The sequence below is a fragment of the Asterias rubens genome, chromosome 16, assembly GCF_902459465.1.
Source record: "Asterias rubens chromosome 16, eAstRub1.3, whole genome shotgun sequence".
NCBI lineage: Eukaryota > Metazoa > Echinodermata > Asteroidea > Forcipulatida > Asteriidae > Asterias > Asterias rubens.
Genome location: NC_047077.1, coordinates 765,315 through 886,064, shown reverse-complemented (window position 1 = coordinate 886,064; position 120,750 = coordinate 765,315). Strand labels below are relative to the sequence as shown.

The 120,750-nt window shown below is 39.5% G+C and overlaps 6 protein-coding genes across 7 annotated transcripts; 3 read left to right on the top strand and 3 right to left on the bottom strand.

Annotated features, from left to right (window-relative positions):
• The first annotated feature begins 17,431 nt into the window (after positions 1 to 17,431).
• LOC117300843 (sodium/potassium-transporting ATPase subunit beta-1-interacting protein 3-like) lies at positions 17,432 to 35,404 on the top strand. 2 transcript variants are annotated; one of them, XM_033784689.1, is made up of 7 exons: positions 17,432 to 17,588; positions 27,083 to 27,220; positions 28,595 to 28,678; positions 29,582 to 29,785; positions 30,737 to 30,797; positions 31,255 to 31,348; positions 33,370 to 35,404. In XM_033784689.1, the coding sequence occupies exons 1-7, from the start codon at positions 17,535 to 17,537 to the stop codon at positions 33,386 to 33,388; spliced, it is 654 nt and encodes a 217-aa protein (XP_033640580.1). In that variant the 5' UTR covers positions 17,432 to 17,534; the 3' UTR covers positions 33,389 to 35,404. The 2 variants fall into 2 exon arrangements, with proteins under 2 accessions (XP_033640580.1, XP_033640582.1); XM_033784691.1 differs by lacking the exon at positions 31,255 to 31,348.
• A 3,538-nt stretch (positions 35,405 to 38,942) lies between these two features.
• Positions 38,943 to 44,377, bottom strand: LOC117301157 (clavesin-1-like). Its single transcript, XM_033785054.1, has 5 exons — positions 43,896 to 44,377; positions 42,549 to 43,161; positions 41,378 to 41,488; positions 40,554 to 40,756; positions 38,943 to 40,315 (listed from the first exon to the last, which is right to left on the bottom strand). The coding sequence occupies exons 2-5, from the start codon at positions 43,134 to 43,136 to the stop codon at positions 40,216 to 40,218; spliced, it is 1,002 nt and encodes a 333-aa protein (XP_033640945.1). The 5' UTR covers positions 43,137 to 43,161; positions 43,896 to 44,377; the 3' UTR covers positions 38,943 to 40,215.
• A 196-nt stretch (positions 44,378 to 44,573) lies between these two features.
• Positions 44,574 to 59,829, top strand: LOC117301171 (lysine-specific histone demethylase 1B-like). The gene is made up of 19 exons (XM_033785073.1): positions 44,574 to 44,701; positions 45,528 to 45,757; positions 46,192 to 46,281; positions 47,323 to 47,554; positions 48,376 to 48,562; positions 49,488 to 49,526; positions 50,125 to 50,309; positions 50,471 to 50,647; positions 51,455 to 51,667; positions 53,260 to 53,431; positions 53,978 to 54,105; positions 54,577 to 54,783; positions 56,290 to 56,406; positions 57,042 to 57,167; positions 57,646 to 57,771; positions 58,147 to 58,299; positions 58,830 to 58,918; positions 59,089 to 59,117; positions 59,189 to 59,829. Exons 2-17 carry the CDS (start codon positions 45,549 to 45,551, stop codon positions 58,911 to 58,913), a joined length of 2,445 nt encoding a protein of 814 aa, XP_033640964.1. The 5' UTR covers positions 44,574 to 44,701; positions 45,528 to 45,548; the 3' UTR covers positions 58,914 to 58,918; positions 59,089 to 59,117; positions 59,189 to 59,829.
• A 4,754-nt stretch (positions 59,830 to 64,583) lies between these two features.
• On the bottom strand, positions 64,584 to 68,064 carry LOC117300840. The gene is made up of 3 exons (XM_033784687.1): positions 67,696 to 68,064; positions 66,823 to 66,905; positions 64,584 to 66,212 (listed from the first exon to the last, which is right to left on the bottom strand). The coding sequence occupies exons 1-3, from the start codon at positions 67,736 to 67,738 to the stop codon at positions 65,997 to 65,999; spliced, it is 342 nt and encodes a 113-aa protein (XP_033640578.1). The 5' UTR covers positions 67,739 to 68,064; the 3' UTR covers positions 64,584 to 65,996.
• A 401-nt stretch (positions 68,065 to 68,465) lies between these two features.
• Positions 68,466 to 94,193, top strand: LOC117300839. The gene is made up of 14 exons (XM_033784686.1): positions 68,466 to 68,662; positions 69,089 to 69,197; positions 78,482 to 78,567; positions 83,665 to 83,826; positions 84,095 to 84,521; positions 86,470 to 86,555; positions 87,459 to 87,569; positions 88,193 to 88,268; positions 88,895 to 88,995; positions 89,436 to 89,600; positions 90,147 to 90,366; positions 91,149 to 91,313; positions 92,294 to 92,403; positions 93,491 to 94,193. Exons 2-14 carry the CDS (start codon positions 69,155 to 69,157, stop codon positions 93,644 to 93,646), a joined length of 1,908 nt encoding a protein of 635 aa, XP_033640577.1. The 5' UTR covers positions 68,466 to 68,662; positions 69,089 to 69,154; the 3' UTR covers positions 93,647 to 94,193.
• An 18,054-nt stretch (positions 94,194 to 112,247) lies between these two features.
• On the bottom strand, positions 112,248 to 113,526 carry LOC117301016 (probable G-protein coupled receptor No9). The gene has a single exon (XM_033784896.1). It carries the CDS (start codon positions 113,524 to 113,526, stop codon positions 112,480 to 112,482), a length of 1,047 nt encoding a protein of 348 aa, XP_033640787.1. The 3' UTR covers positions 112,248 to 112,479.
• Positions 113,527 to 120,750: the final 7,224 nt, after the last annotated feature.

Genomic DNA, 120,750 nt, shown 5'->3' with positions numbered 1-120,750 from the left:
CATGCTTGATGGCGGATATTCATAACTCCCAGACCGAGGATTTCCCACCAAAACCTGTCCGCCTTTGGACATACTGCTCCAGAATTACCACTTTGTTATTTGTTTGACGGCGGTGCCTACTCAGGCCCTGCTCTGGGTGCCCTGGTGCCTCAGTCCCTGGGCGCTACTCTAGGTGCCCTGGTGCCTCAGTCCCTGGGCGCTACTGTGGGTGCCCTGGTGCCTCAGTCCCTGGGCGCTGCTCTGGGTGCTGCCGCATGGGCCCTGACCCCCATGTGCCCCGGTGGCCGAAACCCAGCTCTCCGGTGCCCGGACCCCGACCCTTCTGCTCCAACCTGTTTGTCGGGTACGGAGCTCCGCCGGGCCCTGTGGGGTTCCCAATGGTTTTCCCGCACAAATAATTACCGTAAATGTCGGTTGCCCGAATGCAAAAACTATACACTCGTGCCTCATCAGGCCCTGGGCGCTACCCTGGGTGCTGCTGTGCCTCGGACCCCCATGACCCCTCGGTGTGCACCCTGCTCTCAGGAGCCCGGACTCCGGACCATTCTGCACTGCTCCAACTAGTTCGTCGGTAGCGGAGCTGCACCGGGCCCCATGATCGTTTCTAGGTTTTCCTACATAAATCTTGTTACCGTATTGTCGGTTATTGCCTAATTAAAGGCAGTGGACACTAATGGTAATTGTCAAAGACTAGCCTTCACAGTTGGTTTATCTCAACATATGCATAAAATAACAAACCTGTGAAAATTTGAGCTCAATCGGTCATCGAACTTCCGAGATAATAATGAAAGAAAAAACATCCTTGTCACACGAAGTTGTGTGCGTTTAGATGGTTGATTTCGAGACCTCAAGTTCTAAACTTGAGGTCTCGAAATCAAGTTCGTGGAAAATTACTTTTTTTCTCGAAAAGTATGGCACTTCAGAGGGTGCCGTTTCTCACAATGTTTTATACCATCAACCCCTCCCCATTACTCGTCACCAAGAAAGGTTTTATGCTAATAATTATTTTGAGTAATTACCAATAGTGTGTACTGCCTTTAATACACAACTAAAATTTGACGAGCATTTCTCCAGACCCCGGCCGAGCCGTTTCTCTCACAGTGGTAATATACTACGAACCTCTCCCCAATACTCGTTTACCAAAGTAAGGTTTTGGGCTAATTTTGAGATAAAATATTACTAACAGTGTCCACTGCCTCTAAAAACATTTTCATCAACATATTATATTGTCAAATTAATAATTCAGCAAACAGGACTCAGGAAATTTACAGAGATATTATTTGTTGTTATTCTTTATTTGTAAATAAATGTTTATCAGCAAATGCTGGATTGCCAAGTTGGGCCAGCTCCACAAAGGTGGTGGTGATTGCAAGACAGAGCTTTACAAGAAAGTAGAACTAAATAAGTAGAAGTCTATAGTGAACCCCGATAGACCCTCCTGGGGCCAGACAGAGCTCCAGTCTTGACGAAACGGTTGGAGCAGAAGGGTTGGCATTTAAAGTCCGGGCAGTGGAGAGCGGGGTGTCGGCCGAGGGGAGCATGGGGTTCAGGGCCCAGCTGCACCCATAACAAAGCTCAAGGCTCAACTCTTGAGATTTTTTTAATTGTTGGCAAAAATCCTTATTTTGTTTTGTTGGGAGGGGGGGGTATTATTATTATTTATTTTTTTTGAATCGACTTTTTGGAGGGCAAACTTTCATTAAAAAAGTTCAAGGCTCAACTCTTGTGATTATTTTAATTGAGGGCAGAATTCTTCTAACACTAACAGTGCAAAGCACCAATAAATGCATTACCAAAATATATGAATTCGACATAACCTGGTTGAATTTGTGGCACTTATTTTTAAATTTAATTGACTTCATTTTTTTTTTTTGGGGGGGGGGGCAATAAGGAAACCTATTAGTTTTTTTCACTTGACTTTCAAGGTTAATTTTTAATTTTACAATAGAATTTAAGATTTTTAGATCCTCATGGGGCCCGGCATCAGAGCTCCTTTACTGACGAACTGGTTGGAGCATAAGGGTTGGTGAGTCCGGGCTTTGTCGGCCGAGGGGCCATGGGGTTCATGGCCAATATGCGGACAAAATAATAAGTAAGTTCTCCGAGGTTCTGAAATTCGGGTGGAGTTCAGAGGCAAAAAGTCCTCAAGAGATACGGTAGGCTTTTCACGGCGCCCGCTAAACTCCGAGAATGGGTCGAGTTCGGAGCATGCCGGCTGGTGGGTGCTGGCACCCGCGAGGATGTTGGTGACTGAACCGAGAGACTCTTTTTTGGCCCATAGTCCGGCGGATGGGGAGGGGTAAGTGGGTGTCCCCAATCCATTAGATGCTGGTTTAATTTTTGTAATCACCTCTCCCGACGTTTGCGGCCTGTACGGCCGTCCTAAATAGTCTCAAACCCGGCATGAAAAATAAAAATTGGGAACTCTACAGTTTTAAAGTTAGGGTAAAATTCTTCTTACAATGTAAGGCTTATTAAAAAAAATATATATATAAATTATTTGTAAATTTGGAAACGACGGGTACGGGTTTTTTAAGGGGGGGGCTGGAATTTTGGTTTCTTTTAATTATTTGTCTTTGGGCAAACTTGTATAAAATTTAAAACTCAACAGTTTTATATTTAGGCTGAAATTCTCCTTACAATGCAAGGTTTATTGAAAAATATAATTTATTATAATTTATTTATAAATTGGAAACGACGGGTCATTTTCTTTTTGGGGGGGGTGGCTAGGATTTTGTTTCCTATTTTTTTGTCTTTAGTCAACTTTTTGGGGGGCAAACTTTTAAAAAAGTTCAAGACTCAAGTTTGGGGAGTGCGCATTGTCAAAATGTGTACTTTTTGTGTGCTTTATTCCTTAGTTTGGGGCAAAAATCCTCAAACAAGGCATTTATAAATTGGAAACGACGTTCCCTTTTTTTTTGGAGGGGGGATTTTTTTTTTTTTTTTTTTCCATTTTTTGGAGGGCAAACTTTCATTTTAAAAAAGTCAAGGCTCAACTCATGTGATTATTTTAGTTTAGGGCAAAATTCTTCTTCAGTGCAAAGCGCATATAAAAGCATTTCTGAATTTGACATATTCTGGTGGAATTGGTGGTACTCATTTTGATTTTTGATTTTTGATTTTTTTCTGGGGGGAACAAGGGGACACATTTGTTTTTTGTTAACTTGACTTTCAAGGTAATCATTTTAGAATATAGAATTTAAAATGTTATGATAAACCCGGTGGACCCTCATGGGGCCCGGCTTTAGAGCACCTTTACTGATGAACTGGTTGGAGCAGAAGGGTTGGTAGTCCGGGCATTGGAGAGCAGGGTGTCGGCCGAGGGGCCATGGGGGTTCATGACCCAGCAGCGCCCATGGTCTGTGGCGCGAGTATCGTGCCCGATGGACCGGGTATAAGAGTATGTTCGACAAATATAAAGTTTAGGCTAACTACGTACATTCACGTTCACAGGAATTATGTGGACAAAAATCCACATTTAAAAGTAGGAAACAACGTTGTTGTTTTTTTAACGACTTTACTGAGGTCAAACTTTCATTAAAAAAGTTCATTGCTCAAAGCTTGTGATTATTTCAATTTAGGGCAAAATTCTTCTAACAGTGCAAAGCGCTTATAAAGGCATTTCTAAACATGAATTCGACATAACCTGTGGTACTCATTTTAAATTTAATTTAATTTATTTCATTTTTTTTGAGGGGGGGCAATAAGGAATCCTTTTAGTTTTTTAACTTGACTTTCAAGGTTATCATTTTACAATATAGAATTTAAAAAAAATTCCGATAACCCCGTGAGACCCTCGTGGGGCCCGGCATCAGAGCTCCTTTACCGATGGACTGGTTGGAGCAGAGGGGTTGGTAGTCCGGGCATTGGAGAGCAGGGTGTTGGCCGAGGGTCCATGGGGGTTCATTGCCAATCCACACGGACAAATAAGGAAGTTCTCCGAGGTTCTGAAATTCGGGTGGAGTTCACAGGCAAAAAGTCCTAAAGAGATACGGTAGGCTTTTCGCGGCGCCCGCTAAACTCCGAGAACGGGTCGAGTTCTGAGCAAGCCGGCTGGTGGGTGCTGGCACCCACGAGGGTGTTGGTGACTGAACCGAGATACTCTTTTTTGGCCCATAGTCCGGCGGATGGGGAGGGGTAAGTGGGCGCCCCCACTACATTTAGACGCTGGTATATTTTTTTGTTATCACCTGTCCGTTATCACGTTTGCACCCTGTACGGCCGTCCTTAAACGTCTCCCAGCCCGGCATGACAAATAAAATTGGAAACTCTATAGTTGTAAATTTAGGGTTAGATTCTTCTTACAATCCAGGCCTTATTTAAATAAAAAATTCATAAATTATTTATAAATTGGAAACGACGGGTCGTTTTTGTTTTTTGGGGGGTGGGGACTGGGATTTGGGTTTCCTATTTTGTCGTTAAGAAATTTGAAACTCAACATTTTTTTATAATAAGGGTGAAATTTGTCTTACAATGCATAGCTTAATTAAAAATTATTTATAAGTTATTTATAAATTGGAAACGACGGGTATTTTTTGTTCTTTGGGGGGGGAGCTGGGATTTTGTTTCCTATTAACTTTGTTTTTAGTCAACGTTTTGGAGGAAAAACTTTCATAAAAGTTCAAAGCTCAAGTCTTGTGATTTTTTAAATTTGGGGCAAAAATCCTCAAACACGGCATTTATAAATTGAAAACGACAGGTCACTTTTTTGTTGGAGGGGTTGGGGGTCTGTTTTTTTGTTTTTTTTTCTTTTTTTCAATCGACTTTTTGGAAGGCAAACTTTCATAAAAAAAAGTTCAAGGCGCGGATTATTTTATTTAGGGCAAAATTGTTCTACTAGTGCAAAGCGCTGAATTCGACATAACCTGGTGGAATGTGTGGCACTGGTTTGTTTAATTTTAATGTTTCTTTTTTTTTTTGGGGGGGGGAATAAAGAAACCTATTATTTTATTTTCACTTGACTTTCTAGGTTATCATTTTACAATATAGAATTAAAAATTTTGGGACAACCCCGTTAGACCCTCGTGGGGCACGGTAGGCTTTTCACGGCGCCCGATAAACTCCGAGAACGGGTCGAGTTCTGAGCAAGCCGGCTGGTGGGTGCTGGCACCCACGAGGGTGTTGGTGACTGAACCGAGAGACTATTTTTTGACCCATAGTCCAGTGGATGGGGAGGGGTAAGTGGGCGCCCCCAATCCATAAGATGCTGGTATACTTTTTTTAATCACCTGTCGCCAACAAGCCTTTAAAAAAATATATATAATAATATATAAATTTGTTTTCTTTTTTTCTTTTTTTTTTTGGGGGGGGGCTGGGATTTTCGTTTCCTATTTTTTGTCTTTGGGCAAACTTTTACAAACATTTGAAACTCAACAGTTTTATACTTATTCAAAAGGGCTTATTTAAAAATTATTTATAAATTATTTCTAAATTGGAAACGACGGGAATTTTTATTTTTTATGGGGGGGTTGGGATTTTGTTTCCTATTAATTTTGTCCTTTATAGTCAACTTTTTGGAGGACAATTTTTTATAAAAGATAAAAGCTCAACTTTTGTGATTTATTTTAAATTTTTAAACACGGCATTTAAACTGGAAACGACGAGTCACTATTTTATTTTATTTTTTTGGGGGGGGCGTCTGTTGTTTTTATTTATCAATCGACTTTTTGGAGGGCAAACTTTTATTTAAACAAAGTTCAAGGCTCAACTCTTGCGATTATTTTAATTAAGGGCAAAATTCTTACAGTGCAAAGCGCTAAAGGCATTATGATTTCGACATTTTTCGACAAGGTAATCATTTTACAATAATAGAGTTCAAAATTGTCATGATAACCCCGTTAGACCCTCATTGGGACCGGCATCAAAGCTCCTTTACCGATGAACTGGTTGGAGCAGAGGGGTTGGTAGTCCGGGCATTGGAGAGCAGGGTGTTGGCCGAGGGTCCATGGGGGTTCATTGCCAATCCACACGGACAAATAAGGAAGTTCTCCGAGGTTCTGAAATTCGGGTGGAGTTCAGAGGCAAAAAGTCCTCAAGAGATACGGCAGGCTTTTTGCGGCGCCCGCTAAACTCTGAGAACGGGTCGAGTTCTGAGCAAGCCGGCTGGTGGGTGCTGGCACCCACGAGGATGTTGGTGACCGAACCGAGATACTCTTTTTTGGCCCATAGTCCGGCGGATGGGGAGGGGTAAGTGGGCGCCCCCACTGCATTTAGACGCATTAAATTGGAAACTTTTTTTTGGGGGGGGGGAGCTGGGATTTTGTTTCCTATTAATTTTGTCTTTAGTCAACGTTTTGGAGGAAAAATTTTCATAAAAGTTCAAAGCTCAAGTCTTGTGATTTTTAAAATTTGGGGCAAAAATCCTTAAACACGGCATTTATAAATTGAAAACGACAGGTCACTTTTTTGTTGGAGGGGTTGGGGTCTGTTTTTTTTTGTTCTTTCTTTTTTTCAATCGACTTTTTGGAAGGCAAACTTTCATAAAAAAAGTTCAAGGCGCGATTATTTTATTTAGGGCAAAATTCTTCTACTCGTGCAAAGCGCTGAATTCGACATAACCTGGTGGAATGTGTGGCACTGATTTGTTTAATTTTAATGTTTTTTTTGTTTTTTTGGTTTTTTTTGGGGGGGGGAATGGGATTTGGGTTTCCTATTTTGTCGTTAAGAAATTTGAAACTCAACATTTTTATATTAAGGGTGAAATTTTTCTTACAATGCAAAGCTTAATTAAAAATTATTTATAATTTATTTATAAATTGGAAACGACGGTGATTTTTTTTTTTTGGGGGGGGGGGAGCTGGGATTTTGTTTCCTATTAATTTTGTCTTTAGTCAACGTTTTGGAGGAAAAACTTTTATAAAAGTTCAAAGCTCAAGTCTTGTGATTTTTAAAATTTGGGGCAAAAATCCTCAAACACGGCATTTATAAATTGAAAACGACAGGTCACTTTTTTTTGTTGGAGGGGTTGGGGTCTGTTTTTTTTTCTTTCCTTTTTTTCAATCGACTTTTTGGAAGGCAAACTTTCATAAAAAAAGTTCAAGGCGCGATTATTTTATTTAGGGCAAAATTCTTCTACTAGTGCAAAGCGCTGCATTCGACATAACCTGGTGGAATGTGTGGCACTGATTTGTTTAATTTTAATGTTTTTTTTGTTGTTGTTTTTTTTGGGGGGGAATAAAGAAACCTATTATTTTATTTTCACTTGACTTTCTAGGTTATCATTTTACAATATAGAATTAAACATTTTGGGACAACCCCGTTAGACCCTCGTGGGGCACGGTATAGGCTTTTCACGGCGCCCGATAAACTCCGAGAACGGGTCGAGTTCTGAGCAAGCCGGCTGGTGGGTGCTGGCACCCACGAGGATGTTGGTGACTGAACCGAGAGACTCTTTTTTGGCCAATAGTGGGCACCCCACTGCATTTAGACGCATTAAATTGGAAACTTTTTTTTGGGGGGGGGGGAGCTGGGATTTTGTTTCCTATTAATTTTGTCTTTAGTCAACGTTTTGGAGGAAAAATTTTCATAAAAGTTCAAAGCTCAAGTCTTGTGATTTTTAAAATTTGGGGCAAAAATCCTCAAACACGGCATTTATAAATTGAAAACGACAGGTCACTTTTTTGTTGGAGGGGTTGGGGTCTGTTTATTTTTCTTTCTTTTTTTTAATCGACTTTTTGGAAGGCAAACTTTCATAAAAAAAGTTCAAGGCGCGATTATTTTATTTAGGGCAAAATTCTTCTACTCGTGCAAAGCGCTGAATTCGACATAACCTGGTGGAATGTGTGGCACTGATTTGTTTAATTTTAATGTGTTTTTTTTTTTTGGGGGGGGGGATAAAGAAACCTTTTTATTTTATTTTCACTTGACTTTCTAGGTTATCATTTTACAATATAGGATTAAAAAGTTTGGGACAACCCCGTTAGACCCTCGTGGGGCACGGTATAGGCTTTTCACGGCGCCCGATAAACTCCGAGAACGGGTCGAGTTCTGAGCAAGCCGGCTGGTGGGTGCTGGCACCCACGAGGATGTTGGTGACTGAACCGAGAGACTCTTTTTTGGCCAATAGTGGGCACCCCACTGCATTTAGACGCATTAAATTTGAAACTTTTTTTTTTTGGGGGGGGGAGCTGGGATTTTGTTTCCTATTAATTTTGTCTTTAGTCAACGTTTTGGAGGACAAATTTTCATAAAAGTTCACCGCTCAAGTCTTGTGATTTTTAAAATTTGGGGCAAAAATCCTCAAACACGGCATTTATAAATTGAAAACGACAGGTCACTTTTTTGTTGGAGGGGTTGGGGTCTGTTTATTTTTCTTTCTTTTTTTCAATCGACTTTTTGGAAGGCAAACTTTCATAAAAAAAGGTCAAGGCGCGATTATTTTATTTAGGGCAAAATTCTTCTACTCGTGCAAAGCGCTGAATTCGACATAACCTGGTGGAATGTGTGGCACTAATTTGTTTAATTTTAATGTGTTTTTTTTTGGGGGGGGTAAAGAAACCTTTTTATTTTATTTTCACTTGACTTTCTAGGTTATCATTTTACAATATAGGATTAAAAAGTTTGGGACAACCCCGTTAGACCCTCGTGGGGCACGGTATAGGCTTTTCACGGCGCCCGATAAACTCCGAGAACGGGTCGAGTTCTGAGCAAGCCGGCTGGTGGGTGCTGGCACCCACGAGGGTGTTGGTGACTGAACCGAGAGACTATTTTTTGACCCATAGTCCGGCGGATGGGGAGGGGTAAGTGGGCGCCCCCAATCCATATGATGCTGGAATATTTTTTTGTAATCACCTGTCACCAATAAGCTTTTAAAAAATATATATATATATAAATTTGTTTTCTTTGTTTTCTTTTTCTTTTTTTTTGAGGGGGGGGGGCTGGGATTTTCGTTTCCTATTTTTGTCTTTGGGCTAACTTTTACAAACATTTGAAACTCAGCAGTTGTATACTTATTCAAAAAGGCTTATTTAAAAATTATTTCTAAATTATTTCTAAATTAGGAACGACGGGAATTTTTATTTTTTTATGGGGGGGTTGGGATTTTGTTTCCTATTAATTTTGTCCTTTATAGTCAACTTTTTGGAGGACAATTTTTTTGTAAAAGATAAAAGCTCAACTTTTGTGATTTATTTTGAATTTTCAAACACGGCATTTAAACTGGAAACGACGAGTCACTATTTTTTTTTTTGGGGGGCGTCTGTTGTTTTTATTTATCAATCGACTTTTTGGAGGGCAAACTTTTATTTAAAAAAAGTTCAAGGCTCAACTCTTGCGATTATTTTAATTAAGGGCAAAATTCTTACAGTGCAAAGCGCTAAAGGCATTATGATTTCGAAATTTTTCGACAAGGTAATCATTTTACAATAATAGAGTTCAAAATTGTCATGATAACCCCGTTAGACCCTCATTGGGACCGGCATCAAAGCTCCTTTACCGATGAACTGGTTGGAGCAGAGGGGTTGGTAGTCCGGGCATTGGAGAGCAGGGTGTTGGCCGAGGGTCCATGGGGGTTCATTGCCAATCCACACGGACAAATAAGGAAGTTCTCCGAGGTTCTGAAATTCGGGTGGAGTTCAGAGGCAAAAAGTCCTCAAGAGATACGGCAGGCTTTTTGCGGCGCCCGCTAAACTCTGAGAACGGGTCGAGTTCTGAGCAAGCCGGCTGGTGGGTGCTGGCACCCACGAGGATGTTGGTGACCGAACCGAGATACTCTTTTTTGGCCCATAGTCCGGCGGATGGGGAGGGGTAAGTGGGCGCCCCCACTGCATTTAGACGCTGGTATATTTTTTTGTTATCACCTGTCCCCGACGTTTGCGCCCTGTACGGCCGTCCAAAAACGTCTCCCACCCCGGCATGACAAATAAAATTGAAAACTCTATAGTTGTAAATTAATTAGGGTTAGATTCTTCTTACAATCCAGGCCTTATTTAAATAAAAAATATATAAATTATTTATAAATTGGAAACGACGGGTCGTTTTTTTTTTGGGGGGGGGGGAATGGGATTTGGGTTTCCTATTTTGTCGTTAAGAAATTTGAAACTCAACATTTTTATAATAAGGGTGAAATTTTTCTTACAATGCATAGCTTAATTAAAAATTATTTATAATTTATTTATAAATTGGAAACGACGGTGATTTTTTTTTTTTGGGGGGGAGCTGGGATTTTGTTTCCTATTAATTTTGTCTTTAGTCAACGTTTTGGAGGAAAAACTTTCATAAAAGTTCAAAGCTCAAGTCTTGTGACTTTTAAAATTTGGGGCAAAAATCCTCAAACACGGCATTTATAAATTGAAAACGACAGGTCACTTTTTGTTGGAGGGGTTGGGGTCTGTTTTTTTTTCTTTCTTTTTTTCAATCGACTTTTTGGAAGGCAAACTTTCATAAAAAAAAGTTCAAGGCGCGATTATTTTATTTAGGGCAAAATTCTTCTACAAGTGCAAAGCGCTGAATTTGACATAACCTGGTGGAATGTGTGGCACTGATTTGTTTAATTTTAATGTTTTTTTGGTTTTTTTTGGGGGGGGGGAATAAAGAAACCTATTATTTTATTTTCACTTGACTTTCTAGGTTATCATTTTACAATATAGAATTAAACATTTTGGGACAACCCCGTTAGACCCTCGTGGGGCACGGTATAGGCTTTTCACGGCGCCCGATAAACTCCGAGAACGGGTCGAGTTCTGAGCAAGCCGGCTGGTGGGTGCTGGCACCCACGAGGATGTTGGTGACTGAACCGAGAGACTCTTTTTTGGCCCATAGTCCGGCGGATTGGGAGGGGTAAGTGGGCGCCCCCACTGCATTTAGGCGCATTAAATTGTAAACTTTTTTTTTTTGGGGGGGGGAGCTGGGATTTTGTTTCCTATTAATTTTGTCTTTAGTCGACGTTTTGGAGGAAAAACTTTCATAAAAGTTCAAAGCTCAAGTCTTGTGATTTTTAAAATTTGGGGCAAAAATCCTCAAACACGGCATTTATAAATTGAAAACGACAGGTCACTTTTTTGTTGGAGGGGTTGGGGTCTGTTTTTTTTTTTTTTCTTTCTTTTTTTCAATCGACTTTTTGGAAGGCAAACTTTCACAAAAAAAGTTCAAGGCTCAATTATTTTATTTAGGGCAAAATTCTTCTACTCGTGCAAAGCGCTGAATTCGACATAACCTGGTGGAATGTGTGGCACTGATTTGTTTAATTTTAATGTTTTTTTGTTTTTTTGTTTTTTTTGGGGGGGGGATAAAGAAACCTATTATTTTATTTTCACTTGACTTTCTAGGTTATCATTTTACAATATAGAATTAAACATTTTGGGACAACCCCGTTAGACCCTCGTGGGGCACGGTATAGGCTTTTCACGGCGCCCGATAAACTCCGAGAACGGGTCGAGTTCTGAGCAAGCCGGCTGGTGGGTGCTGGCACCCACGAGGGTGTTGGTGACTGAACCGAGAGACCCTTTTTTGACCCATAGTCCGGCGGATGGGGAGGGGTAAGTGGGCGCCCCCACTGCATTTAGACGCTGGTATATTTTTTGTTATCACCTGTCCCCGACGTTTGCGGCCTGTACGGCCGTCCTAAAACGTCTCAAACCCGGCATGAAGAATAACAATTTAAACAAAGAAATATATAATTTATATATAAATTGGAAACGACGGGTCATTTTTCTTTTTTTAGGGGGGGGGGGGATATAGGATTTTGGATTTTGTTTTTGCCTTTTGGCAAACTTTTATGAAATTTTGAAACTCTTCAGTTTTATAGTTAGGGTGAAATTCTTCTTACAATGCAAGTAGGCTTATTTAACAGTTATTTCTAGTTTATTTATAGCTTGGAATTCGTTTCCTGTTTTTTTTTTGTCAATTTTCTGGAGGGTAAACTTTCATAAAAGTTCAAGGCTTGAACTCTTGTGATTAGTTAAATTTTGTTAAATTTAACAGAAAAAAACCAAAAAACATTTTTTTTTTTTTTTTGCGGGGGGGGGCGTATTCTTTTTACTTTTTTTGGAGGCTCGTTTTTCGGAGGGCAAACTTTTATACAATTTCGACACTCAACAGTTTTATATTTAGGGTGAAATTCTTTTTTACAATGCAAGGCTTATTTAAAATTATTCATGACTTATTGGTAAATTTGAAACAACGGGTATTTATTATCTTTATTTTTTTTCTTGGGGGGGGGGCTGGGATTTTGTTTCCTACTTTTTTTTATTCAACCTTTTGGAGGGCAAACTTTCATTAAAGTTCAAATCTCAACTATTGTGATTTTTTTTTTTTTGGGGGGGGCAAAAATCCTCAAACAAGGCATTTTTTTGGATTGGGGGAGGGGTGAATTTTGTTTTTGTTTTTGGAATCGACTTTTTGGAGGGCAAACTTTCATTAAAAAAAGTTCTTGTGATTATTTAAATTTAGGGCAAAATTATTCCAACAGTGCCAAGTACTTATAAAAGCAGTACTATGAATTCGACATAACCTGGTCGAATTTGTGGCACTCGTTTTTAAATTTTATTTAATTAATTTCTTTTTTTTTTGAGGGGGGGGGGCGGCAATAAGGAAACCCACTTTTTGTTTAACCTGACTTTTAATGTAATCATTATGATAACCCCGGTAGACCCGCGTGGAGTCCGGCATCAGAGCTCCGTTACCGACAATTACTGCATCGGAGAGCAGGGTGTCAGCCGAGGGGCCATGGGGGTTCATGGCCTGTGGCGCGAGCGGCCTGCCTGCCCGATTTGCCGTTAATGGAGTAATGTTCGTCAAATTTAAATAAAATGTACTCAGGCAAACTGCATACAATCAAGTTCAGAAGATTTATGTGAAGACAAAAAAAATATATTAATAAATTTGAAACGTCGGGTAATTTTGTCGTTTCTTTTTTTAGGGGGGGGTTCTTGTTTTCTTTTTCTGCAGTCGACTTTTTGGAGGGCAAACTTTCATAAAAGTTCATGGCTCAACTCTGAAATGCTGCTAACAATACGAAATATTATTTTTTTGTTCGGGGGGGGGGGGGGGGGGTGGGATCGTTCCCGACGAACTGATTGGAGCAGAAGGGTAGGAAGTCCGTACTCCGGAGAGCAGTGTCGGCCGAGGGGAAATGGGGGTTCATGGCCTAGCAGCAGAGCAGCGCCCATGGCCTTAGGCACTTGGGTCCTGCCCGATTGATCGGCCGGGGGTCTGGAGTAATGTTCGTCAAATTTTAGTTGTGTATTCAGGCAATAACCGACATCCAAGGTAACAAGGTTTTTGCGTGAAAACCTGACACCCTCATGGGGCCCGGTGGAGCTCCGCCACCGACGAACTAGTTGAAGCAGAATGGTCCGGAGTCCGGGCTCCGGAGAGCAGGGTGTCGGCCGGGGGACCATGGGGGTCCAAGGCACAGCAGCACCAGGGAAGCGCCCAGGGCCTGATGAGGCACGAGGGTCCTGCCCGACGGACCGGCCGGGAACGGTATGGAGTTATGTTCGTCAACGTGATTTTAGTTTGTGTATTCGGGCAACCGAATTTCACGGTAATAAGATTTGTGTGGGAAAACCTGGAAACCCTCATGGGGCCCAGCGGAGCTCCATTCCCGACGACCTGGTTGGATCAGAATGGTCGGGAGCCGAGCACCGGAGAGCTGGGTGCCGGGCACATGGGGGGTCCAGGGCCCATGGCCTGGGGTGAAAGGGCACCCAGAGCAGCGCCCATGACACCTGGGCACCCAGAGCAGCACCCAGGGCCTGAGGCACCAGGCACCCATGAGGATAAAAAATAATCACCAGGCACCGCCGTCCAACAAATAACAAAATGCTAATGCTGGAGCAGTATGCTCAAAGACTTCAGGTTTATTTTGTCTTTAAACTCGTTGGTTGGGAACTCCTTGGTCTGGGGTGTTATAAACGTCCACCAATAAGGAATGATTTCTATTTTGGAATGAATTTGTACCAACGTTACCGCCCAGGCCAGAGGTGTTATAATTTGCTCGTTGTAACCAATATTATTGTCTTTCTTTTCTAACCTGTCTTTAGATTCTTTAGGGGGCCACTTTGCGCTTCGTGGCTCCCGGGGTTGGATGTAGTTCATCAATGTTTTCATTTCTGCATGTTATGTTGTGTTTTGATCTGTGTCAAAGTTTGGCAACGTGGTATTTTGGGTACGTAGTTGAAGTCATGATGGGAAAGCACTTTGCAGAAATCATGCGTGTAATAAACGTTTTAAAATAATTATTGACTTTATGCAAATCTTTAGTGGAACGTCCCTTACTTCATGCCCTGCATTGGTCGGCTTCGCTGGGTCGTTGATAAAAATGCATAGAACTGGGCGGAGAGTTTCGAAGAGTTATTGGACGTCGTGGATTGTACTCCGGATTTGACAACGAAAGGTTCTCGACCAGCTCTCGGCAGGCCACTGGTATAATTTCCGTCATAATTTTTAAGGTTATGGTTAAATAAACTACATGAACTTTGTAATTTAATTTTCCTGCGCCTTGAACACCCAGCAGGGTGGATACGTGTGCATTACAAGTCTTATTATTGTTATTTATTATAAAAATAGACAGGAATGATCGTGAACAAACAAAGGAGGTGGGGGGGGGGGGTACTTCACTAAATAGTACCCTTCTGGTGTGTCGACCGACTCACAGCACATCCTCCCCTGCCTCGGTCCCTAGCACCTCGGGCCCTGTCTCTTTAGGGGAGGAAACGAGGCTGACCCCAAGCAATACTGGTGACAGGCCCAGCAAAAACGCCACGTACCTTTATTAGAGACAGACGGGACTCGAACTCACCCATAACGCAAAATGGTTTGTCGTGAGTTGTGAGACAGTCCCGGCACGCCAACCCACTTCGCCAACGTGTCGGTACTGAAATTTTGGGATTTGCAATTATATTATGAGACTGGGATCCACATTACGTAATAGGCATTGCATCATCAACAGAGTTTGAACTTGGACTAACCCTTGAAAGTCCTAAGGGCACAATTTCATAGAGCTGCTTAGCACAAAAATTTGCTTAGCGTAGAATTTCATCCTTGATAAAAACAGGACTACCAACCAAAACATTTTCCATTTGTTGATATTGCTTGTATTACATGTATTCAGCTGTTGTTTGCTTATCCTGAAAATCACGTGGAAATTTAGTTGGTAATCCTGTTTTTATGAAGGCAAAAATTTCATGCTAAGCAAATTTTTGTGCTTAGCAGCTCTATGAAATTGGGCCCATGTCTTGTGTGCTAAATAGAAAATACCAAAAATCAGAAACAAAAATTGACACGTAAATGGCAGAAGGTCTAAACTTATAGCTCATCGGGCAAGCAGTGAAATCCTAAAATTAAACGAGTTTGATAGACAAAGTAAACCTTAATCTGAATCCCACGGGTGAGCCTTAAAGACATGGACACCTTTGGTAATTGTCAAAGACCAGTCTTCTCACTTGGTGTATCTCAAAGTATGCATAAAATAACGAACCTGTTTAAATGTGGCCACATTTGCATGGGCGTCAATCGGGGGGGGGGCACTGGGGACATGCCCCCCCCCCCCCTTTTGGACGGTGGGGGACACAATACCAATGTCCCCCCCAAGTTTTTGACCGGCTCAACTATGCACTGTGCCCCCCCCCCCCCCCCCCCCATGGGCATCAATCCTGGGGGAAATGGATGACACCACTAGAGGGGCGGGGGACACTACCTGTAAATCAAAATGTCCCTCCTCAAAATTGGCCTAGAGTTGCATCACGTTGCACCTCGCATGCTCACTCTGTGACAGATTTCCCCCTAAAATTCGTGTCATAGATCAGCACCTGAAAATGCTGTTAACCCAAAGGTTCTACTGCTGCCCACATTTTACAGGCTTTTTGTTCTGTTTCACTCATTATGCTTGTTATTTGCCTATTGACTGAACCACAGAGCATCTAAAATGCAAAAAGTGTCCCCGACCCTTGAGCGGGCCCGGAACCCACGCCACAAAGTTTCCGGCCCTAAAATGTCTTGTCTGAATCCATCCTCGGCGATGCTGGTGATAAAACGCCGTCTGAGCATATGCAGAAAATGCATACGAAGCTGTACTTGAGTTGTTACCATTACCGATAGCAACAAATGGTGCATCAAACTTGAAAAATGTCTTAAATCCCAACATCTGAGAGGGGGAGGCACATCACACCTCAAACTCATCACACCTCAGACTCCCAAGATTGCACCAGAGACCATCTGCGGCCTAAAGTTTTCCACGGACCCACGCCGTATAATCACTTACGATGCCCCCCCCCCCCCCCCCTATATTTCAAGACAGATTGACGCCCATTGATTTCGGGGCCTCAAAATCAAATTCGATGTCTCGAAATCAAATTCAAATATTTTAGTGGAAAATTACTTTTTTCTCTAAAACTACAATAGGGAGCCGTTTCTTATAATATGATCAACAGCTCTCCATTGCTCATCACCAAGTAAGTTTTTATGCTAACAATTGTTTTGCGTTACTACCAACAGTGTCCGGTGCCTTTAAAGTGTAATTAATTTTTGCCCGCCAACCAACTGGCCTTAGAAGTAATTCTTGTAAACGTAGATGTCGTTTATTTGCCTAAATTCAACTACGTTCGGCACTTATTGAAGAGTTTAAAAAAATAATAATAATATAAAAAATACTGGGGTGGAAATCAGCGTCCAGCCCCGGGAGCCAAAAAGAACCCTCGGCCCACAGTGCTCTTGGGGCCGGCATGGCGCTGCCTTACCCCGTGGACCACGGTGGGCCGGACACCCCCAATGCCCCTCGGCTGATACCCTGTCCCCAGTGCCTTGGAACTCCTCCGGGCCCAACGATGGTTCTCCAGTGTTTATTATAAGTTTATAAGTTAGAGTGTGAACTAATTTAGGCTTCGTGACTTTTATTTTGACTCTCTTGACCCTACACATCGATGGTGCGAGTGGGCACTTTGAGTTTGAACGTCGACTCCGGGCGCGTGCAGTAATGCAGTGATGACATGAGCCCCAGGTCTAGTGTGCTAATTAGGCTACTGATGAAATCGGACAAAAAGTACGTCAAATTACATCAAAATAAATATCTGGATGGAAACATGCAGATAAGATACATCCAGCCCTGGGAGCCACGAGGCATTAGTAGCCAAGGCTGATTTTTGACTAGTTACCCTTTTCGGCACTGTTTCGCCATGGGAGTTTATTTTTTAGTGGTGTAAAGGAAATAGCGCCACCATTTGGTAGAGTTGACCTAAAGTAACGCTGCACTTAAATTTAAAGAATATTAATTCGCCAAAGTTATAAATTTTGATGAAAGAAAACCACCAACAAATAGAAATGACATAAGAATGAATGATTTACTTGAATACACCAAGAGTTTGGATTTTGTTGGGTTAATGTCACATTTGAATAAACTCTTGACCTATTTTTGTTTGGCGGAGTTACATTATTCTTTGAATTCGCTGCTGTGCGTCATCATGATTGTATGTAAACAAAATACATTATGATGAAATGTGATTAAAATGCTCGAAGGACGGAAAGATCATTGATTCATTTTTTAGTATAAACACAGACAGTGTGGAAGTGCTGATCAGAAAACACATGGTTTCGTCAACATGGGGTGCTGCACAGCAAGATGTACGCTGATGACAATATGTGCTCTACAAATGGTAAGTTTGATCACGGTTTGGTCTTTGATTGTGGCTGATATTATAAACCAAGAAATGTGCACACTGTATGGGCCATGGCATTACCACTGTCTACACAGATGTAGTTTACACACACGACGTAGATCTTGGCACATCATGCATGGATGGTGGTTGGTATGGTCAACCACCCATGAGAAGAACTGATGGACTCCCATCAGTTAGTTAAAGCATGATTAGTGTACGTTTAAAACTGTGTACTCTGTCCGTGTTCAGGGAGGAGGAGACTGCTAAATGCTGGGCCCTCCCTTACCGTAAAGGCCGAGTTATAGTCGGTCGCGCGATGGTCAAGCGATGGAAATCTTGACGTGCGATCATAAAAAGACACGGTTTGGATAATTTTCCGTATGGCGCCACCACCTTTTCACTCATTTTTACAAAAAGGGATATCTCATGGAGTAAAATTAGATACTATATTATTTCATATCGAATGAAAAAGTGGTGGCGCCATACGGAAACTTTTCCCACGGTTTTTAGGCCTCAGTCTTAGGATTGCACGCAAGATTTCCATCGCGCGACCGACTATAAACAGAGTACAGACCTTGAGCGTTGGCACAGAATCACCGCTTACTTACTACGCCTACGGAAGCAGGGTCCAGGGAATTCTGTACTTATGGCAAGCGTGTTTCACAGGTTAGCGGCGAATTTTGGCTTATGCGCCTGTAGAGTGACAAGTTTTATTCTTTAAGAAAGGGGAATAAAAGAGTTTTGAATAGGTCTTAAGTTAAAAACCAGTTTAAAACGAGCATGGTTGTGGCTACTTCTAGAAACTATGTATTAGGCTCCCCGTGAGCGTTATACTACTACTAGGGTCTAATATTTTGGGACTCATTAACGCTTTAAGTTTTTAAAATTTGATAGAAACGCGTTGATTTTGAATGTTTTACGACCGTTTAATAGCCACCAATAACTGAAGTTTCCATTATACTACATAACCAAAACCTTCCCCACACACTCAATATTCATGATGCTTGTATTGCCTCTTTGATGAGTGAAATTGAAAAACATCTTTAAAAAAATGCAATTTTCTGCTCCGTACTCACTGTTGTTTTTCTGCCGCATCGCCAATTTTTTGACTTCTCAATAACGTCAAATACGCTCTCTAACCAACCGGTCAACTGTAGTTGACAGCAAGACATAAAGTACCGTACCCTTCCTCCTCCTATTCTGTCTCGGTTTTGTTCTGGGAATCTCAAAATATTCTTTTTAATAGAGGATTTGTTACGTACTTCTGTACAAAAAGAAAAGAGTGTGTTAAAGTACATTGTAAGGCAGGGCAGGGCAGGGTATTATTACCCAAATTGTTTTTAAAATTATAATTTATCACAAGGTCCTCAGAATGGTTTGGTTTGAGTTTGAAAAGCCCTACTGTAGTACTGTGCAATCAGCCATCGATTTCACAAAGCTCTTGCTAACTTAGGATTAATCTTATGACGTAGGACGAGTCCCAATCCTGCACTGTAGCATGCAGACCTTATGATTAATTCTAAGTTAGGACGAGTTACTCAGGACTACTCTTTGTGAAATCGACGGCTGGGGCATTTGAATTGTTTCAAACGGAGGAATTTGAAGTTCAAACCAAAAAGATTTTAAAAATTAACAATTTATGCTACATAAAAGAGCCCAGAGTGCTTGGGAAGATCTCTTAATAACTAGACAATGTTAATATAATGGGGTCACTGATTGGAACCATGTCCCCTTGCAGTCTTTTTAACCTTGCTGTATACACAGTGTGTACTCCAGAACCGTACCATTTTCCAGCGAGTTGACCAACCGTTTGAAACCATTCAACTGCATTGAACTGTGGATTTGTATGGCCTAAACTGTATTATGTTTAAAACCACATCATATGGCAGGGTGGCATAGTTTTATTAGACCAGCCAGATCTACGCAAAAGGCCCCAATTATGTTTCCAGACCATAATTTAGTAATTTATTTAGGAATGCTGGTGGTGTGTATTATTTTGACATATATATATATTTAAAGGAAAGCCTCCTAAAAAGTGATATTTTTGGTTGAGAAAGGAATAATTTGAATCGCATTTTAAAAATTCTATTTAAATTTCTATCAATCAGTCTTTTATGTTTTTGGAGGGCCTTGAATGCCTACTGAAGGGTGGAATCTACAGAGGGCTAAGGCCAAAGGGTGACTAACAGGGCCTCCAAATTTACACATGATCGCATGTCCGAGGCCAGTGACATTAGCGTCAGACCATTAAACTCATAAACAAAAAAGTCCAGCAAACTGAGTTTGTCAATTCAGAGAAAAGAAAGGATTGTAAACAACAATTTTGTTTAACTGTGATTAATATTGAATCGTAAAGAAGAAGAACAAAAATCTCCCGATCTGCAGAAACTGAAAAGGAAGGATTCTTAAAAACTATTTTTGTATTGATGGCCTTGTAAATTGTTGAACAGTAAAGAAGAGTTTGTTTTGAATTATTTTTTATTATGGCCTTTGTGAATGATGTAATGAATAGTAAAGACAGTAAGGAAGTTACATGTAATAGGCCCCCTATCCACAGCTTCAAAGAAAGAAAAACCAAGTCCAAGTCTTAATTTCAGTTTTACTGGGAATAACACCATAACTATGCAATCGTGTCACTGCTCTTCACTCATAATCAACGCAAAGGTCCGAGACAGTTTTAGGTTACAGCCACAATAACACATCCCAGTCATGGACAGTGTGTTTGGCTTCTAACTGTTAATTATGAAGAATCTTATACACAGGATGTAAAGCACTTCAGAATCGTCAAGAAATCAAATCACTCATGAAAATCAAGATATTGAAGATAAACTGCCTGAGGCTTATAAAAATGAACGGATAATGTGGGGAAACGTCCCATGAGAGTGAGCTAGTGTTATTGCATCGTGTTATGGAGAGCTACTGGTACCCACACGAATACGTACAGACATCTATGATCCAGAGTACGAGAAATTCAGCCTTGTAATGAGACAGAACACATCTAAGGTTACCATAGCAACAGTTCATGACGTCAAGTCTGAACTAGTTGCACATTACATTTTGTAAAACCAAATTGCACAATTAGTGTACATTAAACTGTAGCCTAGCAGGGAGCTCATGAATACATTGTACAGCAACGTCAAAGAACCTGTCTCTCTCAGCTTATCACATAGTCACCAAAACATGGAAGGAGAATTGTTATCCTACATGTGAGGGAATAAAGCTTAGCTATTTTCGGATGTAGTTGCCAGGGACATCGGGGTGCTTCCAACTGATCTTCCTAACTTAATAAGGGAATAGACAAGAACGGGCAAATCTCAACATGATTCTGACCTCAGTCAACTAGAGAGAGAAAAAGAGAGACTGTGTATGAAGTTGACACTAGACTACTGGCCCATGGCTAGTACTTATAGCATCGGGCCAGTTAACTCGTGACCAGACAAGCCAAAAACCATAGCAACAGTTCATGATGTCAATTCTGGACTAGTTGTACACATGTACATGTACATTATATATTTTGTCAAACCAATTGCACAAGTGTATGATTAAACTGTAGACTAGCAGGGCGCTCATACCGGGCAATGGCACCTAGGCATTTTCTCCTTGGTAAAGGGCACCTTAACATGACTTGGTTTAAAATGGACTATTTTACAGAGTATTTACCCATTTCATATAAAATATATGAATTGAAAACAGTTTATCAAAAAAAAAAACTGTAGCTACGTGACGTCTTCTCTCATTTTGATTATTCTATTCTTGTAAATATAACTCTGGTCCAGTAAAAATTAATTAATGGGGGGGATGCAGATGAGCTATGATGCTGTAAAATGTCAGACTTGTGAGACAAGACAAAGCAACCTTTCATCTGAATGGTGTATTTAAAATAAAATCTGAACAAAATTTTGTGTGAAATGCTTCCCCTTTTTGCCAGTTCTAACAAAAGTTGCACGCTTGTGAAGACAACAGATGGCCGTTCACATATAAAAAGAGATTGATACATTGGGGGGGGGGAGATTTCTTTGTTTGGTTTTGTCACTAAAGTAGTACACTGCCAGGCTAGTATGCTTCGTTTCTGAAATGGCAAGGGCACCAAGGCATTTTCTCCTTGGTAAAGGCTCACCTTAAATGAGGAAAGTGTACATTTCTACTTTTATAGAGCTTTTCAAGTGACCAAAGAAAGGGCATGGAGGCAATCGCCTTCATTGCTTCTAGGAAACACACTTCACCGTGTAACATATTTGTGGGTGTGTCCTACCAGTGTAATCAGTCTCATCTAAACAAAGAACCTACAGTAGACTGTGAGTGTGAGTGAGATCATTAAATTGATGAGCTCATTATAGACTGCTATAAACCATCTGTCCTGCTTGTCATTTGGGTCTTTCCACACAAAGGAACAATCACAGAAGTGTGTGTAGTGGACTTTACTGTACAGATGATCCTATCTTTGTTTATTTATCTCTTGATAACCAACAGTCTGTTAAAGGAACACGTTGCCTTGGATTGGACGAGTTGGTCTATAAAAAGCGTTTGAAACCCTTTTTTATAAAATGCATATAATGGTTGGAAAGATGATTTAAAAGTAGAATACAATGATCCACACAAGTTTGCCTCGAAATTGCGTGGTTTTCCTTTTACTGTGCGAACTAACACGGTCGGCCATTTATGGGAGTCAAAAATTTGACCGTGTTAGTCGACGAGCTAAAAGGAAAACCGTGCAATTTCGAGGCATGTTTGTGTGGATCATTGTATTCTACTTAAATTACAACATCTTTCTACCCATTGCATTTTAAAAAAAACGGTTACAAACGAAACCGGTTACAAACGCTTTTCAAAGACCAACTCGACCGATCCCAGGCAACGTGTTTCTTTAAAACACCAGGGCCCAATTTCATAGCACTGCTTAGCGGCCGATTTTGTGCTTACTTTGAAATTTCTATTTCATAGGGCTGCTAACCATAAGCACACGAAAAGGCACGCTAACCTTTCGGTGCTTACTGCACGAAAATAAACATGACGTCACAATGCAAATCCGCGATAAACACAGATATGGCTGCCCAATTTTTCTGCTAACCTGTGAAATACGCTAAGGCATTAAAAGCAAATTTGTCTGCTACAATAAGCACGCAAATTTGCTTACTGTTAAGCAGCGCTATCATAGAGCTGCTAAGCACACAATTTGCTAAGCATGAAATAATTATACAATGTACCATGGGGGTCTAATCCTACCTCCATGATTATACCAAAATTAGTTCCCGTAAGCCTTTCAGAAAGCAAACAAAAGCTGAATACCAGTAACAAGCAATATGCAAAAAATAAGGAAGTTTGGTTGGTAATCCTGTTTTAATCAAGAAAGAAATTTTATGCTGAGCAAATTGTTGTGCTTAGCAGCTCTATGAAATTGGGCCCAGGGACCAGTCACAACTCTTATCCAACCACATGTAGTCGGGCGGGTTACATGTTTGATACTCATTTTCATCTAGGGCATTAGCAGGCTCGAACTTTTGGGAATAATGAACCAATTATGCTTTTACTGTACACCAGACATTGTGTTACAAGACCAGATTCAAAATGAGGAAGACAAAAAATTACTAGAAGAGTTTTTACTTGCATTTTATAACTAACTTGAACTTGGCACTAGGAATCTCATTTTGTCTGAATTATATTTCAAGTATGATTACTTTTTTTAACTTGACCACTCATAGATTTGAAAGGTAATTTATTCCACCCAAAGTCCACATTTAAACAAATTTGTTTTTATCAAGAACCTGTTTCTCAGTAATGTTATTCAATTGAAGAACACTAAGACTGTTGGAGTTGTCCTTTACTGGTCCTTCATTTAAATCACTGGCCTCAGGCATCTTGGCCCTTTTCTCCAGTGTAAAATGTTAGCCCGATACAGCTACAAAAAATTCAAGGCAACTACGTTAATTTCAAAATTACACAGTCCGAAAATTGGACTAGTGAAAATGCTGGCGGACCAGCGAAATGATGATAGAAGATCTTTTGGCACAGTGTGCAAATTAAGTCACACAACAAGCTGTACGTTATATAATGACTGAATTCAGACATGCGCATAAATTTAAATAATATTACATAATTTAGTTCAATCATTTCTGGCATAGGTCTAACACGGTTCTTATAATTTATGAAAGCTCAATTTTTACAAATGTTCGTAAGGAGCACAGCCAGTGTAATAAACAATCCTGTCTGATGTCTCAATTATATGCTCTCAAGGACTTCAACACCTTTTGGTATCAATTCTTGGAACTAACAACTTGACCATGGAGGAAGGAAATATTATGACCAACCAACAAAACATGTCTGCACATTCCTACATACTGGACCTATCATACACATTAATTAATGAGAATACAGTGATACTGTATGATAAACAGTATTTTTTTAAACAGTCAAGTTCATTGACTTGTGAAAAATGGTAACTGGTGGTAACTGGTGGACAATATTATTTGATTTGAACATTACATGGAGGAATAGTTTTATTCCTCCATGATTTGAGACAGCTTCATAGAGCGCAGGCCTGTATGCTTTTTGAAAGGGCAAGGGCACCAAGGCATTTTCTCTTTGGTGAATTGCACCCTTCATGTATGAGGAAATTGTGAAATTCTACTACAGCATTTCAAGTGTACTAAGGCAAGGTTCAGGGGGCATGGAGGCAATCGCCTCCGTTGCCTCCGTGAAGTATCAGGCCGAGAGCGGTAATCCCAAGCAATGGGAGGAGAGACCACTTGCGCAAGTCTTAGTTTCCCCTTCCAGTCGCTTGGGATTGGGGTTCTAGCAATCTGTCCAACCATGGAGGTAGAATCCAAGCCATTAAGGCCTTGACAAAAGGCTATATTTATACAGTAGCCCTATAGATGGAAATCCCTTAACACCTTTGTAGTAAATGTAAGCGTGGAGGAAATGAGTGTCTTTAAATGTAATGCACAGTGTAACCTTAACAATGTTCATTATGCAAAATGTCTGGCACTATCTGGAAAATCAATGTTTCTTTTTACAAAGTGCTTAGCACAGCACTGAGTCATAACAACATAACAATGCTATGATTCAGCAGCCTGTAAACTTCTTGTCTGATTCTACACTGTAGTGGAAGTCCAATGGCAGTAAACAATAGAGCCCTTTGTGGTTGTTCTTTACCCTTGGGATGTTTTTACAGTTGGTTCAATATGAACAAAGCCCTGTTTATTTAACGCTATTTATTAGCATTGAGTTACAATGCTTACTAGCGTGTAGTACTATTGCAAATGTGTACAACTTTCCCATAGAAAATATTCAAATAGCTTTTCCTGGTAACGTATACTGCACTTTGGAACTCCCTACTGGTCTTTTTTGTTTCCACTATCTTGCCCGGTTTTAAAAGAGGAATGTGTACAAATAGCTCATCCCTTCTCTAAAAAACTGTTTTGTGTTTTGCTCACCCTTTAGGCCTACTGTTAAAGGCAGTGGACACTATTGGTACATACACATAAAATAACAAACCTTTGAAAATTTAAATTCAATCAGTCATCGAAGTTGCGAGAAAATAATGAAAGAAAAAACACCATTGTCACACGAAGTTGTGTGTGTTCAGATGCTTGATTTCGAGACCTCAAATTCTAAAGCTGAGGTCTCGAAATCAAATTCGTGGAAAAGTACTTCTATCTCAAAAACTACTCCACTTCAGAGGGAGCCATTTCTCACAATGATTTATACTATATCAACCCCTCCCCATTACTCGTTACCAAGTAAGGTTTTGTGCTCATAAATATTTTGAGTAATTACCAATAGTGTCCATACACTGCCTTTAAAGGCCTTCTGTTGGGCTGTTTTATATTTCTGCATACAGTTTAGGTTACTGAACTGTTCAGTAGTACGATTACAGTATGGTTGCGTAAATTTCCTGGGTATAAGGCCCTCATTGTAAGGCCAAGTACCCTCAAATTACCAAAATAAGATTGTGCTAAAAATAATTTAGGTGTTAGGCCTACCCAAAACCAAATATATTTTACAATAAATCTTATGAAGAGTAAAAAAGAAAACATTAGACTGGAGTTTTTTTACTAACTACCATTTTAAGGAATCCAGGGTCAACGATTTTACTAGCTATACAAAATGAAAAGCCCATGAGATATTATTCTGGATTCAGAAATAGCATACAATTGTTTACATTTTAAATATTTTATAACAAATAATTTTATAATTTGATGATTGAGTCGACAGTTCGGTGAATAACATCGGCGGAGAATCTGTAGGAATCCAAGCGATTTATGAAATGTAGCGCCCCTTGATTCTTTATAAACAAACAAATGCTGAGATGAAGCCATTGGTGTCGTTATTAAACATTCCATGCTGTCTCTCTAGTGCTGCGCTGTGTACAGCATGGGGTCGTGTGGTTTTATTCCCTCAGCAGCTTGGATACCTGGTGATGCTGATTTAAAGTAATCAAGTTGGACACAATCTTTCTGTCTGTCTGTTTGGTATTTTTGGATGCTGTTTGATGAATAATTGTACGCAAATGTTCTCAAGTACACGTACATTGTACATACTGTATTGCGTGTGTTTGTGTGTGTGTATGTACATTCATGTTTATTGTAGTAGACAGCTGTTATATCTAGGGGGAAAATCAAGACATCGAGCTTGACCAGAATTTGGTTTAAAAAATGACGTGAATGAGCATGTAGCATACTGGTGGCTGAACGGTTTAGTGCATCAGACCCAAGTTTTGGTTGCAATCCCGGTCATGACACTAACCAGTGACCAGTGTCCTTGAGCAAGAAAATATAGTCCCTCATTGCTTCTCTTAACCCAGGGGTAAATGATGTACGTATGATTACTTTTAAAACAGATCCTCCCCCCCCCCCCCCTTACCACCCCAAAAAATAAATAAATAACATGACAATTTCTCTGACAAGACGGCAAGACATACACATGTAATGTTAGGACATTTGTAATTAAATAGAAACTGATTAGAGTAGGGTCATGGCAGAGCGATAAAGCACCTTCAACTCGGTCCTTTATTGCACGGAAATGACCATGCAATTTGTAAATGGCCGGTTAAGACCTTGTCCCCACTCTTTTAAATTCCCTTCTTTCAACCATGAATGAAGGAAATAAACAAGGTTTGTTTAATTTAAGATACACAGTGTAGATTGTACAGATTTTAGGGAGGTTTAGCTGCACGTTCTGCATGAACTTGAATGGAACGTCAGAAAATGTTGTCATTAAAATCTTACGTTTTTAGCATACGTGAAGTTACTATTAATTTTCATATTAGGTACATACACATACATGCGCACAGACGTCATATGTGAGCATGCAATAAGCCCGAAGTGGTGACGTCACCCATGAAAAACAGAATGTTTTGACGTTCACGTTCACGTATTTGCTTGCCTAACGTGCAGCTGAATTAAACCTTGCTTTCTTTTCTCTTGACTCTTGACTCTTGTCTCGTCATGATTTGTCACCAGTCCATTTTTTCTCTCTCAATGTTATTACAGATAGCCTCTATAGAGCGGTTTGTGTTTGACCTGGTAGGCTTCATGTGGACACCAGTCCTTGTAGGAGTCATTGACATCATCATCATCTTATTCTGCATGTTTGGAATTCATCAGTACAGACCCAAATTCATTTATGTGGTAAGTGCAGGTACTTCTGTAATTTGTTAACGTGTCAAGTTTATTGAAGGACACAGTATGAGCAGTTCAAACAGGAACGTAGTGTTTGAAGCTTTTCATGGTGTGAAAAATAAAAAGTAACTAAAATAGTAAACTCGCGGGTACAACCATGTGTTATATCTTTTTTTGTGGGAGTGTTATAAATGGTAAGTGTTACCTCCCACATGTTTGTTATTTCATGTATTTTTCATAATGTTGGAATTCTGGTCTTTGAAGGTAAGTAAAATTGCACACCAAAAAGAAACGATAAAGTAGGCTAGACTTAAAGAGGGAAAGTCAATTTTCTTATAGCGATAAAGGTTCAGTCTGGTAATTTTTGTTTTGGTTAAAGCTCATACAGGCACAAGCACCGAGCTGACAGCATGTACAATAATAATGTACGCATACATGTAGGTTGGGTTCGTGTGTCAGGATGCAACGTTATATTGTAGCGACATAGGTTAAAGTATGAGGCTGGTGTAATCGTTTAGCATTGAAAGTGTGGACACAAATACCACATGGACATAGCTGTAATTATAGAGGGTTTGCCCTGGCGTTGTCTGCTATAGACACCATTGAACCATTGTAAATGTACCATCTGTCTATAATCAATCATAATCTACTTACAGCTCGGAGTAAATGACTTCTGATCATTCCCACTATGAGATTCTCATCTAGCCAGACTTGGGAATTTATATCTATCTGGTAATGAGATCAATAAAGTGTGGGCATTAAATCCATACATTGAGCAGGAGGAATGCAAAATTAAACAAACAGTAACTCCAGACATTGCCCGACTCGATCAGGGCATTCTAATCAAAAGGTTGTGTTGAAACCAATGGTTCTCTTCAGAACCACCCCAACTCATTCAGAGATTATCATTACATGGCGTTACCGCAAACCTTTCTACTATTTTCACCATTTTCTACTACTTGTAACCATTTGTTATAAAATGCATATGATTGGACAGATGTTTTAAAAGTAGAATTTAAGCCTCGAAGTTGCTTGGTTTTCCTTTTATTTTGCGAACTAACACGGTCAGCCATTTATGGGAGACAAAAATTTGACACCCATACGTAAATGGCCCACCGTGTTAGTCGACGAGGTAAAAGAAAAAACGTGCAATTTCGAGGCATGTTTGTGTGGATCATTGATACAATGTTTATGTGGATCATTGATGCATTCTTTCTAACCATTATGCATTTTATAACAAACGGTTACAAACGCTTTTTAAAGACCAACTTGCATAAGACCTTTCTGCTTTGCAAAAATTACCAAAAATACCAGTCACAAATGGTACATGATCTTTTAAAAGCTTTTTCATTTAACAGTTTGATTTGTTTGATTTCTTTGCAGTATGGCATATGGCATATCATTTGGTTAGGATGGAACATCTTCATCATATGCCTGTATCTTAATGTAGGAGCTCTTAGTGTACAGGTAGGTATAGGGTAGTGGCTAAAGTGGATAAGAGCACCAGACTCAAACTCTGCTGGTCAGCAGAGTGTAGGTTCGAGTCCTGGTCTTGACACTTAAGTCCTTTTAAACCAAGACATGTTTCACTATTGCCTCGTCCTTTGGATGGGACGTAAAGACATACCATATCACTTTGTTCTTCTGATGCTGCAGGCCTGTATACTTGCTTTTTGGAAGGGCAAGGGCACCAATGCATTTTACCCTTGGTAAAGGGCACCCTTATGAGGGAATTGTAAATTTCTACTGGAGCATTTCAAGGGCAACAAGGCAATGACTAGGAGGCATCGAGGCAATCGCATTCGTTGCCTTCGTGAAATATCACGCCTGGGATGGGATGTAAAGCCGTTGGTCCCGTGTGTTGTGTATTACACGTAAAGGAACCCAGATGATTGTTGTATATAGAGAGAAGAGATTTGCCCTGGTGTTCCTGGTTTGTTTGGCTGCATATTGCACCACAGTTCGAGAACTACCCGTTACACAGAATCATGGTTTACAATTTGTTGTGGTGTAATATGCAGCCAATCAAACCAGGAACACCGGGGCAAACCCCTTCTCCATACACTAACTGCACTAGATTCTTTACATTATACAATGCACAGGACCACTGGCTTTACGTCCCATCGGAATACCAGCAATAATGGTAAAGTGTAAGGACACGAGTGGGACTCAAACCCTACTCGTATCTACTGATCAGAAACACGTGTCCGATGTTCTTTCCCTCTCGGCACCGACTTACATCACTATTGTTAGGATCCATGTTTGCAAACATTATCTGACTGATCCAAAAACATCTATACGATCAGCTAAACTTTAAAAATCCAGTTCTAACCCAACATTGACCCCCATATTTTAAAATTGCCCCCTTAGCAAAGTAGCAGCATCCTCAGCATGGGCACTACAAGTAAAAGTTGGTGGTTGTCGCACGGTTTTGGGTGCGTAGTCAACAGTACAACAACAAAGACGTTCCAACCCGAGAGTATAACCCGCACAAAACAACTGTCCGTCACTGGGTGTGTGCTGGATGGGATATACACAGAAGTGATACACGCTGGCGTGCAAATATTGTTTTCAGTAAGTTTCAAGTTGAATGGCTAACCAAAGTTGTGTACCCTTGTATGAAGTCATAAATGTTGGAGGTAATGTTAATTTGATAATACAAACTTAAAGGCACTGGACACTATTGGTAATTGTCAAAGACCAGTCTTCTCACTTGGTGTATCTCAACATATGCATAAAAGAACAAACCTGTGAAAATTTGTTGCGAGATAATAATGAAGAAGAAACACCCTCTGTCACATGAAGTTGTGTGCATTTAGATGGTTGATTTCGAGACCTCAAATTCTAAATCTGAGGGCTTGAAATTAAATTTGTGGAAAATTTCTCGAAAACTATGTCACTTCAGAGGGGCCGTTCTCACAATGTTTATACTATCAACCTCTCCCCATTACTCGTCAGCAAGTAAGGTTTTATGCTGATAATTATTTTGAGTAAATACCAATAGTGTCCACTGCTTTTAAAGTTTCTGCTACCCATTGATAAACCTGGTACATGATACAGTCTTGGTTATCAGGGCCCAATTTCATAGAGCTGCTTAATACCAAAAAGAAGCTTAGCACAACAGAATTTATGCTTACCAAAATAAGGATACCAGCCAAAACATCATGTCACATGTACCATCTGTGACTGGTATCCCTGCTTATTTTTCCTCATCAGAACAGTGGTGCGTTTTCAAGGTCGTAACCAATACCGTTTCGGTTAAACTTGCCATAGGTTAACCACTGGCCATTGACCGAAACAGTAATTGGTTTCGTCCCTGTAAACCTACTCCAGTTTTAAGCAATATTTTCTGCTTTTTAAAACCAACCCTACCCAAAAAGAGATATTCACATTGTCTCTTAGTTGTGATCAGTTCTCGACCAATAAACTTCACAATCTTTGACAGGGGTATATACACTAGTACATCTGTTATCTGGCTGTGTTCGTTACTAAAGAGCCAATCTGTTTTTTGTTTTGTCTCCACAGATATTTGGAATTATTGGTGCTATTCTTGTCAATTTGAAATTTGCAGAAGAGGAAGATAGTTGTAAGTATTCTTTAACATGGCTTTGGCTTATACTATGAACTCAATAGAATAAGTGCAAGTACATAAACACATTTATTCTATTGACAGAGCACAAAAAAAACACTGGAGTGGCAAGTCACGGCCTTCTTGTTCACCGGACTAGACAGCGTGTGGGTTTGAATCCCGGTCATCGCACTTGTGCATTTTTTCAAGGCTTCTTAACCTTAAAGTTGGGAAGGTGTGGTGTTCTGCTCTACCATCCGGGCTCCTATTGGATGATACCCATACCTACATCTTTACAAGATGGGGATGGAGGAGGGGGTAACCCTGTTTCAGCCCAGCAGTAGGTGGCAACATGCGCCTTAATACTTTGTGTGAATCGCCTAACAGCTTGTTGTTCGCTATACTGGAATACTTTTACATGCATTTGAGCTTATTTCTGTTTTGTTTCATTTTGTTTTGTTTCATTCATTTACAGTTGATTTTATTGGTGGATTTGACTCCAACTATTCAAGTTATAATTCACATGCCCAACAGAAGGAACCCAACGTACCCCTGCAACCTATTTATATGTAAGTGTTTTAACTGCTTAAATTCTTAAAGGGTTTGGATCCTTTTGTACTATATTATAAAACACATTGTCCACAGATTTATTCATACTAAACCTACACGGTTTGGAGATAATGATAGTAGAAAGCTTCCCTTAAAATAGTACTTGCTGAGGTGCTGTAGTTTTTGAGACATGAGTAAAAACAATGTCATACAGACAACTTTTGCCTCAGGAGACAACAATTATTTTAGCATGTATTTTGACTCATTTCTCAAAAACTGCAGCATCTCAGCAAGTAAAATTTTAAGGTAAGCTTTCTAATATCATCAGCTTCAAACGATGTAAGTTTAAAATGTTAATCTGTGGACATTGTGTTTTGTGTTAGAAAAAGTACCCAAATCCTTTAAACAGCTGCTTGAGCGAAAAATGGGAATACGTTTTGTACTTGTTTATACAACGTGTTGTTTATCATTTGAATTAAAGGAACACGTTGCCTTGGATCGGTCGAGTTGGTCTTTGAAAAGCATTTATAACCGTTTGTTATAAAATGCATATGGTTAGAAAGATGTTTTGAAAGTAGAATACAATGATCCACACATAATTTGCCTCGTAATTGCGTGGTTTTCCTTCTACTTTGCGAACTAACGCGGTCGGCCATTTATGGGAGTCAAAAATTTGACTCCCATAAATGGCCGACCCTGTTTGTCGACGAGGTAAAGGAAAACCACGCAATTTCGAGTGATACATTGTACTTGTGTCGATCATTATATTCTACTTTTAAAATATCTTTCTAATCATATGCATTTTATAACAAACGGTTACAAACGCTTTTCAAAGACCAACTCGCCCGATCCAAGGCAACGTGTTCCTTTAAATAGTGATATTTTTACACGAATCGTTTGTATTTATCGATTAAAATATTTGGCCCTGCAGCTGTTGACTTAAGACTTTGGAGACCACAAAGATTTGTAGCCAATTTGCCCCCTGTAAAGTTACTCTACTGTTAATAATCATTGTTGCGTTTTGGGGTTCGGTGTCTCAAGTGACTGTTTATGAATTCAAAGAAGGAAACAACTGATCTATGTAACTTTTTGTCTTGCCTTCTCCTTTTCCCAACAGATGTTTCCTTTTATAGCGTGTCTCATTACTAACAAATTACTTTTCCTCCCTCTTTCTAACTTTGATCTTGCCCTTTGTATTTCCAACTTCTTGTGGTCAAACCAGCCCCTCCGTCTCCCAATACCTTGTGTCTCCATATGCATTGTTTACCCCTGCTTTTTCTATGCACTTTCTGCCCCCCCCCCCCTCCCTCTCTATTCATGTATTCCACTTGACTGTTACACTAATACACTTGTCTTGTTGTCATTTAACCTTTGAGAAATACTCTGCTCGGGTCCAAACTTCAGGCTATTTAAAGGCAGTGGACACTATTGGTAATTACTCAAAATAATTATTAGCACAAAACCTTCCTCTGTAACGAGTAATGGGGAGAGGTTGATGGTATAAAACATCGTGAGAAACGGCTCCCTCTGAAGTGCCATAGTTTTCGAGAAAGAAGTAATTTTCCACGAATTTGATTTCGAGACCTCAGATTTAGAACTTGAGGTCTCAAAACCAACCATCTAAAATGCACACAACTTTGTGTGACAAGGTTGTTTTTTCATTCATTATTATCTTGCAACTTCGATGACCGATTGAGCTCAAATTTTCACAGGTTGGTTATTTTATGCATATGTTGAGATACACCAACTGTGAAGGCTAGTCTTTGACAATTACCAATAGTGTCCACTGCCTTTAACATTTGTTTCCACTTCCTAGACTAAACGTAAAGAGTAATAGAGGCCTACTAGTATTTAAATTTTTTAATTTGTAATGTATTTTTATATAACATTTGTGTGCATGACAATTTTAAGCATTCTTATTCATCAAGCTAACCCTGTTCTGATTTTCAAGGGACTTTTAAAGGGTACGAGATTTGTTATTTTTTTGAATCAAATTATTACAATACAAAATAATCATCATCTTCTTTATATTGTTCAACAGTCACAGAGGTATCCACTGATTACATCACCATGGCAACAGCGATTGGTAATCCAGGCAACCGATCGACCTAACGGGTGAAATTCAAATGTACGCTGGCTCCGTCGCTCAAGGAAGCAGCTTCATTTTCTGGTTTGTGGACAAGTTTCAGTTGGAATAAATGCTCAAAATAAATCAGCCTCTTTTGGATAAACGCTTCTTAATTTAGATCGACCAGATTTGCAAATGAACCACGCTTGTCATCTAACGCCACAGAACAAAACAGCACCAAGAGTGAAAGCTGTTGAGTTATTGACCCCTTGCACACAAGTCACACGCAGCGACTGTGCCACGCTCACTATTTTTGTGGTCAATAGGTTTACTTGTAAACATCGCGTCGCCTAAAATACGCACTTCACTGAATAGCGCACAGTGACATTGCCCACCAATTGGTAAACTGGATCAATATTACAATTGTGTGCACGACTTTTGACCTGCTGCTTAGCATACATGTACAATGTACAATCATGTACACGCTATCACAGTACTAAATAATGGCGGTACAAAGCAAGCACAGCAAATTAGTATTCTTTAAAATGGTGCTGCATCAATGGTAACCTTCCTGTACTAGAGCGCACTAGTTCAGCGCCAAGCAAAACTTGTGCTCAGCGACAAACAGTGCTAAAAATATAACTGCGCAGAAATGCCAAGTCTAGACTAAGCCACCAATAAGAGCGACTTTGTATTCCAGGGCATTACCTGGCAGGCAAGATTTTACACTCTAACACTGGTCATATCGGAAGGTTTAGTATCACAACCACCACATAAAAATGGTACAAATAACTGCGGAACAAGTTTCATGTCGGCCCCCTTGCTATATAAAAATGTGATAACAATTGTGTGATGAACATGTTTGTATTTTTCTACAAAATAAAAAGTTTTCCTCCAATTGAGCCGTGTATAAGATTGTGCCCGAAATTTCATCTTTGAGAGGGCAAGGCATTTTTAATTTTGCAAAGGACACTTTGATTGGGAAACTTTAGAGAGGACAAGACTGGGGCAATGAAGTCCTTTGTGGCCTGGTCCAGGCTCTGTGGCCCTTCTCTGATAATGTGATGTTGTAAGTATTAAGGTCGTAAGGTTGTACACAATCGCCAAGCACAGTAAAATCTTGCCGAGCAGACACGGGTACCGGCAAAATACCATAGGGATTAATGTTTATGACTGGTTCAAAGCGAATTTCTTATCAAAAGATAAATTTTTTTAAGCGGGTCTGTACAATCGTGTCTACAAAACTACAAAACCTCAGCTCTTTCATTAGAGATTTTTTTCTCTAACTCGCCAATTGAGGGCACAGTATTACATGTTACAGCAAAGAATAACTAGTATTCTTTGGAGTTTTTCCCCCAAAAGCGGGAAAGCATATTTTTGCTGTGATCAAGTAATCTGCTGTAAATATTTTTAAAAAGTCATTTGTGAGTTAGATTTCAATTATGTCTGGTACCACGACCAGCTTAGACACAAGTTACAACTTCAAATTCAATTTCCCCAGACTAAAGAGACAGTTACTATGTCACATGATTCGGGGCAAGCTTTGCATACGGTGAACACCCATACACATTTTTCAATAAATGTGTATGGCATAATGGTACCAGGTTCTGCTCATCTGGCAGCAGCTATACACGAAAGCTTGCCCCAAACCATTTGACATATGTAGCAACTGTCTCTATAGTCTGAGGTAATTCAAATGTAAGCAGTAAATTGTGACCAAGCAACTGGGTAACCAGACATTATTCAAATCTAACTCGCGAATTGCTCAATCGAATGCATTAAATCTTTTTGCATTGGTAGTTGCCTCACTTTTATAAATAGTTCTCACAAAATATATTTATTTTTGTGGATAATTTCATGGATATTTCATGGAAGCATAGAGAAGGAATAATTGTTGTTGCCATTTGAAGTGTGTTTATGTTGCAATTACAATTTATTTCAGTTTTTATTGTTATTAATTTTAAAACATTTCAACACATAAATTAAATTTGTGTTCATACATGTGCTTGATTGGATTGGATTGGATTGGATTGGATTGGATTGGATTTTATGTTTTCGGTTGGAGGCTGATGTTGAGGTAATTCCACAGACCTGGAACTTCATCTTTGAGAGGGCAAGGCCATTTTTCGTGTTACAAAGGGCACCTACATTTAAAGGGGCACCAAGGCCAAGACTAGGGGCAACAGAAGGCAAAGCGTCAATGGCCTAAAATTCATTTTACAAAGGGCACTTGCATTGACAAAACTTTGTCTAGTGGAACTTTTAAGGGGCTCCAAGGCCAGAACAGGGGCAACAGAAGGCAATGCCTCTGTAGCCTCCGTGAAATTCATTTTACAAAGGGCACTTACATTAGAGAAAGACTTAGAAGTATATTGGAAACTTGTGAAGGGGTACCAAGACCAGGGGTAACTGAAGGAAAGGCCTCTGTGAAATTCATGTTACCAAAGGCACTTGCATTGGAAAAACCTCTATAAAGTGTATGGGAAAGTTTTGAAAGGCATCGAGGCCAAGACCAGGGGCAACAGAAGGCAAAGCCTCCATGGCCTCAAAGAAATTCATTTTTTTATAGGGCACTTGTATTGGAAAAACATAAAGTTTATGGGAAACTTTTGAAGGGGCACCAAGGCCAAGACCAGGGGCAACAGAAGGCAAGTCTTCCCTGGCCACCATGACCAGGCCTGATTCTACATCTATGTAGTCAGGTTTCCCGTGTGCTGTAATGATAATGGCACTGACAAAAACACTGGGAACAGACTATTATGCTACCAGCCTCTGTCATGAAGTTTGTAATTGGAAAGGAAAGCTAAAATTGCAGTGTCACTTAAAAAGGTTGATAGAAAGTCAAATAAATTATTTCCAAATGGTCTTAATTGAAATAGTGGATTTGTTTTAAATGTCCTCTGAAACGGCATATTTTTTTTGTATTTTTCAGGTTCATTATAAATCAAAATGTTGATTGGTTTTAAAGTGAAGAATTTATTCACAACAAAATGATGTGCAATTTTCTTTCATGTTATCGTTAGGCTGCTGTATTTCAGTTTTTTGTAATGTTTGTAGAAATTTTAATTGTGCTTATTATTTAATAGTAAGAAGTTTTTTTTTTGAACCATCAGTACTTTTAATCCACAGTAAGTTCACCAATTTGAAATCATAGAACATCTAATTGCAGTATTTGTAAAAGTGGAATTTTTTGTTTTGTACCACGTTTCTTTTTATGTTTTTCTCTCTATGAAGTAAGAAATCATGTACTATATTTTATTCTGTCAATGTCACACTAACATTGTTATCATGAACAAAAATGTTGAATTTACCCAAGATGCACAGAAACTGAGTGAAGATCAGATGTAGGAAAATTGAACAAAAAAACTTGGTATTCTTGTTTACATTTATCAATTCAATTCATTTAATATATTCACTAAAACTCAGTACTCTTGTTGACAATATTACAGTTACAGTTCTAACAAAATTGTGTTTTACATAAACTGGTTAAAAAGTAATATCGTGTTATAATCTGAGTCCAATTTAATGGCTCTGCCTACCGTCAGCAGAGAATCTTTTGTGATTAAGCCATAGAGTTATATATAAGAACTAGAGAGCACACGAGTGATGCTTCGTGTACAAATGCCACGGGACCGCAAGATGACAAGCGCATCATTATGCACGCGCGTTGAATATGAAATACACGTTTGAGGTTTTTTTTATTGAACGCTAACGCGATGCTGTTTGTTCAACTTACAAAATGGCCGCACAAACACACGCTGTGAGATAGCTGTTTTGTCAACTTAGAAAATGGCCGCCTGCTCGCATACCGGGGCGCGTATATAGGCCAGTGCGCGCTCTAGTTCTTATATATAACTCTATGGATTAAGCGCATGCGTTCTTCACTTTACTAGGCATTCTTCGCTTACATAGTTTGCCTGAAATTTGGCGCTCATTGTGCAGCAGATTATTAGCACATAATTTGGCGATAAGCAGAGCCATGAAGTTGGGCCAGATACCAAAGGTACATGTACAACGGTGAATCATGTAATGGAAATGTAGTCAAATGGAAGAAAGAGAACAAGAAAGAAATCCTTAAAATGTTCATTTCATTGTTTTGCCTTTAAAGAAATTTACATATAAAATGGTTACAAAAACATCTTTTAAAACTCTCTTGATTGACACAGGAAATAGAAAACACAACACAAGAAAAACAAGTACATGCTTTTGTTTTTTAAACGCTGTCTTGCAATTTTTGGTTTTGCGATTCCTATTTTGGTTATTTTATGTGTGTTGGGTCACACTTAGTGCCATACTGGTCTTTGACAATTCCCAAAATGATTGATCACACAAAATATGTACACTATCTACGACTATTTTGTCAGCTCAACCAATCCGTTGTACTACATAATTACCGAGTTAAATTGCAAAAGCATGAGAAGTATGAAGACATTAAGGCATTCTTAATTTCTCATGGTTTGTTCTCGCTATTTTATAAGACATTTTATATTCTTCCACATTTGACTTCGTTTTAGAGTAGCAGCACAGTAGTCATATTCTTATCTTCCCTTTCCTTCCATCTTTTAAAAATAATTTATTTAAAATATCTTCACCAGGGCCCAAATTTCTTAAAGCCCGCATAAGCACAAAAACCTGCTAAGCACAGGACAATCTTGCTTAGCAAAAACAGGTTACAATGTGCGACTGGTGCCCGAGTAATTTTTTCATTAAAGCAGCTCAAAGGCAGCTCAATGCCAGTGGGTGAGTTCTTCATTTTGTTCTCTCTTAATAAAAAAACACTTTATTTTATGCTTCAACCAAAATTCAGTGCAACAAATTGCACAGGCTTGTGCCTTGGCCCATTGTGTGTTACATAGGCCCTTTGCGAAACCATGGCTTGGGTTTCAGGCTCTGTTTTGGGCTCTGTCTGCATGTATGAAGCCCTGCACCAAAACGCACACATATCTAAAATAACTGACATAGCCCAAGCCGGAGCTAAAGATCCAAACCGTGTTTTCGCAAACGACCAAATAGACTGTATATTGAATTTCAAAATGAAGAAAAAGTTACGTACTTTGTCAGCGTGTACATAAGTCTAGACCAAAAAGAACTGTGAATAATTTAAAAGTAATAGGTGATTTTTGTAGAAAGACTTATCAACATTTTTTGAAGAAATAAAAATGAAAGTTATCAACACTAGCAATGTCATATGTTGTCTTTTTAAAATTTTAATGGGTTCTATGTTAAATTATGAAATATTGCACATAACATTTTGTAAACAAGTGTGATACACATACTTATAAATATAGCACTAAATACAATTGCACAAAAAATACATATTGGTATAAAATTCATCGAGCATTCGATGGAATTGCACACATTTTTGGATCACATTATGTTCCCTGGTTATAGTTTCAGGTTGTATGGCTTCTGACAGGCACCCTGAACAAATATGCTGACAAAATAAGGAGACCTCCAACATTGGGGCTAAGATAGCTCAGTTGGTAGAGCGCTCGCATGTTAATAGATCGATACATTAGGCTCCGCCCACGTCGTGTGTGAGCAAGAACACGTGAGCCTCTCCAATGCCATTCTGCACAACTCTGCCGCGCGAGCCAAGCATACGCGCACGCATGTCAGACCTGGATTTGTCGGACTTTTGGGTGCACAATGGGTTGTGATTGGTCAATACACAATGGGCGGAGCTTAATGGATCGGTCTGTTGGGAGTTGGCAGGTACAACTTATGCACTAATAATATCTTGTTTGGTTTAAACAGAACCATTACCAAGATTTCTTGTGGGTGGGATGCACTGTATCTTCTGTACAAACATTATATCAAACAGCTATTATTTTATGCACCAATGCATGACAAGCAAAATACTAACAACGTTCTGGAAAAGTACAAATGGAGGACGATCCTTTGCAGGAATACATTTCAAGTTGACTGCCACACAATTATTTTATAAACTTTGTTGAGGTGTCAGCACCATTCTTATAGGGGAGGGGGGGGGGGGCACGTAGACAGTTGTCATGATGAATAACAATAACTAGGTCCTTTATAGAATGTTTGACATTAATGCCCAGTGGTCTGTGTTTCACACAGTGTTAAAGCTCGTTTCATCTCAAGTTAGCACGAGTAACTCGTCCAAACTGGAGATAAATTCTAAAGAACAGTCTTACATAGGATTGATCTTACAGCTGGGACTCATCCAAAATCCAGGATCCGTCCTAAGTTAGGAAGAGTTTTGTGAAAATCGACCCCTGGTTGCAGACTGCATGCAAAGTCTTGAATGTATTGGGGCATTGGGACCCATTAAAGCGCGCAAGTTTCTTTGAGAATACAAGTGTTAAAGTTTGCGCATGCAAGTTTCTTTCTTTCACACATAACAGCAATGTACATCGGACCAAAGTGTTAAAGTACGCGCAAGACTTGCACAGTCTTTTGGGCCCATAGCATTCCTGTTATCTTTCCCAGCTCCCGTACACAGCCCAAACTTATACTTTTTAACATCGCGATAGTATCAAAATCCATCAAAGATTACGGGAAATATGGTGAACTGCTTTGCAGCATAGAGTAATCGAACTAGTGAAAGTCTAGACTTGATTCAAGTCTTAGATCACGGTTATTGTTCTGCATCTCAGCCACGAAAAACGCCTCCACATTATTAGCTATCACGTGCCCTAACTCTTAGGCTAAATGATGGAGGTTGATCACAAGAGAGCGCTGTTTGTAGCGGCTATCAGGACAACTAAAAGCCACGATCAAAGACTTGGAACCAAGTCTATTGAAAGTCAGAAGTGCAGCTATTTTCGGTTTCTCAAATGAAAATGATCTCTTTTAGTCCAGCGTAATGAGAGGTCTATTCTCAGTCTGTTTTTCCTCCGTGCTGCTGACCTCCAGCGTTGCAATTTCTGGCTCTTTGGATGTCAGATAAAACCTGAGACACAATCAGACAAAAAACAGATCATTGGAGATAACTTTTTAGCATCACGCGGAAAGCCAGGTGAATTGATGAGGAAAAAAATAACAAATTAACTACTACCCGGGCGGAAGGTATAGAAAATTGGCTGGGACTACTACTTTGGCTTATAGGATCGTAATTACCGCGGAGTCAGTTCTTGAATTGGTCTCAACGTTGCGACTAGCTTGCTCTAGTCATCGTCAGTTAAACTTACCTCTCAGCATCACCACCAAATTGACTGAACACATGGTGTACTGGTAGGTCACTATGCAAATTAGGTTTGAAGTTGCAGCCAATCAGCGTCTTAGCCCATGAGTAGTGATTGTAAGGTGGGTTCGTTCCGCCCAGTTCGGCGGGAAGCGTTTCTTTGTGTATCCTTGCATGTAAGGTGGATAGGTTGTTTCCATGGAGATAGATCTGTAAACAAACAACAAGGTAAATTTACTGATTTTTAGTAATCGAAGCATGCAATTGTTTGTCACAATATTATGTGGCATTGGCAATACACTGCTAACAAATTTGTAAAATTTACAACAAAAGTTTGGCATCATTTACAGGAAACCTTTGGAGCGCCAGTCTTAAATGGTATGTTATAAAATACAGTTTGATTGGAAATTTCAGTTTCTCCTCCTGCTCATGTATTTTGTTTGACCCCTAACTCTGACAATTTCAGATTATTTTTGTCCGTCTTTGACCTCATCGCAACTTGTCTGGGGTGTGTTTTCGGCGACTCCACCAAGAAACATCTTTAGCCCTTCTAACACTATGGCAAATGCACATACCCCGGGGAAAATCCACCCCTGCGCTGGAGTGGGGGTAAGCGGTAAAACCCTGGGGTATTCTTGAAACATGCAACCCAAATCCTGTTGAATAGGGACACAGAGTGAAAGTGCACCGGGTCAATGTAGGGTAAACAAAATCTATGTGAAAAGGGCTTTTGAGGTTCGGCAGAGTTTTTACATCTTCAGTTCAGTCGTGGTTGCCCAACTGTTCTGACTGAAAACCAAAACCGAGTTGTAACACTGAGACCTGTCTGACCTTTTTTCTGGTGGAATCTTTCAGGAATGGTTTGCACATCGTCAACGCTGCCTCCACGTACCATGGCTGGTTCAGCATATGAAGTCCTCCAAGCCGACCAGGAAAACAATCCTAAAATATCAAATTAAATGTGTCCATTAGATTTGTTTACTTTTAAACCCATACAAAATTACACTTTGGTACACACTTAAGAAGCTTTCCATTCGTGGTTCTCTGTGGCCGAGTGGTTTAGTGCAACGGACAGGTTTTGGGGTTCGAATCCAGGTCGTGACACTTGAGCTGTTGAGCAAGACACTTAACTATAATTGCTTCTCTCCACCCAGGGGTAAATGGGTACCTGTGAGGGCAGAGACGGTTCTTGTGATTGATTTAGCTTGGCGCGCTAGATATTTGGCAGCACAGGATGTATACTCCTAAGAGAGAGCTAAGATGGTTAAAGGAGTGAAACAAATGGCCCAATGACCAGCCGGGTTATAAAAGAATGAGAATGCATTTATAAAAGAATGATCTAGAAAGGGCTTCAGTTTTATTTATTTGTTCTCTTCATGTTCTTCTGGCCAATTAGGTAGGCTCAGTGGTTTCTGTCCCCGCCTTTCAATACCTCTATAGACCCCGGTTCGATACCCGGACCAGAGCCTTGCATGTGGTCGGGTTTTTCAGTCCCTACCTGACTACATGTTTTTTTCCCTATAGATAGGGGTTCCTCCCACAACTAAAATTTTCTTCTTTACCCATCTCTACAATAAGTTGGTGTGATGTTTCCATTAGGATACTTTGCAGACTGTACTTCAGATTAAAGGGAATGTACACGTTTGGTAACTACTCAAAACAAATATTAACTTAAAAACTGACATGCATTGGAGAGCTGTTGATAGTATAAAACATTGTGAGAAACGGCTCCCTCTGAAGAAGCACAGATTTTGAGAAAGAGGTAATTTATCACTAAAATATTAAAAGACTTCTAGCCAGAAGTATTTTATTCCTATCTGAAAGCACACAAATTCGTCCAACAAGGGTGTTTTTTTCTCTCATCATTTTCTCGCAACCTCGATGACCATTTTAGCTCAAATTTTCACAGGCTTGTTATTTTATGCTTTTGTTGAGATACACCAAGTGAGAAGACTGGTCTTTGACAGTTACCAAACGTGTACCTTCCCTTTAAGTTTCTCACCTGGAAAACCTCAACTGTTCGCTTCATCAAGGCCGGACTGAGGTTGGAAACTTGCTTGAAAGTCACTCCCGTCCAGTCGATGATAAAATTGAATCCATTAATCTGAGTCTCTTCATCTTCTAACATGAACTCTAAACTCAGCACCAGGGCCTGAAGGATGTGGAGGTAGCTAAAAAGCCACTCCTCCCAGCTGGCGACAAAGATCACAAGAATCCGACGCCCAAAGGGATCAAGCTTACTGAGGACACCTGGGAACCCACCAAGCAATGCTTGCTGGATGTTGGTGTTCTCAGCTGAGATGTTCCCGAGCAAACAAGGTTTCTTCTGTCTAATATCAAAGTATCTTGCCATGACCTTGAAGGCTTCAGATGAGTCAAACTTCTTCGCACGGAGGAAGCGGAGGATGAATTTGTTGTCCGTGCGGAGGAAACGGATGTCCGGCCGGGTGATGATAAGATCTTTGACATCTTGGATGGAGGCGTCTACCGTGGAGAGGTCTTCGTTGAGTTCATGTTGAGCCTTTTGCCAGGTCTCGGGGGAAAGGTTTAATGAAGGGGGTGGGTCTTGGGTCACCTGAGGTCTGATCATGACTTTGATTGTTAAGACTCTAAATCTGAAATACAATAATTAAGAAGCAGATTATTTTAAATAAATAGCAAAAACTTGCTTAAGGCTCACTTTGTTTACTCAGCAAATGCATACAATAATGTATTGATTTGTTCACTTTTTACAATAAATTGTTTCCTGTATATTTCTCTATTGTTGCTTGTGATACCTGTCAGAATACGGTATTGTTATAATTGTAAATGCAACTCCAGGCCTGTACTGTATGATCGATTGTTATTATTACATTATGACTATGCAATCAGCACTGCCTGCAATTGTGATGCTGACATTTCTTTCTATGCCTCCTAGAGTCCTAGGCCTACTAGTTTTCAAAATTAAAATTCCCTCTGTGCATTTAATTTTAAAACACAAAACACTTGGTTTACTTTACAAACAAACAGATAAATACATTTTACCCTAGAAAAAAAATACATAATGCACAGCACAAGTCCCCAGTCATTCTATCGGTCACATCTATCTATAGCACAGCCACTGGCATGACATTGACCATGGAGGGACAGTATACAAATCTAGAGTAGAGTTTAGAGTTTAGACTGAGATCAATCATGGGGAAAGAAAATTGTCTTCCTCCATCATGGATCAATTAATTCAATTATAAATACTGATTCTCTGATGAGTGGTGGCAGAGAGAATGAGATCCAATGATCAGATGCATCAGGGCTCTATCACTTTTAGGAAACAACAACAACATGACCTGTCACAAAAACAACAACATCTTACCCTTTTTTACTTTCACCCGTTCAGAACAGAAGACCGAAGGAGTAACATTTTACAACAAAAACTGTCTCCACCTTTAAATTCAATTCAAGACCTTACCCACTTTCTCTTCTGTTCTGTTATTTCTATGATAATCGTTACAACACTTAGCTGGATGCATTCTACGGCTTAATTACTGCAGCGCCATGATGTAAAGTGTTCATCGATCCATCATGATCAGGTGACTCTGTCCTCCTGCAGCATGAATCCCTCAAGATGCTGATGAGGTTGGGAGCACTTCGAGGATGATTTCAATCTCTCCATCTGACTTCACCTAGACTTGATCCAAGTCCTGCCTGTTTTCGCTTGTGAAACGCGCTAACCATACACAACTTTACAGCCAATACAATCAGTTTCGCCTGGCACTGATAGCTTAAATCTTGTCCAGTCTATTTTTACTTCACTACATAGGAAAATTTCTTGACAAAATTTTAATTTCATTTAATCTTGGAAACAAATTCACATCGAACGCCTGTGTGAAGTTTAGTATTGAAGTTTATCCATGCAACCTCTTTCTCTTGATTATACTGCGTTCGATACCGTCTTTGAATCGCGTGGACTATTTGAAGGACTCTGCGGACAAGGAAAGCAAACTGATTTAGGGTGTCAAAGGTCAATTCAAGTGGCCTTTTCACACACACACACACGGTTCGTTGGGTTCTCATATCATTTTGATGTGTGCTTGCTGCTGTGTGTAGTGAAGTCTTTGCTTTGTATGCTTTTGTGCTGTCAATACCGGTTTTATCGTCAAAATCTGTTCCGTTTTGAAGGTAAGCTGACCTGGATATGAAAATTGTCGTGAACAGCATTCTTACAGTCTTGTTTGTGAATCACAAGCGAGTCTAAAACGACAATTATTTAGCTGCTGACCAAACATGTTTTGTAGAAAATTAAAATAAAATTGACCAGAGGTCAATTTGAAACGTCCATTTGATGGACGCGAGTTACTGGACCGCCCATGCTGCTGGTATTGCTCCATGGCTGGACACAACAACGCTAATTTATCTAATTTAATTTGGACATTATCTGCCATACACCACATAATGTCCAAATGTTTATTTACATGTTATTCAGGCGCAGTTAACATGGTTAACTTAGGTCCAGGAATATTCCAAAAATTCCAAGTAACTATGTTATTGTCCCCTCCCGCATCTTTTCTTGATGCCGCATCCTTTTTTTTACTATTTTTTATTTTACATTTTTACAAGTTTAAATTTGTCTGTGTATTTCTCATTTTACTAATCTAATCTTTAAAATTAAAGAACTACATTATAAAGTAAGCGGTGACTTGAAACTGAAGAATTGGTGGCCAATTTGAAATAAAATGCTTAGCAGCCACCTTTCAAGAAGATACAAAATAAGAGGGCCCTCATCCTGCCTCTTTTCGGAAATACCCGGACGATCAACTGGTATTTTCTTTTTACTTGGCCTTATTATAATATTATAAGCCTCCTAATTGTATACCATTATTGTTATTTAGTGCCCCTTCAAAACAGACTTTTAAAGTTTTTCCAACTGAAGATGGAAGTGATGCAAATAAAAGAAATTTCAGACCTGATTTTCTCCTAATTTTAAACTTTGTTTTTCTTCCTATAGGTCTGAAATAGAAGTCTGAAGATGTCGGGTAGAGGCAAAAGGAAGTTAGAAAAGCTTGTAGGAGATGAAGATGAAGTGGCTACAACTAGCCCCACACCTACAGGGACACCCACTGGGAACGCTGCCCGCAGTGCTAAGAGCAAGGCAGCCGTCCAAAGAGCTTATCGAAGCTGTGAGAAATCTAGATGCCCTGCAAAGATTCCTATCTGCTCTGTAAATGCCTATGAAAGGTAGACTTGACATTCATTCATTATTGACTGCATAATTGCATAATACTAAAAAAGATAGGGTGGCACGGTTGGCTTGTGCGTAAAGTGCTCGCCTCTCACCAAGGTGACCCTGGTTCGTTTCCCGGCCAGGGCCACATGTGAGTTGAGTTGTGCGTTGGTTTTCTGCTGTGCAACGAGGGTTTTCCAGACCATTCGGTTTTCCTCCCTCGGGAAAAATCAAACACTTTTGATCTTGGCTGTGCTCCGTGATCATAATGGGTTGATGTGGCTGCCAGCCAAAGGCGCCCTTGCATGCCTGCTTCTCAAACACGTTGTAGCCGCTCCCTTCGCAATTCAGCTCTAGCTGCGAGTAAGGATGATTAGCCTGCACATTGACACATTATGTCTTGACACATTTTGATGATTGCATTTTCATGTTTTTGTTTGTTCTATAGATGTGCAGGCAGCGGTTACACAAGTAGATGGTATCATTTATCAGCAGGGGAGCATTACTGCAATGAGTGCTTCGATTACTTCTACAGAAGGTACCACTTTACTTCTACTATCTTTTCAATACACTAGACACTGTTTGTAATTGTCAAAGACCAGTCTTCTCACTTGGTGTATCTCAACGTATGCATAAAATAACAAACCTGTGAAAATTTGAGCTTGATTGGTCGTCAGAGTTGCGAGATAACTATGAAAGAAAAAACACGAGGTTGTGTTCTTTCAGATGCTTGATTTGGAGACCTCAAGTTCTAAATCTGAGGTCTCTAAATCAAATTGAAATTCAAATTTGAGTTTTCTTGAAAACTACTTCACTTCAGAGGGAGCCGTTTCTCACAATGTTTTTTATACATGAACTATCAACCTCTCCCCATTACTCGTTACCAAGTAAGGTTTTATGCTAATAATTATTTTGGAGTAATTACCAATAGTGTCCACTGCCTTTAACTATCTCCTTATAATGGGCGACTTTAGTTGACTGCACCATTCCTCCAGGCTGAAAGAAAAATTAGTCTGGTTCCTTTTTCAGTGCAATGAATAATATACGTGTACTAGCAGTCATTTCTGTTAATGGATAACTCCATTTTTTAATTCCTAGTTTTTGTATCATTGTATAGTGCAATTCAACCTGTCGGTGGCCATACTGCATTCCACCACATTTATATTTTTGATTTGGGGTTCCAAAAAGTCTAACCCCCTTAAGGTCCAGCGCCTTTGAGCAATTTTTTTTTAATATTTGGCGCTTTATAAATGCTGTTTTTACTATTATTATTATTGTTATTAAGGTGATCCCTGGTTGCCATATCCCAGGTTGTATCGTAATCTTGGATGTGATCCCTGGCTACACAGCAGTTAACAAAATAGGGAGACCGCCAACATAGGGCTAGATAGCTCAGTTGGCAGAGCGCCGGCTCGTTGCCGAGTAAATTTGTCTTTGTTCAACCCAAAACCACTTAAAATTTACCCAGTCAGTTTCCCTTGTGGTTTGTAATTTGACATATTTTTATTTGTATGAAATAAACCGGTATAATAATATAAACATGTAAAATTGCAATAATCAAATCTCTCCATTACAACAGCCACCGTGTGGGCTTCGAGCGAGTATCAAGTTGGAAGCGAGAGTGGAGCTGTACTGGTAAGACTGAACCCAACCTACGCTCCTTTATGACTGACCAGCAGCTACCCTATTGGATCCAGTGCACCAAGGCGGGATGCGGCAAGTGGCGTACTCTACCCAGGGACAGAGAGATCAGTACAGAGATTATCCAACAGTTCACATGCTCCATGGGGGTAACAAATACGGAAGATGGGGTAAGTTTTGGCATAAAAGTTGTTGTTATAACCTCTTTCCTGTTATGTTTTTGTTTGTACTGTTTGAATCTAGGCCAATTTTAATTTCCCCAGTGTGGGATAATAAAGTTCTTATCTCATCTATCCAACCGTAGGTCTGTAGCCAGCCTCTGTCTTTTCTACTGATATTTTCAAGTGTGTCTGACTTAAATCCTCCTGTTAGCATGTTTGAGCGTGAAACCAGACTATGTGCTTCTTCTAATGCATACACTCTTGATTTGCTTTGATAAAGAAATAAGAGCCATTTCAACAGCTTTATTCCACATACTGCACTCTTTGGAACTCCTTGCCTGGTGCATGTTTAAAAGGAATATAAACTCTTATCTTCAGCTCCCCCCGAGTTATTTTCTTCTTTAATATTTTTCTTCTTGTAGCACCGTACCAAGAGTAGCTTTAAGCCTTGTTTGGGACGAGCCTGCATAACTTGTTATGAAACTGCTACATGACAATGCAGGTTGAAATAATGGAGTACTCAAACTTTCAGAGGGCATGTAATTTAATGCATAGTTTATTATTATAAGCCTGCTGTGCTACTTCACTAAAAGCTTAAGGCCTACGATTTTGTCCCTTTGTTTAGGTAGCTACAGATCCATGCAGCCTGGATGAAGACTACAGAGTACAACAGACCCTCAGCCCTAATAGGTCTCTTAATTCAAAACGTAGCTCCACATACCCTGCAGGAAAAACAAAAATACTAAGCGCTTTGATGCGTCCCTATAATGGTGTGATAAAGTGCTATATAAGAACCCATTACTACGCACTTGTTTTTTCCCTTTATTTAGGTGGCTACAGATCCATGCAGCCTGGATGAAGACTACAGAGTCCAACAGACCCTCAGCCCTGAGTGGCTTGAGACGCTACTCTTCCCACCTCTCTTAAAGAACTCCCCAGCAGCCCCGTTCCTCTCCTCTTACTTCCCGGATGGTGTGGGGCTCAGTGCAACCTGTGAGCTAGTCAAGAAGAAACCAGGTAATTATTACATCATCATCAGTCAGCTGCACAGCAGGCGGACACAAGCTTTCCCCATTCTCTCCTGTCTTGTGCTATTCTCCGAATCTCTCCAAGCGGGGAGAGCAGAAAATTCAGAAAAACTGATCTTCCAATGTACTCAGGGTACAGTAGGCGCTGACTGCCTTGTTTGGTATTAACAGAATCAAAGTGTGTGAAGAGGTTTTAAACTCCTACCACCCTCCTCCACTGGCATCCCACAGTCTACTGACTCACACACAAATGGCAACCCACACAGTAGCCCCGTGTCAACCAACAACAGGGCCAAATTTCATAGCGCTGCTTAACAGTAAGCAAATTTGCGTGCTTACTGTAGCAGAAAAATTTGCTTAAGCCTTAGCGTATTTCACAGGTAAGCAGACAAATTGGGGGGCCATATTGCGTGTTTACCGTGGATTTGCATTGTGACGTCATTTATTTTCGTGCGGTAACCACCGGAAGGTTACCATGCCTTTTTGTGTACTTACGGTTAGCAGCGTTATGAAATAGAAATTGCACAGTAAGCACAAAATCGGCCGCTAAGCAGCCCTATGAAATTGGGCCCTTGTCTCCTTTCAGGAGAACCAATCAGAGCGTTGACCATTTGACTGACTCTACACTGAAACTTCTGAACCCCTATAAATAGGCCAATGTCTCTTTCACTCTTCAGCCTCCTGACGATGACTAGAGCAAGCTAGTCGAAACTTTGAGACCAATTAAGAACTTACTCTACGTTAGTGCAGTTAATAACAAGAAGTCACCTCGATCCACTAAAGCTAAAGTAGTAGTCCCTCCTTCTGTCCAGTGTTTAGCGTTGTGACTGCTCATTCCTTTTTGTTTTGGTTTATCCATATAATGGGCCATCAAACCAAAAGTCTAATCTAATTTTGTTTTTGGAAATTTTCAGATGAGAGACAATCCTACTGTGGTACATCAAATATACCAGGTAATGTAACTCACTAAGAAGTAACATTAAATTAGCTTGTATGTAACCCTTTAAATTCCCACCTGAAGTTGGAATGGATACAAGTTGTTAGTCAGATCCAAGTGGTTCTGTGAAACATAAGCCATATGAATTCCTCAGATGGGAGTTGGAGTCCCGGTCGTGACACTTGTGTCCCTGAGCTAGACACTTAATTATATCATTCAAATAGATGCTTCTCTCCAGCCAGGGATATACGGGTACATGTGAGCCTCTCCAATGCCATTCTGCACAACTCTGTCGCGCGCCAAGCATACACGCACGCATGTCGGACCTCATTTTGTCGGACTTTTGCTTGTGCAATGGGTTGTGATTGGTCAAAACGCAATGGGGCAGAGCTTAATGGATCGGTCTGTTGTTGTGGTGCACTGTGCTCTTGCTGTAGTACCCTTTGCAAAGTTCCAATACAATTTGACATTGTCCTCATAGAAGTGACCCTTACCAGAGGGAAATTGCTGAGCCCCTTGAAGAGCGTAGTTCAAGGCCTGGCAGTAGCCTCGATGACTCTTTTCTTTCTCTAAAACTCCCTCACAAGTTTTTTTGTAAAAAATTTGTGGCACAGTTGCAGGGGTTAGCCCGTACTTCCAGCCCTTCTACCAGCCTGATGAGCAGGGAAAAGCCATGTGCGTCAGACCGGATATGATGGAACATGATGAAATACAAGAATTTCCAGAGTTCACAAAGGAACAACAGATGTACTTGGCTCTACGGAACCTGGTGGTAGCACTCTGGAGTACGAGCTGCAAGGTAGGGAAATATTTGTTATACAGGAAACTTTTAAAATATAAGTATCTTTTCAGTTTGAAGAAGTTGGACATCTTTGATGGGAGCTGAGAAAGATTAAAGCGCCTTGATACGTTATTGTGAAATGCAATGTATAACAACTTTTTATTATTATTATCTCCCAGGAGTTTTTAACCGTTGAGAAGTGCGTACATCACCTGATAGTGAGAGGACTAATCCGAATCCGCTGCGCTGATCTCCTCATACCAATCATCCACTTCTTATCCCGTAAGGGTCTCATCAACACAGGGCTGCTACGAGACCCACCGGGAGGATCCTTGCTACCTCAGGAATACACACAGGTAAACTTGTCTTCTTTTATACCCCGCCAGCGAAGCAAGCCAAAAGGGCATAGTATTTGCCTTGGGGAAGTGCCGTGGCCGAGTGGTCAAGAGTACCAAATTCAAACTTAGGTGTTTCTGATCGGCAGAGTGTGGGTTCAAATCCTAGCTGTGACACTTAAGTAAGACACTTGACCATTGCTTTGGCCTTCGGATGGGACGCATGTAAAAGAACCCAGTGCACTTTATCAAAAAGAGAAGGGGTTCGCCTCGGTGTTCCTGGCTGTGGCTGCTGTATGCGCCGTAGCACCTTGTTAACCCCTACATGGGTCTCAGAATTGATCACTGAAAGTTTGTATATACACAACGCTTGAGTACCTTGTTTGGTAGATACATAGCGCTATAAAAGACTTTGATATATATTGTCCTTCCGTGTGTGTGCTCTCATATTCAATACCTTCTGGAGACCAAGGACAAAACAGAAAAAGGAAAATAAAAGGTCTCCATTTTAGAAATTTTAGAGACTGTGGTGCTCTACTGGGAATTTTGTGTACAAAGTCTATGGAAAAGTCTATGGACAATGGAAAGAACAAAAGATGTCTCCACAGGGATGTGAACATACCAATAGTTGGTTTGGATCCAGACAACTTGGTTTTCTTTCCAATTAGTCTTCTGAAATCTTTAACTTGTGGCGTGTCCTGACACAAGATCTCTCGATCTGCGGTCGTGATCTCAATCCACTTTTCTTTAGTGAGTATGAACAAAGTGAATTTCCAGTGATTCTTTTATTTTCTACTAATCACTTTTTTATTTTATTGGTATATCCAGACGGGTCCAGTAATAGTCATCGGAGCAGGACCAGCAGGTCTGGCTGCTGCACGTCAATTAGTGAACTTTGGTTGCACTGTTACCGTCTTGGAAGCGCAGGACCGAATCGGCGGCCGGGTCTGGGATGATGAGAGCCTGGAGGTGTGCGTTGGTAGAGGGGCTCAGACCATCAATGGATGTATCAACAATCCTATATCATTAATGTGTGAACAGGTAGGTTTACTCCTCTAGTCATTATTGTGTGGTAGTTGTAACTTTCCTCACCTTTCACCTCTAAGGCCGGGTTCGAAACCACGGTGGGCACTATGTGGTTTGGGTTTTCAAATTATTCCTGAACAGGAATTTGTTGTTGGATTTATTTGGGAATTCTAAAGAGATCAGTGGTTTATGGGTTTTGAGGCATTGCAATAGAGTGTCATGGCCGAGTGGTTAAGAGCATCGAATTCAAGTTCTGGTGCGTTTTCACCGGAGTGTGGGTTCGAATCCCGGTCGTGACACTTGTGTCCTTGAGCAAGATACTTTACTATAATTGCTTCTCTTCACCCAGGGGAATAAATGGGTACCTGCGAGGGTAGAGGTTGATATTGTGAATGAAAAAGCCTTTGGAGCGATATAAACTGTTGTCCAGGTTGTATACTCCCAAGGGAGCTGAGAAACATTAAAAAGGGATGTTATTGGCCCTATGACCAGGGCACTAATGTAAAGCGCTTAGAGAATTAAGTGTTAGTTATTAGGCGCTATACAAATCGAAAGTTATTATGGTGAGGTATCAATATATAATTGGTTTGCAGTTACGCAATGTGTGTGTCTACCTGCCAGGTAGAGTTTGTTCTTAGAGAACTAACTGTCTTGCTATATATTCTACTACCGCAAAGTAGATTGTTTTGATTTTTTTACTTTTCAGTTCTGCTTTTTGCTTTTTAACTACTAGGCCCTACCGTATCTACTTTAGCTTATAGGATCATTTATAACTACACTACCACAGAGTGAGTTCTTAAGTCCATTTCCAAATTTTATTCATGATGCCAACAGTACAAACAAAACAAAACCTACTTTGTCTTTAAATAATGTTAGCCCAGACACTTCATAGAGCTGCTTAAGCACAAAAAGTAACTCAGCACATCAAATTTATACTTCTTCCCTAATTTCACACAATTGGACAATAATAAGAAACAAAAACAACTCATGGGTTTATGTTGGTTTATGATACCAGGCACCCTCTGAAGTAGCTCAGCACATCACATTTTACTTACCAGCTAAAGGTTACCAGCCAACATACAATACCTCATGTGTCATATGTGACTAGTATCCATCTCATTTATGCTTAGCGGAGAAAATGTTAAACACATTTGCTGAATAAGCAGATCTATGAAATTGGACGATGTGCCTTGAAAATCCTATTAACATGATAAGCGCCTTGAGTGTCTATTTTGGTGTATTCTTTTTATATCAATATAAACCACAAGGGAAACTGACTGAGTATATTTTGAAATGATTTTTGGGGTTGAACAAGGAATTGACTAGAGTGGGATTCGACCTCCGGATTAACGTGCCGGCGCTCTACCAACTGAGCTATCTAGCCCTATATTGGCAGTGTCCCTATTATTGTCAATATCTTTGTTCGGGGGTGCCAGTCAGAAGCCATACAACCGTTAACTGCCGTGTAGCCAGGGATCACACCCAAATTACGATACAACCTGGGAAGCGGCAGCGAGGGGAGCTTCTTTTTAGGCGGATTTTTGCACCATACATATACTTTTTACTATTGTTATAATTCCATTGGAATGAAATCTCTGATTCCTCAGGCTGGCCTGAAAATGAGAACAATGAAAGACCGCTGTGACCTGATGGAGAAAGACGGGACTTTAATAAATGCTTCCTTGGATCGACGGGTAGACTTCCACTTCAACGCTATGCTGGACGCCATTGCAGAATGGCGGAAAGACAAGACACATACTGGTGATGTTGCACTGGGAAGTAAGTATGAAGAAGGGTTTGGGATCTAGTGCTGCGGTACCAGTGATTCAAGCGGGGTACAATTTGATGAGACCATGGGAAAATGTCTTACTCTACTAGAAAGAGAAAGTCAAGTTGTTCGCCTTGTACATGTAGATACGGAACTACTTTCAGGAACATTGTTCATACATGAAGTGACCAGGCATGATACATGTATTTGTCCTACTTACGTCTGTTTTCCAATTTGTTAATTCTTGGAATAATTAGAAATTAAATAGGGCCTAAAAGTTTTTTAGATCGTACACTATGCGTACATGTAGCATATAGGTCAGCCCTTTCACTCTCTAAAATGTTCCAACTTTTTTCTCAAGGACCAACTATCATGCCTAAAAAGAGTATTTCGGGTTCCAAGTTCTGTTTCATCACTATTTACTTATTGGAAAAAGCGTACGGATACACTTACAAATACAGATATGATAGCTGTATCCGTTCAGGTTTGATGTGTGTCAGATTTTGTTCGGCATCATAAATATTGTAACAATTTGTGCCGTGTCTTTATAAAAACAGAGAAACTTTTTGAGATGCATAGAATATTCATGGAGGAGACGAGTTTAACATTCACACCAACTGAGAACAGATTACTGCAGTTTCACATCAGTAACCTGGAGTATGCATGCGGCTGTAATCTCTCAAAGGTAGGTAGTTTTCACATACTGCTATTTCATGTCTCAAATCTTTTGGGACATACTGCAGTTTGATGTTTCAAATCTTTTGGGACTAATGCTGTTTGATGTTTCAAACCTTTGTTGATATGCTGCTGTTTGGTGTTTCAACTCTAGAATATAGAACGCAATAGATTTGGTGAGCGCTAAACCCTTTGACAATGGGTAGACTGGTAACAAGTCTAATGTACCATGTGGAGTCAAGTACTCAATGGAAACCAATGTGGTTTTGTGCAGTTTAGCACTTGGGAAGCATTAACGCAGTATTGTTTCACATATTCAAATTTGGGGGCATAAAAACTTATACCCTTTTTACATAACCGCATTACTTCAAAGTGAAATGTTTCTCAAACGCTTCATACTATTGAAAGCTGAAGTAGGCTTCTAGCTAAAAGTTGTTATTTCCATTAATAAACAGTCAAATTTGTTGTTTTTTATGCGTAGGTTTCTTCACTACACTGGGATCAGAATGAGAACTTTGCCCAGTTTGCTGGTGACCATGCCCTCCTGACCGATGGTTACTCAGCCATCTTCAGCCAGCTGGCTGAGGGGTTGGATATCAGACTCCAGCAGCCCGTCGTCAGCGTTGACTACTCCGGCCAAACGGTCATGGTCACTACGAGTAGCGGACAGGAGTTCAAAGCAGCCAAGGTCAGGAAAAGATATGTGTGTGTGTGTGTGTGAAGATGAGATGAACGGTAGTTTAAGGGCTGTGTCACACGAGGCAACCTTGCTACCATGGGCAGCGCGCCGTATCACGCTAGCTCTGCGTACGTCTCTAACCCCTGGGAGGGAAACTCCGATCCGTGTCATTGATTGGCTATCATATACGCGCAAAATATGAAACGCTGTGTGTCTTCAAAAAGCTCTATACGCCGGACGAAGTGCGTATAAAGATGTACGTATTCATCACGCAACACTGAACGCCAAGACAAGTTTATGACTTTTATTACACACAGTGCATCTAGCCCGTGCGCGACTAACGCCCAACACTAGAACAGATCAACCACAGGACTAATTGTATTATTCCTTATATTTGGATATTTTGAAGTCACACTTCCAGGGGTTATGATCGAGCAAGGCATGCTGGGAAAAAATGGCGCGGCGAGATCGATCACCCATGGGAACGAGGTTGCACACCAGGCAACTTATGTAACCAACTTGGAGGCAACCAACTGCAGTGCTTGCTACAAGACCACATTGGTAGCACATTTGTAATGTCTTACAGTCTGCGAATCATTTTTCAGATTGTGTATTCCAACCACTGATTATTCTTTCTGCATCTACATAACCGCACCAGACTATTTTTCAAAAACACTATCACCTTTTGAAATGTGATGTTTGCAGTTAAGTGTTACTGTGTAAAAACATGATTCATTTGAAATGTATTGCTGGTTGTGCTGGACTAATTGTGACAGGGTCCTTTAGAAATACGCTCTTTATTATTTCATCTTTATATCACATCATGCAAAAGAAAGATATTTTCCTTTGTGCTGGTAACTCCTCGAGTCGGACTACCTCCCATAGCCTTAGATCTCAAGGGTCTTTGGCAGGATCCTCCATGTTCTCAATAGCGCCGCCTTGTGTTACGGATCTATCCTAACACTTGTCCCTATTTCGTCTAGATATTTCCATAATGCTTTTGGAATGGTGCTCCAATCACCACAGGGATTATTTTTCACTTTCACCTGCCAAATCTAACGACAATTATTATCACTTGGTCAAGCATTCTTGGAAGTGTCTTGCCCGAGCGGTTAAGAGCGCCGAATTCAAACTCTGGTGTTTCTGATCAGCAGAGTGTGGGTTTGAATCCCCAGCCGTGACACTTGTGTCCTAAAGCAAGACACTAAACCACTGCTTCGTCCTTCGGATGGGACGTAAAGCCGTTGGTCCCATGTGTTGTGTAACGCATGTAAAAGAACCCAGTGCACTTATCAAGAAGAGAAGGGGTTTGCCCCGATGTTTCTGGCTGTGGCTGCTAAATGTGCCGTAGCACCTTGTAAACCCTTATAAGGTGCTACATAATTTGGTCTCAGAATTCATAACTTTCAATCTCTGTTTCTGTATGAATGTATATACTACATGCGCTATATAAGACTTTGATATTATCATTATATTATTATCATGATGTTTGTTTTTTATCTTTTGCATTTGCAGGTTTTAGTGACGGTACCCTTAGCCATCCTACAACAAGGACTAATTGACTTCCATCCTCAGCTACCAGGAGAGAAGCAGAAGGCCTTGCAGACATTAGGAGCCGGCGTTAGTGAAAAGGTAAAGCATCGCAGGCCGTATTTGGTTCGTTAAAATTTTTGTTAAGTTTGCTCCAAAACAAGGCTCAAAGCAACTCTTGGTAAGGGGCTACAAGAAGAAAAGCTATTAAATGTTTTAGGATAACTTGAGGGAGTTGAAGGTAGGAATTGATATTCCTCTTAAAACAGTCTAGATTGTAGGGTGGAAGGAAACATGCACCAGGCAAGGAGTTCCAAAGAGATGCAGTACGTGGAATAAACCTGTTGGAATAGCTCTTTGCTCTACATCTCAGCAGATCAAGAGTGTATGGATGTAAAGAAGCAGAAAGTCTGGTTTCACGCTCAACCATTGGGCAACCATTGGGAGGGACTAGGTGGGACACACTGGTGGCACATTTACCATGAAAATATCTGTAGAAACGATATGTTTATGTGTTATGTTTAGAAGCCACAGCTAGCCAGGAACACCGGGGCGAATGGTTTTACGGCCAATTTGAAGGACAAAGCAATAGTTATGTGTCTTGCTTAAGGACACAAGTTTCACGACGGGGATTCAAACCAACACGCTGCTGATCAGAAACACCAGAGTTTGAATTCGGTGCTCTTAAACGCTCGGCCATGACATAACTTTAACCATATCTTTGTTGTTATTTGCAGATTGCGATGAAGTTCCCCAGGAGTTTCTGGAGTAACAAGATCGAGGGAACAGACTACTTTGGCTACACCCCGGTGGGTGAGGACTCTAGAGGATTCTATAGCGTCTTCTATGATATGACTCCAAATGTGAGTAGTCAACTATGTTTATTTATAATAATAATAATTGTGGCTTCTTATATAGCGCACATGTCCGTCACCCAGTGACGCTCCTGACGCTGTTACATGAAGTATTTCCTGCCAGATGTGGGCGAACCCCTTCTCTTTTTCGATAAGTGCACTGGGTTCTTTTACATGCGTTACACAACATAAGGACGAAGCAATGGTTAAGTGTCTTGCTTAAGGACACAGTGTCACGGCTGGGGATTTGAACTCACACTCTGCTGAACAGGAAACACCAGAGTTTGAATTCGGTGCTCTTAACCACTCGGCCACGACACTTCAACAACACTTTATTTATTCTTGTTTTGAAATCAAGGATTTGCACGAAAAAAAACCCCTTAATTCTAGCCAAGAACTCAATGGAGAAAGACAATGAATGAAGTTTCAGATGAAAGTTCTGCCATTCAAAGTACCATGTCTGTTTTTTTCTTCCTTCTTTCTTTAGAGTAAAGATAGCCATGTCTTAATGACAGTACTGAGCGGTGAAGCTGTAGTGAAAACCAAAGAGATGACGGATGAGAAGATCATCGCTGACTGCATGGAATGCTTACGAGGGCTCTTCCCTGATGAGGTAAGTGTTGATAAATAATAATAATAATAATGACGTCTTCTGTAGCGCCGGTATCCACACAAAAAGTGCTCATGGCGCTTGCTACAATAAAAAAGTTCCCTCTTGGTTGTCCCTCCAGTGGTGCAAAGATCAAGAAAATTAAAGAATCCAATGTCTATTGAATGTTAATGAAATGTTTTTGAAAAAAGATGGGTCTTCAGGGTTGATTTGAAAGTGTCTATTGTCTGGATGGAATGTAGTAGATGGAATGTAGTAGACCGTTCCACACCTTCCCTGCAGCTACCTGGAAAGAACGGGATCCCATGATTTACTTCCAGCATGTAATTACCAATAGTGTCCACTGCCTTTAAAGCCGTCTTTTTTTCCACTCTATAGGAGGTGCCAGATCCGATGAGTTATTTTGTGACCCGATGGAGTAAGGACCCTTATGCACAGATGGCATACAGCTTCGTCAAGACAGGAGGGAACGGTGAAGACTATGATACTATGGCGCAGGAAGTAGACAAGAAGGTGTTCTTTGGTGGAGAGGTACGGTAACACCTCAGGATGATAATTTAATCATATTAATTTTGGTTTTTACCTATATACACCGATGTGTGTTAGCACTGTATACTCAGTACTTACCCAAGTTCTGTGAAAAAATATCACAGGCATATTAATGTTTCTCAGCCGCTTTGTAAGGCGCTTGTGGCTTTCCATACACAACATCAACCTCTACCCTCGCAGGTACCCATTTATACACCCGGGTGTCAATGTATGAGACCTATTGATTTCCAAGAAATGGTTTACAAGGTGCTATGGTGCAATAGGCAGTCAATCAAACAAGGAACACAGGGGTGAACCCCTTCTCTCTTTTTTGTGGAATAGTTATCATTCAAAACCACAGTGATATTGAATTGTTAGGCAATCGGAGGGTTGACTATTTACTGTGTAGATATTTAATTTTCTTAAGCCCCCCCACCCCAATTGAAAATAATTAAATTCCAGTGGTGTTATTTAATAGCCACACCATTTCATGAGCATTTTCATTTAAACAAATATTCCTTTCATTTCTGCAGGCAACAAATCGTCACTTTCCACAGACAGTAACAGGAGCATACCTCAGCGGTGTTAGGGAGGCCACCAAGATTGTCTCCTGTTGATAAACATTTATATAAAGGTACATGAGGAGCCCACGCCCAGTATACCCATTTTTATACCCATTGTGTGCACCACCCAAATCAAGGCAATAAATCGTCACTTCCAACTGGCAGTAGCTAGAGCATACCTCAGTGATAACAGTCAACAAGCTACCAAGATTGTCTCCTGTTAATAAACATTATACAGGTACATGGGGAACCCACGCCCAGTATACCCATTTTTATACCCATTGTGTGCACCACCCAAATCAAGGCAACAAATCATCACTTCCAGCTGGCAGTAACAGGAGCATACCTCGGGCAAGTGGCCAAGACCGTCTTCTATTGATGAACATTTATAGGACATGCAGAGATGCAGGTACTAGGGGAACCCACGCCCAGTATACCCATTTTTATACCCATTGTGTGCACCATATTCATCAAGGCAACAAATCATCACTTCCAACTTGCTATAAAAGGATCGTACCTCAGCGGTGTCCTCAGCTACATGTACCAAGATCGAAATTAAGTGCGGGGGGGTGATAAAACGGCCTCGTATACCCAGTCTTATACCCAGTGGACACTTCACAAGTCACGACAACAAATCATCACTTCTCACAGAGTGTAACACAAGCTCACCGTAGCAATGTCAACAAATTTCCAAGACCGTGTCCTGTCGATGGAAATTAAGACACACAGAGATACAGGTATGTAACATAGGGATGGCCCGCCCATGTTGTAAACCCAGTGTTGTCGACATCCAGGGTTGTACACCAAGCAAGTGAGGGCTACATTTTTGTACAACATTACTTTCCACATTTACATGAGTTTACTTTGGTGGTATCAGGAAATCTCAAAAGATCATCTCATGTTGAGGACTGTACAGAGATACAGGGTTCGAGTTTGCACAAGGACCAATGGTTAACAATAGACCTTTATCGCGCTGTCGCCACCTTGGTCATGTTCCCCGTATCCAGTAACAGTAATGAATGCTAACATTCATTGCGCATGGCACCAGACTATTATTTCATCCAGCCTCAGTTTGGTTACAATGAGTTGGAATGGAGTAAAATCAAGATGACCACACCATGATAAAGGTCTATTGGTTGTTAAGTGATGTACGTCAGGTACGTAGGGCATGCGCACAGAGGTTGGAGTGCAACTGACATTAGTCATGTCATGTCAAAGGGACCGGCGACTTAATGCACCTTTTTATGTTGTAACGTGCCCACTCTACACTGTGCTATAAACCACTATTGATAACCAGCGATGCGACCATGCCCGGTAGGCTTGTACCAAACAGTCGACTAGCGTAGTCCAACTACCGTTGACTAGAAAGAGTTGGGCAAACTTAGTTGAACTACGATCAACGATAGCCCTTGTGTGAACTTGGCCAGTTTTGTACGAAGCACTTGTGAGGTCAAGAGTGACGAACCCCCTTGTAATATACCAACACTATTTTACCCAGTTTACGCCACGTAATTCAAGGTGATAATAGAGAGTTTTCCCAAAGCGAATAGATACATATTCAGTTTCAAATATGGCCAGTAGTGTTACGTTTTTTGTATGGAAACACTTAATACAATTGTAAAATTTATTGTCTTTAAAAAGAATATCTCGTCGGTATCATTCTTCCGTTTATCTTTTAATGATTTTGGTTTGACCAAAAACAAAGTGACTAGAGCAGGATGTCTAGTTCATACAATGACCTGGGCCCAATTTCTTAATGAAGCCTGTAAGCACAACTTGCTAAGCACTGGTTGCATGAGAGATGCTAGACACCCATGCACATTAAGTACATGTACATGTATAGGAACCATTTTCATTGGACGGACCCTGAACATGTGCTTGTATATTACAATGAAATGGCCCCTAAACATGAATAACATTGTATTGGCCCTTTAACTTGTATTAATTACAATGTATTGGCCCCTAAACATGTATTACAATGTATTGGCCCCTAAACATGTATATTACAATGTATTGTATTGACTGAATGTACTTCCAATATTAATGCTGCATTTGATTTGTCCATTTTTAATAAGGTTCAGATTGTACTGCCGGGTACCAGTAACAGACAGTTATATGTGAAATTTGGGCCGGTTACCAGTTTCTGTCGTGGAAGTCTGTTCTGTGGTCATTAAAGAGGGGCTCCACTGGTCAAATTCAGTTTTGTGATCCGTTCATTTTCCAAAAGATCGAGTCCTTGTTGTGAAAGTGAGAGGAAAATAACAAGTCTCTAAACTTAACTTTAAAAAGTGTAAAATGCCACTATGTTTAAAAACATTCAAGTGCAAATTTGTCAAAATCTAATGAAATTCAATGAATTGCCTTTGGGTTGAAGAAAGAAAATTTACTAGAATCAACGACTCCAGATTAACGTACCGTCGCTCTTCCAACTGAGCTATCTAGCCCTATGTTGGCGCTCTCCCTATTTTGCGAATATCTTTGTTTGGGGCGCTGTGTAGCCAAGGATCATACCCAAATAACGATACAAAGATATTGACAAAATAGGGAGAGCGCCAACATAGGGCTAGATAGCCAAGTTGATAGAGCGCCGGCACGTTAATCCGGAGGTCTTTGGTTCGAATCCCACTTTAGTAAACTTTCTTCGTTCAACTCGAAATCATTTCAAATTCACCCTGTCAGTTTCCCTTGTGGCTCAAATGTATATAATTGAAATTGAATGAAGTTACATTTCAAATAATGGTCTGTGAATTTTTTGTACAGAAATGTTTCTAGACCAACTCTGACCTGAATTCTGATGATATTCAATAAAAACGACATTGAATTCAAGCTTATGACTGGTACATAAATCCCTCTTTGGAATATACATGGGTACAAACCCATTTGTTTCAAATTTGGCTTTCAAAGAATATAAAATGAAATGATATTTTACACCATTTTAACAGGAGTTATAGAGACTTGTAAATTTTCCCCACCTTTGCTAAAGGACTCAAAGGACTTTGCATTTGTCCATGCAGCCCCTCTTCAAAAAAACAATTCCAATTTGAATAAAATGTATGATATTTTTGTTATTGCTGCTTTTGAAATAATTCACGTGAAATAATACATGTTTAAAATTGTGGTTTTGCTTTGTCAATTTGTTGTTTAAAGGAACATTACAGAATTGTTTTTTTTTGCTAACAAATTAGTTGCTGGCAGTGTAAGCACTTTTATGTAATCCATCACTACATTGACAAACATGTAGAATTTTGAGATCGATCAGCCATCTGGGTCATGAGAAAATAGTGACAAAAACATTACACATTTTGCACGACATCGATGTAAACAAAAAAATGAATAAAACGCTCACTGAGCGATAAATTCCAAACGGGAAACTAGTTTTTACATCTCATCAAATGACATTTGATTCAGACAGAAAAAAATTCAAGGGATGTTTTCCACTATCACAATCATTAGACTGTGTAATATTTATGCAAATCTGTGATGTTCTTTTACTAATTCTGTAATGTTCCTGTAAGTCCAGAAGTGGGACTATGTTTTGAATATTTGAATTATATTTGCACTGCCTGTTCAGTACTAGCCGTTCAATTTAGATTTCGGCAGAATGTAGTTTTGTAAAAAGAAAACGAGTAATGTTCAGTGAGGGAGTGGTTTTGTTTGTGGTAGCACATACTAGACTTTTGTTAGTCTTGATGTTTGTAACTTTTACATATCGTTTAAAATACAAAATTAAGTTTGGTTTCTTTTAACGTTTAATTGTTGTTGTCTTGTGTCCTTTCTGTTGTTTCGTTTGGTAAGGAGGCAAGCGGGGAGGGGAGGGGCTGTTTTTTCTTTGTTTGTTTGTTTGTTTGTTTGTTTGTTTGTTTTTGCTTCAGTTCCACAAACACAATATTATTCGGTTGGGATTCAAACCCAGAACTGTTGCCATTTCTACTTAATAGCAAGATTGTTTGTGCTAAGCAGTTATCTGTTCCTAACTGCGTTATGAAATTGGGCCATGGTTACTTTGTTCTTGAACATTCTGGTAATACATGTACATTGCTAGATATTTCAAAACAAAAAGCACTTTCTTGAAAGTCTATTTCTCAATGTCTTCCACACTTGAAGAAGAACTAATGATTGATCGAATAGAAGCTTGTTGCTAAAACAGACTGGCCCCCTGACAGTCACTAGTGCTATATCCATTGCTTTGTAAAGGGAATCGGACAAGGAGAGCAATGGTATCAGGGAAACCCTCATTTAAATTTTTACTTTCTTTGGTTTTTAACTTTTGTTTATAATTTGTATGTACAAAGTATGAATATAAAGTAGAATAGTCTTTATTTATTTCAACTTTGCGTTTATTTCGATCCACTTGTTTTCTTGTTTTGGAAAGTTTAGTTTACATTGTAGAATTGTCAATGTCCCTCATATTTAGTTGAGTCGGAAGGGGCGAAAAATGTAAAACAAATTTGCCCCGCCCTGCACTGTAAATAGTGCCAGTTCAACAGGTTTTGATGTAGTTTGGAGTGTTGGCTTTATTTATGGACTCACCCCACCAAAAAACTTTGAGCTTGCCTTGTTTTTGTGTCTGCCTCCATGTTTTAGTTTTTTTTTTTTACCCTCATGCAGATTGTGTATTTATCACTGTATACTCGCTACTTTCCCAAGTTCTGTGAGGCAAATCCATGGGTAAATCACTCTGGTTGGATTCCAACCCTGGATTCTTAACAGTGGGTACCTGCTGCTAAGGATTCAAACTTCTTAGTTAGCCACCGGGCTAGCTCAGTGGTCTAGTGGTAGGACATCTGGGCCCTCTGCTTACCGCCAAACTATGTGCTTATGATCATGATTCCCCGCTTACGTGCGAGCACCAAATTTCTGTGCTAGCCTTGTAAGCGTAGAATGCCTAGTAATGTTGAGTATGCACGCGCAGTAGCCAAAACTCGCCACTAACCCGTGAAATACCCGTGAAATACGCTTGCCTTAAGCACAGACTTCCCTGCTTCCATAAGCGCCGATTCTGTGCTTAAGGTAAGCAGAGCCATGAAATTGGGCCCTGCTCTACGTGTAGCTCTTTAAAAGGTCTCGGGTTCGAATCCCACACAAGTGATTGGCCTTTGGGCTTTTGTTAACACAACTAAATACACAGTGCTTACACATGGATGAAAGGGTTAACAAACAAACTGTAATCTATTTGTTAGTTAAGTGCATCCTCTGGTATTTCCGTTTGATAAAATTATGGAATAATCTTTTTATTACTTTTGTTAGCACGATTTAGATTTATTGTCAAAGTTATGCTTACTAGGATAACGTAATGTGGCAGAATTGTCTTTTTTTTGTACTATTTGTATGATAATAAAGTAATGGTTTGAATTTTCACTGCTGTTTTCAGTCTGCCTGAGCAATGCGCATTGTTGGTAAGTCTGCTGCCACCTTGCACTCCTATCTGACGTTAGGAGTGGTGCAATTACGCTCAAGATGAGCCGTTCTTAATTATGTGAGGTTTGCGGTAGCACTATGTGTAAATCATGTTTGAGTAGTGCTGGTTCGAGAGACTTGTGGACAAGTCATTAATGGTCCCACACGGTGAGATAGTCGAGTTGTGGCGGTGCTATGGCGCGAACTGCTGGTTGCCGACTTCTATGTACTCCCCATTGTTACGTGCGCCTAGTCCATTACAATGTCAAAAAGGAACTAAAGCACGACAGAGACATTTGACAAGGAAGAGTGAAACCTAACCAGCGATTATATTCACGATGATAATTTATTTTACTCAAACAACAATATTTAAAGCAATAGAACAATTAATAATGTACATGGCAGGTTTAATACAACTCAAATGAGAGACTCTAAGATTATAGCTACCGGAAGTTTGATGACTGGGTTTATGTGCTGGTTACACGGTGTCTCTTCTAAATTGACGTCTGGCACTAGATTGGTACATCTGGGACTGTAGTCGTGACAGCAGTAGTAGAATACCGCATGAATCGCGTGGAGAGTCGGAACGCTATCACCGCGACAGACATTTAACGACTTGTCCGCAAGTCTAGTTCTGAAAAGAACGGTGGTAGACAGCTCAAAACCAGCACTAGGCAAACAAGAATTACACATGGTGCTACTACAAACCTCACCTAAGTGACGTTCCTTGAGCCTTCCTTGAACCTTTAAAGGAAGGGACGATTTCCACTTGGTAAAATCAATTAGTTTTGCACTTTTTATTTCAAATTATGTACATTGCAAAATTACAAAGGTAAGTTAACATTGCTTGTGATTCTAATAATATGATAAAAAAAATTAATGAATGTCACAACAAAAATGTACACATATTCCACAGGGAGTCAAAGCATTTATGAAACTGCAATGAAACATTATTTGGTTTTACCTATACATCGATGTGTGTAAAGAGCTGTGTACACAGTACTTTCTTAGAATGCTGTGAAAAAACCAATGCATAGTCCGGTGGGATTCGAACCCATGCCCCTTTGCAATTCTAGAGCAGGTGTCTTAACACTAGGCCCCCGAGATTGCCCGGTAGCTAGAGGAACTTTGAATCCTATATATTAGCTGTGGGTACATGAAGCAACAATTTCATAGATGTCTAATTTGCATTTAAGAAAAAGTAAATATAAAGTCTTCATAGCACTGAAGTAATACTTTATGGTAGTTTTGAGGACACTGAAGTTGCATGGCCTGAAGGCGTCATGAAATTGGTGGAAGTATTCTTAAATTTTAGATTAAGGTGTGTCGTGGTCGAGCAGAAAAGAGCTCTTGGGTTTACGCTCAGCTGAGTGTGGGTTCGAGTCCCGGTCTTGAAACTTGTGTCCTTTAAAGCAGGACACTTATAAACCAATATGGCTGCCTCCTTCAAGAACCCAGTGCTCTTATAGAAAAGAGAAGAGGTTCGCCCCGGTGTTCCTGGTTTGATTGGCTGAATATTGCGCCACAGCACCTTGTAAACCATCATGTTGCTTTGTAAAGGAATAGGTGTCATACTGGTATATATGCATAAAAAATGTAGCTCTGAAAAAACCTTGCAGGAAAATAGTGAATGTTGAAGCACCTTGAGCGTCACTGAATGACATATATTATTTTAAGCATTATATAAAAAGTCATATAATATAAAAGACAAGTGACCATTATTATAAAGGACACAGTCAATCACAGTTCCTCTTTCATGATGCCCTCTTTCTTGAGTCTACCAAGCAGCTGCAACATAGCATTCTTGATGGCTCCATGCTTACTCTTGTAGTGCTTTGCCTTCTCGCTGATTCCACTTGAGATGTCCCACGCCGTTCCATCGTAAACCCACGGTTCCTTGAGGCTGTGAACACGACCCTTGGCCTTGTAGGAGATCACTCGACCGGCAATTGTAACCTGGAAGATAAAGTAAACTTTGGCGATCAGCGGCAAAATTCAAAATGGCCAGTGATTTTAGCCCCGGGCCAGTAAACTTATCACCGTACAAGTTGTTGCCAATCTTGAGTTTGTTTAATAATCAAACCCGTTTCATACGTACATCCTGTGAATGCGACATGAAGTTTGAGATATCTCCCAACTCACAAGGCTGGACGGCCACTTCAAGGTGAGGGCCACACTTAACTGATTTTGACTATCAACCCAAATCAACTGCCACCAGGGGCACCTTGCCAACTACTCCTGGGGCTGAAACAGGGTTATCTGTTTCACAGTCCATAAGGATGTAACTAGGCATGGGTATTGCCAATATTGGAGCCTGGTTGGTTGAGCAGAATGCACTACCTTCCCAACTTTTTAAGAAGCAATTTTGGTGAAGCGCCTTGCTCAAGGGCACAAGTGTCTTGACCGGGGCCCGAACCCACACTCTGCTGCCGACAGCATCAGAGCTTGGGTAAAGTGAACTAGACTGCTTGGCCGCCACAATAAAATGTTTACGTTAGTGAAAGTTTTGAGCTACAAGTCCTGCAATCTTGTGGATTTTCCCCCCAAATTGGAGGCTTAGTCTCACCTGTCCCTCCTCATTGACGGCACTGTTGATGAGACTACCGACCATCTTAATCAGCTCAGGGCTTATAGCACTCGACATGGGTACTGCAAATGGAATTCATTCAATATCATAAAGTAGTTATAATAACAATAACAGTTCTAATTTACCTTCTAACCGTCTCAATGCGCTTTACATTTAGTAACATTTTGAGCTCCGCAGGCTTTTTCACTCACAATATCAACCTCTACCCTCCTCGCAGGTACCCATTTATACCCCTGGGTGAAGAGAAGCAATTATTATAGTGTCTTGCTCCAAGACACATGTGCTTATACCTTAGCAGCTGCACTATAAATACATTCATGCACAAAGATAAAAGAATGTCAATGAAATTGTTTACATAAATTGAAACTTCAATCACAACTGAGTACAATCTCTGCATAACCGGTAGTCCGTAGATTTTTCAAGAAACTAGCCTTACTTGTCTGAAGTTCAAAATGAGGTTTAAAAGAGATTTCATAAGACCTAGGCGTACCTTATTTGGCAGCATATTGCGCCACAGCACCTTGTAAGAACCTATACATCATGTATTACATGGTGCTATTATAGGAGTGGATCTCATAATTCAAACGTAGTCCCACAACATTGCCGGAAATACAGTATGAAAGTAGACCCAGTAACTGGGGCACTGACGACTGTACTCCTTTTTTCGAAATTTTGACATTCTCTGTCGTAGTTCGACCGAGAATGTCAAAATTTCGAAAAAAGGAGTACAGCGCCAGTTACTGGGTCCATGCTGGGTCTTTTCTAATGTTAAAGCGCCATGAGTGTCACCGTGTGACCGATGTGCGCGCTTTATAAGAAGCCACTATTTATTATTATTAGTAATATTATTACCTGCCATTGTAATGATCAGTGCAAGTAAAAGTCCAGCTCGCATCTTTGATGTCCTCCTCTGCTCTGCCGTGAGTTGTGTTCTGGAACGAGTTTTTACTTCAACAAGATTTCGCTCTATAGAATGTCTCGTAAACCTGTGACTGACTCAATTCGGAAATACCCAAGTAGGCCAACTCTATTGCGAAACTTGGGGATTTTTTACTCCTCATTCTGAGAAGGAGAGTGGTTGGGTTGGTTAGTAAATAACAATTAAAGAGGAAATGTCAAATAGTAATCTTTATGTACTATTTTTCCAATAGAACTCATGGTTCTGGGTTCATTAGATTGAGACTCAAACCAAGCATGACTACGAGCCATGTTCAGTCTAATGCTTTATTTAGTACATGAGTTGCACATAGAGCTATATAATGAGTTGCATTATATAATAGATTGTACTTAGTCAATAGAGGGCGGTATATAAGATGAGTGGTCTACTAATAATCAACACTCATCACGTCTGTTCTGTTATTATTATATCTAGTGGGGGGAAAAGTTTCCGTATGGCGCCACCACTTTTTCATTCGATATAAAATAATATAGGAACTTATTTACCTGATTGATAGATCCCTTTTTGTAAAAATGAGTGAAAAAGTGGTGGCGCCATACGGAAAGATCCCCTGCCAGGAAATGAAACAACTTCCGCCGCTAGCTTCCAGTGAACCATGACGTCATTGTGAGAAAGTCCGAGTGGGAATCCCCTAAAGTTGCGCAACGTCCTGACACATGGGGGCGTGTTTTCATTTCATCGGGCGCGCGGGGAAGAGTACGATCAGAAAAAGTCCATCGATATAGACTGCTGCCAAAACAAAGAAGGATCTGAAATAATCATGCTAACGAGGTCAGATCTGAATCAGATTCTGATGTCCTTGGGATTCCCATTATTAGTCACCAAGTATTTCACGACGTGATAAACAACTGCAACACTTTGGTAAGTTCGTTAGAAGTAGGGTCTATTAATACTAATAGTTTGTGTTGGCAGTGTAGGCGCTGTGGATGGATATGGCTCTGTATATGGAGGAAGGAATTGGTAGACATAATTTGCATTACAACAACAACAACAACACTGTCAGTTTATTAGGCACCATAGGACTTCCTCCATACATGGACCGATCGAGCTACCTTTAAATGCATTACATTGTTTGGGATTTTAAAAACAAGCTCCTTTTTTTGTGGTTGGATCAATAACAATGAATTTATCTAGAGGCGGTGGTGCAATCTTTCTAACAGATCAGTTAGAATAACTGTCTACTGAATGATAAATCGTATACTTGGAAAATGTGCTTTTTCATTCGGTGTGAAATAAATAAGTATCTAATTGACTCTACCCTAAGGAGATTTTCTTTTTTTCCCCCAGCTGCACTGCACTCTCCTATGTCATGATCTATGGATGGCTTTGTCTGCTGAGAACTAACTCTACTAGATGAAACTAAAAAGCAAAACATTCCTAGTCATTATGATGGCAGGTAAGAAGAGCCAACTGCACAAAAATTCATGATTGAAGGTAGACATATGAGACACATCGAGGCAAATCCTTTCTGTTCTTTGCGTTAAGTGTATACTGGGATCCTTTACGTTCGTTGATAGTTCTTATAACAACATGGGACCTTCGGCTTTACATATCCCATATTGTGGAGGGGGGTGACGAACGAGGCCTAAAATAATTTGAAACCTCGAAACATCAGTGGGTTCGGATTGACTCTTTAATTTGGTAACTGTAATTGGAAGTCGGAAAAGCAACCGACCAGCGACGGAGGCATTAGAATGGCATAACAAAGTTAACAGTAAACAATTAACAAGTAAAAGAGAAAAGAGAAAATAAAAGAAATCATTAGTATGATAAATACATGCAGTGTGTGTGCACCAAAATCTATCCAATTAGGTAAAATACTGAGTGTGAAATAATGCAACTCTCAATTAATTAATTTGCAACCCTTCTGTTTTGAAATATACACCTGTATCTGTAAGACCTGTATTAAACAATTATATCCAGCAGTACAGTTAGTTTCTACCAGTCAAAACAATATACATGGGATTATCCAGATCTTGTCCTAAAACCCTTAAGAATTATCAGAACAATATATAGATTTATTCTAAAGTCTTAAAGTCATCAGCTTAATAATAATAGACAACCTTCTCCAAATAATACACCATGGCAAGCTAATTAACACACTATGTCAATACATGTACCAATTTCACAAGTCTACCAATGACGTAGAGGGCGCTGTTGTAGCATAACTAGACTATGGATCACCACGTCAAAATATGCCCACATTGCTCAATCAACTTAGACTTAATACGTATAACTGTACTGTAAATTACCCATTTCACAGATGCATTAACTACAGGAATTATTTCACCACATACAATAAACCTCAGGCTCGTGTTAAATAAACGCACATGTACCAGCAGAGCGCGGTTGCTATGGACGGCGCCATGACAGTTTTATCTACTTTACAACTTTGACTGAACTTTAATTACTGAAAAATAAAATACAATCCAGAGCTTGAATGGGCTGATGGATAAATCTAAATGATGTTTGTTATACCCGGTTTATTGCCCTAAAGTTTATATATTTAAATCACACTTGCAAAAAGAAGAAAGTTTACCTGTAATTGGAAGTCGGAAAAGCAACCGACCAGCGACGGAGGCATTAGAATGGCATAACCAAACTCCGCCGCATGGTGGCGCCCTCCTAACTCACCGTCTGCCTCTCGCTGCCTCAAGGACGGCACAACGCTGCCTCCACATCTTCTCCCACACAAATTTGTCGTCGCCCCGACGACAAGTCAAAACTTTATCGCTAAACTTTAAAACACTTAAAAACTTTTGTCAAACAAGTTAACAGTTAAATACAACACCTTTAAGAGTAACACACAACTGCTTTAAACTCCTCACTTTAAACTCCTACTTTAAACTTCTACTTTAAACTTCTCAACTCAACTGTTCTGGCAAGACTTTACTAGTGAGTAGATAAATGCACATACAATTATTATCACAATTTTGGAAAACTAAGCAAGGTTGAAATGCCCATGGGTCCTTTGAGCTTCCTCACCTCAACTGTTCTTATTCCAGTGATAAATACGACAGTATTTTGTCACACATTCCAATTCAGTTCTGTTTCCACATGTAATTGGGGATTGGAGCAGCAATAGTTCATACTGATAATTAGTCTGTATCAGAGCTACTCAAGTCTTTCTCAGTAGTGGCTGCCATCATATCTTTGACTTGAGTTAATAAGCGAACAACATTAGAAAACTGGTACCTACTTGGGGGTTTTCCTTTCGTCGTGCGGTTGGAGCGTCTCGGTTTCCTGGGCACTCCTGCGGCTGCCATAGCTTCGGTAGTCGTCTCAGCACTCCCAGTTGTGTCAGTTGGTGACATCTGTGGTCCTTCCACAGATGAGATGTCATGGGTAGTTCTGAGGATAAAGTTCTCACCTGGTGCACAGAGCTGATCTGCTGCAAGGGGCTCGTCTGAAGAAGAGGAGGCTGGAACTGCTACAAGGGGCTCGTCTGAAGGAGAGGAGGCTGGAACTGCTACAAGGGGCTCGTCTGAAGGAGAGGGGGCTGGAACTACTGCAAGGGGCTCGTCTGAAGGAGAGGAGGCTGGAACTGCTACAAGGGGCTCGTCTGAAAGAGAAGAGGCTGGAACTGCTACAAGGGGCTCGTCTGAAGGAGAAGAGGCTGGAACTGCTACAAGGGGCTCGTCTGAAGGAGAGGGGGCTGGAACTACTGCAAGGGACTTGTCTGAAGGAGAGGGGGCTGGAACTACTGCAAGGGGCTCGTCTGAAGGAGAAGAGGCTGGTATGGGGGCGTTGGAGGGTGGCTGTTTGGGAAGGGTTAGTGTCACTCCCCAGTTGTCATCGCTCGTTGATGATGAGGTTACACCATCAATAGTGTTATCGTCTTCTGTGCTCGGGGTGGTTGGGGGTCTGGCATCCCAAGGGCAATGTTTCAGCTCACAGCGATGAAGCACTTTTTGTCGTCCACTTGAGTTTCGCACCACATAAACTGGTTGTCCTTTGAAAGGCTGTTTCACTACCATGTATGGGTCGGTTTCCCAATAGTCCTGAATCTTTGCCCTTCCTCTGTGAGATCGGTCTCGGACTAATACGAATTCTCCTGTACAAAGGGGCCTCTCAAATACATCTTTCTCAAATGCAGAAGTTCTTAATTCTACCTTCTTGTCTAAGTTCGCTGTAGCAAGGGCCCGCGCCTTATCAAGATTCTCACAATGCTTTTTAGCGAAGGAGCCAGCACTGACGCCGCTGAGTTGAGAACGATCCACTCCAAGAACAAGGTGCTGGGGTAAGCGAGCATTCCTCCCGAACATCAAGTAGAAGGGTTCGTAACCAGTACTAGAATGTTTTGTGTTATTGTAGACTGTCACTAAATGAGGAATAGAGTCGGTCCATCTTGTCTTCTTATGGGATGGCAGGGCAACAAGCAAGTTATGGAGCGTTCTGTTAAATCTTTCACATTGCCCATTGCCCTGGGGGTGGTATGGTGTGGTGTGGGACTGTCCGATGCCATACAACGTGCAAAGCTCCTGCACTACCTGAGCGAGAAAACACTTTCCATTGTCAGAATGCAGACGCAACGGAGCACCAAATGGTATGATGAGATGTTTCACCAGCATTTTGGCGACAGTCTGTGCACGTTGATCCTTTGTAGGGATTGCCCAAGTGTACTTCGTGAAGATGTCTGTGAGTACAAGTACATTTTCATACCCATCAGATGACTGCTCCAGTACAGTAAAGTCCATAGCCACTACCTCAAGGGGAGCTGTGGCACGTAGAGTTCCCAGTGGGGGCCGAGTAGCACGAGTAGGACATCTGCTTACACTGCATCTTTCACACTGGTGACACCAAGTGTGGACGGAGATTTCCATTCTTTGCCAGTAGAAGAGGGGTTGTATCAGCTTCAGGGTTCGCTTTACGCCAAAGTGTCCTGCATTATCATGAAAAAGAGTCAATATCTCCTCGTGTAGTCGGGCAGGGGTCACCAATCGTTCACACATACCGTCTCCTTGCAATATAGAACGTCGGTACAGGACTTCATTTTTGAAGAAGAGTTGGTTCATATGTTTAAGAACTGAAACAACGTCACTTGGTTCGTTCTGCCTCTCTTGTTCTGATGGACGTCTTTGTCTCTTTACGTAGGGGATGACCCGTTGGAGAATGAAATCTTCATCTTGTAAACTTCTCAGCATCTTTGCAGAATAGCCCGGTAAACTTTGGCTGCCTTCGTCAGTAGTTACTTGGATTTGATGGGCCAACATCTGAGGAAATTCTGTGGTTACACCAACTGGACCACAAGTGGCGCGGATGGTACAAGATGATAGCTCAGCATCTGGGGTGGACTGTAAATTGAGAGCTGCATCAACTGGTCGTGTGTCAAGTCGCGAAAGGGCATCTGGCGCTTGATTCGTTCGTCCAGGACGGTATTCTAGTTTGAAGTCAAATGCTGACAACTGCTGTACCCACCGCATCTCAGCTGCACTCAGGTTTGCGGTATCCAAGTATTTGAGGGGATTGTGATCAGTGAGAATGATGCACTTGTTTCCAAACAAGTAATCCCGGAATGCCTGACACACGGCCCAGCGTACGCCCAACAACTCCAACTTGAATGCCGAGTAATTTTTATCGTTCTTCTCTGCTGGTCGTAGTGATCGTGAGGCATAGGCTACCACTGACTTTGAGCCATCGCGTTGTTGTTGTGAGAGCACGGCACCAAGCCCTTTACTGCTTGCATCTGTTTCCACTGTAAATGGTAGCGAGAAGTCTGCAAACCTCAACACCGGGGCTTCAATCAACTTTGACTTTAGTGACTGTATCGCCGAATGTGCCGCCTCGTCAAGTTCTATTCTCCTCTGTCCGTCTCTGATTTTTCCTTTACGCGATGTCCCTGTGAGATATTTGAGAAGTGGTGCAGTGACGCTAGAATATCGGTGAATGAACTTGCGAAAGAACCCAGTGAAGCCAAGGAACGATCGCAGATCTGTGACAGTTGTTGGCACTGGCCAGTCTTTTACTACTGCAATCTTACCAGGGTCTGGCTTCACCCCATCTCCGGCCACGATAAGGTGTCCAAGATATTTCACTTGAGTTTTGAAGAAGTCACACTTTGAAAATTTCAGCTTTAAACCGTGTTTTTGTAATCGCTGAAATACCATTTCGAGACGCTGTAAATGTTCCTCATAACTGGCGGAATATACTATGATATCATCAAGGTATATTAAAAGACTCTGCAAGGCTTCATCACCAAAACATCGCTGCATCAACCTCTGGAACGTTGCTGGACTATTGCAGAGGCCGAAGGGCATGCGGGTGTACTCCCACAGCCCAAAAGGCGTTGTGAAGGCAGTCTTTTGGATGTCACTCTCTTCCATGGCAACTTGGTAGAATCCAGACGTCAGATCCATGGTGCTGAAATACTTTGCATTCCCAAGGGCCTGAAGAGACTCATTGATTCGGGGCAACGGAAATGCGTTCTTTGTCGTCAAACTATTAAGTCTCCTGTAATCCACGCATAAGCGAATTGAGTGGTCTTTTTTCCGCACGACTACAATCGGGGATGCCCATGGGCTTGAGCTTTCTCGGATGATCCCTTTGTCAAGCAGCTCATGGATGTGTGCCCTGACTTCTTTGTATTGTGATGGTGGAAGTGACCGGTATCGCTGACTAATGGGGGAGGCATCACCTGTATCAATGCGATGTCTGACGGTGTCAGTGTGGCCCAAGTCACCATCGTTCTTCGAGAATACACTGTCATACTTCTGGAGCAGCTTTTCGAATCTTGAAGCCTCTTCGTGTGAAAATTGATCTCCCAACTTCAGATCATGCAAAAATGACGGTGTATCATTCTTGTCAGACGTAGACATCGAAGAACAATTCACTGAGTTTTGCTTCATGTTGTACTCGTGGGTTTCGTCCTCTGGTGTAATGAGTTCTCCGTTATATAGAGTACCGATGCAGGTATGACCTGGTAAGACAACATCTCGATCTGTGTCGTTCGCTACAATGAAGGAGAACTTTCCCCCATGGACACTGACTAATGACCTATTCAATTGAATACCATTGGGGAGATTGGATGATTCACCAGATTCCAATACTGCAACGTACGCTGTGTTATCTGGACCCGGGCTGGCTGAGGCTTGTAAAATCATCATCTGTTTGGCAGGGATTATAACAGCTGGTCCCCGACGGAGATATGCTCTACTAATCTGATTTTGGTTCGATGTAAATTCTTCACGTTTCTGCACTGTCTGCATTGCACTCTCCCACACTTTGTGATTGTCATGTGGCTCAATCTTCTTCAGATGGGTCTGTCCCTGAGATGTCATGAATTTGCTCCAACATTCCTTCAGGACGTTCATTCCAATAATACCTGATGCCATGGTTGATACCCGGGAGTCCTCAATGACGAGCACCACCCTGGATGGAACAGTGATGTCAAAGACTGAGATGTTGGTTTCAAAAACTCCAGTGTATGGTATGGAAGTGCCATTGGCTGATACCAGCTGGAAATACTCTGGTACGCTCATCAGTTGTATACCTCTTGGCTTGAAGTGTGTGACGTAGAAATTGTTGGTGATAGTTGTCACCATAGAACCAGTGTCCAAAAGACAAGGCACCTGTTGCTCACCAAAGAGTGCATTGACAGTAAAACAATCAGCAGTCGCCTTGGTCATAAATTCTCTTGTATTACAGTTAAGCAAGCCGTCACTTTTCCCCCTGGCTGTCTGGCTCGAAACAGACAAGGGAGCTAGTTTCCCATCTCATTCTTACGGCTCTGGGTGAATCGCTGACCGGGATACGACTGCTGGGGAGGTGTCGGGTGTGTCGGGAAAACATTTCTTGGCTGGCGGCGAGGGGCCGGGCAGTTACGAGCAAAATGCCCGAACTGGTCGCAGTTGTAACATCTGGGTGGGGATGGAGATTCGGGTCTGCCTTGCCAGTGTTGGGGCCCGCTGCTGGGGAAGGAGACATTGGCATGACTCGTGATGGCATCTAGTTTGTTGAGAATTCTCTTCATCTGCTCCTCCAAACAGGTGACTCTGTCTCTTGAGTTTTCTTGAACCTGCAGAGCGGATGCGCTTCGAGGTGTGGTTTGATGATGAGCATGTTCGCGTTCATCTCTCTTCACTGCCCAGTTCTTAAGCTCGCAGAATGAAATCTCGGAAGTTCGGTCAAGGAGATCCCTGCATGAGTGACGCAGTCCCTCTGTCTCGATCCCATCCACGAATTGTTCCTTAATGATTGTGTCAGGGGTTTTGTACAGGCCTGGATCCTTTTTCTGCAATCGATGAAAGAGTCTCTCTAAGTCAATAGCATACTGGCGGATTGACTCACCTTGGCGTTGTCGGCGTTGCAAGAATTGGCGTTGTAGTTCCCCACTCGTAAGTGATTCTCCGTATGAGGACTGAAGATACTCCAAACAATCCTGGGCGCTTTTCCCACCAGAGAGGAGGGACCTTACTTCGATCTTTGGGCCGGCACGCAGGTAATCCAGCAAAAACTGTCCCCTCTGGTCAAGTGGCACGTTGTATCGTTGGAATGCGTTTTTCATTGACGATACAAATTCTTCTACGGTAACCGATTTTATGGAGGAATCTTCTCTGCCTTCGAAGGTGTGAAGCTTCCGATCAGGTGCCATCACGACATGTGTGAGACTGGGGGCTGTTGAAGGAGATATCTGTGGTTTTTGCTCTCTGATAACGACGGAGTAGACATGGTCCTCCCAGCTGTCTTCAGGGGGTAGAATCATGTTGTCTACCTTGGGTAGCACCACTTCCTCACCATCCTTATCGATATAAGTGACGCCGATGGCACCCTCGAAATAGTCCTCCAGCGACTGTAGTGAGAGCTTTCCTTGCTGAAGAGGGAACCGAAGAGACTTTCCACCATCCTTGCTGACTTTTACAGTAGCACTCATTTCAACAGCTTATTTACACAAGACCTGCAGCACACAGGACTGGACAAACTTTGATACCATTCAATGCCTACAACATCGCTTTTGTTGTTTGAAATTACAGCAGTCAATCCCACTTCTGACACGTGTGGAGGGGGGTGACGAACGAGGCCTAAAATAATTTGAAACCTCGAAACATCAGTGGGTTCGGATTGACTCTTTAATTTGGTAACTGTAATTGGAAGTCGGAAAAGCAACCGACCAGCGACGGAGGCATTAGAATGGCATAACAAAGTTAACAGTAAACAATTAACAAGTAAAAGAGAAAAGAGAAAATAAAAGAAATCATTAGTATGATAAATACATGCAGTGTGTGTGCACCAAAATCTATCCAATTAGGTAAAATACTGAGTGTGAAATAATGCAACTCTCAATTAATTAATTTGCAACCCTTCTGTTTTGAAATATACACCTGTATCTGTAAGACCTGTATTAAACAATTATATCCAGCAGTACAGTTAGTTTCTACCAGTCAAAACAATATACATGGGATTATCCAGATCTTGTCCTAAAACCCTTAAGAATTATCAGAACAATATATAGATTTATTCTAAAGTCTTAAAGTCATCAGCTTAATAATAATAGACAACCTTCTCCAAATAATACACCATGGCAAGCTAATTAACACACTATGTCAATACATGTACCAATTTCACAAGTCTACCAATGACGTAGAGGGCGCTGTTGTAGCATAACTAGACTATGGATCACCACGTCAAAATATGCCCACATTGCTCAATCAACTTAGACTTAATACGTATAACTGTACTGTAAATTACCCATTTCACAGATGCATTAACTACAGGAATTATTTCACCACATACAATAAACCTCAGGCTCGTGTTAAATAAACGCACATGTACCAGCAGAGCGCGGTTGCTATGGACGGCGCCATGACAGTTTTATCTACTTTACAACTTTGACTGAACTTTAATTACTGAAAAATAAAATACAATCCAGAGCTTGAATGGGCTGATGGATAAATCTAAATGATGTTTGTTATACCCGGTTTATTGCCCTAAAGTTTATATATTTAAATCACACTTGCAAAAAGAAGAAAGTTTACCTGTAATTGGAAGTCGGAAAAGCAACCGACCAGCGACGGAGGCATTAGAATGGCATAACCAAACTCCGCCGCATGGTGGCGCCCTCCTAACTCACCGTCTGCCTCTCGCTGCCTCAAGGACGGCACAACGCTGCCTCCACAATATGAAGGATGAATTAGCAGTGGGCGTCTTGCTCAAAGACACAAGTGTCAAGACAGGGACTCGAACCCACAATCTGATCAGACAGCTTCGCTCCTCAAACAACCTGCTCCTGAACGTTCCACGTTGCCTGCAGTGCACTCCCGGGGTGATCGCTGTTTTTCACATGCCGGGCCATCTCTATGGAACAGCGTCCAACTTCAACTCAGAAAAGCAGACGTGTTCCAAATTTAAAAATCATCTCAAAACATCTATTTCGGAAACAATAGCCTTTCTAAGTTTTGGTTGTCTTGTGTCATTGTGTATTAGCAGAGAGTTCTTGTCTTTTGCGCCAGGATCATTGACAGACATGGTGCACTAGAAATATTTTTTTTTTTTTTTTTATAATATTAAAAAACACCAGAGTGTGCATTTGGTACTCTCCTTCGGCCACGACACCCTCTGTGACAGGCTCTAATGTTTCACCACCAATTTTGCTTTCAAAAAAAGTTGATAGACCTACATGCTGCAATGTATCTTGATTGTGTAGTGATCAAGTCATTTTCTTTTTGTGCATTTATTGATAACAAGGTTTTCTTTTTGGAGAACTCCTCGGAGCATCAGGCAGTTCATTTGGAGACTTTGTGAGTGAAGCATTTTTAACCGATGATGCACAGGTATGATGATGTTAAGCCTAGTGTGCACCTTCCAAGGTTTTCATGTTACCTACTTAAATTTTATAATTTCAACACTTTTTTAGTTGGGCATGACTTTGTAGAGAACATTTTAATGGTCTCCACTTACTTGAAAAATAAACATTTAGTGGTCTCCAAAAAAGTGCAAATGGATATTAATAGTCTCCAGACATAAATTGCAAAAAGGACTTTTAATGGTCTCCACTAAGTTGCCAATGAATATTTAATGGTCTCCAAAAAAAGCACAATGAATATTTAATGGTCTCCAAAAAATGCAAATCGAATATTTAATGGTCGCCACTAAGTTGGCAATAAATATTTAGTGGTCTCCAAAACTTAAAATAATTTAATAATTTCAACACTTTTTTAGTTGGGCATGACTTTGTAGAGAACATTTAATGGTCTCCACTTACTTGAAAAATGAACATTTAATGGTCTCCATTAAGTTGCAAAATTAAAATTTAATGGTCTCCAAAAAATGCAAAAATGAAAATTTAATGGTCTCCAAAAAACGCAAAATGAAAATTTAAAGGTCTCCAAAAAATGCAAAATGAAAACTTAATGGTCTCCATTAAGTTGCCAATGATCAATTATTGGTCTCAAAAAAATGCAAAATGAAAATTTAATGGTCTCCAAAATATGCAAAATTGATATTTTATGGTCTCCACTAAGTTGCCAATGAACATTTAATGGTCTAAAAAAAATGCAAAATGCAAATTCAATGGTCTCCAAAAAATGCAAAATTAATATTTAATGGTCTCCAAAAAATGCAAAATGAATATTTAATGGTCTCCAAAAATGCAAAATGAAAATTTAATGGTCTCCATTAAGCTGCCAATGAATATTTAATGGTCTCTTAAAAAATGCAAAATGAAAATTTAATGGTCTCTAAAAAATGCAAAATGAAAATTTAATGGTCTCCAAAAAATGCAAAATGAATATTTAATGGTCTCCAAAAAATGCAATATGAATATTTAATGGTCTCAAAAAAATGCAAAATAAAAATTTAATGGTCTCCAAAAAATGCAAAGCGAAAATTGAGTGGTCTCCAAAAAATGCAAAATGAATATTTAATGGTCTCCGAAAAATGAAAATTTAATGGTCTCCACTAAGTTGCCAATGAACATTTAATGGTCTCCAAAAAATGCAAAATGCAAATTAAATGGTCTCCAAAAAATGCAAAATTAATATTTAATGGTCTCCAAAAAATGCAAAATGAATATTTAATGGTCTCAAAAAATGCAAAATGAAAATTTAATGGTCTCCATTAAGTTGCCAATGAATATTTAATGGTCTCTAAAAAATGCAAAATGAAAATTTAATGGTCTCTAAAAAACGCAAAATGAAAATTTAATGGTCTCCAAAAAATGCAAAATTAATATTTAATGGTCTCCAAAAAATGCAATATGAATATTTAATGGTCTCAAAAAAATGCAAAATAAAAATTTAATGGTCTCCAAAAAATGGAAAGCGAAAATTGAGTGGTCTCCAAAAAATGCAAAATGAATATTTATTGGTCTCCAAAAAAATGAAAAAAATGAATATTTAATGGTCTCCGAAAAATGAAAATTTAATGGTCTCTAAAAAATGCTTAATGAAAATTTAATGGTCATTTTGCAACTTAGTGGAGACCATTAAATATTCATTTTGCATTTTTTGGAGACCATTAAAATTCCAATTTGCACTTTTTGGAGACCATTAAAATTCCAATTTGCACTTTTTGGAGACCATTAAATTTTCATTTTGCATTTTTTGGAGACCTTTAAATATTCACTTCGCATTTTTTGGAGACCATTAATTATTCATTTTGCTTTTTTTGGAGACCATTAAATTTTCATTTTGCAACTTAGTGGAGACCATTAAATATTCATTTTGCATTTTTTTGGAGACCATTAAAATTCCAATTTGCACCTTTTGGAGACCATTAAAATTTCAATTTGCACTTTTTGGAGACCATTAAATTTTCATTTTGCAACTTAGTGGAGACCATTAAATATTCATTTTTTGCATTTTTTGAAAACCATTAAATTTTCATTTTGCATTTTTTGGAGACTTTTAAATATTCACTTCGCATTTTTTGGAGACCATTAAATTTTCATTTTGCATTTTTTGGAGACCATTAAATTTTCATTTTGCAACTTAGTGGAGACCATTAAATATTCATTTTGCATTTTTTGGAGACCATTAAATTTTCATTTTGCATTTTTTGGCGACCATTAAATTTCATTTTGCATTTTTTAGAGACCATTAAATTTTCATTTTGCAACTTAGTGAAGACCATTAAATATTCATTTTGCTTTTTTTGGAGACCATTAAATTTAAATTTTGCGTATTTTGGAGACCTTTAAGCTTTCATTTTGCTTTTTTTTTGAGACCATTAAATGTTCATTGGCTACTTAGTGGAGACCATTAAATATCACTTTTTGCATTTTTTGGAGACCATTAGATTTTCATTTTGCATTTTTTGGAGACCATTAAACATTCATTTTGCACTTTTTTGAGACCATTAAATTTTCATTTTGAATTTTTTGGAGACAGTTAAATTTTCAGTTTGCATTTTTTGGAGACCATTAATAGTTCATTGGCTACTTAGTGGAGACCATTTTGCATTTTTTGGAGACTATACAATTTTCATTTGGCACTTTTTTGGAGACTATTAAATTTTCATTTGGCTTTTTTTTTGGAGACCATTAAATTTTAATTTTGAGACCATTAAATATTCGTTGGCAACTTAGTGGAGACCATTACATATTCTGTTTTCATTTTTTGGAGACCATTAAATTTTCATTTTGCATGTTTTGGTGACCTTTAAGTTTTCATTTTGCAACTTAGTGGAGACCATTAAATTTTCATTTTGCAATTTATTGGAGACCATTAAATATTCATTTCAACCTTAATGGAGACCATTAATTGTTCATTTGTAATTTTTTGCATTTTTTGAAAACCATTAAATTTTCATTTTGCATTTTTTGGAGACCTTTAAATATTCACTTCGCATTTTTTGGAGACCATTAAATTTTCATTTTGCATTTTTTGGAGACCATTAAATTTTCATTTTGCAACTTAGTGGAGACCATTAAATATTCATTTTGCATTTTTTGGAGACCATTAAATTTTCATTTTGCATTTTTTGGCGACCATTAAATTTCATTTTGCTTTTTTTAGAGACCATTAAATTTTCATTTTGCAACTTAGTGAAGACCATTAAATATCACTTTTTGCATTTTGTGGAGACCATTAAATTTTCACTTTGCATTTTTTTGAGACCATTAAATATTCATTTTGCACTTTTTTGAGACCATTAAATTTTCATTTTGAATTTTTTGGAGACAGTTAAATTTTCAGTTTGCATTTTTTGGAGACCATTAATAGTTCATTGGCTACTTAGTGGAGACCATTTTGCATTTTTTGGAGACTATACAATTTTTATTTGGCATTTTTTGGAGACTATTAAATTTTCATTTGGCTTTTTTTTTGGAGACCATTAAATTTTAATTTTGAGACCATTAAATATTCGTTGTTAACTTAGTGGAGACCATTAATATTCTGTTTTCATTTTTTGGAGACCATTAAATTTTAATTTTGCGTGTTTTGGCGACCTTTACGTTTTCATTTTGCAACTTAGTGGAGACCATTAAATTTTCATTTTGCAATTTATTGGAGACCATTAAATATTCATTTCAACCTTAATGGAGACCATTAATTGTTCATTTGGAATTTATTGGAGACCATTAAATGTTTTATTTTGAATTTAATGGAGATCAATAATTGTTCATTTGTAATTTATTGGAGACCATTAAATGTTCATTTGGGCATTACTGGAGACCATTTAATGTTAATTTTGCAATTTATTTGAGACCAGTAAATTTTCAATTTGCAATTTAATGGAGACCATTAAATTTTCATTTTGCAATTTATTGGATACCATTAAATATTCAGTTCGAACTTAATGGAGACCATTAATTGTTCATGTTGCAATTTATTTGAGATTGGAGACCATTAACAATTCATTTTGCAACCTAGTGGAGACTAGTAAATGCATATTATCTTCAAGTACGCGCTAATCCTCCTATCAGATTCGCAGAATGGAGTGGTGATAAAAACCTATATTGCACCTAATATCACTACCATGTGTCTTGTGGGTTCTATGTCACGCACCAAGTTTGCTTGAAGATAAATACGTTATCCCACGCGCGCTCGTGGAAATACGGAAAACATAGCGCGTCTGCGTCCCATATCCAACTCGGCCTTCGGCCTCGTTGGATATGGGACGCAGAAGCGCTATATTTTTCCGAATTCCACTCGCGCTTGTGTGATAACTTATAATATTTGAGACCATTAAATGTTCATTTTGCAATTTTGAGGAGACCATTAATTGTTCATTTGCAATTTATTGGAGACCATTAAATGTTAATTTGCAATTTATTGGAGACCATTAAGTAATAATTTGCAATTTATTGAAGACCATTAAATGTTAATTTGCAATTTATTGGAGACCATTAAATGGTCATAATGCATACTATTGAACACCACTAATTGTTCATTTGCAACTTTGTGGAGACGATTAAATGTTCATTTTGCAACTTAATGGAGACCATTAAATGAGCATTTGCAATTTAGTGGATACCATTAAATGTTCATTTTGCATTTTGTTTGAGACCATTAATTGTTTCTTGGTACTTATTTAGCAAAATGAACATTTAATGGTCTCCGGTAAAATTGTGCCCTACTGATTCTTACAAATGGTTTAGGTTAAAACTTCACAAGAGTTTTAACTCAAAAACTATAATGTGACTTGAAAATTTAAAAATAAATTACTTGTACTGTAAAAGAAACATTGGTTTTGGACTTCTGCTGAACACCAGGGCTCATTTTCATATAAAGCAGCTAAGCAAAACAAGTGCTTCCCAGAACACGGTTACCAGCAAAAATGGCATTGTCACATGTACCACCTGTGACTGGTATCCTCTGTTGCTTAGCAGAAAATTTGTCAGCATTATTCTCTGCTTAAGTAGGTCTATGATGTTTAAAAAACAATTTATTATGTAGTTAACATTTAGATATGTTTATTTCCAAAAGCTTATCTACGAAGGTCGTACAATTACCTACAGAGCCAGTCCCCGAAGGAATGCATTTCCAGTATTGTATGTGGGCAAGGCTGTCGACCAAGCCTCTGGGATTACTGCTACGGCTGGTGAAATAGAAAACATCAGTCATTCGGAAGATGCAAGTCAAAAAGCGGTAATTAGTTCACGGTTTAGACCGTTTTCTAAAAGATTTTGTTCTGGGGGGAAAAGACAACAAAACAAAACAACAAATTAATTATAATCAATGTTGACCACTCACTAACAGAAACATACTCTCAATCTTCAAAGTGATGACCGGATTCTTACGATAATACACATAGTTATATTGATGAACAGTTAAAAATCACCCCATGTTTGCTTCTCCAGCTTCTATGAAACAAACTTGTTGTGTTGAGGGTCTTCTTCATATTTTTATTTGAAAGGTTGCAAAATTACTAGCTGTTCTTCGAGAAAGAGGATTGCTTCTCGACCAGGTTCAGAAAACTCTACCAAATTCGTCTCCCACGAATATTGTACCTGTGGAGCCGGAACCCAAAGTGCCCGAGCCACAGCCGAGCGTAACACCGGAACAAGTGGATCAGGAACAGGATTCTGACGATAGTTCTCGACAGCCAGACGACGATGGGCAAGATTCTAACTCTGTTAGTATCCCTCCTCCTCTGTCTGAACCAGGCTGCGAAAGCTCCCAAGATAAGAAGGAAAACGTGGGAGGTTTAGAGGAACCGCATTGTGAGGAACGGAACCAAGACCAGGTGCCAGACGAGGAATGCAGTAAGAGTGATCCCCAACCAGACTATCCAGGATCTGATGAGCCGGAAGAAGAGCAGGAGTTACTTGATGGTTATGCAGGTATGCACTCTTAAAGGCACTGGACACCTTTGGTTATTGTCAAAGACCAGTCTTCTCACTTGTAATAATTAACAAACCTGTGAAAGTGTGAACTCAATTGGTCGTTGGAGTTGCGAGAGTTCGCTCATCCCCAGCGCCTTGCTTCCACCAAAGGCGCTGGGATGGGCAAACGTATCATGCACTTCGCTCGTCCGCAGCGCCTCGCTTTATCATGCACTGTCATTGGTTTAATAATGCGCAGTCCCATCATGCATCACACTCACACTGCGCCATATTTCTATGCACTGCATATACATGACGTACTTCCTGAACAAGGATCTGTGCAAGCGATTAGCCCATCCCAGCAGTCCGCTGGGGCCGAGCGAATTGCAAGAGCAGAAACACTGCAATCAAAGGACCAAGCACACCAATACATCCTGCTGGGTACCAGGCAAAATCAACCCAATGGTCGACTACATGTATAGTGCCTCACTCAAACTTGCTCTATTGGTCAGCCTTTTGGTGTGGCCTTGTTTCAGGTCAGCAATGTACTGTTCAGCACACTGTAGATCTAGACCACCAATGTTTATACATGAGACCATGGAGTGGGGGAAGTGTGAAATGACATTCCAGAGATGGAATTATCACCAATTAAAGAAGCCAGGGGTGGATTTCACAAAGGTAGTCCTAACTTAGGACTAGTCCTAGGCAATGTTAAGAGATAGGACTGGTCCTAAGTTAGGACCAGTAACTCATCCTAACTTAGGACTGGTCCTATCTCTTAGCATTGCCTAGGACTAATCCTAAGTTAGGACTACCCAGGTCAAAATTCCAGTTGAACCTAGTTAACTGGGGTCAACTGGTTCAACTGGATAGTGACCAAAGTCGTCCATTTTCCATATTAACCAACTGGTTTGGACTAGGTTTGACTGTGTTCAACTAGGTTTAAATTATAAACCAGTTGGTGTCTGTCCATTTTCCATATTAAACCAACTGGTTTTAACTGTGTTTAACTAGTTTATCAACTGGTTTTCAACTAGTTCCAATTAAACCCAGTTTAACTAGGTTCAACTAGAATTTCGACCTGGGTACCTTTGTGAAATCCACCCCTGGGCTTGGATGGCCCAGGAGGAAGGAAGAGGGATGGCCAAGCACTCCCTGAATCAGGGGGAAATGCATTGAGGCCAGTCAATGGTCTGGAGACTCTTTCCAGATGTGTAATGGAATTCCAATTCCCCTAAAGCCTTGTGAAAAAGAAATGATACCTTGAATTTCAGGCAAAACCTGGGCCCAATTTTATGGCGCTTCTTACCGTATAAGCCGCAAAGAATACGGGAGCTTCCTGAATTCTGTGCTTACGTCAGGCCCATTTTACGCGTTAGCAGGGAGTTTTCGCTTGTGCGGGTGTTGTTCACGATACTAGGTATTCCTAGTTACCGCAGCCCAGCTAGCTCAGAAATTCGGCGCTTGCATGTTAAATCGGCGGTAAGCAGAACCATACGAATTTGGGCCAAGCACTTCACTGAGATTTCATGATGGTTTCAAAGCAGAGATTTTCATAGCCTTTCCAGTTATTTAAAAGATCGAGACAATACAAGATTCAGAAAAATGTAAAAAAAAAAAAATAAATAAAAATGGCTTCCAAGATAGCCGTTTTGTTAACAGAGGGTGCTTTCAATTAGGTTCCATGGGTCAACCCCGGTCTTCCCCTAGTACGTTCGAATAGCTTTGACGTCATTCCAGGGGCTCACCCGGGTCAACCCCCAATGCTCTGCTTGTGGAACGGGTCACTTGGGGGTGACCCACGGTGCATGACATCACCACGAGAGGGCGAGTGTGACCATTCGATTAGCTCTTGTCAGGGGCTCACTCGGATGAGCACTGCGGGGTGGACCGGGGGAAGCTAATCAAACACACCCTTTATCATATGGCATTCAACATGGTGCATTTCAATTATTCCACTCTTCAGGTTGGTGGTCCATACGTACATTGATGACTGTGGCTGTAGCGACCATCGTTGCTTTAGGTTCCTGTTATTTGTTAGACAGATATCAAGTAAGTTTGGTTTTCTTCATAGAAATAAATATTTTAGTCAAACATAGTCAGCAACTCAGCATTGATATTATGGCTTCTACAATGGCCAAACCACATTGTTTTGATGTGATTTCTTTTTTACAATTGGGATTTATTTGTTATGTCTCCTCAAATGTTGAAGCACAGTTGTAGTGATAACAGTCTGTTACTTGTATGACCCCAATAAATTAGTATTCAAAAACTGTTGTTGGGCCTGTTCACAATTTTGAATTTGGTGCTCAAATGTGGTCCTGTTAAAGTGCATGTCACCTGACGTGGGGTGCTACTTTGCATACATAGGCCTTTTCTAATCTACGGCTTCTCTGGTTTAGCTTCAGGCTCCGTCCTCTTGTCTGAAGCCCTGAGCATGCGCAAAGCACGCGCAATTGTCAACACAAGGCTTAGCCAAGCTAGCCTGAGTCAAATCTGGAGGCAAGCCGTGGTTTCAAAAAGGGCCATAAGTCTCCAATAAGCCATTTGTGAGTCAGATTTGAATAATGTCTGGTACAATGACTTGCATAGTCAATATAGTTACCATGCCATTTGAATTCCTCAGGCTATACAGTACAGACAGTGTATGTCAAATGGTTCACGCACACCTTTGCATATGTAACCTCCAGATGAGCAAACCATATGGTACCATTATGCCATACATTTAGAATTGTGTTTGAGTGTTCCCCGTCTCTTACATCACTACACAAAAGCTTTCCCCTATAACCGTGACATAGCAACTCTTAGTATAGTCTGATGAGGAATTCAACTTTGAGCTGTAACAAGCACGACATTGTACAAGATACTGTTCATTCGCAAATGGCTTGTAAAATGGCCCATAACAACAATAACCTACTGTGGTCAAACTAATAATTGTGTGTTTCCTTTCCACAGCTCTTGCCAGGCAATGTCTCCGTGTTGTTGTCAGCCATTTTTAGTATCGCTGTAGCCGGTACATTTGGGACTTCCAAGATTCTTTATGTATTGTTTAATGCTCTTTCAAAGGTACGTAGATAATTTCAAGTATACTATTCAATTTTAAACTTTCCATATAATCTTTTTAGAATCAAAGAAGTGACAATAAATCTGTAAGAATGGTATAGGAGTCATATATAAATCCTTTAGAAGGCATTAAGCCTATAGACTGTTTTGTCAGGGCTCAAAATAACCCATGGCACCAACAGCAATTTTCATGGTGCCCTGTGCTTTTGATGTGATGCCCTTTGCAAGGTTCCAATACAAGCTTTAATTGTCCTCATAGTTAAGTGCCCCTTACTACAATATGAATATTGCTGCATGCCCCTCAAACGTGAAGTTCAAGACCTGTAGATGCATAATCATCATTTAGCGGTTGCAACCGAGATTCCATGCACAATGTCACGCCAGAGGTGTTTATCCCTCATCATGTTTGGAAGGTCCACGATTTCAGCCTGCGTATCTCTCCCGATCACGTCGATGTAGTTGAGTGGTCGAGGTCCTCTATTAGGGCACGGTATAGTCTCCAATATAACACGTCAGGAATGACCTGGTCTTTGGCACGAAAGCAGTGACTTGCGAAGTGGACTGCATAATATAAAGACCAATTATTAGAGCTCATCTTTTTTTTTTTCTCTCATTTTTCCTGACAGGGTGTACAGAAAGCAATAAACGTAACTCTAAAGCTGTCCAAATCATTCTCAAATCTTCAAGGAGTTCTCCAGCCAAGTAAGTTAAATATTTAGGAAGAAACTATTACTCAATAGTAAACTTGCAGGTACTGCAACCATGTGTTACAACTCTGAAGATGAGCAGAGTATACTGTTTGAAAAGTTGAGGCCACACTCTCACAAAAGAGATTTACACATGGTTGTACCCGCAAGTTTACTGTTTGTTTGTAGTTTCTTCCTATTTTTACACACCATGCAAAAAGCTTCAAACAAGACTTAAGTTAAGTTGGATTTGAAACATTGCACGGTGGAAATACGATATGGAAAGGTTTGCGGTAACACCATGTAATGATTATCTCTCTAATGAGTTGGGGTGGTTCTAAAAAGAACCAACGGTTCTTTTCATTTAGATTCTTAAGATTGATGGGGGAGTGGGGGGGGGGGTATAGTTGATCGACTGGGACTACACTTTTGCTTAGCAGATTGTGGGGACTTCTTGTTATTAACTTCACTGTCATGGAGTGAGTTCTGAATTTTTCTCAATGTGTCTTCTAAGTTCTAGCCTGTCCTAGTCATCGTCAAGAGACCAACATATAGGCGTCTTACACGGAATACACATTGATAGCTCGAGCCATGCAATGCTTTAAGACTTATAAAGTTGTTTTCCTTTTTTGGACACTCTAGTTGGCGCTGTTTTTGAAGTTGTTCCTGATTGCAAAGGATCATATGCTGCATATGTGATGAAAAAATCGCACCCCACGACAGACATGCTGGCACCAAAATATGTAAGAAGTTAAGATCTGTTTTTAGGCTAAAAGTTTTGTTGTCGCATTTAGGCCAGAGCTTTATAGACAGAGTGCAGAAGGGTATTGGTTACAATTAACCCCTTTCCCACAATAGGTCTGTATATTGTAGCCAGCCACTGTCCTTTCTGCAGATATTATCCACTCTTTCTTACTGACCATCCTTTGTTTCTTCCTAAATACTGTACAGCGCTTTGAAACAGTGTTAAAGCGCTTTATAAATGCATTTAAGTTAAGTTAAGTTAAGTTGTCCTCACCACTTTACTCTTATTGGTTCTTAGCCACCCAGTTGTTTATTTCTGGATACCGTTTGGATAAATGAATATGTATTTGTTTGTACTTGTTTGGCCATCTCCCCTTTACTCTGATACTTTGATTGTTATATAGAACTCACTTTTTTGTCTTATTTAAAACAAAACTAGAACTACCAGCTGACGTCAACTTGTAAAGGGATCGCCTTCATTCTGAACAACTTTGACTTTGATGAGAGCGAGCGAAAAGGCTCTGAAATTGACCTCAGCAATGTCAAGCACCTGTTTCTTGAGCTTGGGTATCGGATTGTTGTCCATGAAAATCTCACTGGAAAGGTAGGTCATAGCCTGAACATTAGACGTCACAGTTTGAGGTTTGTGAATAACGCCAGATATATGCCTTGAGTCTAGGTCATAATCACCTTAGACCTTGTGCTCATTTCAAATGGCCTTCATGGTCCTGGAGATTCGCAGTCAAATCTGACATACATGTTTATGTATATAAAACCAATACCTGTCTTTATCATTGCGGATAAAGACATGGGACCAGTCGCCCGGTGTTCCTGGCTTGTTTGGTTGCATATTGCACCACACCGCATTGAAGACCATGGTGCTACGTAAAGGAATTGGTCTCATACTCTCTCAAACTGTAGCCCCACCATACGGAAGGAACACCGAATGTTGCAGCACCTTGCCTCCTTGAGCGTCACTGAGTGACGGATTTGAGCGCTTTATGTATAAAAAGCCATTACTATTATTATTATTAAAACAAATCACGAGAACATTGTGCACTTCTGATTTAAGATTTGTAAGGGTAACGTTAAAGTCCACTACTAATGTACTGTTTTAAGAAAACTGCCCTTCTGTTGTTTTTTTCCCCAGAAAATTGTGGAATGCTTTCAACACTTTGCTGACATGTTTAATGAAGCCTCTTATGACTCTGCTGTGGTTGTGTTGATGAGCCACGGTGATACCGGGGTGATTCTGGGCACCGACCTTGTTAAGGTCAAGCTGCGAGACCTGGAGAGAGAACTGGAAGGGGACAAGTGTCGGGGACTGAACGGCAAACCCAAGATGTTCTTTGTACAAGCATGTCGAGGAGGTGGGTCGATTCGATAAGGATTATGTAGAAAAGTAATAATATAGTCATTCTTGGTTATTAGATAGCACTTTTTCACATCTCTAACGGTGCGTATTAAAGCGCACAGTATTTTTTGTGCGAGTTATGTGGAGCTACGATTTGAAGTATGAGACCTTTTCCTTTAAGGCACTGTACATACAAGGTGCTGTGGCGCAATATGCAGCTAATCAAACTAGGGTCACTGGGACGTCCCCTTCTCTTTTCGATAGGGGCACTGGGTTCTTTCACGTACGTTACACAACACACAGGATCAACGGCCTTTCGTCCCATCCGAAGGACGAAGCAATGGTTAAGTGTCTTGCTTAGGTACACAAGTGTCATGGCTGGGGATTCGAACCCACACTCTGCTGATCAGAAACGCCAGAGTTTGAATTCGGTGCTCTTAACCGCTCGGCCACGACAATTCAGCAAACGGAATGTGCTTCAAATATAACCTTGTCGTCTCATCTTCTCATAAACGTTACCACCTTTTGAAATCGAATGTTCACATTTTAGTTTTTCTGTATACACCTGCATTTATAGGATTTAAACGATCGAGCTATTCCAAAAAACCAAAGGTATACACTTTATAACGCACTTCCATGCATTTGGGAACTTTCAATCAACTCATGTCACAATTGAGAATCTAAATTTATGTGTTGCACCATGATGGTAATAACACCATCTCAAAATTTCACTGTATCACTTTCGTTCTTATTTTGCTATAATATGTAAGACTTCTTGTGGGTTTTATTATTCTTTAGACCATCCAATAATTGCACCTGTTGTTGCCGATAGACCGTCCCCGGATGTACCACTTGGTGAAGAGTGGGACTACCCTGAGTCTCTTGAATGTGTACCAGATAATGATTTTGTGACGCACACAGCTGACAGAGCGGATGCTCACATCGCTTTTTCTACAACAGAAGGTTGGTTTGATTTTCCAACTGGGGCCGATTTCACGAAACGCTAGGATTAATCTTATCTCGAGTTAGGACGAGTATACCCCTCTGAAATTAGGATGGGTTCAATGCGTCCTACGCCGTCAGATAGGGAACTGAACTCGTCCTAAGTCCTAAGAGTAATCCTAAGTTAGAGTGAGTTTGGTGAAATTGACTGCTGGACACTTATGTATGAATATAACAAAAACAAAATCTGATATGGGATTTGAGGCATTGCATGGTGAGGTATCAAAGTATATTTGGTTTGCATTAACAACATGTGTATCTACTTGCTGGGTAGAATTATGTTCTACAAAATCTGAACAAGGAAATATTGCTTCTAAATGTTCAATGAGCTTTACTGATGTACGATAAAAAGATTCAAATGATAAACCACAAGGGTAAACTGACTCGGGTAAGTTTTTCAGTTATGTGGGGTTGAACAAAGATAAATTGGCAATCTTAAGCGTGATTTTTAACTATAACGACTTTCGGATTAATGGGCCAGCGCACTAACTGAGCTTTCTAGCCCATATGCTGCTGCTTCCCAGGTGAATGTAGCCTAAACTTGGGTGAGATCTGTGGCTACCTTGTTGAATGGCTTCTGACTGGCACCCCAAACAAAACTATTGACATGGAAGGGAGATCGCCAACACGGGGCTAGAGCTCAGTTGGTAGAGCGCTGGCACATTAATGTAGGGCTCGTTTATTCAAATCACGCTGTTGTCAATTTGTCTTTGGTAAAACATAAAACAGATTCATAACTTTTTTGAAAAAGAAAAATTATTCATACGTTATGTACTCCTGAGTAAAAGAGTTAGGTTTGAGTGTAAGATATTGAGTACTTGTTTGTACTCAAGTACTAAAACTAGTGTTTGAGTATTTATGTTAAGTTCTACTTCAATTGAATTATGAAGCTTTTTGGTATTAGAACAATCATTAATAGCTACTCTATTTTATGTTTCTAGGTCACTGGTCATTGAGGAGTGAAGTGATTGGTTCTTTCTTCGTTCAAGCTTTGTGCGAGGTGTTCTTTGCCAACGCCCACCGGGACAATTTGGATACACTTATGAACAAGGTAAAACCTATAAAATCAGAATGTTACTTTCACCCAATCCAGCACAATTTATTACTTGCATTGGGTTCTGCTTCCTGCATCAGGGTTACTGACTGCTCATCCTTTCCCCTTAAACTACTCTAAATCTAGCAAGGAGTTCAGAGCACAATGCGCCGCAATTTATTTTCCCTTGACAGGTTTCTTCAAAGAAAGTCATGATGCAGTAGATCATGATTTTAAATTTCACCTTCAAATTTTAGTTTTGGTCTTCGAAAAGCATATCTGTAAGCAATAAACATCAGCCACAGTCCCATTGCCAGATTAAAGGTCACACTTTTGGCGCAGATGAACTGACACCTGTTTCAGACAGGTGTTCCAGAGTCACGCCGAACCAAATTCTGAACTAAGTACAGGAAAAAGTCAACATCTGAAACAGTTAGGAGCAACTGGACACGCTAGAAGTCAAAAGATGGACGAGCGCCTTGGTTTCAGACGTCGTTCTTGTCATGAGCCGAGCCAAAACTGTTTAAGTTCGCCTGTCTGAAAAGTTGCTCCTAATCTATTTGGTTCAGCACGACTCTGGCGCTCCTGTCTGAAACAGGTGTGTCTCATTGTGGGTACATTGTCCCTGGCCAAGACACTTAACTGTAATTGCTTCTCTCCACCCAGGAGTGTACCTGTGAGGGCAGAGATGGTTCTTGTGATTGATTTATAGCCAAGTAGCGCATATAAATGTTGCACAGGTTGCATACTCCCCACCAGGGAGTTGAGATGGTTTAAAGGAATGAATTAAGGCCTGTCGTGACCAGGGGTAATAATGTTGGAAGCGCTTTGAGATGCACTCCAGTTGTGAAAAGCTCTATATAAAAACCGTTTATTATTATTAACAGTGACTTTATGGCCAGAGTGCTGAAAAGATGCATTCTTCAGATGCTTGACTCGGATGCAGCCCCGAGAAATAGCCCCCCCCCCCCCCCTGAGCAAACTATGGGCGGCGCTCCATATTGTTAATTCCACAAACTCCCATTCTGAAGGTTCCTCAAAGCTGGACCACAGTAAGTTCCTCTTTTCTTATTCCTGTGTCTTTTTTCTTTCCATTTTCCTGCAGGTTGCTTACAGAGTGGATCGAATGAAAGGAAGACTATTTGACCATGCAACCCTAAAATGGATCACTGTGAAGCAGACTCCAGAATGTATCAAACGAGGCATGAGAAAGTCCCTCTACTTCCTCCCTAAATACACGGCAGAAAAGATAGCTACATAACCAGGCAGGGGCAGAACAGGTCTGTGTGCTATAGACGCCTAACTTGAGACGCACTGAGACATTTAACTTGAGACTGATTGCAATACCATGGTCTATATTTTAAGTTTAAATCTTAAATCTTAAGAACCTTTGTTGCAAGCTTGCTTTAATCTGTGCTTTGTTTTGGTAAGTCAAATGACGCAACATAACTTTTGCCTAGGCTCAAAACAAAATTGAATGACTTCAGCAGCATTCAATTTTGCGTGAAATAGGTTTGGTGGTTAAATTGGCTTCTCATTTGCCGAAATTTACCTATATTAGAAAACCCATATTAGGGTTGAAATTCCAGGCCACTTGTCTGCATTTATAATGTCTTTTTTGTGTAATTTGTACTCGATTCCTATTTACCATCTTATATTTGGCAATTGCACAAAATAAATGTACATTTATTTTGTTTTAATTGTATTCTATTAAACATCAATAAGCCCAATTGCCAATGGACCGATCCGGCCTGTCAATCAAACTGTGCTCGTTCACCTATTTGACCAATCACAGCAATGATTGTGGTCGGACAAACTCGGTCATGCGTGCGCGTATATTTGGCACGTGCGGCAGAATCGTGCAGAATGTCATTGGGAGTGCTCGTACACGTGTCTTGCTCACGTGCGCGATGGGCGGAGCTTAGTGGAAAGCCGGAACGGTCCGTTATAAGACGGTAAACGAGAAAAAATGTTCGGTTTTAGATGAGAGGAGAACCTCAAATTGGGAAAACCCTCACATTCATTATTAGACTGGAAAACCCAATCAACTTGCAAAGCTCTGTTCTGAGTGGGTTACGAACTTGGGTCAACAGAAGTGAAAGACAGGGAAATAATTTACTTAGCCAAAATATTTAGTAGATATATTTTAGTTTGCTGCCTTTTTCTTGCAACTAGTGGTTAGGCTACAATCACCAACAATGTTAGTGTCATTGTAGTGTGACAAGGTAAGATTTTTAGTTTTCAAATTTTATGATCCTTTTACTAAAAAGAATCATTGATATTTTTGTAAATAAGGTAAAGTTTGTCAGTCAGATTGCATACAAATGTTTTAATGAGAAATATAATGATGTTAAATATATATCTGTGATAATAATACCCTTTATATGTCATAGTCTTTACTGGGTGTTTGCTTCTTCACATACTTGATGTCATTGGCTACATTTGTAATAATACAACAAGGAACAAAAAGTCAACAGCCAACCTATTGTATTCATCCTTTGAATCTAGGATCCCATCATAGACTTCATACACAAAAATCCCTGCACCCCAGCCTTTCCCTTTGAGGACCTTTTTTGTTTTCTTTTCTGTTTTATTCTGGGATTCCATTAGTGTATATAAAATCATAGATATCACATTTTATCGCTCTAACAATGCTTTTAACAGTGCCCCAAGTGTAGTTCTTATAGAAAAAACAAACAATTTTTGTGATCCAGCACAAAATTTATTTTGGACATTAAAAACAGATAACAAACAAGGCTGTGACATTCAATCAAACAATTTGTTTCTGTGTCTTATTCGTATCTGTGAATGTACATTGTATAAGTTAACTTTGGTCAAGCTCAAGGAAATACACTCAGATAAGGTTAAAAAATGGAAAATTCTAAGAAAAACTAACGCGTCAGTCAACAGGATAAGCGATCGAGTGGGTTCATCTGTGGATACCCCTCCACCTTCCCAAAAGATAAATCTGCTCAAAATCAAAACTTGAGAACTCATTTCAAACTTAAATTACTTCCATACCAAATGAAGGAAGTAAGTCATAACAATGAAATAATGTGAAAATAACAAATGACCGATAAGACAATAGAAAACTGGATGCTTTTGTCTTGAAACCACTGCTTAATTGGTGGATAGCAACTTAGCCATCGTGGTACTAAAAAGGATTTGGTCCAAGAACAAGCTGACAACACTAAAACTAGGGTAAACTTATAGGGGGGGTTGCGGGACAAGAGGTGCACCATTTTTCTGGGAGGCACTTTTAAAGTTTCTGTGTGCATTTTCCATTTGCATTCAGCAGTCTTGTTAATAAGCCATTTAGTCCATTTCTTTTCTAAAAAAAATTTAAGATAATTTGATGTGTGAGATAATTTGATGCGAGTGTAAAAAACGACCACATTATAATTGTAAACGTATCATTGTTTTAAAAACATTGAAATATACCACACTGAAACTCTGTTGATCTGTTATCAAAATATTTCAAATTAATTGAGTGTGTGTGGGGGGAGAAGCGTATAGCCCGTGTGTTGGAGTAGACCACTCATCTTACATACCGCCCTCTATTGACAACTCATGTACAAAACATGCATTAGACTGATCTAACCCAAGTCAAGTAGCCCATTGCCGCTTTCCTTTGAGTCTCAATCTAATGAACAACGTGCACCCCCATTATAGTTACACCACTGAGTAACAGCTACGCATATCATAGAGTGATGAGTAATTATAATTGACAAAATAAAAATAAAAGACAACAATGCATTAACTTCATTCTCACATCCCTTTAAATTTACCACGATATACAGCTATAGCGACCTCATCACTATGGTAGTGTTTATACAACATGCAAAAGTAGTCCGTCGTTTTTTTTCTCTCAAATCAGTTTTTTTTAAACATTGGACCAATTAAGTTTTGTAAGTTTGTTTATCAAAGTATCCCACAAGAATTTGAAATAGTTGAGTAGAAGGTGTTTATAAATAAATCCTGAGGTGCTACTTTTCGATTGGCGTAGAAATATTTTAACTTGGGTTATCAGGCCAAAAAAGGAACAGCTGAAAAGTGTCAACTTCTCGAACGTCTGCTCAAGTGGAACATCATTTCGGCATTTTATTCTGGCACCGGTAATTTCCACCAACCCACCTTGTTCCAGGTTTACTTCGTATATCATAGAAGAGAATTTGGGTAAGTTTTTGTATTTCATATTGATCTTATTGGCTAAACTAATAGGAATGCAAATAATTTTATGTCTTCATAAACAAAATGGCGAACGTTGTCTGGACGCTGCTGTTGTGGTCTGTCATGGGCCCGGGGGCGGGGAAGGGGGGGGGGGGTGGTTATCGGTCGCTGCGGCACCTTGCAAACTCGGCGGAAAAGTTTCCGTATGGCGCCACCACTTTTTCATTTGGTATGAAATATATAGTATCTAATTTACCTCGGTGCTCAATGATATCCCTTTTTGTAAAAATGAGCGAAAGACGCCATCGTAGGAGGTCCTGTTTTCGAGGTGTCCCTAAAATCGTGGCAAATCTTTTACCTCTCTGTGCGCGATGTAAACAGTCCCTAGATAGAAATTATGTGGTCTTATTTGCCAAGCAAAGAGTCTCCGGATAACTTTCCGTATGGCGCCACCACTTTTTCACTCATTTTTACAAAAAGGGATATATCAATCAGGTAAATAAATTCCTATATTATTTTATATCGAATGAAAAAGTGGTGGCGCCATACGGAAACTTTTCCGAGTCTCCTCTCTCTTGACCAAAACTTAGAAACACGTAAGGCTCCACTGGTCATTTGCACTTGTAAATGCAAAAAGTTTGGTGGTGAGCTTTGAAAAATCTCACGCAAAGCTGGCCTCTGGACTTGGCATCTCTGCAAACGCTATTTCAATTCACAATTCATGATGATCAAAATCATGTGACTGAATGTTTTGCTGAGCATTCTTGGAAAAAAATACCAAGGTTTAAAGAAGCCATGTGCCTTATATCATTTTCTAATATTTTTGGAGATTTTTATTTTGTAACCCTCGTATCAATACTATTAACATGAACATTTAAAAAACAGCTTGTTGATTCAATTATCACTGTTTATTTATACGCTTTATTATAAATATTAAGAAAAAAAATATATAAAAAATAAATAAAAATCAGATTTGGAAGCCAGTAATTATTCACACTTTTTATATTTTCTTTAATTTTTATTTTTTTTTTGCAAGTTACCATGGTAATTTAAAAAATTTAATAAAAAAAATATTTGAATAAAATGAAGGCAACTGCTGGCTATACACAGAGTCTCAAAGAACACTTGTAGTCACTGCAGATGTTTCTTCCATGTATGGCTTCACGGGGAAACCATACTTTCTTGTTTGCCGTGAAAACAGGAAAAACTCAAAACAAATGGGGCCAGTTGAAGTCATCCAAGATTGGTGTGTGGTGTGAACATTTCAATGTCCATCAAGTTCTAATATATGTTTTCATAGGGCATCGGTTCATATATGGCATCATTATTTTTTTCCCAATTCAAAGAAAAAGGCATAATAGCATGAAATCTTTTACCTCTCTGAGCGCTATGCAAACAGTCCCTAGATACAAAAATTTTGGTTTTATTTACCTAGCAAAGAGTCTCCTCTCCCTTGACCAAAACTTAGAAACACATAAGGCTCCACTGGTTATTTGCACTTGTGGTGATGCCGACTTCAGCTAGCAATAATTAGTGGTTGTTGCCATTAATGAACAGTGTTTGCAAGCAAGCAGGTAGCGATTGCTCGGTGCCGAGTTTGATAGTAAAAAATAGGCCGGTGCAGAGTTTGTGAGGTGCCGACATTCTCTGTCCTGAGTGGGTGCTGAGTTTGCAAGGTGCCGAGTTTGCAGGGTGCCCAGTTTTAAGTTGGGGTGCCCAGTTTGCGAGGTGCTAAAGTATGTGGTATTCGCCATGGGACAGAGGGATGGCGTAATGTCTGACGCTGGGTCTACTCCAGAAAATATTCAGCCAAATGTGCCATACAAAGTTTGCTAAAAGTAAGATGCCATTAGTGTAACAAATAAAAAGTGGTGCTGGTGGCAGTAGGTCACAGGCTCTAGACCCCATGCGTGTGCAATTTGCGAACTAAATTCTGCCAATACACACAAATGAAACTGCGCTGCTGAGACACAGAATGGGCAGCGCTCCATATCGATACTTCTGGTCACTACCCCCTGGAAGGAAAGTGACCAAAGTCACACCTTTTCTACTGTTCCACCAGCACCAGGGGTTATGATTGAGCAAGTTTAATGACAAAAGGTCATCTGGTGTTCCAAATTTGCTCCCGAACTTTTGTTCATTTGTTTGAAATTCCAGCCTTACAATCCAAACATTGCGTTTTTCTTAATTGTGGTAGAGGTCTGATGCTAATTACTCTCATGTCATTTTCTCTTGAACAAGCTGTGTTTGTAACTTCATCTCAGTCGGTGTTGACATTGGGTGTGGAAGAGAAGTACATGTCCATCCACCTTCCGTGATGTCACACACATTCTCCTGGGTGAAGGTCTGTGATTCACCCATGCATGGCGTACATCCAATCTGCTCTTTGGGACTCCTTGATTGTTAAGAGCAGCCAGAAAGCAATTTGCACAAAGTCAACAGGTATGTTCTCTTTCAACGTTGTTGCTAGACCAGCTCTAAATCCAATTCAGTCCACCAAGTATTAGGGGTTCAACAAAATTATAAATAATAATAAACTACAGCATTTATAAGGCGTACTTTACTGAAAAAGATAAATATTGGGCCATCATTGCTGAAGCACAATCTGAGGGAAATCTGTGCGGGACAGCTCGGTGTATTTGCTCACAAGCCTGTTTGCTTTGTTTTTGAAAGGGCAAGGGCACCAAGGCATTTTCTCCTCGTTACAGGGCACCCTTTAAAGAAATTTTAAAGTGCTACCTCAGGGGCACCAAGGCAATGACCAGGGGGCATGGAGGCAATCGCCTATCGTTGCCTCTGTGAAGTATCAGGCCTGTAACTCGGAGTGCTGGTTGACATTTGTTAGTTCTGGGCAGGCCGGCCGGACACTGCCCATCATGGCTACAACATTTTCCTGTTTGGACTTTTTTGCGCTGTTTCTATTTTAACAACTAAGCAAATATTTCGCCTGTGAAAATGTCAGTTGAGTATGGTGCATGCTTACTAAAAAAACACTGAGCAAAAAAACTGTATGTTCCTCTGTGGTTGTGGACGCCAGACGATTCAGGATCTGATAGAAGACAATTTTTGTCATATCGTAATGGGTAAAAAGAAAACCATACACAGCGGCAGCCAACAGATCAAAAAGGCATGGCAGCAGACGTGAGGGGGTGAGTTTTTCAATGGGACATCCGCGGCCATGGGCACGCCCAGTGCTGGTCACGCCATGTGTTGACGCCAGATTAAGCTTGGGCGATATCACGATATTATCAAATATCGCTATATTAATTTGGAAACGATTTCAATATTGGATGGATTTGGTTTTAATCAAAGTATCGATATATCGCGATATATCGCGATAATCGCTATATATCGCGATATCGATTAAATATCGCGATGTATTTGCTAGCTGAGACATCTTGCACCCCATAGGTTTGGAGTAAAACCAGAAGAATAGGTCATTAGAACACATCTCTTATGCTATGACTGTCTCTTCTACAACTTTCACTTGGAGTTTGAAGACTGATGATGTCAAATTTAATTAATCGCGATTATATCGAATATCGCGATATAATGTCGGTGATATATCGTGAATAAAATAAATCGTTATCGCCTAAGCTTACGCCAGATGCAAGCAAAAACTAGGCTAGTGTTTTTTGTTTTAATCAAATGTAACAAGTCTTGTTTCCGGTTTAGTTTCAATCGGGTTGGAAACTAAAATACCTGTCAGCGCACAGTCTTATAGGAAGACATCTGCGTTAACAATGCAAAGGTCATGGATTTGAATCTCACTCGAGTGATTTTACTGTGTTTTTCACCCTTGGGAAAGTACTGAGTAAAAACAAATTATAGAAAATACCCTGGAATGAAACAGTGGTTTAATTAACATGATTGATAAGTAGCTTTCTTTTTTATTAAGTGTTCCTACAGAAGCGCAAACACCTGAGCCTAGTTTTATTTTAAGTAGAGATTCCAGAATACTGCATATCAAGTGTCTTTGCTAAGCAACGAATGAGAGTGGCACCAGTAAACTTTAGGAATTTTGGTAACCAGTCTCTGAAAGCATGATTTTTATGCTTGCAGGCTTTATGAAAGTGGGCCATGTTCTTTATTTTTTGTTGTATAGTATTTTTTTAAAATAATGACCAATGCTAGACATTGTCTTTAGACTCTACATTATAATAATTCTAGTCAATCCAATTGTTCAATTTTTTTTTCATAAGTATAGTACTAAATGTCTGAGGGTGCTCCTGCAAAATTTATTTTTCACTTTTCTGACCCAGTTCTGACAGTACAAAAAGTTTCTCAAACCATTGCATTACTGCTTGAAATGATTGTAGCTTAACTGCCATTGCATGATCAAATTCTCCCTACTTTAGTCTGGTTTTCGATTATTTTCTCTTAAAAACCCCAGGAAATTTATCATTGCAAACCCTGAAACATCTACATGTATTAAGGCCTACACTATGTACAATGCAGGTTACCTTTGGTTAGTAAAATATTCCTCCCTTTTTCCCCAAGAACCAAGTATCATCCTGCTGCCAATAATAAAGTAGGTCAACACAATATCGTAGCAGAGAGACCTTCAAGACCAATATGACTAATGGCACATAAGAGCCATCGAAACGCAGTCGCGGCTTCAAGGTTTATTTGGTTTATTAGCCAATAAAGTTCTCCCTGGAGTAATATTTAGTGAACAGCAATTCTTCTAAAATTTTGCCATCAGAAATTTAAATTTAGATTGTATTGAATCCTCCAATTTGTTTTCATTTGTGCATCATTGTGATAATGTCTTGCTGTGTCACATTCTGTGGTTTGGAAAATAATGTTACTTTTTATCTAACTTAAACAATATAAACGCATCTCAGTACAAAGGAAGCTATACATTAAGATTAAGAGATTCAGTCATTACATGTTTTCCTACTTTTATCTGATTTCGGATTTTTCCCAATAGACAAATCAGCAAATTAATGTAATTAATAGTCTGAAAAAAAGTCTTGAAAAGCCAACACATGTTTCATGTGTAGGTCAGCCCTTATAAACAACAGAATTTTCCAATTTGTTTAAAGGGCCAAATGTCACGCATTGAGATCAGAAGTTAAATAAATAGTAACAACAGCAATTAATATGTTGTGCTTGTTTGTATTAACGAGGGAGACAAGGTAGCTATTGGTGAATTTAACTTTTGGAGTTAAACAGGTTTTTAGCACCAATACAGGCATACTTTTGAATTTGCAATGGTGTTATGGGTATCCAATCAAGTGCATAACAGGACAGGTTTGAATTTTACAGAATAAATTAAATTGTTTTTTTTTCATTAATCTTAACTATTCTTAGGATATTGTTGATCTTGCATTGTCTGATAAAGTAAAGCTATTCTATAAACAAAATCACCAGCCCTGGTAAATTCATAGTCTTCATAAAACAAAAATATTCAGCTTTTCTTTGTGATTGCAACATCAATTTAGCCACAAGGTCGCGCTCACAGCACAGCTATCGAGAACTTGGTCGGTGTGTATGAGTCTTGAAAGAAAAAGTCAGCATGGAAACGTGTATAATTGGCCAATTAATGACGCCGCTGCAGCGCTTGTGTGGTTACTACACACCTTCCCTGATCATAACAGTTCACCAAACACGAACAATAAGTCATTGGTAACAAACTGCCAGGCGCAATTTTATCTAATTTCCATGGCATCTACACTGGAAGAGTGGAAAGTGTTTAAAGCCATTGGACCCTTTCGGTAAACAGTATTGTCCAAGTCCCACACTTCGTGTATCACAACTTATATATAAAATAACAATCCTGTGGAAATTTAGGCTCAATAGGACATCGGAGTCGGGAGAAAATAACGGGAAAACCCACTCCTGTTTTCGCGCGTTTCGCCGTGTCATGACATGTGTTTATAACAAATCCGTAATTCTCGTTAACGAGAATTTATATTGTTTTACCGTTTTCTCAAAAAGTAAAGCATTTCATGGACTAATATTTCCAGAGAAGTCTTTCACCATTACCTTCTGTAAACCCTGTAAATTATTTGTAAATCTGTGAACTTTTTTTTTTTTTTCTGTACCGAAAGGGTCCAATGGCTTTAAAGAGACTGGTTGGTATCGTATCAGTTTCTGAATTTATGTCCCTTGATACAATGTATGCAAAGCAAAAACAACAATAATTTTTTTTAAATAGTGGGGAAAATAATGTATGTAAATTGTTGGTAGGCCTACCTGGCTGAAAGGCCCTGAGGTGTCATTATCCCAGTGACAATATATTTTTTTTTTTTAATAAACGACCACTTACAATTTGCCAATTTGTTTTATTACAATACCTGAAAATTAAAATAGGCCTACCTGAAAATTAAAATAGGCCTACCTGAAATTAAATCTACAAATTTTCTCAATTCTGCACAAAATAGACAACCAAAATTTTGAATTTGTGAATAAATTTACTTTTGACACCAAATACTTCATAATTAAACCAATAATTTAAGATTTATACTGCGCCATTACTTAAACTTAAATTGGACAGTCACAAAAAATCAGTAATAAAGCTTTTGTGTATATTGCAAAAGTGACCTTGCAGTGTTGTTTTTAGCTTTACCAGTCTTACCTATAGCTAAAAAACATCTCGTCATTGCCACACCCATATTTATTTTGGTAACCATGGTTGAGTCACTGGTTACCATGGCTCCTGCATCCATACATACGTAGCAGCATACCAAAACTTGGATTTTAGTAGAGAGTTGACTTTACGAGAGTGGACAAGCTGGCATCTACTTCATGAAATTTTCCGTCATGTCCAAAATATGGCTTTATTGACACCGCTGTTTAAAGTTCTACTGGTATCGTCATTATGTTTTAAAGGTAAGTCTACTGCAGCATAAAATACATTGTAGTTTGCTATAATTATATCAAAATTATCAAATTTGTTTTCTATTTATTTAATGAGTAGGCCTTACTTTTATAGAGAAACCAATTTGTTATGGATGTTTTTTCAGACAACCTGTCGCTTTGAAGCCAATACAAAAACCTAGCGTCACATGGGGCCAGACCCATTTGTGTGTCGGAATTCTAGTTAACTATTTCCAGTCTGACCCAGAAACTGAATCTACATGGATTTAAATTTGGATGATGTTCCATTTTAACCCATTTTTCTGGTTTATTTTATATTGTGATGCAGAGATGGCTCAGGCCCCAGTGGACCTAAAGCTTTTATATCAACTTAAAAAGGCATAAAGGCTTTTGGCTATTTGGGCATTAAACTTGAATGTTAAAATAACTGTAAAGTGAATTAACAATAAGATTTTTGTGTGTATATACTTTTTACTTTCAAAAGAAAATTACGAAAAATCAACAGGCACATTTCTGAGCCAATGTTTTGGCACAGATACATAGGTCACTTTAAACTCAGAACATTTACTTATCTCCAATTTCAAAAGAATAAGTTGCATATTCTTGCAGATTATTGCCAAAATGTATCAATTAAAACGCAATCATTCTTCAGTCTTTTAGTTCGTTTTGCATTGTTGTGTATCCTGCCAAAAAGTAAAAACAAGTCAAACACCCTTCAGAGATGTTAGTTTGAATGGACCCTGCCATGATTATCTTTTAAATTTATTTACTTTAAAGGTACATGTACTGGCACCAACTTAAATTATACATACCACATGCTGTTTTGTTTTCAGTTCAAGTTTGCTACATTGGTCAAGAACCATCATCTGGAAAGGGATGTCACTGGTACATTGAGGAGAGAAACCCGTGTGAATGTACAGAGTTTCGACTGGGTGGATTGAACAACAAACCACAACCTCGTCCTAGCGGAGTGGATGGCATCTATTACATCCCATTCAAAACAAACAAAGAGAAGATTCGTCAAGTGCTTGGATGCGAGAATGGTAAGTTTCATTCATGTGAATAACTTTCAATATCCAAAGGTTCCCCACATTGTTGTATTTCTTAAGAAATTAGACTCAACTACTAGCTTGGGTACAAACTAACGAATAAGATTCCAAAGTATGTGATTGAAGATTATCAGTACCAGGTAAAGGCACTTATCAAATGAATTTTCTACACAAATTAAATGAATTTTTTACAAAACACAGCCAATACTTACCTAAAATTTGTTTACGTTTCAACTAGTATCACAAAGTCATCCTCAGAACGAGGCACCACCAGGTTGGTGGTGCTCATTTCTGATATGGCCACTGGATGGTGGTTTGGCCGATTGTGTCCTCTCCGGGGTGGAACTTGGGGTAGAGGGGGTCGGTTAAGGCACTGTTTCAGGCAGTATGCCATTATCGGCTATTTGGAAGGGGGAAAAACACAATAACAGACTGGAACCAAGTATACGGAAAAGGCAGTAAGGTTTTTTATTCTATCGATTCTCCCACCTCAATGATCGACTGTAGTTTGAATGAGACTATTTTCATTGAATTTCAGCAAGCGCAGTAATGGATGAATCACCATGTGACAGCTTCACTTCAAGTTGGGGTGTCATGGAGAAAGTTTTAAAGCTGGTACTACCTATGGAAATGGAACTAACTATAGATGGGCACAAAGGTGTTACTCTATACTTCGCTACCAACACTGTGACAAAAGAAGACAGCCAATTCACAGTGGGTAAGTGTTATTTCACAAGTGTAAACATCTTGTTACATTGAGGGCGTTTTACAGGCAGGTTGGATGCAATAAGCTGCATAGCATGCAAAAGGAACTCTTCAGTGTGGCACAAGGGACTTTTTGTCTGACTATGTCCTTTGTTGGCGAGCTGCAGAGCAGTGCGAGCCTACGTAATACCAATTTCCGTTCGTCTGTGGAAAGTGGAAAAAGTTTTGGGTTTAAGTTTAAGTCTTTCAATTGAGTTGTTTTTTGTATGTACAAGCCCAAGTGAGATTGTTATATAATTGCCAGTAATTTTCAGTAATTTTCAGCTATGTTTTCAAATAATGTTGAAGTTTTTGGAACAAAAAAAAATGTTTAAGTTTTCGGAATAAAACAAATGTTAAAGTTTTTGGAATAACAAAGTTTTTTTCAGGCTCAAACATTGTCATCTGGATTTAAAAAAAAACCTCAAATCAAAATCTTAAAGAATAGAAATAATTGTTTAAACAAAAATCAAACTCTTTGTCACTGGTTCCAGTTGAATGAGCTGAAACAGTGAAAAACATAAATGGTCCTAACTCCTGATTCCAATGAAGTACTGACTTGAAACTTAAGTCAAATATTGCTTTTTACATCAAGATGCATACGAAACGATAAACTCAAAGAGTGCATCGCTGGTTCCAGTTGAATGAGCTGAAACAATGAAAATCTTAAATGACCATTACTACTTTTTGCAATGACGTACTGACTTGAAACCTAAATCAAATATTGCTTCTAATATAAAAGATGCTTATGAAAAGATGAAACTCAAAAGAGTGCATTGCTGGTTCCAATTGAATGAGCTGAAACAATGAAAATCTGAAATGGTCATTACATTGCAACAATGTTCTGACTTGAAACTTTAATCAAATAATGCTTCTTACATGTAGATAATATGAAAACATGAAACTTGCAGAGTTTATCACTGGTTCCAGTTGAATGAGCTAAAACAATGAAAACCTTAAATGGTCATTCATAAATACCTCAGATAGTTTCGCTATTCCTATTAGTGGAGAGCGCGTCACGTGGGTGTGTATAAACCTTTGTTTATGACCGGTAAAAAGTGTTAATTCATGGGCGTGACACGCGACATTGCACCTGTTCTTATAGGGCAGTTTCTTCATTCCTATTGGTCGAGAGCAACGGCTGAAACAGTTGTGCCACATCATGGATACGCACGACGCGCAAAGCATTCCCTTAGGAGTTTTTTACCCGAGGGCCTTACCATTTCATAGCTGGAGGGGTGTTGTGTGAAAGAAATCATTGAACAATTACAATTTTTGCATTTATTTTACTTTTTGACCAAAAAGTGTTGATGTTTTTTGACCGAAAAGGTATTTATGAATGGGAATCAAAGTGTGTTGAATCGGTTTTCAACTAGTGGTTTAAACCCGCCGAGGCCTGGTTCTTGATAATTTACCTCGACTTATCAAGAACCAGGCATCGTTGGGTTTAAACCACTAGTTTAAAACCTCTTCACCACACATTGATTCCCTTATTACTTCATACTTGTCAGTTGATCAAATGATTGGTTTTTCTGTCAGTCATTGGTTCTATTTGGTGATCGGCAGCTCGCCATGGCAGCTTCGCTGTTCTAGTTTAAATAACAAAATAGAAATTTGCCATGCTTTTTTAACTTTACTCTTAAAAGGGGTATAGAGATTTCTCTCTCGTAAGGGCACTTTCATGAAGAATATGTACATTTTGTTTCTTTCATGAAGAATCGGTAAATTTTATTTGAACTTTGCAAAGGGCACCACAGCAAAAGCACAGGGCACCATGGCAATTGTTTTTTGTTAATTTCAAGGCCTGGTTTTCTTTCTTGCCTTTTTATTTATTATTCTAAAATAAAAAGTTATTGATTCTCGAGAATTTTCTTGTAAATGAAGATTTGAACTTTCAAAAATTACTTGTGAACATATCTTTCTAGTTGTATTAAACATTAATATTTTATGTTTTCTTTTTATCTGGAAAGACATGGGCCAAACAAGTTCATCCATCTATTATAACCCACATGGCACCTGGGTTCGACAGGGACCGACTTCATCCTGGAGCTTCTTTGGGTCAGTAGTCAAGATAAGATTTGATGGAATGAGCATCAGTGCTGGGCTGAAAGGGATTCCTGATTCATACATCACGTTCAATTCAGGTATCCTGTCTTACAAGAGCGAAGAGTGGTTCATTGGCTTCTATAGTAACTCAGCAGGTACAGTTTGGTCGATCTATAAACCATGTGATTTATTCAATTAAACTAAGATAACAGCTGGTTTTATTACAACTAGAATTGTTCTACTTCAAGTAGTTACAAATCTTCATACGATAATAATTACATAAATGTGTTTATCATGCTCATGACCAGCACTTCAGAATGGTCTGTATTACAAAAACACCAATGTTTATAAATTTTGATGACACCAAAATGTCTGTTCATTTTCATAATTTTTTAATGTTTCTTAGTGCATGATGGTGCAAGGGTAAAAACAAAAATAGATTCTTTATCTAGATGCAAAATTAACATATAATATATTTTGATTGTTTCAATAAATTTGTGTGTACAGTGGTCATAATAAGATTGGGTTATATATAATAACTCTTAAGATTAAGGGAAAGTTTATATCTGAAAAACTATATTCTGATGCTGTGTTTTACAGTAAAATCCTAAATACTAATCCTCGTGTTCTATTGTACAGAGTGTATTACTACTAGCACATGTACTTGATTGTATTAATTGTATTAAAGGCAAGGGACACTATTGGTAATTACTCAAAATAATTATTAGCATAAAACCTTACTTGGTAACGAGTAATGGGGAGAGGTTGATAGTGTAAAACATTGTTAGAAGTCTGAAATGACCTAGTTATTGAGAAAGAATTAATTTTCCACAAATTTGATTTCGAGACCTCAGATTTAGAACTAGAGGTCTCGAAACCAACCGTCTAAAACCACACAACTTCGTGTGACAAGAGTGTTTTTTTTTCTTTCTAATTCATTATTATCTCGCAACTTCGACGACCAATTGAGCTCAAATTTTCACAGGTTCGTTATTTTATGCATATGTTGAGATACATAAAGTGAGAAGACTGGTCTTTGATAATTACCAATAGTGTCCAGTGTCTTTAATAATGCGTTAAATTTTTGAATTTTGTTTAGCAATTTGAACAATTCAAAGTACCACCATGAATCATTTCGTGAAAAATATTGTTCTCTGACTTACAAAAAAAAACAAGCAGTAAAAGGACACACAGACGAGGGGCAGGCAAAAAGCAGACGGGTAAACAAAGACTGACTAGAGGAAAACAGCCCTGCAATCGTAATGTAGATTTTTACTGTGGAATGATACTGGTGAAGAACTAATCAAGATCAACTTTAATTAAAAGTTCACTACGCAGCATTCAGTTTGACACAATGTATTGATTGTGTGGACGGAGGAAGGGATGTGATTTCTCTATTTTTAACCGAATTTTTTTGAATTTTTAATAATTAAGATCAAGTTCAAATAAACAAGACAATAAAACCATAGAACGAACCACATTGCATAATAGGGCCTTTAAAACTAAAGTTTAATGTTTGTGAGCAGGCTTTTTGCTCGCTAGCATTTGTACCCAAACTTTCACGCTTTGGACTCATAGTTCACTTTTTTTTAAGCAGCCTACTGCATCCCTGCTGAGGAGAGTGTCAGTTTTTGCATAAAATGTAAAATGGGGCTGGGCACCTACTATAAAGGGTCCTATAAATATGAAGATTTTTTTTTTTTACTTAAGGGCAATTATTTTTCTATTAAGCTAACATAATTGTACATTCTTTCAGACTATACCTACACCATGTAGATGCGACAACAAAAACTTATTATTTTGGTAATTCTGGTGACTGTTTTAGGATCTAATGTAGCCTTAAAATAAAACACTTACATAAAAGTTTGAAGAGTACAACATATTTTTTCTTTCATTATTTATTATGTCTTTATTATAAATTCCTTTACTGCAGTGTTTAAATTAGACGTACTTATCAGTTAATTCAGCAATTGAATATGTTAATTGATACAGATCTAAACGCCTACATATCCTTGTTTTAATAGAAGTTTCCGTTTATGTAATTGCAATAAAAATTGAACTCGTTTTCATTTTACATTTAATTTTGACGTAGAAACTGTGGATGTACAATGTCAATGAATGAATAAAATAACAGTGGCACAAAAACAGACAATAATTTTGTGGGTCCTACGATTGTTTTGCACCTAATTGCTGTGTAAGATGTACAGTTAATCAACTGAAACAAAACTGAATTGCAGCCCCAATATTCAATATTGTATTTCGACTGGGTGGATTGAACAACAAACCTCAACCTCGTCCCAGCGGAGTGGATGGCATCTATTACATCCCATTCAAAACAAACAAAGAGAAGATTCGTCAAGTGCTTGGATGCGAGAATGGTAAGTTTCACTCATGTGAATAACTCTCAATATCCAAAGGTTCCCCACATTGTTGTATTTCTTAGATAACTTAACTTTAAAGGGGTTTACTTTGACTTTTAGCATTAACTTTATTGATGGACTTTACAGATTCGACTTCCATTTTTTTCGTTCATTCTTAGGTACAAACTAGCTTGGGTACAAACTAATGAATAGGGTTCCAAAGTCTGTGATTGAAGTTTATAACACCCCTTACAAATATTTAGCCTTTTTATTGGTCACATGATATGGCTTAGTTTTACTAGAAACGGCGGCCGTGTGATAGTGCATCGATTGCCGTGTGATAGTCCGATGACTATCACACCGCATGCAGTAATACCCAGTTGCTTTTTACCCACCTTGAACCCAATCAGTTGTGTATCTTAAATGTGCCCACAAACGTTCTGTGTACAAGGATGATAATAGTCTGTTGGGGTGTTATAAAACAAATATTGACTGCCTTACTCGTGCTATGTTTAAAACTCCGACTCCCTAGGTGATCCCCGGACCATTCCATTTACCCTCGGCTGTGCCTCGTGAAAATAAAACGCTTCAGGGATCACTTCGGGAGTGGAAGTTTTAACCATAGCACTCGAAGCAGTCAATATTTGTATGTTATCAGGGGTAATAAGGCACTGTTTCAGGTAGTATGCCATTATTGACTATTTGGAAGGGGAAAACACATTAACAGACTGGAACCAAGTATACTGAAAAGACAGTAAGGTTTTACTCAACCAACTTTTCAAGCTCAACAATTGACTTTAGTTTGATTGAAACTATTTTCATTGAATTTCAGCAAGCGCAGTAATGGATGAATCGCCATGTGAAAACTTCACTGCAAGTAAAGTTGGCATTGAGAAAGTATCAAGGCTGGTACTACCAATGGAAATGGAACTAACGATAGATGGGCAACAAGGTGTGATTCTACACTTCGCTACCCAAACTCCGACAAAAGAAGGCAGCCAATTCACAGTGGGTAAGTGTTACTTCAAAAAAGTGTAAACATGGTAAACATCTTGTTACATTGAGGGCATTTTACAGGCAGGGTGGAGGCAATAAGCTGCACAGCATGCAAAAGGAACCCTTTAGTGTGGCACAAGGGAATTTTTTGTCTTACCCTGTCCTTTATTTGAATAAAAATAACAATAGAAGTTTCCCATGGCTTTAACTTGTCCTAAATGGGCACAGCGATTTCTAACTCGTAAGGGAACTTTTATGAGGAAGGGGCACAGCGATTTCTAACTCGTTAGGGAACTTTATAAGGAAAATTGAAATCACAGCAAAAGCACGGGAAACCATGGCAATTGCTGTTGGTTTTTTCAAGGCCTGGTTTTCTTTTTTGGGCTTTTTTATTTTTTGTTTTCTTCCTAATATAAAAGTTGTTGTTTTCCGTAGATTTTCTTGCAAATCAAGATTTGAACTGTAAAAAATAACTTGTAACATTTTAATGTTACAATATTTTCAAACAGCTTTTGTGTATTTTTTTCTTCTTCTTGAAAGACATGGACCAAGGACATTCATCCATCTATTATAACCCACATGGCACCTGGGTTCGACAGGGACCGACTTCATCCTGGAGCTTCTTTGGGTCAGTAGTCAAGATAAGATTTGATGGAATGAGCATCAGTGCTGGGCTGAAAGGGATTCCTGAATCCAAAATTGCGTACAATTCAAGTATCCTGTCTTACAGGAGTGATGAGTGGTTCATTGGCTTTTATAGTTACTCAGAAGGTACAGTTTGGTCGATCTATAAACCGTGTGATTTATTAAATAACTAAGATAGCCACTGGGTTTGGCACAACTGGAAATGTTCTATATCAAGTAGTAATATAAATCTACAACAATGTTTACATAATGAGAAACCACGCACTTACACTTCAGAATGGTGTGTATTAAAAAAACACCCATATTTATTGAATATTTCTTTTTCATAATTATTTAAAATAACTATTTACACTTAAAATGAAGGCAATTGCAACATTTTGGGTTAAACAATAATGATTGATGTTTAAGGAAGTTATTCATTGGAAAAATTATATTCTTATATCATGTATCATAGTGAAATCCTGCATATAAAACTCAAGCTTTTTTTAGATATTATTGACACAGCGATTGTTAAGTAACATTGAGGGAGCTGCTGCACCAATGGTTTCCAAAATTGTTTGTAAAGAATAGACATACACAAATTGAGTACCCGTGATGGTGACTGTGTGCAGAAATGTGTTAATTTAATTTTAAATATCTCCTATATTTAAAATTCTTCTACTTCAGTGTTTAAATTATACTATATTGTGGTTAATACAATAATTTGATATTTTCTGTTAATCAACACAGTTCTAAACCTTAACTTATTTTACTGATTTCAATTTGTGTACTTGTAATTGTGTTCATTGAACTAGATGTCATTGTACTTACACCATGTATGTCAATGTATGAATAAATAAAACCTGGACATCATAAATTGTGTTTTCCTGAGTGCTATGATTGTTTATAGTTCCAAGGTATCAGAAACATTCACTAAATCAAAACTAACCTTTAAATTATCTCGTTAGGTGGAATAATAAATTATTGTTTGAATATAGATGAATAAGACTTGTAAGTACATGTAAATATTTATCAATGTACTTATAGATGTGATAAAAAAATCGTGTTTAAACGTGAAGAAAAAAAATGACAACTAAATAAAAAGAAGTTTTGAACACAATGAGATAAGTTCCAAGAAACTGGTCCCCCTTGGTTAAGGCAACTACAAAGATTGTGGCTTCATGGCCAAGTTCATACAATTTTGCGTGGCATCAAGGCACTACAACACTGCTTGCTGCCATACAAATCATGTCAAACAATATATCCAGCAAAAGTTGTTGCTACCTTCGGCGGAAAAAGCAAAGAAGTGATAGCATCTGTGCTTTGTAATGAACGTTAGTTGAAGCATAAAGGAATGGGTTAATCGCTGAGTTTGCAAACAAAAGATATGACATTGACCACAGCAAGTCAAAGCTGACATAGTCCCCACCATTGAGGGCGTTTATAAATATAATGATAAACCAGGGGCACCAACATATGATGAATGCCCCAGTCATTAGGCCGAGCATGATGGCTGACTTGCGGTAGGCTTGCGGACCGGGCTGCCTTGGTGAGGCAGCGCCGTTTGAGGTTGGCTGACGAAGGCTGGAGTCCCTCAGGTCAGCATCTGATGTTGTCTTGTCTCTCTTGCTGTTGTTCCTGCATTCGATTGATATCGTCCCTGATTCAGTGCGTTGACGCTGTAGCAGCATCTTTCTGATTTTGATGAACACATGTATGTTAAATGTCGCAAGCAACCCAGCTGGAAGGACAAACTCAAAGGCAAATGTTATAAAGGCATATGGTATAGAGAATATCCCTTCCGACTCACATGTGGTCGAGTAGTTCACCTGCTGCTCCCCAGAAAACACCTCCCAACCGACATCTATTACAGACACGAAGGTATATGTGGTGAAAATCGTACCAGCTATAACAGCTAGTGCGCGCTTCTTTGATTGGTTGTGGATGTAAACTAACGGGGCTCTCACCCACAGATAGCGGTCCCAGCTAATGAGCACCAAGGCGAAGCTGGACAGGACTGTACAGGCGAACACCAGGAGTAACCAGATCTTACAGACGACCTTACCGAATGGCCAGTAGCCGTAGTACACAGAAACGTTATTGATGGGCATCACGACTGCACCAACTAGTAGGTCAGCTACAGAGAGGTTCAGGATGAAGTAGTTGGACACTTTCTTGCGGATTTTCTTGGACATAAAGAAAGCCATGACGGCTAGGGTGTTGGCTATGGTGGCGATTGAAGCCTCCAGCCACATTGCTATGATAATGGCCAGGAAACAGTTGGGGCAGTCGGCCCGGATGGTTGAGGGGACTTGTCCAGATGACATTTCTAAAAAAAAATATAAAAAAATAACACATTTAAAACCCACACAACTCTGGGTTAACTTATACACTCCTTTGAAATTCCTTTATGCACTTTTTTTCTGTAAATTTTTCAAAGATCAAAATGTATGATGTTTTCTATTAGATGTATGACCAAATAAACATTGATACATAATATAAGAGCAAACCCATCTATAAAAGGAAAGCCATATGGAAGAAACTTATATTGCACTACACTGTATAAACACGGGCATTGACTCCCAAAATTACCCATAAATGAGTCAAACTAACTAAAATCCAACTTAAAATCCCATTTAACAGTTTCCATGTTAACTCTGACCTGGAAGTTTTTAGACTGTAGGTCGTGTGTACTTAGTTTTTATTTCTCAGTGCGCCACCATGTTAAACCATATACCATAGCGCACATGTTTTTGCCCTCCCAATGCACTCTTGGCGAAGAAAATAAAATAAAATCTTCACAATAACAAGAGCGGGTCCGGGCTTATGTTCTAATGCGAAGGAACAAGTTTGAATCAAATTGAAGTACATGTGTACTGGGGCAGATGAGATGGAGGTCCAACTTCCTCATTCTAGAGAAAATCTCGTCAAGTGCTAGGCCAATGAGCTCACCAAACAGCATGGATCAAGTTTGAACCATATTGAAACACTGAGGCAGTTAGAGATGGTACCACCTTTCTCCATGGTCTCAGTCTTTCTAGGGACTGTATGTCTAATTAGGCTCTTTAAGTTAAAAGTGAGAAAACCCCAGTTTATGGTGTTATTATTTATACGGTATCATGTTATTTTTATCTGTAGGATAGTTTGGATGAGAACACCCTGTACAATGACATTGTGGAGTGCTGTAACAACTCTGTATACTTCTTGTGTTGCAGGCTCGCTTTCCATAAGGTAAGATTGTTTTCTGAGCCATAGAATTTTTCATATTTCTGAATAACATTTTTGCATGGGAGGAATGCTGACAATGTATGGAGTGGGGGCTAGATAACTAGACAAAGTAGGCACTGTGGTAGGCACTAGAGTAAAACCATCTTTTTACAGAAAATGTGCTAATGTACACACACCCGTGTGTAAAAACCTGCTAAGTAGGGATGGATTTTGGATTTAGCGATCGATTTTGGCGTTTGCGATGGTCTCAAGCGTTAGTGAAATCGGCCCCTGGCCTTGAACTTGCCCTGGTCTTGGCCTAGGTGCCCCTTCAAAAGTATCCCGTATACTACAATATTTTTCCAATGGACTCTGTAGGAGTGCACTGTTTGGTCTTGATGTACAGACAATGGCAAAACCATATAATTCCCTAGTGTGCCCACCTGTTTTCAAAATGGCTAATATTGGTACAAGATCTTGGCAGGTCATTCAACTTGTAATGTAAATCAGAATGATTGTCAGGAGCTTCTCTTATTTATTAAGACTGTGAGCTGAAGATTCTGTTACTCAATTAGATTGTCTTGTATCACGATGCTGTGCGGTCACACTCTGTTTTGTACAGTGCACCATTGTCATTCAGTCTGAGTAACGCCCCAGATCTCTTTTGCTAATACTGACTCACTGATGGGGTGTGCTGTCACTTTCTTGTTGATTATTGTCTTCATACCCAAGGCTCACAAGTCACTATTCAAGCTTATCACAATCTGGACCTTTTTGTTGGTTTTTAGTCTTTTTGTCAAACATTACTGCACTAACAACATCATACAAGTCTTCTAGTCTAACCTCAATCTCAAACTTCTTAACCCCAACAGTTGATGTCGTTATGTTTGACTTTGGCAAGAAGGGAACTACCAGTCTGATGATGAAATATATGAAGATGCGAAGTGTGAGGAGACAAAAGTTCATCACAAAATAGATGAGGTAAACTTATGCATAGTTAATGCTCATTTTGTTAAAATAAGTTTAAAGGTAGTTTCTGCTAAAACCACACACACAGAAGGGTTTTTATGGCATCAGTGAGACAAGGTCATAATTACTGCATGAATGCATACATTTAAAATTGTTAAACCAACTTTAATATTAATGATACACTAGTTCTTATAAATAATATAATAATAATAAAAATTGGTTTTTATATAGCACTTTATACGCCCCTCAAAGGGCTTCCAACATTATTACTCCTGATCACTGGGCCTTTTCATTCCTTGAACCATCTCAGCTCCCTGGGGAGTGTACAGCTCAAGTGCTGCCAAATATGTAGCGCACTAAGCTAAATCAATCACAAGAACCATCTCTGCCCTCACAGGTACCCATTTACCCCTGGGTGGAGAGAAGCAATTACAGTTAAGTGTAATCTTGCTCAGGGACACAAGTGTCATGACCGGGATTTGAACCCACGTTCTGCTGAACAGAAACAGCAGATCTTGAGTTCGGTGCTCTTCCCCTCGACCACGACACCCCCCATAATGCACATTTTACAATGACTGAATGCGCTTTACATTAGTGCCCTGGTCATTGGGCCAATACTATTCCCTTTATTATTTCTCAGCTTCCTGGGGAGGGATGTCGTCCAGAGGCTTTTTCACACACAATATCAGCCTCTTCCCTGGCAGACCCTCATTTATACCCCTGGGTAAAGAGAAGCAATTATAGTGAAGCATCTTGCTCTAGGAAACAAGTGTCACAACCAGGATCTTTAAAATTGTATCAGTTTTTCTGAAGCTGTAATGCAGTATCCTTTAGTTTTTAAAGTATTGCATTTTATTGCTAACTTTTTCATTAATTCATGCTTTCTATTGTTTGCAGGCTGACAGAAATGTTGTCAAGAGCGAAACCGATTGCCATGTCGTCGGGGAACTAAGCAGGGTTGTGGGCTGTGGTACCTGGGATACTTCATTGGCTGCAGCCAGAAGTGCAGCGAGGTGGCTGAGATTATTGCTGTAGTTTGTGGACAGGAGAACTCCGAGAGTAAAACCATGGCCTATGACAACAAGGGGCTTCAGTCTGTGACTTGAACCTTGAGGAAGCTGCTCATGCATTGTCCAATATAATGACGTTGCCACCAGAAACTGAATCACAACAATCTCAACCAAGGTTGATAATGTGGACACCTCTGATATTGCAGTAGCAGCTGTGGCGGTGTACCACTAACCCCCAAAGTACTCCTCAGCCATTGCTCAGAAAGCTGCTGTAGCTGAGAAGGCCACTGCAGCAACATGTAGTGGTCTTTTGGCAGGTGTTGCTGCAGTTGCTGGCGTTGCATCAGGCTGCTCAGAATGACGACAAAACACCACATGATGAGGAAACTAAAGATAACCATGAAGCCTACAACATGACAATGGTAGTCCAGGCAAACAGGATCCCAAGGAGAACACCATCCCCTTTATCAGCGTGCAAGGTAATCATACACTAACGAAAAGAAAACGTTGTCAAACAAGACGCTGTTTTCAGATATGATTTAATTACCTGAATTAAGCATTTGATCAAAGTATTTACCACCATGTATTCAACCCTTGAACAAATGCTTGAACACAGAGCTCCTGTCTGCCACATTCATCATTTTTGGAGTCAAATTGCACATACAAGTTATGGTAAGCGTGTTAAAGGCACTGGACACTATTGGAAGACCTGTCTTCTCACTTGGTGTATCTCAACATTTTTTTTATGCATAAAATAACAACCCTTTGCAAATTTGAGCTTAATTGGTTTTCGTAGTTGTGAGAAAGAAAAAACTTTCGTGTCGCACGAAGTTGTGTGCTTTTAGATGCTTGATTTCGAGACCTCAAAATCTAATTCTGAGTTCTCAAAAACAATCTTGTGGAAAATTACTTCTTTCACAAAAACAACGTTACTTCAGAGGGAGCCGTGCAAGGTAATCATACACTAACGAAAAGAAAACGTTGTCAAACAAGACGCTGTTTTCAGATATGATTTAATTACCTGAATTAAGCATTTGATCAAAGTATTTACCACCATGTATTCAACCCTTGAACAAATGCTTGAACACAGAGCTCCTGTCTGCCACATTCATCATTTTTGGAGTCAAATTGCACATACAAGTTATGGTAAGCGTGTTAAAGGCACTGGACACTATTGGAAGACCTGTCTTCTCACTTGGTGTATCTCAACATTTTTTTTATGCATAAAATAACAACCCTTTGCAAATTTGAGCTTAATTGGTTGTCGTAGTTGTGAGAAAGAAAAAACTTTCGTGTCGCACGAAGTTGTGTGCTTTTTTTTAATTGGTTGTCGTAGTTGTGAGAAAGAAAAAACTTTCGTGTCGCACGAAGTTGTGTGCTTTTAGATGCTTGATTTCGAGACCTCAAAATCTAATTCTGAGTTCTCAAAAACAATCTTGTGGAAAATTACTTCTTTCACAAAAACAACGTTACTTCAGAGGGAACCGTTTCTCACAATGTTTTATACTATCAACAGCTCTACGTTGCTCGTTACCACAAGTAAGGTTTTATGCTAATAATTATTTTGAGTAATTACCAATAGTGTCCACTGCCTTTAATGCCACATTGCTAAAATGTGTAGTACATTGTGTAACCCACCGGGACATTGACCACAAAAAGGCACAACTAAGATTTATTGTGATAAACATCAGGTACAAAAATTTGGTCAATTAGGAAACTTTTAGGATGTCAAATTAAAATAACCAACAATCAAAAATGTCATTTGTATAGAGCAAAATACTGTTTTATAAAAACACAGTGGTTTATCAAGTTAACAAAGGTATATAAGAAAAATATGTAAACTATAAAATAGCTGATGATCAAAAGCCTTTTTCATTGATACATGTAGCACAATTAATTGTTAATTTATCAATTGTTATTGATTACTGTTGAATCAAATATGACATTACATGCCCCAAACTAGGCGATTCAAGCCAAAACTCAAAACTGAGTTTATTTGCTCCAAATAGATGTGATTATAAAACATATTTGTAAAACATATCCAAGGGGCGTCACAATTATGATTCTATAAAATCACTGTTCTTTGAAATCATTATTATTTGTGTCATAGATACTTAATTAACTCATTGAAATTGAGCCCCGCTCGCCATTTTGATTTAAACCCAAACTTCTTAAATCCAATGAAGTGTGTATAATTGGTTTGCGGTAACACCATGTGTGTATCTACTTGCCAGGTAGAGTTTGTTCTTAGAGAACTGTCTTGCTTTATTCTACTGCAGGAGACTGGCGATGACTAGAGCAAGCTAGTCGAAACGTTGAGACCAATTCAGAACTGACTCCGCGGCAGTACAGTTAATTACGATCCTATAAGCTAAAGTAGTAGTCCAGTCTACTTTCTATACCATCCGCCCTGGTAAAAGTTAAAAAGCAGGAATTTTTTTTTTCAGAACTAGAAGTCTCCCGAACCTCTGGTTATCTACTCCGTGGCAGTAGAATAAAGCATGGAGGTAGTTCTACCTCCATGAATAAAGCAAGACAGTTCTCTAAGAACAAACTCTACCTGGCAAGTAGATACACACATGGTGTTACCGCAGACCAAATATACACTGATACCTCACCATGCAATGCCTCAAATCCTATATCCAATAATGTACCTTCACTTAATGATAAGTTTCTCTTAGAAAAACTAGAGGTATGGAATGCATGTATCTCTTCCAATATCTGATGATGTACCATCCCTTCATGACACAATTATTGAAAACAAGAGGATTGGAATGAATGTACTCTTTCAATAACCAATGATGTACCATTCCTTGAAAATATTGAATTTTTTAAATTGAAAACCAGATAATTTGAGTGACTACACTGTTCCAAAAACAGATGGTAGTAATTTATTTACAAAACTAGGCAAAGGGAATAATAGGTGTTTTTTATTACAAAACTCTAATGTAGACAAGTGTTAATAAGATGTATGTCAATTGGATATATCCGCTTTTATTATAATGAACAACATTATTTATATCGATACATGCCATGAGGATTTAAAGTAATTAATTGATGATTTTGATGAATTATTTATTGATTTTTCCAAAGTAGTAAGTAAGTGTTGCATACACTTTCTCTTAAAAGGCCCTTTTTGATCCCGAATGGTTTCCAGCTTGAGCTCTGGCTGGTTAAAATCTTAAAGTAGATAGATCTGGTCCCAATTTCATAAGGCCTAAAAGCATCAAAACTTGCTAAGCACAGACGAGTCTTGCTTAACAGAAACTGGTTTCCAGCCAAAATTCCATAATTATTTTGCATTTTAGCAACTGGTGCTCCAATTGTTAAACAGCATTTTCTGCTATAACAGCTTTATGAAACTGGGCCCAGGGCCCAGTTCATAGAGCTTCTAAGCACACAAATTTGCTTAGCATGAAATTTCTTCCTTGATTAAAACTGGATTACCAGCCGAATTTCCACGTGACTTTCAGGGTAAGCAAACAACAGCTGAATACAAGTAACAAGCAATAGGCCTATGCAACAATGGAAATTTGGTTGGTATTTCTGTTTTTATCAAGGAAGAAATTTCATGCTAAGCAAATGTTTGTGCTCTATGAAATTGGGCACTGGTGTTTATGAATAGTACATGAAGGATTAAAGTCAGGGCTGTTTTTTTTTAATGGGTTCTGTATTGGACAATGATGTTACTGATAAGTTTCATTCATAAATACCTCAGACAGTTTCGCTTTTCCTATTGGTGGAGAGCGCGTCACGTGGGTGTGTATAAACCTTTGTTTATGACCAGTAAAAAGTGTTGAAACATGGGCGTGACACGCGAGCTTGCACCTGTGATTATAAGACAGTTTCTTCATTCCTTTTGGTCGAGAACACTGGCCGGGACAGTTGTGCCACATCACGCGATACGTGCGACGCGCACAGCATTCCCTTATAAGGAGTTGTATACCCAAAGGGCGGTGGAGGGCTTTACCATTTCATAGCTGGATGGGTGTTGTGTTGAAAGAAATCATTGAACAATTATAGTTTTTGCACTTGTTTTACTTTTTGACCCAAAGTGTTGATGTTTTGTTTTTACCGAAAAGGTATTTATGAATGGGATCGTCTCGGTAAAATTATCAAGAACCAGGCCTCGGCGGGATTAAACCACTAGTTGGAAACCTCTTCACCACACATTGATTCCCTTATTTCAGACAATGAAGGACCAAAACTGAGTGTTATAGAAAGATTAAGCAAGTTTTGTTTATAAGATGCTGCTCATATTGGATCAGCTCTGCTACATCAGAAAGTGTCGCTGGTACTCTTTGAAGTACAGATTAAAGCAACCATTTTATTTGTCTCTAATTCAATAGCAGGGGTAGCCAAAAC

Coding starts and splice junctions, on each gene's coding strand:
- LOC117300843 (XM_033784689.1), top strand. CDS start 17,535: ATGGGGTGCTGCACAGCAAGATGTACGCTGATGACAATATGTGCTCTA. Junction 27,221..28,594: donor GACCCAAATTCATTTATGTG/GTAAGTGCAGGT, acceptor ATTTCTTTGCAG/TATGGCATATGGCATATCAT. Junction 30,798..31,254: donor TGCAGAAGAGGAAGATAGTT/GTAAGTATTCTT, acceptor ATTCATTTACAG/TTGATTTTATTGGTGGATTT.
- LOC117301157 (XM_033785054.1), bottom strand. CDS start 43,136: ATGATCAGACCTCAGGTGACCCAAGACCCACCCCCTTCATTAAACCTT. Junction 41,489..42,548: donor GAACAGTTGAGGTTTTCCAG/GTGAGAAACTTA, acceptor TTGATATTTTAG/GATTGTTTTCCTGGTCGGCT. Junction 40,316..40,553: donor TTTGGTGGTGATGCTGAGAG/GTAAGTTTAACT, acceptor ATTGTGTCTCAG/GTTTTATCTGACATCCAAAG.
- LOC117301171 (XM_033785073.1), top strand. CDS start 45,549: ATGTCGGGTAGAGGCAAAAGGAAGTTAGAAAAGCTTGTAGGAGATGAA. Junction 49,527..50,124: donor TGGTACATCAAATATACCAG/GTAATGTAACTC, acceptor TTTGTGGCACAG/TTGCAGGGGTTAGCCCGTAC. Junction 51,668..53,259: donor TATCATTAATGTGTGAACAG/GTAGGTTTACTC, acceptor CTGATTCCTCAG/GCTGGCCTGAAAATGAGAAC.
- LOC117300840 (XM_033784687.1), bottom strand. CDS start 67,738: ATGCGAGCTGGACTTTTACTTGCACTGATCATTACAATGGCAG. Junction 66,906..67,695: donor ACTGATCATTACAATGGCAG/GTAATAATATTA, acceptor TTCCATTTGCAG/TACCCATGTCGAGTGCTATA. Junction 66,213..66,822: donor CCGTCAATGAGGAGGGACAG/GTGAGACTAAGC, acceptor TTTATCTTCCAG/GTTACAATTGCCGGTCGAGT.
- LOC117300839 (XM_033784686.1), top strand. CDS start 69,155: ATGAAACTAAAAAGCAAAACATTCCTAGTCATTATGATGGCAG. Junction 87,570..88,192: donor TGTTTAATGCTCTTTCAAAG/GTACGTAGATAA, acceptor TTTTCCTGACAG/GGTGTACAGAAAGCAATAAA. Junction 89,601..90,146: donor ATGAAAATCTCACTGGAAAG/GTAGGTCATAGC, acceptor TTTTTTCCCCAG/AAAATTGTGGAATGCTTTCA.
- LOC117301016 (XM_033784896.1), bottom strand. CDS start 113,526: ATGTCATCTGGACAAGTCCCCTCAACCATCCGGGCCGACTGCCCCAAC.